This window comes from Notamacropus eugenii, chromosome 5 (assembly GCF_028372415.1).
Source record: "Notamacropus eugenii isolate mMacEug1 chromosome 5, mMacEug1.pri_v2, whole genome shotgun sequence".
NCBI lineage: Eukaryota > Metazoa > Chordata > Mammalia > Diprotodontia > Macropodidae > Notamacropus > Notamacropus eugenii.
The window spans coordinates 20,991,723-21,135,901 of NC_092876.1; the positions used below are offsets into that span (position 1 = coordinate 20,991,723).

Genomic DNA, 144,179 nt, shown 5'->3' on the forward strand with positions numbered 1-144,179 from the left:
GTGGGTCTATCAAGTTCTCATTTTTTACTTAGTACCTTCTGAATTTCTTCATCGTTTTCATCAAAACCAATTTTGATTTTACTTGTGTTCTGAGAGCCCAGATGAGTTTATGCGGTATTATATGATAAAACTCTGAAAGCTGGCCACTCTTTTCCTGCTGGAATGTTACATACTATGTTTTGTCTCAGCCTTCTCTTCCAACTTAGCCAGAAAGTGTTCTCCCATAAAGAGTCACTTTTAGCTGTTGCCATTAAATCTTATGGTAGTGATCTTACTTTGGGGCTGCTGCATTTGTTGAATGTGAATATTTAGGCATTGATGGTGCACATCACCTTTGCACTCTCACATCTTCTGTTTCTTTTCCTTAAAGTAACATACTCCATGTAATGCCAACATTTGCTCCAAGAGTATATCCATGAAGTTCTGTTGCCTTTCTGTCAGTGAATGGGGTCATGAGCTATTAACATTGTCAGTAACCATTGCTGTTACATTTATTTGTATATATCTTTTTCATGTTTATATGTTTGGTTTTTTTGATTGTAGAGACCAGTTTTGAAGCAAATAAAGTAACTAGAAAGCTGGGAATTTTTTTGGAAGAGCATGACCAGCAAAGATTCATGAGTGATGGTCCCAGGGACTTCAGTTCAAGTGACATTCATGACTTTATTCTCAAAGTAGCTAAAAATCCAAAGAGTGACTATGAATTTGAAATTGCAAAAAAAATGAGACAGTCTTCCATGCTACATCAGTGGAAGAAAAAGACCTCAGGGAATCACTGTGTTCCAGATAGTGATTATAGCAAATGCCTTACAGAAGAAGGAAAGCTTTTTCAGTCCCATAGAAAGGGAAGCCACACTGGAGTGAAACCTTATGGATATAATCAGTGTGGAAAGATTTTCACACAGAAGGGCCATCTTGCTCCACATCAAAAAATCCACACTGTAGAGAAACCTTATAGATGTAATCAGAGTGGAAGGGCTTTCACACATAACTCCTTGCTTATTGCGCATCAGAGAATCCACACTGGAGAGAAGCCTTATGAATGTAATCAGTGTGGAAAGACTTTCACACAGAAGGGCCATCTTGCTACACATCAAAAACTGCACACTGGAGAGAAACCTTATAGATGTAATCAGTGTGGAAAGGCTTTCACACATAGTTATAGTTTTTCTGCACATCAGAAAATCCACACTGGAGAGAAACCTTATACATGTAATGAATGTGGAAAGGCTTTCAGAGTGAGCTCCCAACTCACTACACATCAGAGAATCCATACTGGAGAGAAATCTTTCCAATGTAATCTATGTGCAAAAACTTTTACACAGAGGTCTAATCTTGCTGGCCATCGAAGAATCCATACTGGAGAGAAGCCTTATAGATGTAATCAGTGTGGAAATGCTTTCACAATGCGCTGTCATCTCACTACACATCAGAGAATCCACACTGGAGAGAAGCCTTATGAATGTAATCAATGTGGAAAGGCTTTCACACGGAACATCAACCTTGCTAAACATCAGAGAATTCATACTGGGGAGAAACCCTAGGAACTTCCTTCATCACATATTATGGCAGAGTATGCTTAATGTGTTTATGTGACAATAATATTCAACAGAATTGGTTCAATTTTATGCAGTATTCATTAACCTTTCCATTCATTCAATACAGTCATTGGAGACAAAATTCATCACATGCACATATGTTCTCAATTATATCCAAATAAGTATTTGATAGGTTTTCAACCTTCCCCTTGGTCTTGTCTATAGGTAGGCCAGAGGAAGGGGCAGTACATCTGGCCACTTGTAGGTGGGATTTAGAGGACAGATTGCCAGTCGGAGTTAAAAAGCTTTAATCCACTAAGTAGAAGGGAGCAACTATCACAGGAAATGTTGGGGAGGCAAGCTGGTGGAATGTTGGGTAAGGTGGACAATCAGCATGAATACTACATTCTGGAGGCTTACACAAATACAGCGAGCACTAGTTTACATCCAGTGAATAATTGGTTCAAAAATGTAACTTCACTATTTGCTAATTATTAACAGATAAAATTTTATGATTTTCTAAATGATGGCAGATAAAACTCCTTATTTAAAATTTAATGCATAAATTTCTTTACTTTGACTGGGACAGGTGCTAGTTCCTTAAACTGTAACCACACAGAATCTCTGAACACTTGTCAGCAGGACTGAGGAGATCTTTTCAGAGGTTAAGTAAGAGAGCCAAAGGAACCTCTTAGACAGAAACCTCGTCAGAGGATTTTTCTCTGCTTCTCTCCCTACAGTTAATTTCTTATCATTATCATTAGTTTCTTCATTAAAACTGACTGGGTATTGGGGTCTTAGGGCACAGATAACACTCATCAACCAGGTCCTGGAGCAGAGTGGGTATGGATCTTGGTTCTTGTTAGCTGAATTACAGAGGACAGGGAAAGTTTGGGGATGAAAATGAAGGCAAAATAAGGAATATATATGTATATACATACACGCTTATGTAGATTCACACTATGAGAACCATTCTCACTTTAAACAGAACAATATTTGTTGTGACATCAGGAAAGCTCTTACTTTATTTGGTTAATTATTTTGCATTTTTTTATTTTATTAAATTTGGGGGGGAGCTGAAATGCCAGAACACAAATACAGACTTGAAAAAATAACCAAAAACATATCATAAACTTAAGTATTGGAACTTAAACACAAAGTTAAGAAAAAGAAAACATGTCATGTGCATAACAGAACATAAGAGATGATTGAAGTTATGTATAAAATTTTCATTTCAAGAAAGCTGGTATGATAAATAAATAATCCTTGTGTTGAAAATTGTCCATCTTTTCTTTGCTTCCTTTTGAGTTCTTTTGTTCTTTGCTGTACACTTTTTAAATTTTGTTCTTTTTCCCTTCCCCCCAGCTTCCCAAGAGCCCACAATCAAATTTAGATATGCTTATAGCTGTAGATATATACACACATACATACATGTAGAGAGACTTAGACTCTACTCCTGATCTTTGTTTTTTTATATGTGCATATCTTTGCTTCCTATCCCTACTGCCACCTCTACGGTACTTCTAGCCACTAACTTGAACTCCTGTTACTTGCCTACCCCTTCCATGGATCCCTCCCCTGTCCTCCCATAAATCTAAATATCCTTCTATATCCCCCTTTTACCTGTTCCCTTCCCCTCTATGGATCCCTCCCTTGTCCTCTTCCTCCCTCCCTTGGCCCAAACATTTTATTTCTTCTGAATTTTGAAGACTTTTATACTCTTCCAAATTGAATTCCATAGTTCTTTCTCTGAATGTGGAAGGCATTTTGCCTTCCAAGACCATTGGAAATTTTTTAAGTCCTTGCATTGCAATGAAGTACTAAATTTACCAGAAAAAATTTTTTGCACACTATGGTTGTTGCTGTGTACAAAGTTCTCCTGGTTCTGATCCTTTCACCCAGCATCAGTTCGTATAAGTCTTCCCAGACCTCTCTGAAGTCTTCCTGTTCATCATTTCTTATAGCACAATAGTGTTCTATTACATTCATGTACCACAATTTATTCAACCATTCTCCAATTGATGGGCATCCCCTTGATTTCCAGTTTTTGGTCACCACAAAGAGAGCTGCTATAAATATTTTTGTACCTGTGGAACCTTTCCCATTTTTATGATCTCTTGGGGATACAGTCCTGGAAGTGGTATAGCTGGGTCAAAGGGTATTCACATTTTTGTAACCCTTTGGGCATAGTTCCAAATTGCTTTCCAGAATGGTTGGATGAGCTCACAGCTCCACCAACAAAGAAATTAGTGTTCCAGCTCACCCACATATATGCAATATTTATTATCTTTCTGTTTTGTCATGTTAGCCAATCTGATAGGTATGATGTGGTATCCCAGAGTTCTTTTGATTTGCATCTCTCTAATTGTGATTTAGAACATTTTTTCATTTGATTCTAGATAGCTTTAATTTCTTCCCCTGAAAACTGTTCATACATATCTTTGGATCATTTATCAGTTGGGGGATGACTTATATTCTTGTACGTTTGACTCAGTTTTCTATATATTTTAGAAATGAGGCCTTTATCACAGACATGTTGCAAAAATTCTTTCCCAGTTTTCTGCTTCCCTGCTAATTATGATTGCATTGGATTTGTTTGTGCAAAAACTTTTCAATTTAATGCAATCAAAATTATCTGTTTTGCAGTTCATAATGTCTTCTATCTCTTCTTTAGTCAAAAGTTCTTCCCTTCTCCATAACTGTGATAGATACACTTGCTCCACTAATTTGTTTATAGTAACAATCTTGATACCTAGGTCATGTACCCATTTGGACTTTATTCTTGTGTATAGTGTCAGGAATTGGTCTATGCCTAGTTTCTGCCACACTCAACCAATTTTCCCAGCAATTTTTGTCAAGCAGTGAGTTCTTGTCCCAGAAGCTGGGATCCTTGGGTTTATCAAACAGCAAATTGATGTATTCATGGATTACTGTGTCTTGAGTGCCTAACCTATTCCATTGGTCTACCCTTCTGTTTCTCAGCCAGTATCAAGTGGTTTTGATAATTGCCACTTTATAATACAATTTGAGATCTGGTAGAGCTAGACCACCTTCCGTAGCATTTCATTTCTTTTCATAAGTTCCCTTGATATTCTAGACTTTTGTTGTTGCAGATGAATTTTAATACTATTTTTTCTAGCTCTACAAAATAAATATCTGATAGTTTGGTATGGTACTGAATAAGTAAATTAATTTAGGTAGAATTGTCTTTTTTATTATATTGGCTCAGCCCACCTACAAGCAACTGATGTTTTTCCACTTAGTTAGATCTGACTTGATTTGTGTGAAAAGTGTTTTATAGTTGTGTTTGTATAGTCCCTGGGTTTGTTTTGGCAGGTAGACTCCCAAATATTTTATAGTGTCTACCCTATCTTTAAATGGCCATTTCTCTTTCTATCTCTTGCTGTTGGGCTTTGTTAGTAATATATAGAAATGCAGAAGATTTGTGTGGGTTTATTTTGTAACCTGCAACTTTGCCAAAGTTGTTTATTATTTCAAGTAGTTTTTTATTTGATTCTCTGTGATTCTCTAAGTATATCATCATATCATCTGCAGAGTGATAACTTGGTGTCTTCTTTGCCTATTCTAATTCCTTCAATTTCTTTTTCTTCCCTTATTGCTGTAGCTAACATTTGTAGTACCATATTGAATAACAGTGGTGATAATGGACACCCTTGTTTCACCCCTGATCTTATTGGAAATTCATCTAGCTTATCTCCATTGCATGTAATGCTTGCTGAAGGTTTTAGGTAGATACTGCTTATTATTTTATGGAAGATTCCATTTATTCTATGTTCTCCATTGTTTCCAATAGGAATGGGTACTGTATTTTGTCAAAATCTTTTTCTGCATCTATTGAGATAATCATGTGGTTTCTGTTAGTTTTGTTGTTGATATGATCAATCATGCTAATAGTTTTCTTAATATTGAACCAGCCCTGCATTCCTGGGATAAATCCTACCTGATCACAAAATATCTTACAGTTGAGGGAAAGAGGGGAGGGACATAAGCATTGTTTGAAAGTTACTCTCATCTGACTGGGTTCAAGGAGGGAACAGCAAACTCAGTTAATATAGAAATACAACTAGTTCAATAGGCAGTAGGAGGGGAAGGGGGAAAGAAAAGGGAGGGGAGGACAAAAGGGGAGGTATGAAGTAGTAAAGGAAAAGGAATTAAAAGGGAGGGGAGCTGAAAGAAGGGAGGGAAGACTGAGGGAGGCAGTGGTCAATTAAAACTTGTGGAGGGGAAAGGGGAAGGGAAAAGGGAGAAACGAGGAGGAGTAGGAAAGGGAATGGAGTGAAAGACAAATTGTAATCATAACTGAATGTGAATGGGATGAACTCCCATAAAACAAAATAAACCCACACAAATCTTCTACATTTCTATATATTACTAACAAAGCCCAACAGCAAGAGAAATAAAGAGAAATCCCATTTAATCTAGATTATAAAATATTTGAGAGCCTACCTGCCAAAATAAATCCAGGGACTGTATGAACACAATTACAAAACACTTCTTGCACAAATATAGTCAGATCTAAGAAAGTAGAAAAACATCAGTTGCTCATGGGTAGGCTGAGCTAATATAACAAAAATGACAATTCCACCTAAATTAATTTACTTACTTAGTGCCATATCAATCAAACTGTCCAATAATTTTAAAGGGGAGATGAGTTCATTTTATGGTTGAACCCTCATATTTGAAAAGATTCTAAATTCCAGGTACAGGATCTAGGTAAAGATGGAAACAGCAAATAATATAAAGTGAAAGGAAATTCCTTTCTCATAGTAAAGTGTATTTAAGCCTGGTCATTCTTCCATCAGACAGTCAGAGGTTTTCCTTCTGGCTCCATGGCCATGTAAACACTAGCTTTAAGGGAATAAACAATATACATTTAGCCTGTTTGCCATTTTTAACCAAACTTCCAGGTTGACAAGTATTATGGTTAAAAACAGCTGCTACCATTGCTTTATGATTGCTTGCAAATTCCTTCACTGTATTATTTAATGATAGAAATACGAAAGTAATTATGTAGGGAAAGGAGGGATCTTTGTTCAGCAAAAATGTCACATTTTATGACCTGGGGTTGGAGGTTGAGCTAATGCATAAGAGAGATACTGACACTATTAATGAAAAATCAATGATTTCAACGTGCTGCTAGAATCTGAGAACACTGAGCATCAGGGGTCAGGAGGCAGACTGATGGATATACAAGAGAGGGGAGACATCTCTAAATATTTGGATACATGGGAGGGCTCATCTATTTATTCACCTAATACGTGAAGAACAGATATTCAGCCAATGCACTTGGCATTCAGTGCTCTTCCATTTCATTTTTTCCATTTTGAGCAGAATGACATGATTGACTTTTTTTAGAAGTTGTATTGATTTAAAGTCTCTTATGTAGATAAAAATCTCATTTCACTTATTTGTCATTTTGATTTAAAACTCCTGATTTATCTTCTATTTATAATTTGCATTTCAGTTTAGTTTCCTTTTTTCTGGTATTGAACTTTGGAGCAATTAAAGTATTTATTAAACTTTTCCTGATTTTTTAAATTCCCAAGAATTTACAAAACTTTTTCATTAGGTGTTCTGAGTCATGATTCTTGACGGCACTGTATTTATTCTTAGGATGAACAATCATTAGAGGAAGACCATGCTTTTCTTCACTGATAATTTCTGTCTTGGATTGAGGGGGTTCAGACTCTGGGAACCTCCCTGAACTCACCTTGAATCTTCCCCCTTTAATCTGGCCTTTCATACTCAAACCTGTTGCCCATGGCCTGGCCTGGCCTTCCATTGTCTGTTATCTCTTGCTTCCCACCCAAGCCCTGCATTGCCTGATACTCCCAATTGGCTCCAACTGTTTCCCACCCTTGATTACATTACTAGTTACCCCAGTCTCATGAAGATCCTCCTTAGATCCTCCTCCCAGACTACTAGACCACCTCTACATCTTTCCCATGGACTATCTGTATATAAGTTCCATCTCTCCTCCATGAAGGTGCTCAGATTAAATCCAGGCTTGTCAGCCAAAGCATCACAAATGCTTAGGCTCCTTAAGAGTCAACTGAATATGGCGAATCTTTAATAAACTTTGTTTTACTTTGGCTGGAAGAAGTCTTGAGTCGAATTCAGTCGGCAGGACACCAAGTGCTGGTATTTTGGGATCTGAGCACTCCAAACCTCATATGGTTCCTCAGACCTCAACAGAATCCCTAACTTGTTTTCAGAAGCCCTTGCACATCTTTTTCCTTTCCCATCCATAATAGCTGTGTGACCTTGGGCAGGTCGGTTAAGTGTGTTGGCCTTAATCCAAATGGCAAACCACAGGAGAATAACTGCCTGGTAAACCCCATGTACAATATTGGCTGCTGTGGTCCCCCTGACAAGGTGTAGAGTTGGTACAGTGGGTCTAGGTGTAAAAGAATTCACTTAGACCTCCTCTGTAGCCATTGGGAGCTTTATTTTACATGCAAAAGCAGTAAGGGTCTCCCAGCAAGAAAGGTAAGTGAGACCCTGATATTTGAGGGGGGTTATGCTTTTATGGAAATTTCAGAAAGGGATGGAACGCCAGAGATTTTTATGGATGTTAAAACTGAGGCACAGGATGAGGAATATGGATGACTGGATAGGAGAGGCAAGATAAGGGAAACAAGGGAAATTTTATGACCCAGGATGAGGATAAAGGGGAAGTGTTACAGTTTAAGGATTTAAGGACAGGTGAAAGAACAAAGGAGGCCGGGGACACACGATAAGGGAGACAAAAGCAATTCTTTTGATACTGGTTCAACATAATGGGGGAAGGACTTTAGGGCACCTTCAGGTTACAGAATAAACTAGGAGCTTCACAAAGTACTGGAAAAGCAACTTTTAATTTTCTTTTTAGCCCTCAGGGCACTGTTTGTAGCTGCACCACCCAGGGTAAGGGACAGTCAAAGGAGACTGAAGGATAACCAGGTCCCAGGCACAGTGCTAAGCACAGGGATACAAAGAGGCAAAAGACCGTCCCTGCCCCCAGGCAGGTCACTAGCCGGAGGAGAAACCACGTGCAAATGGTTACAATGTGAACTATTTAGAGGATAAATAGGACGTAACTAACATTGGAAAGAAGAGGGTTGGAGAAGGTTCCTGTAGATGGAGGGATTTTAAGGTGGGACTTAAAGGGAGCCAGGGAGGTCAGTGGTCAGAGCAGAGGAGGGAGAGTGTCCCAGGCTTTGGGGGACAGCCAGAGAGAATGCCGGGAGCTGGGAGGTCTTGGGAGTGAAACCTGCAGGAGGAAATGTGGGGGAGAAAGGTGTAAGAAGACCGGTAAGGTGGGAGAGAGCCAAGCTAGGCTGGGCCCTGGATGCCAAGCAGAGCATTTTGTGTTTGTTCCTGGAAGCAATAGGGAGCCACAGGAGTTTACTGAGTGGGGGGCGGAGGACATAGTCAGACCTTTGGGGCCGGACCAGATGGGCGAGGGGCTGGAGGCAGACCGAGGTCCGGGGAGTCCTCAATCTGACTCAGTCGGGGGCGGGGGCGGGTCTGGGGTCAGATCCCCCACCTCAAAGGAAGCTTGGAGGCAACTCTGCATAATTGGGGCGGGGGCAGCAGCACTGACCCCAGGCCACGCCACTAATCCAGGCTGGGAAAGGGGAGCCTTGGGCCCTGCCCCCTTACTTCCCCCGCCCCCCCTACTGGGAGGAGCCAAGATTAACCTGGGCTGGCTGGGGAGGCAAAGGGGCGGAGGGAGGACGGATATAAATCCTGGGGACTCTTTAGTGTCTACTTTCCCCCAGTTCTGTAGCAGGACCGAGGAGACGTCCAACAACCGGGAGTCTTTGGCCAGAGAAAGTAAGTCTGGGCTTCAGGTGCCCTCCCACCCCTCTCACCCCCTGGTCTCCCCAGCCCCGCAGGGTCTGCCGTCCTCCCTTGGGACCAGGAATTGAAGCATTTAGTCTCGGGTCCTCCCTCCCCAAGAAATCCTCCTTTCCAGAAGCCTGCCCCATCCCCAGGTTGGGAGGCTGCCTGGTAGAGTTGGGGAAGAGCTCTGTATTTGGGATCAGGACCTGGGTTCGAATCCAGCTTCCCAGGTCCCAATACTAGACTAGACAGTGCTTTACATGTGACATCTCTTTGACCTTCACAAAAGCCCTGCCAGACAGGGGCTGTTCTCCCCATTCACAGATGAGGACACTGAGCTTGAGAGGGGCAGTGACTTTATCAGTCTTAGCCAGGACCTGTCTGAGGGAGGATTCTCTCAGTTCTGGTTCCAGACTCTCCACTTAGCCTTGGCTGGTAAGTCACTGAACCTCAGTGTCCTCCATAAAACGTGGGGTAGACTTGGTGATCTCTAACTAAGCCCCTTTCAGGTGTCAGATATACATGCATTTCCTCGGAAAAAAGTAAACAGAAAAAACTCCCAACTGAGGAATGTTGAGAATTGTAAGGATTTGAGAAAATGATCTTGGAATTCCCGAATAGATCTACCACCCAGGCTGGACTCCTGGCTGTTCCTCAATGCCCTTGTGACCCTTGAGAAATCAGTGACCTCTCTGAGCTTTGCCATGAGGAAACGGAGGCAAATAGCGTTAAGATACTTACCCAGGGTCACACAGCTAGTGTTTGAGGTTGTAATATTTTCTTAAATCTTACTCTGGACCAGGCACTTTGTCCAGGTTAACACCTAATAGGTGCTTAATTGATGTTTTTTGATTGATTGGCCTGTTCAGCCTTATTGTCTGAGGGGGGCATGGAAGTTGGTGATCTCTGAGGGTCTTCCTTATCTTGGATCTTAGGAGCCTTGGTGCTGTGACCCCTTTCTGACCAAGCTCACCTTTATTTCTAAGTACCCAGTGGGCAGGGACTGGGATCCTCAGAGCCAAAGAATCTGTGACTGCCTCTTAAATGACTGTGGACCTGGAAGTTGGCTCTCAATTCCTCTCCCTCTCCCAGTGAATGACTGACTGAATGAAAATTCATTTATTCAGCTTGTCCTTAATCCACGCCCGTATCTGCAGTAGGAGATATAGACTCTAGCACCAGAGCAAAGATCTGCCCCCCATTAGCCTACCCCATTACAGGAGCTGGCCTTTGGAAAGCCTTTCCTGACAATCCAAGTCTTTTTCTTTGCTGAACCCTGGACTGCAGAGGGAATGGGAGTGTGGGGGTTGGGGAATCACCCCTCCTCCCACCTCAGACCCTTCCCCTGTTCCCTTGGATTAGCATTTATTGCTGTTATAGTCACACCCCCTTCCCACTCCCCCAGATTCTGGAATTCCCCTTTCAGCTCCCTTATTTCTGTTGGCCTCCATTCCTGGACCCTCACACCCATCCCCATTTCTCACCCCGCTCTTCTCTTTACACTGGGTTGATTAGGAGGGGCTTGGAGCTACTGGTGGTCATTGAAGCTTCTCTCCTTCCTCCCCACCCCCATTTACCCTAACTCTTTCTAGTCCCTCAGATCTCTCTGTTTTCATCTGTAAAATACATGTGAGCCTCCCTTTTGCCTTCTGGGCTTTGTTGGGGATCTGCTGAGACAATGAAATGCTAATGGTTCTCCCCAGAATTTGTTCCACCCCAGACACCTCACCCCAGACACTTGACACTCACTAGCTGTGTGACCTTGGGCAAGTCACTTGACCCAATTGCCTCATCCTGGGTCATCTCCAATCATCCTGATGAATATCTGGCCACTGGATTCAGGTGGATCTGGAGGAGAAGTGAGGCTGGCGACCTGCACAGGCCTCCTCACTCAAAACAAAGTCAAGTGCAAGTCTTGTCATCATTTCTCTGATGGCATGGTCTTCTTCGCATGGAGGAGGAGCACACATTCCTGGAGAGAGGAAAAAAAAAATGTCCTTGTTCTGGGGGAGTTTACCCTATATAGGAATGATGTGGGAGTTGCTATGTAATTTATGAATATTGGGAGATCTCTGGGGGTCAGTGCCTGTCTTCTGGGAGATGATCCCGGATCTCTGAATATCAGAGCTTGCCTGGATCTTGGAAATATTGCAGATCATTTATCTCTTCTCAGTGACTTGTTGAAGGTGTCTCTGCCAGCCTGAGCTGAGGCAGGGCTTGGACCCTGGCCCTCCTGAGCTTGATTATGGGTCTCCATTCACACTACATAAAATTGCCATTAGGAACTCACTTCAAATGCTCTAAGTAAGCTTGGCAGCTCTCCTAGATTTAATGACAATTTTCCAGGATTCCAGGACTTGCTTGCAGCCCAAGAAGCAAATGATTCTTAAGGATACTCAGTTACCAGATACTTTCCCTGTTTCCTAGCATACTTTGAAAACAGGGAAACCACACCACAGGAGTTAGAATCAGGAACAAAACCAGAGATTCTCAAAGTAGGTTGGTGATCCCAAGGCCCCAGGGTATCTCCATGAACCCTTCTAGGAGTCTTGGAGATCCAATTTTTTAATAATAATAAACTATTTTCGTGATTCACATAAACTTTTTATGATGATGTACATAATAAACCATTTCATATTAATATAGAATAATACATTAATACACAATAATCTATTTTTGTATCAAGATACAATAAACTAATTTCGTGATAGTATACAAACTTCATATCACATGCTATTTTCATATTAGCATACATAATAATAACCTTTTCATGATAATACACATTTTCTAATGAGGAAAATATTAAAATATGCATATGCATATAGCTTCATTAATAAAAATAGTTCTTTGGGGGGGGGTCCTCAATAATTTTTAGGATGCGAAAAGGTACTGAAATCAAAAGAGCTCAGGAATGTCTGGCCTAAGCCCAGATCCAAACAAGATTTTCCTCTACAACGTGCTCAACAAGTTATAGAGGACTCAACCCTTGAGTGAAGATCTCCAGGGATGGGCATCTCACTACCTGACATGGCATGATTATTTTGCCATTCTGGACTTAAGCTTTCAGGGACACCCTCATGTGATTATTTGCTTTTGATAGCTTTGGCAGTTGTTCCTTGTATATTCTCTTTGACAAAAGTTGGAAATGTAGAGATTTTTTTCATTTTGTCTTTTTTCTGCCTTTGGACGGAGATGCCTCTGGTGATTGGAGAGGAGGTCCTATGTCTTTAACATGAATGTTCCACGGACTTCTATAGGACTTCTGATCCAATCTATTCTGTAGATCAATTTTCAAAAACCCCTTAATTTCCTTTTTTACTTCTTAGAGGTTTCGGTTGATAGCCAATAGTACCTAAAATGGCTCTTTCAAAAATCTCTATTAGGGAACTTTTCCTTCCTCCCACAATTTGTTCAACATTTCCCCCCTCAAATTTAGGACTCTGGCAAAAGGTATTCCTGAGTATGGCTGTTTAATAAACCCTAAGAAGACAGTGATGAATGTTCCTGTGGAAGAGGATATTCTAAGGGACTTTGACTTTACCCAGTTGCCAGCCCACTGCCTGTTCTCATGGTGTGGTTTATTACTTGATACAAGGACCCTAAATGTGTTTTGTGACTGTTCCAAGGAATTATGTTCACCTGGCTGGACAGTTGTTGAAGAATTAACCATAGGGTCATAGATCTGGGAAGAAGGAAAAGACTGGACTGTGTTTACCCTGCCTGTCTTAGTATGAAAGGTAATTAGCAAACTTTTCCCACCACCTCCCTATTGCAATGTGTCATAGGAACTGAACTTCGAGAATATCTCCTCTTTTCTATTGGGAATGAGAGAATGGGAGGCCAGTGACTTCTGGTCTCTGCAGGGGGAAATGGCCACTGTTCTACTATCCTGTAATCAGCTGTGTGTCTTCAGTGTAAGTGTTCCTACTATTTTGTTTCAAGTTGATGGACTTGTTTTCCTTAGAAAATATACATTTCCCTCATTAAGGGATGATTTCTAGAGCTGCAGCTGTCTGCATTTATCTAAGAGTCTGACCACTTTAGGTTGGAGGTGGTCCAATAGAGAGCTTGTATTCTATACACTAGAGATGCCAGAGTGTCTTAGCATTTACCTACTAAAGAGGAGGGGCAGCTATGTGGTGCAGTGGATGGAGCACCAGTGCAGGAGTCAGGAGGACCTGAGTTCAAATCTCACCTCAGACACTTGACATTCACTAGCTGTGTGACCTTGGGCAAGTCACTTAACCCCAATTGCCTTATCCTTGGTCATCTCCAGTCATCCTGATGAATATCTGGTCACTGGATTCAGATGGCTCTGAAGGAGAAGTGAGGCTGGTGAGCTGCACAGCCCTCCCTCACTCAAAAAAAAACGCAGTCAAATGCAAGTCATGTCATTATTTCTCTGACGGCATGGTCTTCTTTGGCAATGAAAGAACACACATGGCTCATAACAAGTGAAGAATTACTGTGATGAAGCATGTAGAGAGAGGAGACATGTGGAAGGTAATCTCAGAGGAAGGCACTAGCAGCTGTGGATGGAGAAAGAAAACCAGGGCAGACCTGCAGAAGGGAGGATTTGAGAGCTGTCTTGAAGGATACTAATGTGAGGAGGGAGGGGAGGAGCTTTGCAGGCTATAGGGAGCAGAACTTGGGGATAGTTTTCTGTTTGTCTGGGTGTGGGGAAGGGCTGGAAAAGAGGGCATTTAGGAGCCTGTGTCTGAAAGGGGAATAAGGAAAGGATTGAGAGGTCTGCAGCTCACTTGTATTCCATCTCAAGGGTCTCATTTTCCAATCTGATGAGTTAAGGGCTTAGATTAGATGACATACTATCTCATTTGTACAGGGCATAGGGTTTGCAAAAGCCTTGGTCTCTGTTACAAAGGCTGTATTACTATAGAGGAGTGCAATGTCTCAGTGGAATTTGAACTCAGGCCTTCTTTCAAGCTGGCCAAGTTGATGGAGAAGAGGATGGAGCCCCTGATGTGGAAGACTCACCTTCCTGAGTTCAAACATAGTGGCAGACCACTTACTGGTTGTGTGACCCTGGGCAAGTCACCTAACCCTATTTGTCTCAGTTTCCTCCTTAGGGTCACGACACATTGGACTCCACTGAATGACTCCAACACACATTATTATTGCCATAGAATCAGAAGAATTATTGGAGCTGGAGAAGACCTCAGAGGCCAGGCAATTCTGCTATCTTGAATTCAACATATCTAAAGCAGGAAATATCATCTTTTCTCCCTCAATGACTTCTCTTTTTGTATTTACTTAGTATTTAATTTTTCCCCAATTACATCTAAAAACAATTTTTTAACATTTGTTTTTAAAACTTTGAGGTCCAAATTAACTCCTTCCTCTCTCTCTAACCTCCCCCCCCCCCATTGAGAAGGCGGGCAATTCCATCTGGGTTATATATGTGTAGTCATGTAAAACAAATGCATAATAGTCATGTCATGAATGAAAACATAGACAAAGAACCACAAGAAAAATGAATAATGTGAAAAAAACCCAAAAATTTGCTTGGATCACTATTCAGATACCATCAGTTCTTTGGGGACAGATAACTTTTTTCATCCTAAGTCCTTCAGAGCTATCACAGATCCCTGTATTGCTGAGAATAGCCACATCATTCCCTGCTGATTGCTGTTGATTTGTACCCAGTTCATTTCACTTTGCTTCAACACATGTAAATCTTTTCAGATCTTTCTGAGAGCATCCTGCTCGTCATCTCTTAGAGTGTAATAGAATTCCTTCATAATGACATACCACAGTTTATTCAGCCGTTCCCCAGTTGGTGAGTCTTCCCTCAACTTCTAATTCTTTACCCGCAGAAAAGAGCTGCTATAAACATTGTTCATACACGTCCTTTTCCTTTTCGTTTTTTATCTCTTTTGGGATGCAGACCCAGTAGTGGTATCGCTAGGTCATTACGTGGTTTTATAGCCCTTTGGCATAGTTCCAAGTTACTCGGTAGCGTGGTTTAGTCAGTTTCCAACACTTCCATAAGTACATTAATGTCTCACTTTTCCCACGTCCCCTCCACCATTTGAATGACTCCTCTTTTAAACCTTCCTGCTTCTATCAGGGTTTTCTGTGTTGTTTGGTTGACTCTTCATGACCTCATTTGGGGTTTTCTTGGCACAGATACTGGAGTGGTTTGTTATTTCCTTCTCTGGCTCATTTCACAGATGAGGAACTGGGTGAAGGAACTTGTCCCACAGCTGAGTGTCTGAGGCTAGATCTGAACTCAGGAAGATGAGCCTTCCTGACTCGAGGGTGAGCGCTAAGTCCACTCTGCCACCTAGTGGTCTTCAAGGGCACCACCAACCTTTTCATTAACCAGGTTCACAACATTGCACCACAGGTCCTAGGTTAGTGCCTGGTACCCAGTGGGTCAAGAAGTCAACAAGCATTTGCTGTATCATTGCTGTCTGCTTACTTGAATTACAGTTGCTGGACCTTCCTGTTTTCAAACTAGTGGGAAAGACTAAAATTGGTTTGAGTCTATGTAGTTGAAACTTGTGACTGTGTGGACCTGTGGTACTTGGTGCCCAACTTATAATTCACTTGTGAGTTTTAATTTGTTGTGGCATTTTGCTAGCTGACTTGCTGCAGTCTTCCATGTCTTAGCCTCCCCTGACAGTGCATTTGGATAAAGTACCCTGCTTTACCCTGGGCATCAAGATGTCATTGTCAAGATGGTCTAAGGTTAGAACACTGGGCCAGTGTTTCACCCATCGTCAATCTAAAGATAAGACCTAGCTCTGCTCAGATGCTTGGGAGGGAATGCCCTCCCCCCACTGAAGACAGGAGGGAATCCCCCATCTTCCCTGCAGGGATGAGTGAGAATGCCTTCTCTATCCACATCAGGAGGGCATCACCCTGATGCAATTTAAGAGGTTCATGGACCCCTCCTCCCCAAACACTCCAGTACAAGAGAGAATCCTCTGGAATGAATTTAGGGACTCAACATTGTTTAAGTCAAGGTGGCAAAGATTTGTTTTAACACCAGTGTAGTGGGCAGAGCTCTTTAAGGTGCTTGGATTCTTTTAGGAGCTTGCAAGTTAATTAGGTGATGCTAAAGCTTATGTAGGAAAAGTAGTGGATTATCTGGCAGTTATGCTAATTAGGTGATAACTTACAACTTTGTTCACAGGTGTCATTCACTCCTGGAAACCAGGCTCAGGAGTGTATTTTTCTTCTGTTGCCTCTGTAGCAAGATAGCTTTCAGAGGTATACGTCTATAGCTTGACCTCTGGATTGAGTATGATAACTTAGGGAATCTATACATGATAATTCTGTGGTTACAAGATAGTCCTGTTTTTAGAAGAGAATCTCTTCATAGGTCATCTTGTTCTTGTGATTGGGGAAAGACAGTTTGTCTTACTGGGGCCCAATGGGTACAGTGTTCACCAACACTTGTGCCCTGTTGGACTGTCTGCCCCTCCCATCTGATGCTCAGAGAGCCTCTCCTTTGTCCTACAGGGCTCATCTAACCCCCATATGGGATGTACCTAGCCTCTGCCTCAACCCTTCCTTTCCTTTTCCCTGTCTCCATTTATGTTTTGTTCCTACCATGCCCCACCTGTCTCCAGACCAGAGTAGCCTACCCACCAAGTGGCAGTGCTGTGCCATGCACTAATCAAGCTTCCTGTAAGGATTCCTGGAACTGTCCCTTCCTGACAAAATGTGACTGAACCAGCTGGATTAGTAACAAGCTAAGGTAGACCTCAGGTACTTCCCTTTAGTTCTTAGGCACTGACCAAAGCTGATCTTTAAGGTTGCTGGCAGCCATGAGGGCCAGGTCACTGTTTCAATGGGAGGGAACCCTTACTCATCCCCCTCTTAGATCTCTCTTGCCAAAACCAGGCAGCTATGCTGATCATCCTGAGAAGTTTGGCACTGATTCTAGACTTGAACTCCAGGGTGGAGGAGCTCAGGCTCCTCAGGGATAGAGAACTCCTTTTAGATCTATGAGTATTGACCAATGCTAGGTCTTCTGGAAGCCATCCCTTAATGGGCAGGACTCCCTGCCCTCACTGAAGAGAGCAAGGGCCAGGGCCTGAACCCCAGACCTCAGCCACAGGGAGCCCTACCTCCATTCTGCCCCTGAGATTTCTGAGCCACAGACCAGGCCCAGGCTGATCTGAGGGAGGATGACCTACCATGGGCACTGGTGGTGTTGCAGCCCAGGTGCTAGGTCTGAAGGAAGGCACATGGTACCATGGGTGACATTTGACTGTCCTCGTTGTCAGGGAGGCCTGCCCAAGTTGCCATCAGGGTTATAATCCAATAACCTTTTGGCCAACCCAGCCCTGAAGTGGACGGCATTGCTTACCTGAAAGTATCTTAACTGAAAGTATCTAGCCAGAAAATGAGATGAAAATACTGGGACAGGCAGAAAACCTCACCTCTTATCACTGGCCCTGTTCCCAACCCATGTTCATCCTTCGTTGCCCACAAAGACCATGCCATCAGAGAAGTAATGACATGACTTGCACTTGACTTGGTTTTCAGTGAAGGAGGGCTGTGCAGGTCACCAGCCTCACTTCTCCAGAGCCATCTGAATCCAGTGACCTGATATTCCTCAGGATGACTGGAGATGACCCAGGATGAGGCAATTGGGGTCAAGTGACTTGCCCAAGGTCACACAGCTGGGAGACTGTGGACCCTTTAGGCCAAGGTCTTTGCAGTTACGTATTTAGGGTGAGATAATGCCCACTCATTGAATAGGCCTTTTTAAGAAGTAGCCAGGGCATGGCCCCTTTAATGAGGTCAAGAAAAACAGACATTAAGCTGGGTGGGAAACAGCAACAATTACTATTGATAATCAGTGTAAAGCTAGCGGGGTCCAGGAGCCCTTGGCAGGGGCCCATTGGAGGCCCAGTTTCAGAGTGTCGTAGGTTTAAAGTTTGGGGAGAGGACAGGGGACAGGATAGGGGAAGGAAAGGAGAGGAGAGAAGGCAGTAAAACCGAAGTCAACTGGGCAATTTTTGGCCATCCAAATTTACCTTCCTTTGGAGAGGAGAGGAAGGAGAGGCAGACGAGAGGAGGAGGTGAGGTATCCAGCTAGCATTCAGCCAGCTGCATCTACTCACAGAATTGTGTTCGTCCTTTCTTGGTGAAGAAGAGCATGCGAAGAGAGAAGTGATGACATGATTTGCATTTGACTTTGTTTTGAGTGAGGGAGGGCTGTGCAGGTCACGAGCCTCACTTCTCCTCCAGATACAGACACAGACACACAAACACACAAACACACAGACACACACACACACACACACATACACTCACACACACACACACACACACACACACACCTCTCTGATGACAGTGAGGGGAACTTCAGAACCCTCTGGTATTATGGTCCTCTCCTTGAAAAGGAGATAAGGATTATCAACCAGTAACATAAAAGACATGACTTGCACCAATGGCCACTATGAAATTCACACTTTGGCTCCCTGCATTTATTCACCAGTAAGTCCTGGGAATTTAGGTGGTACAAGTAGATAGATCACCTGGCCTGAAGTCAGGAAGACTCATCTTCCTGAGTTTAAATCTGGCCTCAGGTACCTCCTAGCTGTGTGACCCTGGGCAAGTCACTTCACCCTGTTTAGGTATATTTTCCTCAACTGGAAAAGAAAAACCCCTTCAGTAATTCTTCCCAGAAAACCCTCCAAGTCCTGGCTGTGAGGGTTGCCTCTGCTTCTTTTCCCGGTTCCCTGTCACATCCTAAAAGTTCTAGGGTGCAATCCCCAGTTTTGTCAGTGGGTCACACATATCTCACCTATAGTATCACTTGGAAGCAGAACTCTTGTTCTGGTCATTGAGGCTTTGCCTGGTCTCATCCCATCTGGGATCCAAGCCCCTTCTGCCTTCTGGTCTCTGTAGAGGGATGGTGGAGGAACATGAGGGAAAGGTTTAGAGAGGGTGGCAAGTCTTCTTCCTGTTCAGATGAAGCTCACTTCCAAGCCTCACCCTCCTCCTGAGGTGGAGTCTCTCCTCTGAGGGCAGAGCAGGGCCTTTGTAATTGCTCTGAGAGCTCACCCTGTGTCATTCCTGGCAGGACAGCATCCACCCTGGGAAGAGAAGACAATGTCTTCTCCACTCTGACATTCTTCTCCCTCCCCAGGTCAGCTTGCAGAGACCAAAGCCTTTTCCTAGGAGAGAGCATAGAACCAGAGGCAATGACTCCTGGCACCCAGAGATCCTCATCCCAGGTGAGTGCAATCCATCCACTAGATCTGACCAGCATCAAGAAACCTGGAATCCAGGAGAGCCAAGGAAGCTTAATCCTGTTAGACACAGGTTGTCCTTGACAGTGCTGTCCACAGAGCAGAAATTGTCCTGGTTCTGCTCATGTCCTCCTGCCTCAGGCCACACAAATCTTCCCAGGTCACACACACACACACACATACACATATATACATATATCCATATGTACATATATATGTATATGTATGCACACAAACACATATACATTTGCAGATTTCACACTTAAAAAAGTTTTTGTTGTCCTTATGTGTTATAATCAATATATGAATGATCTTGACTACTGGGAAACCAAGGAAAGAATGTTTAATTTCTCAACTTCTTCCCAAGAAGGAAAAGGAAAAACTTTCTCAAATATATTTTCTAAGGAAAATGATTTCTAGAATATAAAGAGCTTAAAATTTTCCCCTTTATTGTCATTAAAACTGGGTAGTTGAGAAGGGGTGTTTGGGAAAAAGTTTGGGTGCAAAAAGAAAAAAACCCCAAAAACTTTGTTTGCTTGGTCATTTAAAAAATACACATGGAATACGGGTAGCTCATTTTGATTAGTAGTCATTTCATTGGGACAGAAGTCCATGCATTTAACCAAGATCAGCTACCCCAAAAGCTATTTTATATCTTATTTCAATATCTGTATGAATCAGTATATTGATAGTCCTGTATTTGAAAAAATATTTCACTTTTACAAAATTAAATTGTAAAGCAAAATTTTATATTAAGTGAAATAACACAAAAAATTTAAAACATTATGGCACACACACTGCCACCGCACAACCAACAAGTCTTGTGATTTCCTGAACTGGAAATCCACTGACTTTGCTAAAATGGAGCTATGCCCTAAACTGCAGCATTGTTTGAAGTGTTTTACTCCCTCTTCTCTTAATCTGGGTAATGTATATTTTTGTAAATATTCATACATTTCACTAAGATTGTCAAATTTATTTTCATACAGTTGGGCAAAATAGTTCTAATTATTGTTTTTATTTCTTCTTCATTGGTGGTAAATTCACCCTTTTCATTTTTGATACTGGAAATTTGGTTTTCTTTCTGTTTTTTTTATCAAATTAATCAAAGGTTTCTGTCTTTTATTGGTTTTGTCATAAAACCAGGTGTTTTATTTATTTGTTCAATAGCTTTCTTATTTTTAATTTTATTAATCTCTCCTTTGGTTTTCAGTATTTCTAATTTGATATTTAATTGGAGATTTTTAATGTGTTCTTTTTCTAGCTTTTTTAGTTGCATGCCTGATTCATTGATCTCCTTTTCCATTTTATTCATGTAAGCATTTAGAGATACAAAACTTCTTCTAAGAATCACTTTGACTGTATCCCTTAAGTTTTACTGTGCTATCTCATTTTTGTCATTGTCTTGTGTAAAGTTATTGGGTGTTTTTATGATGTGTCGTTTCACCCACTCATTGTTTAAATTAGATTATTTATTTTCCAATTAACTTTTAGTCGCTTTCCATGGCCCTTTATTACTTGTAATTTTTATTCCATCATGACCTGAAAAAGATGCATTTCACATTTCTGTCTTTCTGTAGTAGACTATGAGGTTTTTGTGCCCTGGTACATGATCAGTTTTTGTGTAGGTCTCATGTGCTGCTGAGGGAAAGTATATTTCATTGTATCCCCATTCAGTTTTCTCTGGTGGTCTACAGCATCTAACTTTTCTAATTCCATTCACCCCCTTAACTTCTTTCCAGTTTATTTTATGGTTAGATATATCTACTTTTTTTTCCAATTTATTTATTTTTAGTTTTCAACATTCATTTCCACAAGATTTTGAGTTCCAAATTTTTTCCCCATCTCTCCCCTCCCCCCATCCCAAAAAGCCATGCATTCTGATTACCCCTTCCCCCAATCTACCCTCCCTTCTGTCACACCCCTTCCTTCCCTTATCCCCATCTTCTCTCTTTTCTTGTGGGGCAAGATAGATTTCTATACCCCACCATTACCTGTATTCCTTATTTCCCAGTTACATGCAAAACCAATTCTCAACATTAGTTCCTAAAACTTTGAGTTCTGACTTCTCTCCTTTTTTCCCTCCCCGCGCTTCCCCACTGAGAAGGCAAGCAATTCAATATAGGCTATATATGTGTAGTTTTGCAAAAGATTTCCATATTAATCATGTTGTGAAAGACTAACTGTATTTCCCTCCATTCTATCCTGCCCTCCCCATTTATTCTATTCACTTTGTCCCTCCACAAAAGTATTTACTTCTAATTGCTCCCTCCTCCCATTTGCCCTCCCTTCTATCATCCCCCCCCACACACCTCACTTCTCTCTTTCTCCCCTACTTTCCTGTAGTGTAAGACAGATTTTCATACCAAATTTAGTCTGCATGTTTTTCCCTCCTTAAGCCAAATGTGATGAGAGTAAGCTTCACTTTTTCCCCTCTCACCTCCCCCCTTTTCCCCTCCATTGAAAAAGCTTTTTCTTGCCTCTTTTATGAGAGATAATTTGCCCATTCCATTTCTTCCTTTCTCCTCCCAATATATTCCTCTCTCACCCCTTAATTTTATCATTTTAGATATCATCCCTTTTTATTTAGCTCAGTGTTTTGGTCCTTGCATTTCTGAGAAAGGCTGTCTATCAAATTCAGTCATACCCCACTGTGGCTGTTTCTGGGTCCAGTGTTCTCCCAGTTCTGCGCGATTCCCTATGGATCTGTTCATATAAGTCTTTCCAGGATTTTCTAAAATGCCTACTCATCATTTCTTATAAAACAATAGTATTCCATTGCATTCATATACCACAGTTTGTTCAACCATTCCCCAGCTGAGGGGCATCCCCACAATTTCCAGTTCTTGGCCCCCACAAAAAGAGCTGCTATAAATATTTTTGTACATTTTGTTCTTTTTCCCACTTGTATGATCTTTTTAACATATAGCCCAGGAAGCAGTATTTGTGGGACAAAGGGTATGCACATTTTTATAGCCCCTTGGGCATAGTTCCAAATTGCTCTCCAGAATGCTTTGATCAGCTCACCCAGGTCAACCAACAATGAATTAGTGTTCTGACTTTCCCACATCTCCAACATCATTGTTTCTGTTTTGTCATATTAGCAATCTGATAGGTGTGATGGGATACCTCAGAGATACCATCCCAAAGACATAAAAATGGGGAAAGGACCCATGTATACAAAAATATTTATATCCCTCTGTTTCAAATGTATTTCTTAATAAACAACATATTGTGGGATTATGGTTTTTAATTGATTCTCTTTCCCCTTCCTTTTGTGGGAGAGTTCATCCCATTCACATTCACAATTATGATTACTTTCTAAGTTTTTTCTTCATCCTATTCCCTCCCCTTATACTTTTCTTTCTCCTTTCTCCTCACTAGAGTTGCTTTTGACCACCCTACCTCAATCTGCCCTCCCTTTTATCAATCCCCCTCCCATTTCTTTGTCTTTTCCTTTACTACTTCTCTGTTTCCCCATCTCCGTTTTCTTTCCCCTTTCCCCTCTTACTACATATAGGATAAGTGAGATTTCTATACCTAACTGAGTATGTTACTCCCTTCTTGAGCCATATCTGATGAGAGTGTGGTTCAAACAATGCTCATCTCCCTGCTTTCTTTTTATCTCCTGTAATAGATACTGCTGCCTCATCATGTGATGTAATTTACCCTTTTCTGCCTCTTTCCTTTCCTCTTCTCCCATTCAAACTCCTTAATTTGGTTTATCATTACATCAAAGTCGACTTAAACCCATCCCCTCTATCTATTTGAATATCCCTTCTAAGTGTCTTAATAAAGGTACAGTTCTCAAGAGTTTTGAGTCATCTTTCCATGTAAGAATGTAGTTTGTCCTCATTGAATAACATGATTTTATTTTCCTTTTCTGTTTACCTTTGCTTGCCTCTCTTCAGTTTTGTATTTGAATATCGTATTTTCCATTGAGCTCTGGTCATTTCATCAGGAAAGTCTGGAAGTCCTCTATTTTATTGAATGTGCAAAATTCCTCCCCTGAATGATTATGCTCAATTTTTCTGGTTAGTTGATTCTTGGTTGTAATCCAAACTCTTTTGACTGATGGAATACCATATTCAAAGTCCTCTTATCTTTTAATGTAAAAGCTGCTAGGTCCTGTGTAGTCCTGACTGTGTTTCCATGATATTTGAATTGTTTCTTTCTGGCTGCTTGCAATATTTTCTCCTTGAACTGTTAATTCTGGAATTTGGGTACAATATTCTTTGTGGTTTTCAGCCTGGGATCTCTTTCAAGAAGCGATTAATGCATTCTTTTGATGCTGATTTTACCTTCTACTTCTTGGACCACAGGGCAATTTTCCTTGATGATTTCTTGAAAGATGCTGTCCAGGCTTTTTTTTTTTTTTTTTATCATAACTTTTAGGTAGACCAACAATTCCTAAATTATCTCCCCTGGATCTGTTTTCCAGATCATTTGTTTTTCCAGTTAGATATTTTACATTTTCTTCTATTTTTTTTCATTCCTTTGATTTTTGACTGATTCCTGATGTCTCATAGAGGCTTTAGCTCTCACTTGCCCAATTCTAATTTTTAATGACTTGTTTTCTCCAGCTAGCTTTTAAGTACCTCCTTTTTTTCCATTTGGCCAATTCTCCTTTTGAAGGGGTTGTTTTCTTCAGTGTACTTTCTTTCCATTTTGTCAGATTTTTTTAAAAGGAATCATTCAGTTACTTTCTACCTCGCATACTTGACTTTTGAAATCCTTCTTGAGGTGTTCCATGAAGGCTTTTTGGTCTTGAGATCAGTACATACTCCCCTTCAAGGTTTCAGTTGTGGGTGTATTGTCAAGGTGGTCCTCTCCTGAATTTGTGTTTTGATCTTCCCTGTCACAAAGGTACCTTTGTATTTATGGTCGTTGATTTCTTGTTGCTTTTTGTTCGTGATTTTTGCCTTTTTTTTCTGGCTTTGTAAGTTGATCTCTGCTTTTGGGGCACAGAGAGCACTGTCCCAGGCTTCTTCTGTCAGGGGCTAGTGGCCTGGTTACTCTATTGTGTGCTGGGGTCTTAGGTACTGGTAGCTGGAAACTCTAGTGATCTGATAGTTTACCTGGTGCTGAGCTGTAGCTGCTAGTAGTGGCTGGTGTGTGCCTGGTGTTGGCACTTAACCTGCTCCATCATCCTGGGGCTTAGGATCTCCCCCTGGTTCCCTGAAGTAGGGCTTGCCACTGGCTGCTTGACACCTCACATCTTTTTCTGGTTCCCTTCAACCACAGTAAGAGAGATATTTCCCATTAATCCCCCTAGTCTCTGGAGTGAAAAGATTGCTGCACCTCATCTTTCTCTTGGCTCCACATGGTCAGTCAGGGAGGATGAGAGCAACTTACTTCTTACTCCACCATCTTGGCTTCTGAAAGTTGAAAAAGGTGACTGTCAAACGTTCCATCTGTGGGCTGATAACTTCAGGAGTAACCACTGTTGCTGCTGCCACAGCTGATTCAGTTACTCCCAAGGCCTGCTCCTGCCAGGTGTACTGGCACAACCTGTGCTGAATTGTACTTCTCTCTTAACCAGTTCCTACACACCCCTCCTGCTGACCTTCTAGTAACTTCTGGATCTATGGGCTGAGAAGTCTAGAAACTGCCATTGCTGCCAGTGATGCAGGTAACCAAGGCATGCTCCAGGTTTTCTGGGGCAAGATGTATGGTGGGGTGGCCTGGGAAAAACTGCTCTTCTCTCTCAGTCCAGTACAACAGACCCTTCCAGGTGATCTTCCAGGTTGTCTTGGGCTGGAAATCTGCTTCACTGTGTCTCTTTGTGGGTGCTGCTGCTCTAGAATTTGTTCACAGTCACTTTTTAGAGGTATTTGAAGGGTTTGGGGGAGAGCTGAGGTGAATTCCTGCTTTGACTCTACCATTTGACTCATACCTCCTTCACATATTCTTATACCTCACTGATGGAGTACTTGCCTTTTTCCTAATTCCTTTGGCTAAACATTGTATAGCAAGACATATTTTCCAGTTTTCATGATTCTATCACGATTCTCATTTCAGATAGAAAATGCTTTTCTTAATATTTAATTGGGCTTCTTAATGACTAGTTTCAAATATTGGCTCTGATAGTCATAAAGGTTACATGAGTTGTAGACAAAGTTCTTCCCTGGGTTGTCGTTTCCTCTTCTAAGTTAAAGAGGGTTGGACTAGATAAATTGTAGAGTCTCTCTTTGAGCTCTAAATCATGTGATTTCTGATGATTTAGGAGGTGGTGACATTGAAGGATGTGGTTGTGGACTTCACTGAGGAGGAGTGGTGCCTCTTGGACAATTCTCAGAAAGAGCTGTACAAGGAGGTCTTGCTAGAGAATATCCAGAATCTGCTGTCCCTGGGTAAGGACATTTTCTTTCTTTTCTTGGTATTCTGAGGACAAAATGAGCACAAGTGGCAAAGAATGGATCCATGCTCTTACATCTCAGCCTCAGAAGCTGCCTTGAGTGCAAAGTCATCTGTGTACACCAGTTCTTTATCCACTTTGTACATTGTATGTGGCTTTCAGCATTTTCAAATTAAATGATTTACCATCAGTCAGGTAGCTGGAGATTAAGATCTGGATTCATTCTCACTGGAAGAAAATGAAAATTTAAAAACAACACTCCTGCTTAATAGAGAAATTTCAAATGGCCACAAAGCCAAACGAGTTCTTGGAAGAATTTCAAAATGACTTAAAAAATCAAATGAGGGACTGAGGACAAATTAAGGGAAAAACTAGGCAGTCTAGAAAATCAAGAGAATTTTGAAAAAAATCAATCTGTTAGAAAACAGATCCAAAAACTTGGAACAGTAACTTCTTAAAAACTAGAATTGGGCATGCGGAAAATTGACCTCAAGTTCTAGAAGAAGAATTAAAGTAAAAATAGGAAAAAAATCAATATTCACCTCCTGAAAGAGATAATAAAATGGACATTAGAGCCAAGTTTCAAAGATCCCAAGTTAAATAGAAAATACTAGAAGTGACAAGAAAATTGCAATGTAAATACTGTGGAGCTGCAGTCAATATAACACAAGAATAGAAGTTTCTACATTAAAAGGCCATAGGGCTGGGCACATTATATTTCACAGAGTAAGGGAGCCGGGATTGTAACCAAAAATAACTCACTCAGCAAAACTGAGTATAATCCTGAATGAAAGAAATAGGATATTTAATGAAATAGAAGACATTCAGGCATTTATGAGTAAAAGAGTAGAACCCAGTGGAAAACTGGACATGAAAGATCCAGGAAAAACATAAGATAAACATTAAAGATCCATTATAAGGCACTTGACAAGGTCAACTTTTTACTTTTTACATGTGAAAATGTTATCAGTACCTTTAATAATGCCATCATTCCTTGGGTAGTTTGAAAGAAAAGTTTAATCTGAATTGAGTACGATGGGTTGATTCTAAAAAATAAAGTTGGCTAGGTACAGGTAAAATGAAGAAGTTATTACACACTAATAACTCCTGAAAGGAAGAAATGAGACAGAGGAAGCAGATGGGAGTGGATGGCTGGTCATGCTGCAACTTTATTCCCATGGAATTAACAGAAAAAAATAAAATATCTAAAAATCATCTTGTTTTAGACAAAGAAATTCAACTGACCACAAATGAGTTTCCTAAGATTTAAGCAACAGACCAGAAGGATTTGCAGGGGAATTCCATTCAACCAAACTTTTAAAGGTCAGGTAATTCAGGTATTAAATAAATGGTTTGGAAAAATGGGTAAAGAAGGGGAACTACCAAACTCCTTTCATGAAACAATATATGATATTAATAGTCAAATCTGGAAGAATAAAAAAGAACATTGTATAGCAATTTCATTAATGTCTGTGGATGCCAAATGCAAAGATTCAGCATTGTGACCAACTGGGATTTATACCAGGAAGGCAGGAATGGTTTTACCTAAGGAAAATTATACACATGATCTGTTACATCAATAACAAAAATCATGACTATATCAGTAACTGAAGAACAAGTTTTTGATCAAAGAGAAAGTTCATTTCTATTAGGAACATTTGAAACTATAGGGGAAATGGATTTTCCTCAAATTGGCAAAAAAGAAAACCCTATTTACCTACAGCTGTCAGCAAGAGTTACTTATAATTTAGAGAAATTAACAGCTTTACTAGTAATATCCAATGTTCAATGAGAAGGGCCATTGTCAACAATATTATTCAATATTGTATTTAAAATCCTAGAATATCAATAAGAAAGGAAAAAGAAATAGAAGGAATGTAACTAGGCAATGAAATAATAAAAATATCTCTTTGAAGATGATATATTGCAATCTATGGAAAATCCCGAAGACTCAATTAAAAAATTAGTTGTAATAATTGTATTAGCAAAGTGGCAGAGTATAATGTTAAACTCATACAAAGGATCGGTATTCCTTTATATCACCAAAAAAGTAAGAGATACCCTAATTAAAATAAATCTAGACCATGAGAACTGCATCTGTGACCTTGAAGCCCAATGTGGCCCTATGGTCCTCAAATGTGGCCTTTTCACTGATCCAAACTTCACAGAACAAATCCCTTTAATAAAAGGATTTATAATATAAAATTTGGATGCAGTTAAAAGATCATACCCAAGGATCTAGAAGACTATAGGTTCTCTACCCCTGCTTCAGACAGTACAAAATTCCTGGGGGTACACCTGCCAGAACAAACTCAGGAAATACATGAACAGAAATAGAAAACAAACATTTTATACAGATAAAAGCTGAGTTAAATAATTGGAATGATATTAATTGTTCATGGGTATGCAAAATCAATATTAAAAAAATGACAGTTTTACCTAAACTAATTCATAACTTCAGTTCCATCCCAGTCAAATTACCAAAATTTTATTTTACTCAGTTGGAAAAAATAATAAAAATAAAATAATAAAATAATAATAATAATAAAAAATAAAAAAGCTCGTTTGGAAAAACAAGGTCAAGAATATGAAAGGAAGTAAGGAAAAATAATGTGAAAGAAAGAAATTTGGTAGAACCTGATCTTCAACTCTAGTACTGACTTAAGAATAGAAGAGCAGAACAATGAAACAGAATAGACGTACAGTTTAGATAGAGTAGCAAATAAATAAAGTTATTTGAGAAGTGGAAAGACATGATTTTGGAGTAAGAATTCATTATTTGGGGAAAATTGTTGGGAACGCTGCAAGTATCGCAGAAATTGGGCAATGACAATATTTTAGAGTTTATCAAGATAAGGTCAAAATGGATACGTGATCTAAACTTAAAGATATAAGGAAATTTGAAGATCATGGAACATGTTACCTATCAGACAGACTTATTGGACAGGTGAACAATTTATGAATAAACGAGACCTGGAAGAGAATGAGGTATGATCTGCATCATTTTGGTTACATTAAATTAAAAATGTTTTGTAAAGTTCTCATCTCAAATATACAAAGATCTTGGTACAGTCTATAAGGTTATAAGTCATTCCTTAATTGATAAATGAACAAGGCATTTGGACAGGCAGTTTTCTAATGGATAAATCCAAATAATTTATAGTCATATAAAAAAATACTCTAAATCAGTATTGAGTAGAGAAATGCAAATTAAAGGAATCTCAGCATATCATTTCACACCTGTGAGATTGGCTAAAATGATTAAAAGGGACACTGACAAATGTTGGAGAGGATTTGGAAAATTTGGAATATTAAATTTTGGTGGAATTGTGAACCCTAACCATTTTGCAGAGCAATCTGGAATTATGCCCAAAATATGATTAAATAGCCTATATCCTGTGACCCAGCAATACCTCTACTGGGTCTGTATTTCCATAGATGATTAGGGAAAAAGTTAAAGAACCTATATATTCTCAAATATTTATAGCAGTTCTTTTTGTCTTGGCAGTGAACTGGATACCCTTCAGTTGGGGAATGACTGACCAAGTTGTAGTAGATATTTGTGATGAAGTAATACTGTGCTACAAGAAATGATAACCTTGATGATTTTAGAAGAAACATGGAAAGACTTAAACAAAATATTGAAGTATCAAGAGAATGTTATATACAGTAACAGTAAAATATTTTTTAACAACTTTGGATGAATAAGCCATTTGGATTATTATAAACACCTCCAAAATACAAAGGACATATGAAGGAAGATGGGGTCTGCCTCTAGAGAAAGAGCTGATGAATAGAAGTATGTTGGAATGATTTTACATATGGTTTATCTCTGATGGTAGCCGTCTCCAGTTGTTTTTATCTCTCTGCACCCTGGACCCAGATGGCGCTAGAGGAGAATGTTAGGCTGGTTAGATTGGCAGCCTTCCACCTCTTAAATCCCATTCAGCTGCAAGGCCTGGCGTCATCTTTCTGATGTCATGGTCCTCTTCCAGAACAGTAGATAACCCATAACCACACAACCTTAAACACAATTCACTCTGGCTCTCATTTATTGACCAATGATATGTCCCTGCCCAAGGACCACTTTTTTTTAATGGGGGTGGGGAGGTCGACTGATGACTGAGAGTGAATGTAAATAGCAGTTGTTTCTCAGGCCAGTGACTTGAAGGTCTTCCTATCAAGGTTTGATTTTTTTTTTTTAATTCACACAGCCTTCAGGGTATCATAAACGTGCTTTGGATCGTTACAGTCAGCATAAAACTAACTTCCATCTGCTTTATTGAGCCAAGAATGCTGAATCTCTCTAAGCTTTGCTTGCCTTTAGCTTTTGCTGCAGTTAAATACAACTTTCTTAGAGATGGATGAAGTAGCATACTGATAGTCCTATCAAGTTCTCATTTTTTATTTTAGTACCTTCTGAATTTCCCCATCATTCTCATCAAAACTAATTTTGATTTTTACTTGTGTTCTGGCCAAGATGAGTTAATATGGTATTGTACAATAAATCTGAAAGCTAGCCACTCCTTTCCTGCTGGAATGTTATAAACTATGTTTTGGCTCAGCCTTCTCTCCAAGTTAGCAACAAAATGTTCTCCTATGGATAGTCACTCTGAGCTGTTGCCATTAAGTGTTCTGATAGTGACCTTGTCTTGGGGCTGCTGCATTTGTTGAATGTGAATGTTTAGGCTCTGATGGATCCAGCACTCAGTGGTGCACATCACCCTTGTCACTTTCACATCCTGTCTGTTTCTTCTCCTAAACTGACATAGTCTATGTAACGCCCATGTTTGCTCCAAGAGTACATCCATGAAATTCTGTTGCATTTTTGTTGGTGATGGGGTCATGAGCTGTTACCATCTTCAGTAACCATTGCTATTATATTTATTTATTCCTGTGTATCTTTTTCCTTTTCACGTGTTTGATTTTTTGTTTTCTTCAGTTGTAGAGACCAGTTTTGAAGCAAATGAAATAACTAGAAAGCTGGGAATTTTTTTGGAAGAGCATGACCAGCAAAGATTCATGAGTGATGGTCCAAGGGCCTTCAGTTGGAGTGACATTCAAGACTTTATTCTCAAAGTAGGTAAAATTCCAAAGAGTGACTGCAAATTTGAAATTGCAAAGAAATTCAGACAGTCTTCCATGCTGCATCACTGTGTTCCAGATAGTGATTATAGCAAATGCCTTACAGAAGAGGGAAAGCTTTTTCAGTCCCATGGGAAGGGAATCTGCAGTAGAGTGAAACTTTGTGGATATAGTCAATGTGGAAAGATTTTCGCACAGAAGGACCATCTTGCTCCACATCAAAAAATCCACACTGGTGAGAAACCTTATAGATGTAATCAGTGTGGAAAGACTTTCACACAGAACTCCTTACTTCTTGCACATCAGAGAATCCACACTGGAGAGAAGCCTTATGAATGTAATCAGTGTGGAAAGACTTTCACACAGAAGGGCCATCTTGCTACCCATCAAAAAATCCACACTGGAGAGAAACCTTATCGATGTAATCATTGTGGAAAAGCTTTCACACGGAACTGCTTGCTTATTGCACATCAGAGAATTCACAGTGGAGAGAAGCCTTATCAATGTAATCATTGTGGGAAGGCTTTCACACAGAACTCCTTACTTGTTACACATCAGAGAATTCACACTGGAGAGAAGCCTTTTGAATGTAATCAATGTGGAAAGACTTTTACACAGAAGGGCCATCTTGCTAAACATCAAAAAATCCATACTGGAGAGAAAGAGAAACCTTATAGATGTAATCATTGTGGAAAGGCTTTCACTCAGAGTTTCAGTCTTACCCAACATCAGAGAGTCCACACTGGAGAGAAACCTTATAGATGTAGTCATTGTGGAAAGGCTTTCTCACAGAGTTACAATCTGGCTGCACATGAGAAAATCCACACTGGAGAGAAACCTTATAGATGTGATCAATGTGGAACAGCTTTCCTATGTAGGTCCTATCTCAGTAGGCATCAGAAAATCCACACTGGAGAGAAACCCTTTAAATGTAATCAATGTGGAAAGGCTTTCACACAGAATTCCCAACTTTCTAAACATCAGAGAATCCATACTGGAGAGAAACCTTTTGAATGTAATCTATGTGGAAAGACTTTCACACAGAGATCTACTCTTGCTGGGCATCACAGAATCCATACTGGAGAGAAGCCTTTTAGATGTAATCAATGTGGAAAGGCTTTCACACAGACTTACAGTCTTGCTGCACACCAGAAAATCCACACTGGAGAGAAACCTTATGTATGTAATCAATGTGGAATGGCTTTCCCATATAACTCCTATCTCAGTAGACATCAGAGAGTCCATACTGGAGAGAAATCTTTCAAATGTAATCTGTGTGCAAAGACTTTTACACAGAGGTCTACTCTTACTGGACATCTAAGAATCCACACTGGAGAGAAGCCTTATGAGTGTAATCAATGTGGGAAGGCTTTCACAGTGAGCTCCCATCTCACTGCACATCAGAGAATCCACACTGGAGAGAAGCCTTATGGATGTAACCAGTGTGGAAAGGCTTTCACGCAGAGCTTCAGTCTTGCTAAACATCAGAGAATTCACACTCAGGAGAAACCCTAGGAACTTCATTCATCATATATTATGGCAGGGTATAGTTATTATGTTTATGTGACAATAATGTTCAACAGTATTGGTTCAAATTCATTCAATACTCCTCAACTTTTCCATTCATTCAATATAGTCATCGGAGGCAAAATTCTCCACATGCATATATGTTCTTAATTCTATTGGATAGGTTTTCAAACTCCTCCTTGGTCTAGTCTGTAGGTAGGCTAGAGGAAGCAGGGAGTACCTCTGGCCACTGCATGTGGACTTCAGAGTAAAGCTTGGCAATAAGAAATCAAAGCTTTAATCCACTGAGTAGGTAGAAGGGAGCAACTACCATGGGAAATATTGGGTAGGCAAGCTGGTAGAATGTTGGATAAGATGGACAATCAGCACAAATTCGTATATTTTGGAGTCTTACATGAATACAGTGAACACGAATTTACACCCAGTGAATAGTTAGTTTAAAAATGTAACTTTACTATATGTTAATTATTAACAGATAAAATTTCATGATTTTCTCAATGATGGCAGATGAAACTCTCACTTCTTCTTTAAAGCTTAACGCATACATTTCTTTACTTTGACTGGGACAGGTGGTAGTGCCTTAAACTGCAGCCACACAGAGTCTCTGAACACTGTGAGCAGGGCTGAAGTGATCTTTGCACAGGTTAAGTAAGAAGGCCAAAGGAATCTCATAGAGACCTCTTGAGAGGATTTTATGCTGCTTTTCTCTCCACAGTTCCTTATTTATCATTATTTGTTTCTCCATTAAAACAAAATGTATCTCATTATTTTAAAAAAAATTTGTCACATTCCATAGTTGATTCATTTAAGATCTAACAATATTCAGATCAAAAATAACCTGTCTTACCATCTTTTTTTAAAGTTATAAGACAAGAGAAAAACAGATCCATGCATTTTCAAAAGGCATTACAGGGAAAATCAGTCATCCTATCTCCCTTGGCATTTTAGTAATCACATCTAATGCCATCAAAACCCCATATTTAGTATGGAGCAAGTACAGTCAAATAAAGAGGTTGCAGTAGTTCATTTCTACTGTATGTACCACATACCAGGCTTTTCTCCTAAACAATTTGTGAGGGTTGCCTGCATTTGCCTCCCCCCTATCTCTAGGAGCCATGCCACCTCCTCTCACAAGGGCTTAAACTTGGCGCTGCAGTTCACCCTAGAAGATGCTATTGCTGGCCTTGCTGTTGGCACTTGGTCCAGATTGTCTCCAGCAAAACCAGCTTTGCACAGTGCCCCTCAGGTTGTCTTCCCTTCCATGGTTGGGCACCCCAGACAATGTGGTGTGATGGTGGGTATGGGTCAGAAAGACGGCTCTGTGAGGGATGATGCCCAGAGCAAGAGATATTCTGACCCTGAAGTAGCCAGTTGAACATGGAATTGTCACTCCATGGTTCTTTCTCCTGATGTGGACAATTTTTCCGTTGAGTCTTTTGGGATTCTCTTGGATCATTGCGTTGCTGAGAACAGAAAAGTGTAATAAAGTTGGTCATCACACAATGTTGTTTTTACTGTGTACCATGTTCCCCTGGTTCTGCACACTTCATTAAGCATCAGTTCATTGAAGTCTCTCCAGGTTTTTCTGAAGTCTATCTGCTTATCATTTCTTAGGGAATAATACTGTTGCATTACATTTCTGTACCACAACTTGTTCAGCCATTCCCCAAGGGATGGACTCCCCTCTAAAATAAAGGCAATCCTCGCCCTCCTGGACTTAATCTTGCAATGGGGAGTGGTGGAGAGGGACAGGCTCAATGGAGAAAAAAGTTACTGGAATGGGCAGTGGGGCATTAGGGCACAGATTGACACTCATCATCCAGGTCCTGGAGCAGAGTGGGTGTTGATCTTGGTTATTGTTAGCTGAATTGGAAAGGAGAGGGAAAGCTTGGGGATGAAAAGGAAGGCAAAAGAAGGAATATATACGTATATACATACGTACATGACATATACATATATATGTATAGAGAGAGACACATATGCATATATGCACACTATGAGAACCATACTATAAAAGGAACAATATTTGCTGTGAAATCCGGAAAGCTCTCATTTTATTTTGGCTAATTCTTTTACATTTTTTATTTCAGTGTTAAATTGTATTTTAGGTCCAAACACCAGAACACAAGTATGGCCTAGAAAAAATAACCAAGAACATAAACTTAAATATTGGAATATTAAATATAAAGTTAAAAAGCATGTCGTGCATAACAGCATAAGAGAGATTTGAAGTTATGTAAAAAATTTCATTTCGAGAAAATCTATGACAAACCTTGTTTTGTTGAAAATTGTTCATCTTTGTTTCCTTATAAGTTCTTTTGTTCTCTGCTGTGCACTTTTTAAATTTTTTTTAAAATTTTGTTCTTTCCCCAACCTCCCAGGAGCCTGTAATAAAGTTTAGATATGTTTAAAGCTGTAGATATATATATATGCATATATAGAGATATGCTTCCCAAAACATACTCTGCTCCTGTTCTTTGCTTTTTATTTGTGCGTATCTTTTGTTTCCTATCCCTCCTGCCTCCTCTGCTTTACTTCTACCCACAACCTTGTCCTCCTAATACTTCCTTCCCCCTCCTCGGATCCCTCCCCTATACTCCCACTCATATAAATGTAAATATCCTTCTATACCCCTTTTTAACTATTCCCTTCCCCTTTATAGATCCCTCCCTTGTCCTCTCCCTCCTCCTTATGGCCCTGTCATTTTATTTCTTCTGAATTTAGAAGACTTTTATACTCTTCCATATATATATACATATATGTGTATATATGTGTGTGTGTATACACATATATATGTACTATTCCCTCTTAAACCCATTCCCAATGAGAATAGGTTCCCAGAACTGTCAGCCCTCCTCACCCATCCAATTCCTCTGTATCAATTCTTCCTCTTTCACCTCATTTGTTTAAAATAATTATTCTTTTTAGCTATTCCTAAATGGTTTTACCCCATTTTTAATTATCTCCATCTGTCCTTTGTTAGCCCTAAGGTGCTATTTTAACTCTTATGGAGGGAAATCTTGAGAGCTTGGAATTTTCTGACCTACTGTGCCATCTTCTCCAATTATTTTACGTTCTTAGTGAATGGGTCCCTTGCAAATGGAGAGCACATTTGTTTCAGACAACTGGTCAGATTAAATGCCCTAATTTCAATTCAAATTTCCCACCTTCCTCCCATTGGCCAGCATTGCAGTCAGTGCTCACTAAATCCCACCCCTTGATTACATCGTCTCTTATACTTCTTTATATTTTTAGTCTATTTGTCTGAATCAGATAGAGAAATAGAGAGGAATTTTCATTTCCTTAGAGAAGTGACAAAAGCTATGAGTTTGAAGACATCAATGAAAAAGGTGGGTTTAGGGTCCTTATTCCTATCCTTTGTGAATTAGATCTGGTCTGGCAGTTGTCTCTCCTCTTCTCTTCATAGTGTGAATGTAAATACTAAATAGTAACTGTTCTTCTTTTACCCAGGAACCCTGAGGGTCTTCTACTAGTTTAAAGAAGAAGTTTATTAAAAGGGGCCATCCCTAGAGTAACTACTTAAAGAGGTCTCTTCATTGAATGGGTGTGTCTCACTCCAAGTGAGAATCTGAGAAGACTTTATCCTAAAATGGCCAGGGTCCCACATTGCATCCTGGGCCATCTCCAGTCATCCTGATGAATATCAGGCCACTGGACCCAGATGGCTCTTGTTAGAGAGAAACCTGACACACAAGGTATCAAGAAAAATTTATTAAAAATGGAGATCAGAAAAGGGAAGGCTTTCTACTTTCATTCATCTGAAGGAATGGTTAGCTTCTAGCGTGGCCACTGGAAGAACTACAACAGGTCAGGATGAGGCAGGACCCTTACAGAATTCTGAACTTTGGATTTCCCTCCATACCAGCCCCTGACCATGTGACTTCATGTTCTCCTCTGATAGGCTTTTTCTCAAACAACTTAATGAGCATGCACAGCAGTTTTCTGACCTTCATGTCACTGTACTAGGTCACACACACACCCCCATTAAAGTGTGGGAATAAAACTTCCTGTTTTCCCACAAACTCTCCTTTTCTCTTTATTAAAATATTTGTTTCCATGCCTAAATCCAAACAATACCTCCTTACTGTCTTTCTCCTATGAATTCTTCCCTTCATCTATCTTCCTTTTATATGAATATGGGAAGGAAGCAAAGTTGACCAATGCATTGATAAAGTACAAGGGGGCAGTCCCCTTTTTATAAGTACAGATACAGAAATTCAAAGGAAAAGGTAAATTAATGATCTGTCCATTTAGAGGTTCCATCTCATACAGCAGATCTGGGGAGGAACATCATCTGATGTAGTTTTCTGGTCTGGATGCTCCTTCAAGCAGTCTTCACTTCAGCATCGTAGAAATCCAGATGTCCACTCTCCTACACAACTGACCTTAATACAATTTTAGATTACCATTCCTATCACTCTTAGAAAATTAAAATTGGGACTTTGGTCAATTGCCATGTTTAAGAAATTCACATTAGAACCCAGTTTTCACATTTTATATTAATTCATTATTCATTTTCCCCATCAGGAGGATGAGATTTCACTAAGGAGTCAGTAACAGGCTTCAGTATTTACATAAATATAATAATCATTTTTTAACAGTACGTATCACATCATAAAACAATTCCAACTTCTGATTAAGAGTAGGGAGAGTGCAGGGAAGCAACATCTCCCTAACTTTATATCAATTTCAGACAAGAGTAGATTGTCAACCGGCATTCAGCCAGGCTTAAAGTGTGCCAGATGTTGGGGAAATTGAGGCAGGAGAGTCCTACCTCAGCCCAGGCTGAACAGCTGCTCTTCCAGCCTTCCCATGAGATCACCTTTTTGCAGTTCATACCACCATCTCACAGGTTTACTGGTGTCATGGATCAGTGCCTCAGACCACCTCTTTTGCTATCCACACCTGAAGTTAGACTCAGAAGAACAGTCAGTTAATAGTCCCATAAAATCTTAAAATTGCAAATTCCAATAATTAGTTTCACATATGTCTATTTCACATTGGCTAAGGAACATCTTTTGAAGAAAGTCTTAAGTGACTTACATGCTTTTCTGTACATGCTCTAGTTCCTGATTAAATAGCAATCATAAGTTATTTCTCTAATAGATTTATATCTGTTTCCCAAACTGCTCTGTCCCTTTCTATCCCTGCTTAATCTAAAAGAATGAGCTACACATATGATAAGTTCAAACATTAACTTCAACTTATGTTCATGAAATGAATTCAAATCAAAACAAACATTTAACTTTTTCGTCAATGTCAAATATTACCAGAGGCTATCTGCCTTTAAGAAACTTAGACTGAAATTCTTTTCCTCAAACTAAAGATGCCTTTGATTTAGTCTCAGTAATTAATTCAGTCAATTGTTTTTACCCAATTGGTCTTTGTAACATGTAAAAACCTTATTCCAGGTTGGGACATTTGTCCATTACCCCAAAAGAGTTTTAGTCCCATTTGTCTAAAAGGGCCCTGGAAAACCTCACCTTGTCCCATGTGAACTGGCTCTCTACAGGCCCATAAACTTTCCCTTTCACTATGCCCAAATCTGTTCTACTTCCCACTCTTAATCCAACCAATCCAAATCTCCAGGTTACTGGTCACTCCCATCAAAACCATTCCTGGAACCCCCAGACCACCTAGGATCACCCAAGACTCCCTCCTCAGAGTCCCTCTGTAGGTAACATACATCTTCTATTAGTATTACAAATGCTCAGATTCCCTAAAAGTCCACCCAGTATTGAGAAATCTCAACAACATTTGACTCTCTTTGGTTGGTAGAAGGCTTGGGTTGAATTCATTTGAGCAGGATCCAGCAAGTTACTGTCTTTGAGTCCTCAGCAATTCCATACCATTACAGTTAACTTTACATTCTGATCTTGTTCTATGGAACAATGATTCAACATCACATTTATACTTTGGTTTCCTTTTCTTTATCTAATCATTCCCATAACATTCAGAAAAATGTTCTATTTCAGGGAGTTTATCTTTCACAAGAGCATACCAGAGTACCCATTTACCCAATTAATTGAAAACAGCAAGATTCCACTACTTGCATTGTGCTTACATTTTAAACTATCTGCTATGGTTATAGAACCATGCCATGTAGACAAAAAGCAAGGACCAAATCAGATATCATCTCCACTTTATAACCAGGCTCAGAAATAATCAAAGGGAAAAACATTCCTTTTCAGAGGAACACAATGGGGAAACTGAGTCAGAAGGATCTGACTGTAGCAGTCACATTCCTCTCTGAGTAATAGAACATAATTTGTAATGGTCCCAGAGGCTTTGTATTTGATGGCAGGTTTTGCTAATCAAGAATATTACCTAGACTTACATCTTAGATCTTAATTTTGTCCTAAAAGCCAATCACTGGAGATCATTTCTATACATTTTTAAATTCTCACCAAAACAAGTTCTTTATACAATCTTATCAGCTGCTGGGGCTTTACTTTTTAACTAGCCTGAGGACTGCTTCTTTTCACACATACACACACAGTGTACCAGCTTTTAGGTTTTAGCATTATAAACAGCAAACTTACAATTTCCATAAGTGATAACCAAATTGTTTTAGCTGTGAACACAAACAATAAATTTCAGGTGACATCAATTGCATTTTCATATCATACTAAATTTTTTGACAGAATGATGGGCTGTCTTACCAATGCAGACAGCGACTGGCTGGTTTCTCCATCCTGACCCATCCACCTTCACCCTCTACCCATGACTGTGGCTATGTGCTGAACCTAGATACTTCCAGGCTGTAGCTGCTGTCTCTTCAGTAGAGTCAGGATAATAGCTTCTACTCACTGGTCTTGAAAAAGGGCAGTTTTCCTTTTCTCCCTGAGTAATTTCCCTAATTTTGTTTTTTGAAAATCTACTTGCTTTTGAAATGCAATTCTTAGGTCTTCTAACAAGCACATTGTCATATGATCTCCCTTTCCCTTATGCTCACTCTTCTGATAATCCTATCCTGGGTCACTAGTAGGAACAGTAACTGCTCCTGAGGGATATTTTGGGATCACTGCTAGCCAAACGATTCCCAAACTTATGAGTTTATCACGCCAAGAAAGCTTCCCTCAGTAGTAGAGTCTTCTGAGTATCTCCCCAGTTTTTCTCTAACCTGAATAAGGTCTGAGATGGAGAACAGAATATACACTCTAATTGTGCCACTAGAAGCAGGTACTTTCCTCAGGGGAAGAAGCCCAGAAGGCCCTGTGAGGATGGGATTTTGGTTAGAGATAGGAAGTCCCACTTCTTGTGAGAGAGGGGCTGGGGAATGCTGTCTGAACTGGATTAGGCTACAAGGCTAGGGGATTTGGCTGGCAGGGGGAAAGATCAGCTGACACCTGAGGAGAGGAAGGGGTCAGTGGGGGTGATACCCAGAGACTGCTGGGGGGAGTGGGGCCTGAGGCCTAAGCAAAGTTGCCTCAGGGAGAGGGGCTGCAGAGTGTTGCACTTCAGCAAGATCCATTGCTGAGGCTGGGGAAGAGGGAGAAAGCTAAAACCTTGAGGGCCATAAGAAGGGGATCATCAAAAATGTCTGCTTGATCCCCATTTCACCTTTTGAGGGGAAGTTCTAGCTACAAGCATCTCACAATTTTTCCTGAGAACAGGGTCCTGAGAGAGCTTAACAAAGGCCATCATATAGGAAACTTCTATCCATTTTCCTTTCAAGCACACGATGTAATTCTAACTATAAGTGTATTCATTTTTTTTAGACTTTAACTTTTATTTATTTAACTTTTCAACATTCATTTCCACAAAATTTTGGGTTCCAAATTTTCTCCCCATTTCTCCCCACCCCCCACCCCAAAACGTCGAGCATTCTAATTGCCCCTATCACCAATCTGTCCTCTCTTCTAACATCCCTCCCTTCCCCTATCCCCCTCTTCTCTTTTGTTCTGTAGGGCAAGATAACTTTCTATACCCCATTACCTGTATTTCTTATTTCCTAGTTGCAAGAACAATACTCAACAGTTGTTCCTAAAACTTTGAGTTCCAACTTCTCTTCATCCCTCCCTCCCCACCCATTCCCTTTGGGAAGGCAAGCAATTCAATATAGTCCATATCTGTGTAGTTTTGCAAATGACTTCCATAACAGTCGTGTTGTGTAAAACTAACTATATTTCCCTCCATCCTATCCTGCCCCCCATTGCTTCTATTCTCTCTTTTGATCCTGTCCCTCCCCAAGAGTGTTGACTTCAAATTGCTCCCTCCTCCCACTCCCCTCCCTTCCATCATCCCCCCCACCCTGCTTATCCCTTTCTCCCCCACTTTCCTGTATTGTAAGATAGGTTTTCATACCAAAATTAGTGTGCATTTTATTCCTTCCTTTAGTCGAATTTGATGACAGTAAGCTTCATGTTTTTTCTCTCACCTCTCCTCTTTTTCCCTCCACTGAAAAGTCTTTTGCTTGCCTCTTTTATGAGAGGTAATTTGCCCCATTCCATTTCTCCCTTTCTCCTCCCAGCATATTTCTGTCTCACCCCTTAATTTCATTTTTTTAAGATATGATCCCATCCTATTCAATTCACTCTGTGCTGTGCTGTGTGTGTGTGTGTGTGTGTGTGTGTGTGTGTGTGTAATCCCACCAACTACCCAGATACTGAAAAAAGTTTCAAGAGTTACAAATGTTGTCTTTCCATGTAGGAATGTAAAAAGTTCAACTTGAGTAAGTCTCTTATGATTTCTCTTTGCTGTTTACCTTTTCATGCTTCTTTTGATTCTTGTGTTTGAAGGTCAAATTTCTTTTTCAGCTCTGGTCTTTTCATCAAGAATGCTTGAAAATCCTCTATTTCATTGCAAGACCATTTTCCCCCCTGAAGTATTATACTCAGTTTTGCTGGGTAGGTGATTCTTGGTTTTAGTTCTAGTTCCTTTGACCTCTGGAATATCATATTCCATGCCCTTCGATCCCTTAATGTAGAAGCTGCTAGATCTTGTGTTATCCTGATTGTATTTCCACAATACTTGAATTGTTTCTTTCTAGCTGCTTGCAATATTTTCTCCTTGACCTGGGAAGTCTGGAATTTGGCCACAGTGTTCCTAGGAGTTTCTCTTTTTGGATCTCTTTCAGGAGGTGATTGGTGGATTATTTCAATATTTATTTTGCCCCCTGGTTCTAGAACATCAGGGCAGTTTTCCTTGATAATTTCATGAAAGATGATGTCTAGGCTCTTTTTTTGATCATGGCTTTCAGGTAGTCCCATAATTTTTAAATTGTCTCTCCTGGATCTATTTTCCAGGTCAGTTATTTTTCCAGTACTTCACATTATCTTCAATTTTGTCATTCTTTTGGTTTTGTTTTGTGATTTCTTGGTTTCTCCTAAAGTCATTAGCCTCCATCTGTTCCATTCTAAGTTTTAAAGAACTATTTTCTTCAGTGAATCTCCTTTTCCATTTGGCTAATTCTGCTCTTTAAAGCATTCTTCTCATTGACTTCTTGAACCTCTTTTGCCATTTGAGTTAGCCTATTTTTAAAGGTGTTATTTTCTTTAGTATTTTTTTGGGTCTTCTTTAGCAAGTTGTTCACTTGCTTTTCATGATTTTCTTGCATCTCTCTCATTTCTCTTCCCACTTTTTCCTCCACCTCTCTTACTTGATTTTCAAAATCCTTTTTGAGCTCTTCCATGACCTGAGCCCATTGAATATTTATTTTGGGTGTTTGGGATACAGAAGCCTTGACTTTTATGTCTTTCCCTGATGGTAAGCTTTGTTCTTCCTCATCTGAAAGGATGGAAGAAGATATCTGTTCACCAAGAAAGTAATCTTCTATAGTCTTATTTTTTTTCCCTTTTGGGGGCTTTTCCCCAACCAGTTACTTGACTTTTGAGTCCTTTGTCAAGAGTAGGGTGTACTCTGGAGATCTGTAAGATCTCATTTCCTCCAAGGTGGCACAGTCAAGTGTGTACACTGGTCTGGGAACAACCAGAAACTTTTGCGCCCAGAGTCTGTGAGTTCCCTCTCCACAGCCACCAGGCCTCCAGTTCCCCCAAACCAGTACTGGGGGCTGAGATTCAAATAAGTTGCTCGATTTTCCCAGGGGCTTTTGGAGGAGTCAGGGCCAACATTCAGTGTGAGATAAAGATCAGCTGTGCAGTTCCTCCAGGAGCATTAGGTGTGGGCAGGGCCTCCACACAGGACTGAGGTAAGGATCAGCTGCTTAGTGCCTCCAGGGGTTCCAACATTGGATGTGGGCTGCTGTGGGGCCTGCTGTGGGAGCTGCTGCAACTGGATGCAGCCTCTGCTGCCACCACCTGAGGCTGGAGCTATGAGAAGACCCTGCTCCCTTCTTGGGCAGCTAAAAAAACCTCACTGACCTGTGCCTGTGGGTTGAGGGATCTGCAAACCGCTGCTATTATTGCTGGGGATTCCACCCCTGAGGCCTGCTCCGGTCCTCCTTCCTGGGCCATGTGGTATGGCCAAAGCTGAGCTCTGCTCTGCTTCTGGTGCGACAGACTTTTCCTGTTGGCCTTTCAGGTCACCCTGGGTTGGAAATCTCCTCCACTCTGTTGTTCTGTGGCTTCTGCTGCTCTAGAATTTGTTGAGAGTCTTTCTTCACAGGTATTTTATGGGCTGTGGAGGAAGAGCTAGTAGTGTATGTGAGTCTATTCTGCCATCTTGGCTCTGCCCCCTCCTTGATGATTTCTTGAAGGATGCTGTCTAGGCTCTTTTTTTGATCATGGCTTTCGGGTAGATCAACAATTCTTACATTATCTCCTGGAACTCTTTTCCAGGTCAGTTATTTTTCCAATAAGGTGTTTTACATCTTCTTCTATTGTTTTTATTCTTTTGATTTTGTTTGACTGAATCTTGATGTCTGATAGAGTCGTTAGCTTCTGATAATGTTTAATATAAAATTTTGGAATAATCTCTTTGTTCTCTCTGAAGCAAACTCAGAGAATGCCTCTTCCTATGTCAGCAAAGCCAGCCAGGGCTGACTCTACATTCCTTGGGAGAACTTTGACCTGGGACACTATCTTGAATAATGGGACTTTCCTTTGTGTCTTGTTATCTATAGACACATACTATGTTATGGCATATTGATGGTAAAGAAAATATAGACATCTTGGGTCGTAGTTTCTATTGAACTTTGTTTACCCTTTCCTATGTCAGTTATCTGTTTAGGGCAGGAAGCCTGCCACTCACTAGTGGTGGGATTTCTTTCCTTGTCACCAAGACATATGTTTACCCAGCCTGGAGTCGCGGGGCTTGACTGACGTTGCTTTGTTGGTTGTCCTGTCTTGCTGAATTTGTGATTTGCTTGATTAGGAGTTTCCTTCTCATGGCAAAATGTACTTAAGACAGATGATTTCTGTACTAAGTAGTCAGAGTCACCTCTGACTCCATAGTGCTATGTAACCGTTTTCTTTATGGGGAATTGATTAATTAATTAAATCATAAAATGTATGCATTTAGCCTGTTGCCTTTTCTTTAACCAAGTTTTCAGGTCAACACTTCCACTGGCCTGATTTTTAGTTAGCTTTGTTACCTCTGTTTTTATTTGGCCTGTTGTACTTTTTAAAGAATGTTTTCTCCAGTATACTATTTTTCTCCATTTTGTCAATTGTTTTTAAAACAATTGTTCAAAAACTTTTATTCTGGCTCCATGATTCCTGGAATCACATAACTGCTGGCTTTAAGGGAATAAACTGCATGCATTTAGCCTGTTGCCTTTTTGTTAACCAAACTTTCAGGTCAACAGCAGCAAGATGCTGGAAAGCATTTTGAAATCCCTCCTTGTTCTCAACTGTAAAAGAAAATGTAACTCCTTAGGGATTCCTAGTTCCCTGAAGATCACAACTGTTTCTCTTTTCACTAGATTGTTTTTGTCCTTTTCACCATTGGCACAAACCTCTGGATCTTAGAGTCCATCCCCATTTTATTCCTGGAGGATTCCTATGTGACCCTCCTAATGGTAAATTTGTATTAATCTTATGAGATCTGTATTAATCATTGAGCAAAATCAAGTACTTATGGGAACAACAACAACAAAAAGATCTTCCCCACCTTTTGATGTGCCTGCCTGTTGAGGGAAGCTTGATTAGGGGAGTTGTTTTGTAGGAGGGTCCCCTAGCACCTTTTGTTTTTTCTATTGAGGCACTGGGTCAGAGAGTCATGCCCTCTGGCTCTGAAAAGTATATGAATACTCTGAGGGTGAGGTTTTACTTTTGGGTTTATTGTTTGGCCAGAAGAGGCTTCTGGAAATCCACTAAGAAGCCCTCTCCTCCCACTTTGAAAACCCACATGTTCCCTCTCCAGTAAAGATCTATGTATGTTAATGGTCAGACATTTTGGAAGCATGTCTGTTGACTTTTGATTTCTCTGTATTTTCTCTGAAGTTCAGGGTGCTTTTTCCTCTGAACTAACTGAATGATACATGTGCTTGATTAAAATGATTGTTAATCCCTCAAAAGTTGCCTTTCCTTTTAGATAACAAGATCAAAGAACCTGTGATAGCAGGCCCCCCTGTGTATGTTTGGTGTGCTTACTCTTACATTATCTTGGGGGCTACGGGTTTAGCTACTGGTTTTGTGTGTTAGGGCCTCTGGTGTTGGCAGCTGCAAGCTGTAGTGGTCTGGCAGTTTACCTGGTGCTGAGCTCGAGCTGCTGGTGGTGGCTGTGTGTGCCTAGGATTGGGGTTTGCCTGCTCCACCAGCTTGAAGCCACAATCTCCCCCTGGATCCCTGAGATGGGATTTGCCACTGGCTTGCTGGAACAGCTCCCATCCTGTACTGGTCCCTTTCAGCTGTAGCAAGAGGGACCTTTCCTGCTAATCTTCCTAGCTTCCTGAGTTAAAAGACTGCCATACCTCACTTTTCTGTTGGCTCCACTATTCCAGGATTTTTCCTGGGGCAACATTCTCTAAGTTTTTCAAGTTCAATAAGGGAGAGTGAGAGCAACTTACTGCTTACTCCACCATCTTGGTTCCTGGAAGTTGAAAAAGGTGACTTTCAAACATTCCATCTGTGCCCTGATAGCTCCAGGAGCAGCTGCTGCCACTGCTACTGCTGCTGCTATTGCTACCACTGCCAATTCAGTCACTCTCAACTGCTCCTGCTTTGTGGGGCCCAGGGCTATATTGGCACAACCAGTATTGGACTGCACTTCTCTCTTATCCAGTTTTTCTACACCCCTCTTGCTGACTTTCTCAGTAACTTCTGGCATCTGTGGACTGAGAAGTCTGGAAACCCCCACTGCTGCCAGTGATTCAGTTTCCAGAGGCCTGTTCCAGGTTTTCTGGGGTTAGATCTGTACTGCTGTAGCCTGTGCTAGATAGCTTTTCTCTCTTAGCCCAGTGCAACAGATCCTTCCTGTTGGATCTTCAGGTTGCTTGGGCTGGAACTCTCCTTCACTCTCTCTTTGTGGGTTCTGCCAGTCTAGAATTTGTTCAGAGTCACTTTATAAAGGTATTTGAAGGGGTTTGGGGGAGTCAGGTGAATCCCCACTTTCACTCCACCATCTTTGCTCCACCAAGGATCTTCCCACAGATTCTTATACCTCACTGATAGAATCCTTGCCTTTTCCCTAATTACATTGGGGTACTGTTGGGGGTGTAAGCTCAGTTCCATGTGGACAGTCTCGGGCAGGTAAAGGTGAGGACTGCTAAACCTTAGAGTTCTCATGAGGCCCCCCCAGGGAACAGCAGGGAATTGAGGTGTGAGACCGGGCTATCTCATGCATTTCCACCTCTTCCCGTGGGAAACGTGCTGGGAGAGAGCATCCCCACCCTTGAGATTGGCCCGGGGTCTGAGCACACCTATTGTTGTCTAACAGGCACGGTATTCGGGTGCAAACTATGTGGCGGGAGAGCTTAAGTAGGGTCAGGAAAGCCTGAAGGCGCTCTTAGCGCTGAGGGGCCCTTAGAGGACAGAAGGCCCCTCTTCCCTCTCTCCTCTCTTCTTTCTTCCCTCTCCCCTCTCCCCTCTCCCCTCTTCCACTTCCATTCTCTTACTGTAAGATCTTTGCCTCCTTGGGAGATTCCTCTCTCCTAAGGAAGAATTCACCCTGCACATGTAATCAAGACCCTGAATAAAGCCTAACCCTTGTTCGACTCTGGAAAGTCTCTTCTCTCATATGTTTATCTGGTTTGGCCAACCAAAGACCTGCGATAGGTAAGGTAAGACTCGGGTAGCCCTTAGGCCTCTAGGCCTGACAGGGTACACATTGTATAACAATATATTTTTTCCAACCTTTATTATTCCATTATGATTCTCACTTCAAATAGAAAATGCTTTTCTCAATATTCCATTGGGCTCTTAATGATTGGTCTCAGGTATGGGTTCTGACTCTCATAAAGGTTCTATGAGTTGTAGGCAGAACCCTTTTCTGGGTTTCAGTTTCCTCTTGATGATGTTTAATATAAATTTTAGACTTTAATAAGGGCCAAAGTTTGAATTAAGAAGAGTCTGGACCTAATAGTCTCCTTTGTTTAGAGGATGCCTTTTGATGTCAAGCAAACAAATGGGACTCCCTTATCAGACCCTTCTTCTACCATCCTAGTGAAGAGAGGAAAACACAGATACCTGGGGTTGTAACTTCAGCTTTTGTCAAACTCTGTTAAGGCCTGTTTAGGACAGGATGTCCGTTATCTGGGTGATGGGACCTTTTCCTTATCTTAAATCACAGAGACATGCTACAGAAAGAAGATGCCCATAGCTTGGGATCATAAAACCCAACTGACACCACTTTGTTTGCAATGTGTTTATCTAAGAGAACTCCTTCCTCATGGCAAAATGTACTTAAGACAGTCAATTTCTGTACTAAGTCAGCCAGTTCTGATCCTGGCTCCATAGCGCTATGTAACCGTTTTCTTTATGGGGAATTAGTTAATTAATTAATTAAATCATAAAATGTATGCATTTAGCCTGTTGCCTTTTCTTAACAAGTTTTTAGGTCAACAGTCTTCTAAGTTGATGAGGGTTGGACTAGATCACCTCTGGGGTCTCTTTCAGCTCTAAATCATGTGACTTTTGATGGTTTGATGGGTGACATTCAAGGATGTGGTCGTGGACTTCACTGAGGAGGAGTGGGGCCTCTTGGACCATTTTCAGAGAGAGTTGCACAAACAGGTCATGCTGGAGAATATTCAGAATCTGCTGTCCCTGGAGGGAGATCATTTCCTTTCTTTTCTTGGTGTTGTAAGGCCAAAATTAGCACAAGTGGCAGAGAATCGGTACATACTCTGGGACATCCCAGCCTCAGAAGCTGCATTGAGTGCACAGTCATTTTTGTACACCAATTCCTAAATGACTTTGTACTTGGCTTTCAGCATTTTCAAGTTAAATAACTTGCTATGAATCAGATAGCTAGAGATAAAGATCTGGGTTCATTCTCAGAGGAAGGAAATGAAATTTTTTGAAAAACAATACCCCTGCTTCAAAGAGAAATTTTGGTAAAATGTCCAAAAAGAGTTTTTGGAAGAATTTAGAAAGGACTTCAAAAACCAAATGAGGGACTGAGGAAAACTTATGGGAAAAAATAAGAACAGTCCAAGAAATCAAGAAAATTATGAAAAGAATGTCAACTAATTAGGAAAACAGATCCAAAAACTTAAGAAAGATAATAACTTCTTAAAAACTAGAATTGGGCAAGAGGAAGCTAATGACATTATAAAACACCCAGAAATACTAAAAAACAAAAGAATGGAAAGGCAGAAGAGAATGTGAAACATCTTATTAGAAAAACAAATGGTATGGAGAATAAATCGACAAGACACAATATAAGAATTGTCACACTAACTGAAAGGTATGATCCAAAAAAAACCACAACAGTCTAGATACAATATTTCAAGACATTATTAAAGAAAATTGCCCTGAAGTTTTAGAACAAGAAGTAAAGTGGAAATAGAAAAAAACCCACCATTCACTCCCTGAAAGAGATACCAAAATGCAAACTTACAGGAACATCATAGCCAAGTTTAGAAGCTCTGAAATGAAGGAGAAAATACTAGAAGCAACAAGTAAATTAACACTATAAATATTGTGGAGCTACAACCTCGATAACACTTTCTACAGTAAAAGACAATAGGGCTTGGAACATTATATTTCACAGAGTAAGGGAGCTGGGTTTGTGATCAAAAGTAACTCACTCAGGAAAGCTGAGTATAATCCTGAATGGAAAAAAAAGGGACACATAATGAACTGAAAGACATTCAGGTATTTATGAGAAAAAGAGCAGAAGTCAATGGAAAAATGGAAATAAAATATCCAGGAGAAATATAAGGTAAACATTAAGGACCAGTTATATGGGACTCGATAAGGTCAAACTATTTCCTTTTTATGGGTGAAAATATTAACAGTACCCTTAAGAATACCATCATTACTTAGGTAGTTTGAAAGAAAAGCTTAAGTAGAGTTCAGTATGATGAATTGATTCTAAAAAATAAAATGGGGTAGGGAGAGGTAAAATGGAGATGTTATTACATACTCACAATTCCTGAAAGAAAAAAGTAAGACAGAGGAAGCAGATGGGAGTGGAGGACTGGCAGTGTTGGAATCTTCATAGGTGGTCATTGTACACTGTTGCTGTTACTATGGACAATGTTCTCCTGGTTCTGCTCACTTCACTCGGCATCAGGTCATGTAAGTCTTTCCAGGTTTTTCTGAAAGCTGCTGCTTATCATTTCTTACGGGACAATAATATGCCACTACATCATATACCACAATTCATCCAGCCATTCCCCAACTGATGGGCATTCCTTCAGTTTCCAGTTCTTTGCCACCACATAAAGAGCTGCTCTAAACACTTTTGTCTATGTATGGTCCTTTCCATTTTTTTTATATCTAAGGGATCCAGACATAACAGTGGTATCACTGCATCAAAGGATACGCACAGCCTGATTGCCCTTTCAGCTTAGTTCCAAATTGCTCTCCAGAATGATATACTCAGCTCACAGTTCCACCAATAATGCGTTAATGTCCCAGTTTGCCCACATCTTCTCCAACATTTATCATTTTCTTTTTCTGTCATATGAGCTAAGCTGATAGGTATGACATGGTACCTCAGAGCTGTCTTAATTTGCATTTCTCTAATGAATAGTGATTTAGAGCATTTTTGATATGATTATAGATAGCTTTAATTTCTTCATCTGAAAATTGCCTGTTTATATCCCTTGATCATTTATCAGTTGGGGAATCACTCATATTTTTATAGATCTTACAAAATTCTTTGTAAATTTTGTATATCTGAGATATGGAAACTTTCAGTCTGAGAAACTGTATACAAAATCCCCCCCCCCCAATTTTCTGCTTTCCCTCTGATCTTCATTATATTGTTTTTATTTATACAAAACCCTTTTTAATTTAATGTAATCAAAATTATCTATTTCTCACCTTACTCTCTTCCTTATCTCTTGTTTATTCATAATTTGTTCTCCTGTCCATGAGTCTAATAAGTAACATGTTCCATGATCTTCAGATTTTCTTGTAACATCTCTCTTTGGATATGTAGCACCACTGTGATATTCACAGCACCTACAGAGGCTATGAATATCCCAGAGCAATTCTGAATCACAAAATACAGCAAACTCTCCACTTTGGAAGATGGAACCAAACATTTATTAAGACACCATAAAGTCAAATCCATCACAGTAATAAAAATCTATACACAATAACAATTTAGAGAACAACACCCTTCCCAGGCTTTCCCTTGCTAGGCTTCCCACAAACCAGTTCCTTTAAACAAATCACAAGCAGGCCCCCTTAAGCAAAATCACAAATGAGCTCTTTCACTCATGCTAGCCAGCTGGCTGCTTACCTGCATCCTTCCTAGCTATGACTAGACTCTGTCCAATTTCCTCTCAGCTCTGCTCTAGCTCCATCTCTTCCTGTTCCACCCTTCCTATTCCATCTGTTCAGCAAATTCCTCCCACTACAGGCTCCATGTGAATCAGACTTCCATGTGACACATGCGGGTCATATGGGCCTATTAATAAATGGGAAAAATCTTCCCATTTAAATCCTTATTACAAGATAGAGGTCAGGTATCCATTTTGACCATACCTTGATAAATAATGTAAAATGTGAGTCTATAAATAATTTCTGCCATACGGATTTCCAGTTTTCCCAACAGATTTTGCCAATGAATTCCCATCATAAAATCATAAGGTTCCTTTTTATATTTGCTCTTATAAATCGTATGCTTACTCTCTTCTATTGATCAATCTTTCTAGTTCTTAGTCAATACCAGATAGTTTTGATAAATACTGCTTTACACTACAATTTTAGATCATGGTCTGCTAAAGCTATTTCCTTTACATTATTTTTATTAGGTCCTTTCATATCCTTTACCTTTTGTTCTTCTGAATGAATTTTCTTTATTTTATTCTAACTCAATAAAATAAGGTTTGGATAATTTAATTGGGATGGCATTGAAAGTATATATTAGCTCAGGGAAAATTGTCATTCTTATTGTATTGGCCCTGCCAATCCGTTAAGAATTAATATTGCTATAATTATTTAAATCCGGTTTCATTTGTATCAATTTTTTAATATTCACGTAGTCCCTGGGTTTGTTATGGCAGTGTCCCCCAAGAAATTTTATATTTTCTAGAATTGGTTTAAATGGGGAATCTCTTACTGTGTCTTCTTTCAGGGATTTGTTGGTGATACAGGAATGCGGATGATTTCTGTGGGTTTACATTATATCCTTCTAATTCACTATAATTATTGTTTCAGCTAAATTTTCAGGTGGCTTTTTGGGATTTTCCATGGATATCATTGTATCATCTGTATCTTTCTCTTCTCTTATTACTATTCCAGGATTCCCATTACAATACTGAATTATATTGGTGAAAGTGGCCATCCTTCTTGAACATGAGATCTTACTGGGAAGGTTTCTAGCTTAACACCATTACAAGTAATACTTGCTGATGGTTTTAGGCAATTGTGTTTTTTTAATCAATTTAAGATAAAATTCATTTTTGTCTATAGTTTCAAATGTTTTTTAATATTTAGGCAATTGTGTTTTTTTAAATCAATTTAAGATAAAATTCATTTTTGTCTATAGTTTCAAATGTTTTTTTAATAGAAATGAGTAGCAATTTTTATCAAAAGTTTATTGTTCAGCAATTGATATATTCATACAATTTTAGTTTTTTTGATTCTTGATACAAGTCACATGAATAATTTTGCTTAGGTCAACCTATCCCTCCATTCCTGGTATAAATCTCAACTGGTCAGAATGTAGAATGCATTGTTGCAATCTCCTACATAGTATTTTATTAAGGATTTTTGAATCCATATGTAATTGATCTTTCCTTTTTTCTTCTTCTTAATTTGAATATCAATACCATATTTTTTTACTCAAAAGGAGTTCAGTAGTACCCCTTCTTTGCCTATTTTTCCAAATGAAGTCCATGATCACATCAATGAATGCCACTAACTCGTGAACCATCAAAAATCACATGATTTAGAGTTGCAAGACTCCAGAATTTGTCTAGTCCAACCCTTATCAACTTAGAAGAGGAAACTGAAACCCAGAGAAGGGATTTGCCTACAACTCATACATATAACCTTGATGAGTGTCAGAGTCAACACCTGAAACCACTCATGAAGAGCCCAATGGAATATTGAGAAAAGCATTCTCTATTTGATGTGAGAATCACAATGGAATAGCAAAAGTTGGAAAAAATGTCATCCTATACAAAGCTTATCCAAATGGAATTAGGGAGAAGGCAAGTGCTCCATCCGTGAAAGAGAAGCATCAGTGGAGGAGAAAGAGAAAAAATAATTGAAACCCCCAGCAGAGAAGTCCTAAGGGATTTATTAAGAGAATTTGGAGGAAACTTGGTGAGAAAGTGGTAAGAACTGTGCGTCCTTGAGAGGGAAATGGAACAGGGATGTAGAAGTAAGTTCTTAACTAGAGGAAAGTGAGAAAAGGGCTCTGGAGAGAGGTTACTGACAAGCTGGACTCAAGGGAGTGGAGACTGTTTTCAGCCAAGTGAAGAAGAACCCCCATTTCCATACTGGGGGGTTCAGATGACACTGGGGGCGAGGTGTCCTGGGTAAAAGCAGCTGCTGCCAAGGCTTCCCGACTGCCGGCAATCCTTCCCTGAATACATTCATTCACTGTGTTATTTCACGACAGAGAAACAAAGTAACCAGGTAGGGGAGGGAGGAGCCAGCCCACAGCCTGGGTCAAGTAGCGCGGTGGGAGGAGCTTGCTGAATGGGCGGAGCCGGAAGTGCGGAGGGGGCCGACCCGGAAGTGCGAGGAGGCCGACCCGGAAGTGCGAGGAGGCCGTCTCTAAGTGCTAGAGGCCTGCCGCCCGGGTGAGTGAGGGGGACTTTTACCCAGCCGAGTCCGTTTGCGGGGAGCCCCGCGGCGGGAAGGGTGGCCGTGGCCGCGCTCCCGGTGTCGTGAGGGGAGGAGCTTCCTGTTACCGCCGTGGCGCTGCCTTTCGCCTTCCGAGTAAAGATTTGGGTTTGTTCTTTGGAAAAGAGAGTTTACGTTTCCCGAATTTACCCGGAAACGCGCCGGCGTGGCCATAGCGGCCGCCGTGGTCCTCGGGGAGAACCCGGTGGGGTGTGGACTGGGCAGGGCCCCGAAGGCCGAAGGTGAGTGTGACGGGGCCGAGCCGGGGGATTCTGCTGAGGAGCGGAGGGGGGGAGGGGGGAAAGGGAGCGGAACAGTGGGGGAGGGGAGCGCCGAGGTGACCAGGCTTGGAGTGGTGGTAGGTTGGTAGGCCCTGAACTGTGGGGGGAGGGGAGCGGGAAGGGGAGCGCCCACCCAGGAGAGGTGTAGACTGGGCAGGTCCCCGAGGGCCGAAGGTGAGTGTGACGGGGCCGAGCCGGGGGATTCTGCTGAGGAGCGGAGGGGGGGAGGGGGGAAAGGGAGCGGAACAGTGGGGGAGGGGAGCGCCGAGGTGACCAGGCTTGGAGTGGTGGTAGGTTGGTAGGCCCTGAACTGTGGGGGGAGGGGAGCGGGAAGGGGAGCGCCCACCCAGGAGAGGTGTAGACTGGGCAGGTCCCCGAGGGCCGAAGGTGAGTGTGACCTGGCCGAGCCAGGAGGGCAGGGGGCGGGGAGGGGCGGAGAAGCAGTGGGGGAGGGGAGCGCCGAGGTGACCCGACCAGGGGTGGTGCCGGGGAGGGGTCATTGCCCCGGACCGTGGGGGGAGGGCCCACCCAGGAGAGGCCGACTGGAAGCCAAGGCCCCGGGATCAGAGATCTCTGTGTCTTCTGGCAGCCAGCTGGGTCTGAAGGGGCCCCTCCCCCGCCCCCCTTCTGGCTGCCCTCTGACCTCTTGGTGACCCTCCTACTTGTCCAGGCTCCCTACCACACCCCAAAGGTCCTGGGGTGCCACCCCCAGTTTTACCGTTGGGTCACAGTGACCTGACCTGCATCTCCCACCTGTAGGACCACCAGGAGGCAGAGCTCTGGGTGTGGGTCATTGAGTCTCTGCCAGGTCTCATCCCCTCTGGGATCCCAAGCCCCTTCTGCCTCCTGGGTCTCCTCAGGGGTTGGGGGTGGGGCATGAGGTCAAAGGGAAGGAGTTAGAGAGGGTGGCAAGTCCTGATCCTGCTCAGACCAAGTCCCCTTCCAAGCCTGAGCCTCCCTGCTGTCTCCTCCAGAGGTGGAGTCTTTGCCCAGAGGGCAGAGCAGGGTCTTGTAACACTCTGGGAACTCACCATCCACCCTACAAAGAGAAGGCAAAGCCGATGTCTCTCCCAGTCTGACATTCTTCTCCCCAGGTCAGCTCACAGAGACCAAAGTCTTTTACAAGGAGAGAGCCTAGAACCAGAGAGAATGGCCCCTGGGACCCAGAGACCCTCATCTCAGGTGAGTGCAGTCCATCCACAGACCTGGTCACCATCAGCAAACATGGAATCCAGGAGAACCAAGGAGCCTTGTCCTGGTAGGTTGTAGATGTAGGTTGTCCTTGGCAGTGCTGTCAGCAGAGCAGATATTGTCCTTCTGCTCATAGCCTCCTGCCTCAGGCCACAGGAGCCTTCCCAGGTCTGTCTGAATGCCTCTCACAGCCCATTTCTTAGGTCAAGTCAGTAGCTTTTAGAAAGTGTCTTCTCTGTGCCAAGTCCTATGGTAACCTACTGGGGATGCGAAGGAAGGCTTACAAAAGAACCATCTCTGCTCTAAAGGAGCTCACAGTCCAGTGTTGAGAAAACATTTCATGAGGTAGGTCCAAAAAAACTCTCTGCAGTGTGGATGGGAGGCACCCTGAGAGGGAAGGTTCTAGCAGTGTCAGGGGCCACACAAAGCTTGTTTTCAGATGAAATATTACCTGAGATTCAGAGGGAGCCAGGAGGCCCAGGTGAGGGTGAGTACATTCCCAGTATGAGAAATAGCCCTCAGGAAGGCACAGGGTCAGGGAATGGAAGGTGTTGGTCCTGGATCACCCAGGAGGCCAATATCCTTGGGTCAGAGAGAAGAAAAGGACCACATTTTGAGAAGACTGCAAAGGGTTAAGAGGCAGATTCTATAATGTTTGCTATGTGCCAGGAATCACATCAGTATCATTTCATTTAATCATGTAAGAATTGTCAGGGTCAGCTATGGACACCAGAATAAGGCTGCTCAGGTTATACGCAGAAAGGAACCTGGGGTTCATTTGTCAACTCAGGAGGGTGATACACTCCAGCAGTAAGTGATGTATGTGTGTTTCACAGAGGACACAGACACTCTCCTCCTGAGCTATAGGACCCATTCTTTGGGTCGGATCCTTGAGGTCTTGTAGACAGGCTTACAAAGAAGTGTTGGATAAGATCAGGATAGGAGACAGAGAGGAAAAGATACATTTTTAGGAAAAGGAGACAGTTATCTAAACTCAAAGTATTGGTTCCTCTAACCAGGGGGACTAGTAGGAGGAGCGGTCAAGGTAGAGCTTGCCCAGAAAGGTTGGCCATGTGCAAATCAGAAGAAGCCCCATGGGACTCGATGGGCCAAGCCTTTTGTGGGATCTGGCTTCCAAGAGATTCTCTCTGCCAGGATTGTGAGACCCCAGGATCATCCACTTCCTTCATACAACACTGAGGGCCAGAAATTCAGGCCCCTGCCTTCCTCTCTGCCCCTAATCCTGGTCTCCATCAGCTACAATGCCATGGACATGGCAGTCACCCTTCTTCTGCCCTGATCTCCCCTAAACTGCCAACTTCCAGTGTGAGGCTCCAATTCCACCTGGGCAAAAATGGAAAAGATTGGTTCTCCTTGAGAGCCCCTTATCCCAAAATGGAAAAGACTGATTCCTCTTGAGAGTCCCTCATAACTCATCTGTTCATCAACTCTCATTCTCCTTCCTTGCCACTTTGGGACTCAGACCCATCTCCTCCTGAGTAGAAAGACTGCCACAAGAAAAGTTTGGTAGCACACTGTCCCAAAGGAGTGGGCCCTATAGTTTGACACCCTGGTTGCAAATATTTGTCCTAAACTGAATTATAATATGATCTCATTTAATGTCATGTTTATTCTCCTTTTAAGTTACCTATGATGTTTACCCCTTTATAGGTGGATTGTACCTTAGTGAAAAATATTCTTAAAGTTTGGCATTAAGGGAATACGTTTAGAAAATATAAAGATAAGAATTAAGAGCATCCTAGGATCAAAATTACTACTGGTATCTGAATGCAATCAGTCTAAACTGTCAACTCAATAAATGGGTAAAGTGATTTTCTGGTTAAGAAAATTCAAAAATGTTTTCAACTGCGTTGATTTTATTTGATTCACAATGAAATAATTTGTGTTATAATTTGTGTTATTTATATAATTATGAATCTCATTTTGTTTCATTGTTGTGATTTATTAATTTGAAAAAATAATACCAGATGGACAGAGGAGTCTCTGAATTTTTCCTGTCTAGGCCAGTACATACCTGGGGACTTCCTTTGGGGCAAGGTCATGAAATCTTACCAGCCTTGGAAAGAAGTTGCCCAACTTTACCTGGAATATCACATGGCATGTACATGTTAGAGACAGTCAGTCACAACAGAGCACAATCTTGATTCAGAATGGGATCCCTTCCTTGAATATAGTTGACATTCTCAGATCTTGGAATGCAGAAAACAAGAGAAGGGCTCCAGTCCCCATGATTTGGGTGACTCAGTCATGGTAATTCAGTAAGCATTAATTATGTGCCAGGCACTCTGCTAAGTGCTTTGGGAGCAAAGCAAGGTGAGCAACCACTCCCCTCAGGGATCTCACTTTCCAATGGCTTTAGTCAAATCAACAAGTCAGTGGGGTTTTTTTAAGCAACTGGTATGATCCAAGCCACTCTAGGGATTCCAGGAATGGAAAAGGAAAACAACTGACAGTTTGCACATAATTACAAACATTCATACATACCTATCTATTTTCATAATAGAAGCTAGGAGGTACAGTGGTTAGAGTTCTGGACCTGGATTCAGGAAAAGCTGAGTTCACCTCTTACCTTAGAAACTTCCTAGAGAGTTGGTTTCATTTTTCCCTACTGTAAAATGGTGGCAGTAGGACCTCCATAACAGTTATTGTGAGGATCAAATGAGATAATGTTTTTAAGTGCTTCTGCCTGGCACATAGTAGACACATTGCATAAGGTAAATTTCAGGAAATCAAAGAGAGAGAGTGGGCCAAGGAGGGCTTCTTATAGAAGATGGATGGTCAAGAATATTGAATGAAGCATAGGTCAGTTAGGAAGAGGACTGAGAAAAGGCAATCAGATTTGGTAATTAAGTCATTAATGCTAACTTTGGAGAGAGCCCTCTGAGGAAAGGAAATATGAAAGCCAAGTTGTAAAAGGTTATGGAGTGAGGGTGTGATAGCAAGGTGGCCTAGTCATAGAGTGGTAGGCTTGGAATTGGGAAGAGTCATCTTCATGAGTTCAGATCTGGCCTCAGACACCTACTAGCTGTGTGATCCTGAGTCACTTAAGTCTGTTTGCCTCAGTTCATCATCTCTAAAATGACCATAAGCAGAACCACTCCTGTATCTTTGCTCAGAAAACCTCAAATGGCAACTAGAAGAATCAGTCACTGCTGAAACACCTGGATAATAAGTAAACAGTGAGTAAGAGAGGAAAATAGAAAGTTCTGCCAGATGTTTCAAGGAATTTTGCTGAGAAAAGGAGGTGAGAGAATGATTGTTCAAAATGTGGTGAGTGTTTTGCAGAGATGGGCATGTTTGAAGTCACTAGGAAAGGGACCAGCTGATAGAGAAAGGGACCTGGGTGTGGGGAATGATTGAGTGTGCTGTTGGGGAGGATAGAATAGGGTGGGGGAATCAAATAACCATGGACCTAATTGGCCTTTGCAAAAACAAAGCTCCCACTTGTATAGGGAATGGAGGAAAGAAGGCACTGTAAAATTCCATGAAGAGGTTCTGAGAAGGAAAGAATGCAGGCAGGTATTTACTCCACATTTATTAAGTGATTGCTATGTGCCTGGCACTGTGCCCAGTAGGCACCATAGGAAAAGAGGCTAACAGCAGTGTCTGCCCTCAAGGAGTTCACAGACTAAGGGGGAGACAACAAGCACACAGATAGTACCCAAAAGGTATGAACAAGCCAGTTGAATGAAGGCAATAGATTGAAGGGGAGCTGGGAAAAATAGAAGGTGTGATTTCATTTGAGACTTGGAGGACCCCAGGAGGCCTAAATGAGGAGGTAGAGAATTCCAGCCATTCTGAAGACCCAGAGAAAATGTCCAGAGCTTAGAAATGGAGTGTCTTCTCCCTGGTATATAGAGGAGGCCAGTGTCATTGGTTTAGAGACAGCAGCAGGAAATAAGGTGGAAGCATACTGCAGAAGTAAGTGATGTCTAAGTCATTATGGGCTATTAAAGCAAAATTTAAAAAAAGGTAACTGAGATAAAACTGGATAGTCAGTTGTCAATAAGTGTTTCCTCTATGCCATGTAGTGTGTTAAGGCCTGGGGATTCAAATAGAGTTTACACTTACAAGGGGAAGACAGTACACCAAAGGAAGAGATTTTGTGCAAAAGATAGCAGAGGTCTACCCTATTTAACTTACCTAATTCTATTAACCTGCTTAACTTTTTCCCTGTTTATTTTATGGTTAGATACATCTACTTCTGAGAGGGGAATGTTGAGGTCCCCCACCAGTATATTTTTGCTCTGTATTGCCTCCTGTAACTCCCTTACCGTTTCCTGAGCATCTGGATGCTATACCACTTGGTGCATATATGTTTAGTAATGATGTTCCATCATTTTCTATGGTGCTTTTTAGCAGGATGGAGTTTCCTTCCTTATTTCTTTTAATTAGATCTGTTTTTGCTTTTTGCTTTCTTTGAGGTCAGGATTGGTACTCTGCTTTTTTTTTCCTAGATCTTGGCCCCACAAAAAGAGCTGCTCTGAATATGTTTGTACAGGTGGTTTCTTTTCCCATCTGTATGGTCTCTGTGGGTTTCAGCCCTGGAAGCAGTATTAGTGGGTCTAATGATGTGTACATTTTTATAGCCCTTTGGGCGTAGTTCCAAATTGTTCTCCAGAATGGTTGGATCAGTTCTCAGCTCCACCAGCAATGAATTACTCCTCCAACTTTCCTACATTTTCGCCAGCATTTATCATTTTCCTGTTTTGTGATTTTAGCCAGTCTGATAGGTGTGATATCTCAGAGGTACCATCCCAAAGAGGTCATAAAAATGGGCAAGAACCCATGTGTACAAAAGTATTATATCCCTCTATTTAAGATGTGTTTCTTATGAACAGCATGGTATAGGATTATGGTTTTTAATTGATTCTGCTATCCTCTTCCATTTTAGGGGAAGGTTCATCCCATTTACATTCAGAGTTATGATTATTGTCCAAGTCTTCTTCTCCATTCTGTTCTGTGCCCCCTTTATGCTTTTCTTTCTCCTTTCCTCTGCTTGCTGCAGTTTTGCTTTTGCCCACTAGCCACTTCAGTCTGCCCTTCCTTCTATCAGTGCCCCTCCCATTTCTTTCCCTTTTCCCTTACTACTTCTTCCCTCCCTACTTTCCCCAACTCCCTTTTTTTTCCCCTTTCCCCTCCTACTACCTATGGGGCAAGTTAGATTGCTATACCTGAGTATGTTATTACTTCCTTGAGCCAAATCTGATGAGATGTGGTTCAAACAATGGCCATCTCCCTCCTTTCCCTGTACTGTGATAGTGTATGTCTGTCTCATCATTTGATATAATTTACCCATTTTTGCCTCCTCCTTTTCTCTTCTCCTGTTACAATCCCTTTTCACCCCTTAATGAGGCTTTTTATCATCACATCAAAGTCAACTTAAACCCACCCCCTGTATGTATATCCCTTCTAAATGTCTTAATAATGATACAGTTCTCAAGATTTGTAAGTATCAACTTTCTATGTAGGGAAGTTTACCCTTATTGAATAACATGTTATTTTTTGCCCCCTTTCCTCCTTGCCTTTTTACGCCTCTCTGAAGTCTTTATTTAAATATCATATTTTCCATTGAGCTCTGGTCTTTTCATCAGGAAGTCTGGAAGTCCTGTATTTCATTGAATGTCCAATTCGTCCTCTGAAAGATTATGCTCAGTTTTGCTAGTAGTTGATCCTTGGTTGTAATTCAAGCTTTATACAATATCATATTTCAGTCTCTCGAGTCTTTTAATGTAGAACCTGCAAAGTCCTGAAAAATCCTGACTGTGGTTCCATGGTATTTGAATTGTTTCTTTCTGGCTGCTTGCAGTATTTTCTCCTTGACCTGTTAACTCTGAAATTTGGCTATAATGCTCTTTGGGGTTTTCAACTTGTGCTCTCTTTCCAGAGGTAATTGATGGACTCTTTTACCCTCTTGTTCTAGGACCTCAGGGCAGTTTTCCTTGATGATTTCTTGAAAGATGCTATCCAGGTTTTTTTTTTATCATTACTTGTAGGTAGATGAACAATTGTTAAATTATCTCTTGGACCTGTTTTCCAGGTCAGTGTTTTTGCACTAAGGTGTTTTACATTTTCTTCTATTTTTTGATTCTTTTGATTTTGACTGATTCTTGATGTCTCATAGAGTCATTGCCTTCCACTTGCCCAATTCAATTTTTTAATGTATTGTTTTCTCCAGTTAACTTGTAAGTAACTTCTTTTCCATTTGACCAGTTCTCCCTTTTAAGGGGTTGTTTTCCTCAGTGTACTTTGTTTCCATTTTATCAATTGTATTTTAAAAGAGTTGTTCATTTTTTTCCTACCTGTTACTTGACTTTTGAAGCCCTTTTTGAGCCCTTCCAAGAATGCTTTTTGGGCTTGAGACCAGTTCATACTCCCCTTTGAGGTTTCAGATGTGGGTGTATTGTCAATGTTGTCCTCTCCTGAATTTGTGTTTTGATCTTCCCTGTCACCAAGATATTTCTCTATGGTTTTTGTTTTTCTTGTTGCCCCATGTTGTTTGTCTTTTTTTTCCCTTGGCAAGTTGATCTGTGTTTTGGGGGCACTGTCTCAGGCTTCTTATGTTGGGAGTTAGGGGGCTAGTTTCTGGTTTTGCATTATGGGTCCTCATGTGCTGGCAGCTGGAGGCTGTAGTGATCTGATAGTTTACCTTGTGCTGAGCTAGAGCTGCTGGTGGTGGCTGGTGTTGGTGCTTGCCAGTTCCATCACCCTGGGGCTCAGGATCACTCCCCGCTCCCAGTTCCCTGAGATGGGGCTTGCCACTGGCTTGCTGGGATAACTTCCATCTTGTTTTGTTCCCCTTCAGCCACAGCAAGAGGGACATTTCCCATTTTTCCTCCTAGTCTCTGGAGCCAAAAGACTGCTGCCTCTCACCTTTCAGATGGCTCCACTATTACAGGATTTTTCCAGAGGTGGTATTGTCTGGGTTTTTAAAGGTCAATCAGGGAGGGTGAGAGCAACTTACTGCTTCCTCTGCCATCTTGGTTCCTGGAAATTGAAAAAGGTGACTTTCAAACATTTTTTCCATGAGCTCATAGCTTCAGTAATAGCCACTGCTGCTGCTTTGCTGCCACAGCTGATTCAGTCACTCCCAACGCCTATCTCTACTTTGCTGAGACCGGGTCTCTGTTGGCATAACCAGCACTGGACTGTACTTCTCTCACCCAGTTCTTCCACACCCCTCCTGCTGACCTTCTAAGTAGCTTCTAGTATCTATGAGCTGAGAAGTCTGGAAATTGCTACTGTGATCGGAGAACTGCTCCAGCTGTGCTGGGGCAGGGTCTCTGCTGGTGTGGCCTGTGCTAGACTGCTCTCTTTAGTCTAGCCCAGTTCAATAGACCCTTCCTGTTGATCTTCCAGGTTGTCTTGGGCTAGAAGTCTCCCTTACTCTCTCTCTTTGTGGGTTCTGCCACTCTAGAATTTGTTCAGTCACTTTTTAGAGGTATTTTAAAGGTTTTGGAGAGAGATCAGGCAAATCCCTGGTTTCACTCAAATATTTGGCTTAGACCTCCTCCATGTATTTTTTTGTACCTCACAGATGGGAGTACTTTCCTTTTCCATTGGTCTAAGCATTGTATAGTAGGACATTTTTTCCAAGCTTTTTTGTACCATCATGATTCTCATTTCAAATAGAAAATGCTTTTCTTAATATTCACTTGGGATCTGAATGACTGGTTTCAGGTATTGTCTGTGACACTTGTAAAGGTTCTATGAGTTGTAGATAAAGCCCTTCTGTGGACTGTAGGTTTTCTTCTAAGTTGATGAGTGTTGGACTAGATTAATTGTGCAGTCTCTCAGCTGTAAATTGTGTCACTTTTGATGGTTTAGGAGTTGATGACATTCACGGATGTGGTTGTGGACTTCACTGAGGAGGAATGGTGTCTCTTGGACCATTCTCAGAAAGAGCTGTACAAGGAGGTCATGCTGGAGAATATCCAGAATCTGCTCTCTCTGGGTAAGGACCATTTCCCTTCTTTTCTTTGTGATAATGTAAGGCACAAATAGCAGAGAATAGGTCAATACTCTATTGCATCTCATCCTCCAAAACTGCATTGAATGCACAGTCCTATGTGTACAACAATTCTCCATCAACTTTGTACTTGGCTTTCAGCATTTTCAGCTTAAATACCTTATCATCAGTCAAGTAGCTAGAGATACACATCTGGGTTCATTCTCAGAGGAAAGAAGGAAGGTTAAAAAACAATCACTCCTACTTTCAAATGGTCACAAGCCCCAAAATAGTTTTTGGAACAACTTAAAGGACTTCAAAAATCAGACGAGAAACCAAGGGGAAAACTAAAGGGGAAAAATAAGAGGAGTCTTGCAAATGAAGAAAGTTTTGAAAATCAAGTCAGCTTATTAGAAAAACAGTTACAAAAACTTAAGAAAGAAAAAAACTTCTTAAAAACTGGAATTGAACATGAGGAACCTAATCATGTAAGATACCCAGAAATACTAAAAACCAAAGAATGAAAAGGTAGAAGGGAATGTGAACCGTCTCATTAGAAAAATAAATGAGAGGGAGAATATATCAAGGAGACACAAATAAGAATTGTTGTACTATCTAAATGGTAAATTTAAAGAAGAGTCTGGATACAATATTTCAAGACATTCTTAAGGAAAATTTCCCTGATATTCTAGAACAAGAGGTAAAGTAGAAATAGGAAAAAACTCATCATTCACCACCTGAAAGAGATACTAAAATTCAAACTTATAGGAACATTATAGCCAAGTTTCAAAGCTCCCAAATGAAGGAGCAGCTACCACAAGCAACAAGAAAAGCACAAGGTAAATACTGTGAAGCTATAATCAAAATAATACAAGACCTACCAGCTTCTCCAGTAAAAGACATTGGGTCATTATATTCCATAGAGCTGGAGATTTGCGGTTGTGAACAAAAAATTACTCAGGGAAGCTGAGTGTAATCCAGAATGAAAAAAAGGGATATTTAATGAAGTGAAAAGCATTCAGATATTTATGAGTAAAGGAGCAGAACTCAATGGAAAATGGGACATGAAAGATGCCAGAGAAATCTAAAAGTTAAAGACCGGTTATAAGGGACTAAATAAGGTCAAACTTGTTTACTTTTTGTGTGAAAAATATTATCAGTGTCCTTAAGAATGCCATCGTTACTTGAATAGTTTGAAAGAAAAGCTTAAGCTGAGTTGAATATGATGGGTTCATTCTCCAAAATAAAATTGGGTAGGTAGAGGTAATACACTCACAAGTCCTGAAAGGAAGTAGTGAGACAGAAGAAGCAGATGAGAGTGGAGCTGTGGTAGTGCTGGAACCTTATTCTCATGGGATTAAGAAGAAAAAATAGAATATCTTAAATCATCTTATTTTATATAAACTGAACTGGCCACAAATGTGCTTATTAAGAATAAAGCAACAGGATCAGAGATTTGCAAGGAATTTCTACCACACATGCAAAAGTCAGCTAAATCCAGTATTAAATAAGTGATTTGGAAAAATAGGCAAAGAAGGAGGGACTACCAAACTCCTTTTATAAAACATATGATATTGATATTCAAGTCAGGAAAAATAAAAAAAGAACATTATAGACTTAATTCATTAATGTCTATGAATGCCAAAATACTAAGTAAAATGCTCACTAGGAGATTACAAGAATATATTGCAAAGATTATACATTGTGATCATTTGGGATTTATACCAGGAATTCAAGGATGGTTCAACAAAAGGAAAATTATCCACATGATCTGTTATATTAATAACAAAAGTCATATGAGGATATCAATAGCTGAAGAATAAGCTTTTGATAAAATAGATTGCTCGTTTCTATTAGAAACACTTGAAAGTAGAGTGAAATTGAATGTTTCCTTACATTGATAAAAAGCACTTACCTAAAGCTGTCAGCAAGTTATTTCTAGGGGGCAGAGCCAAGATGGTGGAGTAGAAGCAGAGACCTGCTTGAGTTCTCCCTTCAAGTACTTCAAAATACCTGTAGAAATGGCTGAAAAATTTCTAGAGCAGCAGAAGCCACAAAATGACAGGTTGAAATAGATTTCCAGGCCAAGACAATCTGGAAGGCTGACAGGAAGGGTCTGTTGCACTGGCCTTGGAGCAGGGCACAGCCTGTAGTAGTATGCCTCGGGGAATTCTCTCATGAGCAATTTTCCCTTGATTTTCATCAAAACCAGTTTAGATTTTTACTTGTGTTCTAGTCCAGATGAGTTAATGTGGTACTGTATGATAAATCTCTGCTGGCCACTCCTTTCCTGCTTCAGTGTTCAAAATCATGTTTTGGTTCAGCCTTCTCTCCCATGTTAGCAGCAAACTGTTTTCGTGTGGATAGTCACTCTTAGCCGTTGCCATTCAGTCTTCTAGTAGTGACCTTGCCTTGGGGCTGCTGCATTTGTTGAATGTGAGTGTTTATGCTCTTATGGGTCCAGCACTTTGTGATGCACATCTCCTTTGTCAACTTGCACATCCTGTCTCTGTCTTCTCCATACAGTGACATAGTCTATGTAATACCAGTGTTTGCTCCAAGACTACATCCATGAAGTTCTCTTACATTTAGTTTGGTGATGAGAAGGTCATGAGCTGCAAAAGTCTTCAGTTACCATTGCTATTACATTTATTTGTGTATATCTTTTTCTCTATATATGTTTGATGGTTTATTTTCTTCAGATGTAGATACCAGGTTGGAAGTAAATGAAATAACTAGAAAGCTGGGAATTTTTTTGGAAGAGCGTGACCTGCAAAAATTCATGAATGATGGTCCCTGGGAATTCAATTTGAGAGAATTTCATGACTTTATTCTCAAAGTAGACAAAAATCCAAAGAGTTACTGTGAATTTGATGAAACTGAAAAGAGACTCAGACAGTCTTCCATCCTAAATCACTGTAAGAAAATGACCTCAGGGAATCACTGTGTTCCTGACATTAATAGCAAATGCCTTACTGAAGAGTTAAAGCTTTTTCAGTCCCATGGGAAGTTTCCTGAAATGCAGATGTATCTTGGTAATCCATACGAAATGAGCATGAACTGGAGTTCAGTCCTCATTAGACATCAGACAAGTGATACTGGGGAAATGCTTTCTGCAAGTAATAAAGATGGGAAGGCCTTTATTCATCTGCAAATTCCCATTAACAGTGAGCTTGGTGCATGTTATGAATGGGAAGCACACCAAGGAATCCACACTGGAGAGAGAACTTATAGATGTAATCAATGTGGAAAGGCTTTCACAGAGAGCTCCAGTCTTTCCAGACATCAGAGAATCCACACTGGAGAGAAACCTCATAGATGTAATCAGTGTGGAAAGACTTTCACACAGAAGGGCCATCTTGCTAGACATCAAAAAATCCACACTGGAGAGAAACCTTATAAATGTAATCAGTGTGGAAAGGCTTTTAGTCAGAGGTTCAATCTTGCTGCCCATCAGAAAATCCACACTGGAGAGAAACCTTACAGATGTCATCAATGTGGAAAGGCTTTCACAGCAAGGCAGAGTCTTGTTGCCCATCAGAGAACTCACACTGGAGAGAAACCTTATAGATGCAATCAGTGTGGAAAGATTTTCACACAGAGCTCCAGGTTTATTGCACATCAGAGAATCCACCCTAGAGAGAAGCCTTATAAATGTGATCACTGTGGAAAGACTTTCGCACAAAAGGGCCATCTTGCTACACATCAAAAAATCCATACTGGAGAGAAACCTTACAGATGTAATCATTGTGGAAAGGCTTTCACAGAGAGCTCCGGCCTTGCCAGACATCAAAGAATCCACACTGGAGAGAAACCTTATAGATGTAATCAGTGTGGAAAGACTTTCATACAGAAGGGCCATCTTGCTAGACATCAAAAAATTCACACTGGAGAGAAACCTTATAAATGTAATCAGTGTGGAAAGGCTTTCAGTCAGAGGTTCAATCTTGCTGCCCATCAGAAAATTCACACTGGAGAGAAACCTTATAGATGTAATCAATGTGGAAAGGCTTTCACAGCAAGGCAGAGTCTTGCTGCCCATGAGAGAACCCACACTAGAGAGAAATCATATATATGTAATCAATGTGGAAAGGTTTTCACACAGAACTCCAGGCTTATTGCACATCAGAGAATCCACCCTGGAGAGAAGCCTTATGAATGTAATCAATGTGGAAAGTCTTTTGCACAAAAGGGCCATCTTGCTACACATCAGAAAATCCACACTGGAGAGAAACCTTATAGATGTAATCATTGTGGAAAGGCTTTCACAGAGAGTTCCAGTCTTGCCAGACATCAGAGAATCCACACTGGAGAGAAACCTTATGGATGTAATCAGTGTGGAAAGACATTCACACAGAAGAGCCATCTTGCTGCCCATCAGAGAATTCACACTTTAGAAAAGCCTTATAGATGTAATCAATGCGGAAGGGCTTTCACAGGTAGCTACTCTCTTAGTAGGCATCAGAGAATCCACAGTGGAGACAAACCTTTTGAATATAATCAGTGTGAAAATGCTTTCACAAAAAAGAGCCATCTTGCTGGGCATCACAGAATCCACATTGGAAAGAAATCTTATCGATGTAATCAGTGTGGAAAGACTTTCCCATGTAGCTCCTATCTCAGTAGACATCACAGAATCCACACTGGAGAGAAACCTTTTGAATGTAATCTATGTGGAAAGACTTTCACACAGAGGTCCACTCTTGCTGGACATCACAGAATCCATACTGGAGAGAAGCCTTATAGATGTAATCAGTGTGGAAGGGCTTTTACACAGAGTTATAATCTTGCTGCACATCAGAGAATCCACACTGGAGAGAAACCTTACTCATGTAATCAATGTGGAAAGACTTTTAGAAGGAGCTCCCAGCTTACTGCACATCAGAGAATCCACAGTGGAGAGAAACCTTTTGGATGTAATCTGTGTGGAAAGACTTTCACACAGAGGTCCACTCTTGCTGGACATCATAGAATCCATACTGGAGAGAATCTTTTTAGATGTAATCAATGTGGAAAGACTTTTACGCAGAGTTATAATCTTGCTGCACATCAGAGAATCCACACTGGAGAGAAACCTTATTTATGTGACCAATGTGGAAAGACTTTCAGAAAGAGCTCTCAGCTTGCTGCACATCAGAGAATCCACACTGGAGAGAAACTTTTTGAATGTAATCAGTGTGGAAAAACTTTCACACAGAGCTCTAGTCTTGCTAAACATCAGAGAACTCACACTAGGGAGAAACCCTAGGAACTTCATTCATCATATATTATGACAGAATATAGTTATTGTGTTCATGTGACAATAATCCTCAACAGCATTAGTTCAAATGCAGGTAATATTCATTAACCTTTCCATACTTTCAATATAGTTGTTGGAGACAAATTCACCACATGCACATATGTTCCCAATTATATCCAAATAAATAATTGATAGGTTTTCAAATTGCCCCCTTAGTCTAGTCTGCAGATAGCCTAGAGGAAGGGGGAGTACATCTGGCCACTGCAGGCGGGCTTCAGAGTAAAGCTTGCCAATAAGAATTAAAAAGCTTTAATCTACTAAGTGAGTAAAAGGGAGAAACACCAACAGGAAATGTTGGGGAGGCAAGCTGGTGGATAAGGTGGACAATCAGCACAAATAATACATTCTAGAATCTTAATGTAAAACAGCGCTGTTTTACACCTAGTGAATAGTTGGTTCACATATGTAGCTATACTACATGCTAAACATTACGAGATATAATTCATGATTTTCCAAATGATCACAAATGAAACTCACTTATTATTTAAAGTTTAACCCATAAATTTCCTTACTTTGGCTTGGAGAGGTCCTAGTGCCTTAAACTGCAGCCTTACAGAATCTCTAAACATTGTCAACAGGGCTAGGGACATCTTTGAACACGTTAAGTAATGTCAAATGAATCTCATATGAACCCCTTCGGGAGATTTTGTTATGTTTCTCTCCCAACAGTTAGTCATCAATCATTATAATTAGTTTCTTAACTAAAACAGAATATTCCTCATTATTTTCGAAATATTTTGTCGCATTTGATAATTGATTCATTTAAGATTGAACAGCATTGAGATCAAAAGTAACCCACCTTACCAGCTTTTTTTTAAGTTATAAGACAAGAGAAAAACAGTTCAATAGAATGCATTTTCAAAAGGTGTTACAGGGAAAATCAGTCATCCTGTCTCCTTTGACATTTTAGTAATCACATCTAATGGCATCAGAACCCCCATATTTAGTAAGGAGTAAGTACAGTCAGTTAAAGATGTGGCAATAATTTATTACTACAGTATTTACCACGTGCCAGGTTTTAGTTCTTAAAAAATTAAACAGTTTCATCCAGCTGTGATGTCTTCTACTCAGGTTGCACTTGCGGCTTCCTACCTCTAGGTGCCATACCACCTCCTGTCTCCAGGGTTTAAACTTGCCACTTCAGAATTCACCCTGGAAGGTGATATTGCTGCCCTTATTTTGACAATTGCTCCAGATTGTGCAAAGCTCACTTTGCAGGAGACAGTGCCCCTCTGGGTGTCTTCTCTTTCATTGTTGGGTACCCCATACATCAGGGTTTGATGGTGAATATGGGTCAGAAAGACAGCTCTATCTGAGATGAGGCCCAGAGCAAGAGAGAGATTCTGACCCTGAAGCAGCCCATTGAACATGGAATTGTCACTCCATAGTACTTTCTCTGGATGTGTTCAGCATTTCCTATCCTGAGTCTTTTGGAATTGTCTTGGATCGTTGCTTTATTGAGAACAGCAAAGTGTAATAAAAGCCCTTCATTGCACATTGTTGCTTTTGCCATGTACCATGTTCTTCTGTTCTGTTCTGTTCAGTTCATTCAGCATCAGTTCATGCAAGCTTTTCCAGGTTTTTCTGAAGTCTGGCTGCTCACAATTTCTTAGACATTAATGCTATTCCAATACGTTTTTATACCACAACTTATTCAGTCTTTCCTCAATTGTAACGGTAAAGGAACTTGAAGATCTACCATGCCCCTTAATAGACCTTTGAGCTTTGGTCCAGTCTACTGTCTGAGTTAACATGGAGCCCATGGTGAGAGGAGTTTGATTAATGGGTGGAACAGGAAGGGTGGAGGTAAGAGAGAGCAAGCAGAGCATCTAGAGTGAGTGAGAGGGAGTGATTTTGCCTAAAGGAACTTGTTTGTGGGGATGTGTGATGGAGGGAAGGCTTGGAGATGGTGTTGTGACCTACACTGATAATGTGTACAAATTACTTTGTTACTATATGAGTTAAAAGACCCTTACCCAAAATTTTAAATAAATTCAGAAGCTTCTCGAGGTAAGAACAGAATGTGATTTATTCAGTTCTCGCAAGAAAGGGGCATCCCTCCACCAGGACAGGTCTGATGAAAGGAGGCAACTTACAGAGATCAAAGTACAATCATATACCCTAACACAGAGAATCCCACCCCGCACTATCCCATCTCTCCATTGGCTGGGAGGTGGGCTTACAGTCTAAGTGTGGAAAAACTAGACAAACTCTGGGAAATATTCACCTATCCCAACACACTTCCTTATTTAATACCTAACTAATTGCTGATATAGCTATTCTATAACTAAAGTAAAAAGTGGGGAGGGGGAACAGGGGAGCTTGTAGCATCAATGTGGCAACAGTATTACAAACAAAGGGGAGATTTGAGTAACCTCGAAGTTTTGGGCTATAGTCCACAGCACTTTGACAGAGAGAAGGAAGGGGGTTCAACTGCCCACAAGGCTGGATTCCTGGAAATCAGTTATCCAGAAAGAGAGGCCTTATGGAAAAGAAATTTTGTTTAGAAAATACAATATTCCCCATATTTTATTATGAAAAGTCTTCACATTGCCCTTATTTCACTTATCACTATCATGGATTTGTCTTTCTGGTGTTTTAATAACTGTCTTGGTTTCAAGTCTTTATATTTTGCTAATTTCTTGTGAAAATACTCATGTATATCCATAGCAGCACCAATTAATGGCTATCCCCTCAAAAGTAAAGGCACTCCTCACCCTCTTGGATTTAGTCTTGCAATGGAGAGTGATGGGCAGGGAGGGGGCTCAATGGTTGAAAATGTTACTGGGCTGGGGAGTGGGGCCTTAAGGCATAGACTGACACTCATCAACCAGGTACTTGGCAGAGTGTGTATTGATCTTGTTTCTTGTTAGCTGAAGTGGTGGAAAGGGTAAGTTTTGGTATGAAAATGAAGGCAAAAGAAGGAATATACATACACACATATATACACACAGACATACAGACATGATGTAGTTTGTGGTTGCTGGGAATTCTAAAATGTCACGTTACGCAGCAAGGCTGTCTGGAAAGACTTCAAGCACATCCTTCAAAGTTGGCAAGGTTTATGATAATGCCAATAGAAGGTGGCTTGATTCCTAGTGAACCAGCCCTTTAATGGGGATTAAAGATTGATACTTGTATAGGAGAAAAGAATAATGAAATAATCTGAATGTGGGTGATTGTGTTTGTCCTTCATTTTTGAAGAGGACCATGGCATCAGGAAAATGATGACATGACTTGCAGTTGACTTGGATTTGAGGGAGGGAGGGCTGTGCAAGGTCACCAGCCTCACTTTCTCCTCCAGAGCCATCTGAGTCTACTGGCCTGATATTCATCAGGATGTGACACCCTGACCCTTTTAGGCTAAGGTCTTTTCAGGTTCTCATTTTGAGTGAGGTAGTGCCCTTTCAGTGAATAGGCCTCTTTAAGAAGTGAGTCAAGGGATTGCCCCTTTAATTAGAAAGAAAAAAAATCAAGGTGGGAAAGAAAGACCCTCAGGGTTGCTGTTCCAAAGAAAAACAGTTACCACTGACATTCGCTTTAAGCCAGGAGGGCCCAATTTTGATAGCCAGAAGCTGCCCAGCTAACTTGGGTCTACTGGCTAGGTATCTCTCTCCTCCCCCTTCCATCCATCCTTCCTTCCTTCTCCTACTTAACTCTAAAACTCATAAATTAGACCACAATGGATCCCTGCCCAAGTTCCACTTCATGGCTGTGTATTAAGGGTGGTAAATAGCCTGGAGTGGCCCAGGTGCAACAGGGGTCTGGGGTGGGTCACAGAACCACCCTGAAAAACCAACTGATTATTTAGGTGGACTGGGCTTGCTGACATACCTTGGGACTGGGTTGCTGAAATGCTTGGGGAAATTCAGGGTACAGGTCCCATCACCCCTTCATTTGCCCCTTAAACAACTTGGACCCAAAATCTTTTGAGTCTTGCCTTCTGAAACTGCTTCCTGTTGGAAAAGCTGTCCCTGCTTTGAGGGGGTCACAGGGAAGAGGCTGACTGGAACCAAGTACAGGCTTCACCCAGGAGAAGGGGGGCATTACCTAGTACCCACTGTTGCTACTAACTGTGTGAATGTCCTGTAGTATCAAAGACACAAATCTCACAAGCAAGTCTGACAAGTTATTTAATATGTAGGGCCCAAATATAGGGAGAATTAAAAGTGTTGTCAAAATAGGGGAAAGCAAAAACAAAGTAAGAACTCTGTTAGAGTCATTTCTGTTTGACATACAGGATTGTCTGATCTTGTTCCTTCCTCAGGCTTCCACTGTGATTCCAGTTCCTTTAGAATGTCAGATGCTATTGGGAAGTAGTGAGTTTTGTAGATATTAGTTTTCCACCCTTGTCCAGAGACTGACTCCAATTATAGCAAAAGATTTGGGAGGATACAAGAAAATTTCACTAACGTTCTCTTCCCTATGTCAAGTTGAAGATTTTCTGGTTTAATTTCTGTAATTAATAGCAATAACGTATTAATTGTTTAGGATGTAGAAAGGTATGTAGTTTTAGGCTGAATAGCTCAGAGCTCCAGCCCTCTTCAGAAAAGTTCAGAAGGACATTGCTGATCATGAGATTGCATAGGAAGCTGCTCAGGCTTGGGTGGAGACAGATTCTTCTGCTTGAGTAGCCCAAGGTTGGGAGTGGTCTGGTATGGTTGTGGGGTGATCTGATAGAAGAGGTATTTCCTGTGTTCCCAAGTGGGGTGATATCAGCCACTATTGAAAAGGTATTGTACCAGGATTAAATGACCAAGGTCATGCACTCAAGACCTTCATTTTAATATAGCCCACCTCCCAGTGTGTTGACCAATCAGAGTTTATTGGTAGTCTTTGGAACATGTACACTTTGAAGGGTATATAACTTTACCCCCAAATCAAACCAGTTCTGGACTGCTTCCCTTGGAGGGAGCCCAGTTCTAGACTGTAAGTCCCATGCAATGCATGTTATGCCAGCTTGAAAGAAATAAAAATGTAGCCCCAACCTAATCCAGTTTGTCTTTCTTAGATTAAACTCTGTAGATTTTTTGGATTGACAAACTATAAATGAAAGTAGACCCTCAAAAAGAAAGGGGGTATTCAAAACATTCCTAGTGAGAAAACACTGGGAGAATTTATTTACTTCTCAGACGACTGAGGCAACAGAAGTACAGCACACAAGAGTAACCAACCAAGTACAACAAAATAGAAGAGTAGTAATCAAGACAATTGTTTCTTAGTGTACATGTGGACACTAAGGTGAAAATAAAAATGAAAAAGAAGTGGAAGTGGGAGAAACAGAATTGAGAGATAATGAACTAATCCCTGCACCATCTTCCTGATGAATTGGTATTTTTCTGGAACTAAATTACAGAATGTGAAGAGGCATAAACAAGAGGGAAAGAAACTCATAGAAGAGGATATGTGGTGTACCTTAATCAAGTCAAAGGCTAACAAGGAAACGGAATTTAATGTGGCAGTGTGCTAGAAACAAGATCAACTAGAGGAGAATAAAAAAGGAAAGATAGAAAATGGGAGAAAGAAAAAAGGTAAAATTTCCCTCAGTGTTTGAATGGGGTGCCACTGATTAAGGCACCTGTAGAATAAGACATCTTTTTTTTCTTTCAAATAGCGTTATAGTTTTCCCGAATACATATAAAGACATTTTTTTTTGCCACAAAACAGGACTTCATTTGTTTTGTTGATTGTTCTTTTTTTAAATAGTATTTTAATTTTTTTTCCATTTCCAGGTAGTTTTCAACTTTTTGTATTCACTTTTTATAAGATTTTGAGTGCCAAATTTTTTCTTCTTCCCTCCCTTTTATTCCCCCTGTCCAAAATAGAAAACAATCTGATACAGATTGTACATGTGCAATCATGTAAACATATTTCTACATTAGTCATGTTGTGAAAGAAGAGAAGAGAAAAGCCATAAAAAACAAAATGCAGGTAGTATGCTTTGATCTGTATTCAGACTCCTTTGTTTTTTCTCTGGATGTGGATAGTATTTTCCATTAAGATTAGTCTTTTAGAATTGTCTTAGATCATTGTATTGCTGAGAAGAACCCAATCAATCATAGTTGATCTTGCACACTATTGCTGTTCATGGGATCATGAAATATCAGATCTCTACTGGGAGGCAGAAAGGCTTTAGAGAGAGAAAGGGATATCCCAGGATGGGAGGATTTGCCTTACTCCCTACAAAGAGAACAGGATAAAAGCACAGGGTGTTGTGAAAGCTGGGAATCAAGGCAATAGAAGGAAGAACCTAGAGATTTGGAAAGGTGTTTGCAAGGAAAGCAATAGAACTGGGGAAAGAACTGGCAGGGATATGTAAAAGAGGCTGGGCCTTGCTAATGAGTATGTGTAAAAGCAGAGACAAGCTGCTGGAAGAGAAAGCTCAGATGAGAAGGAAGTTGGCTGGTTTGCATGAGAAGATGTTTATACTGCAATGTTCAAATTCTCCTTTAGGAGAGCAAGCTAGAAAGTCTCAGGTAGTAGAAGAAAAAGCTGTTAGTTTAGCTCACAAAAAGAAGCAAAAAAGTAACAAGAGACTTGATTGGGTCCCAAACATCTGCTGTTAGGGCTGGCTCAGTGGAGAGACCCTCGACCCGCAGGACATCTTGATCTCAGGCACGCAGTGATTAGGTGGGAGACCAAGATGTTACAAGCTCCATTTATTAGCAAGTACAAGCCTCATATGCTGTGCAGCTGTAAGTTCCAGACTTGTGGCAAGCTCCTGCTGTGATTACTTTCACCAATCCTCTTTAATTAACTAACGCTTGTCCCAGTAACTGCCTAAGGATGTCTGTCAAATGCTAAGATGTTTATTTAAGACCTGAAAGCCTTGGGGCTATTGTATGAAAATCCGGAGGGCCGAACCAACAACCTTTGCTCCATTAGCACAATAGAGTGGGCTTATCTGGCCTTCGTGAACTGGTGGAACTGTTGTGGTCCTCAGCGGCTCCCTATAATGTGCTAGCAGGATGAATGGGAGGCTTTTCAGGCAGAAGCATGCCCAATACTAAGGCAAAAACAGGAGAATCAGCGCCCCCCCACCCCCCAACAGTGTTTGGGGAGGTAAGTGAAGAGTTTACTCAGCAGGAGGTAACAGATATTTTTAATTGGTTCCCCCAAAGGATGGGAAAATCATTGGAATCTTGGATGGTGAGAATCAGTGAAAAAGATCAATGTCCTTGAGAGAAGAGTAAATACCCAGCAGATTCAAAGTCAGAACAAATTCACAAGAGAAGAATTGTTTACTGCTCTGTTGAGAGCAGGGGTAGATTTTGGAAGAATAGATGCCATTCCAACTAATTAGCTATAGAAAATGTACTGAGAAAAGCAGCTTGATATTAGACTGAGCAGGGAAATAAGGACTGCCCCTACAGATCCTCCTGAATCATTGTATCTAAGTTCATCACACCTGCAGGGAGAATATGAAATTGGCCAGGCCCTAGCTCAGTTTAAAGACAGCATACCTCTAGAAAACAGTAAACAGCAGTGAATAAGGCAATAACAGTGGATTCATGGACTCCAGAAGCATGGCTGACCTTATATCTACTCTGCTTCTTGTTATTGTCTCCTTGTTTCTTTTTGGCTTTTTGTCTGTTCACCTTGTTTGTCAGATTTGTTTTCTACAGGCTGAATATTCTCCAACTGTAGATGCCTGATCTTTTAAGTCAGATGTTACCCCCTTTCCATGACTGTGATATGTCACTCTTGGACGTATCACCTCCAGCCCCAGTGCAGCAGTCAAACAGCTCAGTGCATGTGATGTAACTAGATTGATTGGGCTGGCCCAGGTAACCCCAGTGCAGTGGGCCAACTATTAGTCCCTGGACCGCATTGCAACAAATGAGCTGCCCGCCCCAGAGACCTTAGCATAAAAAGCTAGTGACTAGGTCCCTAGCCCCTGGTGCAAGAAACTTGAGACTTACCCCTGTACCCGAAGAGCCGAGCTAAACTTTAAAAGTGATGAAATAGTCTGGGAAAATGAGCACAAATAAAAAAAATCCCTGACCATAGAAAGTTACTATGATGACAGAGATCATCAGACAAAAATTCAGAAGAGAGGACAACAGTGTCAAAATAATTGCATGTGAAACCTCAAAGAGAAATATGAATTGGTTTCAAGCCCCAAAAGTCTTTGTGAAAGAGTTCAAAAATGATTTTAAAAATCTACAGAGGTAGAATAAAAAATGGAAAAAAAATAAGTGATAAAAGAGAAGCATAAAAAAGAGACCAGCTTGAAAAAAAATAAAACAACTCTTTCAAAAGTAGAATTCGCCAAATAGAAGAGGAGGTAGAAAATCCACTGAAGAAAATAACTTTTTTAAAAGTGGGATTACATCGTTGGTGGAGCTGTGAGTTGATCCAACCATTCTGGAGAGCGATTTGGAAGCAAGCCCAAAAGGCTATAAAATGTGCATACCTTTTGACCTACCAATACACTTTCTAGGGCTGTATCCCAAAGGGATCATAAAAATGGGAAAAGGGCCTACATGTACAAAAATACTTATAGTAGTTCTTTTTGTGGTGGCCAAGAACTGGAAATAAAGAGGATGCCCATCAATTGGAAAATGGCTGAACAAGTTGTGGTATATGAATGTAATGGAATACTATTGTACTATAAGAAATGACAAACAGGTGGACTTCAGAAAAACCTGGAAAGACTTATATGAACTGATGCTGCGTGAAGTGAGCAGAGCCAGGAGAACATTATACACAGTAGCACCCACAGTGTGTGAGGATTGTTTTTTGATAGACTTGACTCTTCATAACAATGCAAGGACCTAAGACATTTCCAAAGGACTCATGATGCAAAATGCCATCCACATCCAGAAAGAACTATGGAGTTGGAATGCAGAATGAAATAGACTATATTCTGCTTTGTTTTGTTTTTCTTATGGTTTCTCCCATTCATTTTAATTCTTCTGTGCAATATGACTAATGTAAAAATGGGTTTAAAAGGAATGTGTGTGTAGAACCCATGTAAGATTGCATGCTGTCTTGGCGGGGGGAGAAAATTTGGAATTTATGAAAGTGATTGTTGAAAACTGGAAACAAATTAATAAATTTAGGCGAAAAATATACCAAGCTCTGGATGCCCGCTGAGGAACTGACTCCTGGAATGGGACCTTTTGGGGCAGGGACAGTTAGCTCCACATTCATTTTCAGCAGGAAGTAGCTTACCTCACAGGATTTTGGGCCCTATTCATTTGAGGGGAGGGGGGATGATGGGGTACTGGTGCTCAAGCCCCACCCTATGATATTGTTTTATGTACTTTGTGTCATCCCTATTATATTGTTGTAAAGTTATGTTGACACCAGTTGCCCAAGGTATTGTTTTGTATATTTATTTTCTGTTATCCCTGTTACTCTTCTATTGATACCAGTTGCCCCACTGACCTATGTAATGAATACAAAAGATCTTGGAGCCAAATGGAAAGGTAATCTAAATGGGAAGATCTTTCCAATTCATTAATAGGCCCATGTGACCTGTGTAAATCACATGGAAGCCTAAGTCATAGGTGGTGGAAGGAGCTTACTGAATGGGTGAAACAGTCAGGGTGGAGTAGAACTGGGAGGAAGTTGGTGACAGAAGTTAGAGGGGAGGGAGGAAAGGACACAGGGAAGGAGACAGCTAGGCTCATGAGTATTTGTGGGAAAACCACAGTCAGGAGGGGGTGGGGTGGTGGTTTGGGAATACTCATGTCCCCTGTAGTGATAATGTGTATTGACTTCTTGCTTACTGTGAAGGATTTGGTATCTGATTAAATGTTTTGGTTCTGTCATCCATGTGGAGAGTCTGCTGTGTTTTACTATTCAGAACTATGCCAGCATATTCATAGCCATTGTAGGCATAGTGAATATCACTTTGGTGCTACAGGGACATACCTGCTACCTAATTCCATTGGAAAAAGCATTGTATAGTAAGACATTTTCCCCAGGTTTTCTTTATTCCATCATGATTGTCACTTCAGATAGAAAGCATTTTGCTTTTCTCAATATTCCATTGGGTTCTTAAAGAGTGGTTTCAACTGTTGACTGACACTCATAAAGGTTATTTGAGTTTTAGGCAAATTCTTTCTCTGGGCTTCACTTTCCTCTTCTTAGTGGATGATGGTTGGATTACATGAATTCTGGAGTCTCTTTCAGATTCGATTCATGCGACTTTTGATGGTTTAGGATTTAGTGACATTTCAGGATGTGATTGTAGACTTCACTGAGGAAGAGTGCTGTTTCTTAGACCATTCTCAGAAAGAGCTGTGCAGGGAGGTCATGCTGGAAAATGTCCAGAATCTAAGTCTTACGGATGTAATCAGTGTGCAAAAGTTTTCGCACACAGCTACCATCTTGCTAAACATCAGAAACTCCACAATCGAGAGAAGCTTTGTGGATGTTAACAATGTAGAAAGGCTTTCAGATTCACCTCCAGTCTTGCTTTACATCAGAGAATTCACACTGGGGAGAAACCCTAGGAACTTCATTTATCAAATGTTCAGGCAGGATATAGTTACTTTTGTTCATGTGACAATAATCCTTAACAGTGTTGGTTCAGATTCATACAGTACTCATTAACCTTGTCATACATACAGTATAGTTGTTAGAGGCAAAAATCACCACAGGCACATGTTCTAAATTATATCTTAATAATAAGTATTTTATAGGTTTTTAAATTCCCCACTTGCTCTGGTCTATAGGTAGGCTAGAGGAAGGGAGAGTACATTTTGGTGGACTTCAGAGGACATCTTGCCAGTAGGTGTTAACAATATTTAATCCACAGAGTCAGTAGAAGGGAGCAACTACTACAGAAAATGTTAGGGCAAGCTGGTCAAATGTTGGATAAGGAGGACAATCAGCACAGATGGTAATTTCTGGAATCTTATATGAAGACAGTGAGAATTCATTGACACCCAGTGGATATCTGGTTCAAAAACCTCACTTTACTATGTGTTAATTATTAAAAGACTTAATTTCTTGATATTCTAAATGATCACAGATGAAACTTATTACTTAAAGTTTAATACTTCAGTTTCTTTACTTTGAGTGGGAGAGGTCCTAGTACCTTAACCTGCAGCCTTACAGAGTCTCTGAACACTGTGAGTAGGGCTGGGGAGGTGTTTCCACAGGTTAAGGAAGAAGTCCAAAGGAACCTAACAGACTAACATCTCTTAAGAGGATTTTGCCATTCTCCTGTTAGAAACACTCTTGACACTAAAAAAGTATCAAGGAAAATTTATTGCAGCAGAGTTCAGAGGAATTGAATACTTTGGCCAAAGCGGACCCTAGCCTTTGTGGAGGAGGGAGCACTGAATAGAGAATACTCCAAGACAGATGCTCTCACCAGGAGACAGATTGGTCCATTCTCCATTAGGTCACCATCTTGTCTATGTGCCCATTATGTAACCACCAATGGTGTGATTTCCCCCCTCCCAAACATGCTTTAACATAGGACTCATGATCAGAAAATGGCGGGATAATTTTATGCGGGGTATGTCTGCTTATATATGCATGAGGTTCATTAAGCAAGCACAGTGAGGAAAAGCCTTCTCAAGGTTATTCTAGGTCATTTCTCCTGACTGTGTCAGGCCAGCTTCAGGCCTGGACCTTGTTATTAAAAATTTTGTGACTTTGCAGTCTGCTGGCTTTCTTATTATCTAACCTATTCTCAGTGACTTCATCAACTACTAACCTCTGTGTAAACTTAACTTTTTCCTGTCTCTCACATTCCCAGTAGTCATTTTTGAAATATTTTGTTAGATTCCATAAAAGATACAGTTGAAATCTAACAGCATCAAGATCAAAAGTAACCCTCTTTACCAGCTTTTTTTTAAAGTTATAAGACAAGAGAAAAACAGTTCCATCCATTTTCAAAAGATATTACAAGGAAAATCAGTCATCTTGTCTCCCTTGACATTTTAGTACATTTAGTATAGAGTAGGTACAGTAAAAGTAGTAATAGTTCGTTTCTGCAGTATTTGCCACATGCCTGGCTTTTTTCCTAGTGAATTTCATTGAACTGTCAGGTCTTCCACCCAGTTTTCACTTGGCTTCTCCGGCCTCTACATGCCATACCACCTCCTGTCTCTCCAGGGTTTAAACTTGCCACTTCAAAGTTCACCCTGCAAGGTGATATTGCTGCCCTCATTGTTGCCGATTGCTCCAGAATGTACCAAGATGGCTTTGCAGGAGACAGTGCCCCTCTGGTTGTCTTCCCTTTCATTGTTATGCACCCCAGACATCAGTGTGTGATGGTGAGTATGGTGTGGACCAGAAAGCCAGTTCTATGGGGTCTGAGGCCCAGAGCAAGAGAGATTCTGACCCTGAAGTAGCCCATTGAACATGAAATTGTTACTCCATAGTTCTTTCTCTATATGTGGAGAGTATCTCCCATCATGAGTCTTTTGGAAATGTCTTGGATTGCATTGAATGGACCACATTGTGAGAATATCTAAGTAATAAACTTGGTCATTGCACAATGTTGCTTTTACTGTGTACCATATTCTCCTGGTTCTGTTTGCTGCATTGAGCAAGCCTTTCCAGGTTCTTCTGAAGTGTTCCTGCTCATCATTTCTTATGGAAGTACTCCATTACATTAATATACCACAACCATTCCCCAATCTATGGGCATCCCCTCAAAAGTAAAGGCAGTCCCTACCCTCCTGGACTTTATCTTGCAATGGGGAGTGGTGACCAGGGAGGGACTCAATGGTTGAAAAAGTTACTGGGGATTGAAGCTTTAGGGCATAGGTTGACACTCATCGGTCATGTAGTGGAGCAGTGGGTATTGATCTTAGTTCGTTAGCTGAATTGGAGGAGAGACAAAATTTGGGGAGAAAATGAAGCCAAAAGAAAGAATACACACGCACGCACGCACGCATGCCCTGTGGTTTGGGATTGCTGGGAACCATGAAATGTCAAGTTACATGGTGAAGTCTACCTGGAAAGAATTCAAGCACTTTACTCAAAGTAGCAAGGTTTGTTAGAATGCCAGTAGAAGTAAGCTAGATTCCTAGTGAATCTGGGCCTTAATGGCAAATAAAAATTGATAGTTAGAATAACAAAACGAACAGTCAGAAAATCTGGATGGAATTAAGGAGTGGTAAATAGCCTGGGTTGGCCCAAGTGTAACAGTAGTCTGGAATTAAGTGGTCTTGGGGTGGGTCTGAGAGCCACAGTGAAAGGATTATTGAGTATCTAGGTGGGCTAGGATAGGCCAGGTACCTCTTGGCAGGATCCCAGGGACTGGGAAAATTCAGGGACTAGGCTGCTGAAATGTATGGGAAAACTTAGGGTCCACTACCCATCATTTCCCCCTCAAACAAATGTGACGCAAAATATTTCGGGGAAAGGGGAGAAGGTGTTGGCATCTGAACCTGCTTCCTGCTGGCCAAGGGCTTCCCTTGCCTTGAGGGGGTCCCAGGGAGGAGGTTGACTGGAACCAAGGACAGGCTGCGTGCAAGGGGAGATAGGAGTACATGAACTGTTACCTACTATGTGCCACCCACTGTAGGTGGATGGACTATATTCTGGGAGACAAAAATCTGACAAGCAAGTTTGATGTGTGGGGCCCAGATATAGGGAGAATTAAAAGTGCTATGAGAATGGAGGAAAATAAAGAAGGAAAGCAAGAACCCCATTAGAATCATCCCCATTTGACATGACATATTGTCTTATCTTGTTACTTTCTAAAAACTTTCCATTCCAAGTCCAGTTCCTTTAGGAGGATCAGACTCTATTGGGAAGTAACTACACTTCTGCAGGCATTTCCCCTCTGGATGCAATAGTTACACAAATGAAAAATGAGCCAGAGACTTGACTTTTACTTGAGTTCTAACCAAAGACTTGGGATGATACTTAAATGATGACTAGGCTAAATATCCATTTTTCTATAGATCATCTCCTTCTAAGAAAATTAATTGCAATGAAATTCTATTCCCCAAACCAAACTGAAGATGTTTCTGGTTAAATTTTAGTAATTAATAGTAATACCCAATTACTAAGTTATTTAGGATACAGAAATACAGTTTTAAGTCATCCACCTCAGATCTTAAACACACGTTTTGTTATCCCAGCCTTACTTTGTGGGACAGTAATTCACATATCTATGCCAGCAGGCCGATCACCAGTACTGATTCACCTAGTTTCAGATGTGGAATGAGTATATGTTCAAGTCAAAACAGCAAGATCTCACATACTTACTTTGTGCTCACATCTTCTACTGAGCATTTGCTGTAAAAGGATAAATGAGGGACAAGACTATACCAAATAGGCCAACAGTTCTGTATCATTCCCACCTCATAGCCAGACTGAGGAATAGTTAGGTGGGTAACATTCCTTTTCAAAGGAACACAATGGGGAAATTCACCCTGGAGGATCCCATTTTAGACTGAGGCTAAAATTGTCCTCTTAGCTTTTCCAGATGCACACCTCTCCACCTGTATCACGTTCTTTCTCAGTAGCTTGTGGCATTTCTCTTTAATGGTGGATTGTTGACTGTTTATTATGGATGGACTATTATCAGTTTTATAACAATAAATAATATACATTATATTATATAATAATAATAATTATTATTATATATTATTATAATTATATAATCAGTTATAGTCCCACGAAGTACTCCCCAAACAGCAGGTTTTACTAATCACAGCTTGTGGGAAAATTGACCGGGATTTTCATTTCAAATTTAAATTTGTCCTGATGTAAAAGCCAATCACTAAAGATTATTTCTATGAACTTGCAAATTCTGAGCAAGCCCTGTTGATTGTTTAGGAACTCCATAACCCTAGCAAGCTCTTTGGCAAGGTTACAACACAAGGAGGATTGATGGGGATCCCAGAGAAGCGGTTTCCTATCCCCCCCATCTGCCTTAGAACTACTATGGGCTGTGCCTTTTGAGTAGCCCTGAGGACTCCTCTGAATGGGCAGACCCAATCTGGATAAGACTTTCACCTGATCCATCCCCTTCTTTCCACACACACATGGTAATCAATTGCCAGTTTTAGGTTTCAGCATTTAGTTACCAATTTTACAGTTGTCATAACTTAGAGCCAAATTATTTTATCTTAAAACTTTCCTCTTAACTAAAGGCTAAGGTGAAAATACCCAGTTTTCTAAATGGCAGTTACAAAACATTATAAGACAGTTAGCAGGGAAACCGTTTTTTCTGCTCTCTTTAAAAGTTTTTCTCATTTCCTACTTTAATAACATCCAAATTTTGAAAAGTTGTTTGACATAACTGATACATAAGTTTACCAATTTGAAAGTTGAAACAAACCAATCAGATGACTTTCAATTATGTTGAATTCGTTTCCAAATTTCTTTTTTTTTAAATTTATTTGTTTAATGTTCTACAATCACTACCAAAAAAACTTAGGTTTTTACCCCACCCCTCACGTATCCCCCATCACCCCTCTCCCTCCCCAAGATGCCATAGAATTCTATATAGGATCTACATATACTTTCCTATTGAATACGTTTTCACTATAGTCATGCTGTGTAGATGAACTAAAATAAATGGAAGAAATAATATAACAAATCAAAACATAATGCACACACACACACACACACACACACATTCTGCAAATAAATTCCATAGTTCTTTCTCTAAGTGTGGAAGGCATTTTGCCTTAGAAAACCATTGGGGATTTTTTTTTTTAAGTTTTTGTGTTATTATGAAGTTCCAAGTCTACCAGAAAAAACTCTCGTACACTGTGGTCTTTGCTGTGCACAAAGTTCTCCTGGTTCTGCTCCTTTCGCTCAACATCAGATCATATAAGTCCTTCCAGGCCTCTCTGAAGTTGTCTTGTTCATCATTTCTTATGGTGCAATAGTACTCCATTACATTAATATGCCACAACTTATTCAGCCATTCCCCAATTGATGGGCATCCCCTTGATTTCCAATTTTTGGCCACCACAAAGAGTGCTGCTATAAATATTTTTGTACATGTGGGACCCTTTCCCATTTTTATGATCTCTTGGGGATATAGTCCTAGTAGCGATATTGCTGGGTCAAAGGGTATGACACATTTTTGTAGGCCTTTGGGCATAGTTCCAAACTGCTCTCCAGAATGGTTGGATGAGCTCACAGCTCCACCAGCAATGAATTAGTGTTCCAACTCACCCACATCCTCCCCAGCATTTATCATCATCCTGTTTTGTCATATTAGCCAATCTGATAGGTGTGATGTGGTACCTCAGAGTTGTTTTGATTTGCATCTCTCTAATCAAAAGTGATTTAGAACATTTTTTCATATGATTATAGATATCTTTAATTTCTTCCTCTGAAAATTGCCTGTTCATATTCTTTGACCAATTGGGGTCCAAATTTCTTTAGACAGAGAATTGCCATGTCATCATTAATATGTTAAAACTCAACTTTAAAACAGTGGGTTTACCAAGTGTAAAGTCTTGTTAGCTTCTTACCTTATACTTTCTTGACCCATCTCACTTTCCTTTCTCCTTACAACTGCTGGGAGATGGGAGAGAGGTGATCGGGATGTGCTGAAACTGGGTGATACTAACACATTCTGGGTTGGCTAGAGTGTGTTCAGGACCAGGGATGTTGCCAGTGGGGCCACCTATGCAGTTGTCACTCTTTCCCCCTCCTTCCTTTGTTCAGGTCAGGGAGGGTGAATCTGAAGGTGACCTAAATTGCCTACTGTTCTACATTTTCTTCTCCTAATCTGATCTGGGATGGGATGGGTCAACAGGAAAACTGAGCTCTTTGCAGTCCCCAAACTGTGATACCTTTTCAACTGAAGGGAAGGGAATGGGGGAAGGGCATGACTGGGATTGTAGGGACGTATTTCAAAACTCTTTAGTGATCAATCACAAAAGCTCCAGAATATGCTAGTATATTTTTAGTTGTTCTAACTTTTCACTGTAGCCTTCATCTGGTCAGACTTGGGACTACAAGAAGAATCATAAGAAAACCATGCCTCTTTTTGATGGGGGGAAGAGTTCCCTCTTTTTTCCTTTGTCTCTCCACATTCTGAACTGAGAGAGAATCAACAACTTTTTTTCCTTTCTAAAAGTTTCCACAAATCCAGAAGCTCAGAGAGGCTTGTCAGAAATCCCTTGCATAATAATCAGACAATTTTCTTGGTCCTCTAGATTTATTAAGGCCCAGCACAAAGCTTTCCTTTTCAAGGTCTTGAAAACAGCTTTTTCCGATCCTGTAAAACATAACCTAGTGGTGAATCTTGCAGAAGTCCCACAGAGTGGAGCTGGGAGGATCCTGGTGCCTTGAGGCTCAAAGAAAAAGGGGATCTTGGGGACATGAGTGTGGGGATGGGGAGTCCCTCCATGAAGGAGGATCCCAGGGTGTAGAGGGAGTAAGGCTCAGGAAACCAGAAAGTGCCTGCAGTTTTCCCACTTCCCTAGCATCCTAGAGAATTGAGAGAATTGGGCCTAGAGTTCTAGATAAGACATCAGTGCAGTGGAAGGTGTGCTGATGGGATATAGTCTACCTTCTATAAAATGAATTAAGAGGCATTAAGTGTCAGGACACACAATGTTTCCCCATTGATCAGAACTCCCTTCTTTCAGGCCATTACAGTCAGCTGATGAAGGCTGGGACAAGGACCTTTGGCAGAAACACAGATGCTCTGATGAGCGTAATGGCTTGGATTCAGGTCACAGCCAAAGGCTGAGGGTCTTCAAGCCAGTGATTTAGTGATAGAGAAACTCCTCCTGTCTTTTGAGATCCATGAGTGCTGACCCAGGCTTCCCCTAGGTTTGGGCTCCTACACTTTTTGAAATCACTGGCCACTCTTCACACACTACACTTCATACACTACATCTTGTTCTTCAGTTCTTTCAGTCATATCAGACTTCATGAGCCCATTTGGGGTTTTCTTGGAAGAGATACTCTAGGGATTTACCCTTGTCTTCTCCAGCTCCTTTTCCAGCTGAGGAAACTACCTAAACAGGGTGAGGTGACTCACCTAGGGTCACACAACTATTAGGTGTCTGAGGCCATATTTGAATTCAGGAAGACTCATCTTCCTGACTCAGGCTAGGTGCCCTATCCACTGTACCACTTAATTGCCCAGCATTTATTAGTGAATAAATGCATGCATCCAAAGGGTGAATTTCATAATGGTCATTGGTGCAAGTCATGTACCTTAAGGCCCTGGTTGGACCCTATCTCCTCTCCAAGGAGAGGACCACAATACCAGAAGGTTCTGAAGGAGTTCTGCTGGGCATCCTGACACTGTTCCCAGGCTGCTTCCCCAGGGGCCTGGATCTTTACTGCCATTTCTTCAGTCCCCCTGATCACCATGATTGGGCAGTGGGAGTGGGGTTTTCTGCCTCTCCTAGGACTTGGATGTCATTTTCCTGCTGGATACTTTCAGTTGATAAACAGTGGCATGGAGAAAGGACAGCTCTAACATACTTGCGTGGCATCCTTACACATAGCCAGTGTTGCCTCTGCCTGCTGGGGGCTTTTATGGAGCTGAGACAACACATTCTTGTTTGACCTTTCCCATAAGCTGCACTGTAGGTGTGCTGCAGGACTAGATTGGCCTCCCCTCCGTTATTGTATTGTAACTCACCCTTGGTGCCATAAGCCTTCCCTCAGAGGGCACCATGACCCTGAGACCTAACACCTGGGCTGTAACACCAGCAGGTAGGTCATCCTCCCTCAGATCAGGTACCCTACATTAAATGAAAACCTTCATGCAAGGAGGATGTCCCCCTCTTCCAGAACCCTGTCTGGTAACCCCCTTGTCTTTTCTTCATCATCCACCCTCAGCAGGTGGTCTCTGTTTACCAGTAGATGAAGATGTCTATAGTCACAGTGAGCCTACCCCAACTCTCTCTGCATTCCCAATGCTGTTCATTCCTAACTTCAGCCACTCACTGTTATGGCCCCTGGGCTTGGCCTCCCTTCTCTTCTGCTTCTCTTCCCATCAAGATCCTTTTCATGAACTGTGCTCTATTGAGTGTGAGCTTGGCCTGGACCACAATAGAAGAAGACTTCCCTAGCACCTGGGCACAGTGGGCCAGAAGGCCCACCTTGGGCCTGGTCTGTGGCTCAGGCATCTAATGGGCTCCCTGTGGCAGAGGCCTGGGGTTCAGGCCCTGGCCCTTCCTCTCATCAGTGAGAGCAGGGAGTCCTGCCCACTAAGATATGGCTTCCAGAAGACCTAGTCACAGCATTGTTTTCCCACTAATTCTAAAACAGGTCCAGCAACAGTAATTCCAGCAAGGAAACAAGGATATAGCAAATGCTTGTAGGTTATGAAGGAATCTGAATGTCAGATAGAGTCTTTGTAGACAGCCCAGCTTCCTTTCTGGTGCATACTGACTGTATTCTACCTTCTAGTGGCCAATGGGCCCCTTTCTCTGCCCACCTAATTTTAGAGGAGGTCAGTATGTGTTTACAGATGACATGGATGGTCATCACCTTGCCTCCAAGAGTGGCTCCTCTTCATGGATAAGAGGTTGGGGCTCTTTTTTGGAGAAAATACAGGGGAGAACCCACTACGCAGCTGTGTGAAAAGAAAAATGCTGACAGTTTCCCATATTAGTGGGACACGTTAGTGTCCCATGCTAGAGGAGAGAATATGAATCCACATGTAAACTCCTGAGGGACCAGTTGTGGTCCTCCTTAATGCTTTTCCTTCAGACAGCTAACTTGGTAAGATGGCTGGGCACCTGGGCCAGGAGGTACTCATGGGCCCAGCAACATAATATTCCCTCATCTGAACTAAATAAAGCCACAGAAGGCATAGGAAGAATGAAGTCCTTCCTCCACCCACCCCACCCTGTAATTTCAGTCCTGGCAGCACACCTGAGGACTGCTGCTGTGCATAATTTTAAGAGTCTAATCTCATAGTATAATGAACTCTATTCAGCAATAAACTAAATATTGTTCAATAAAGCAAAGCATAACATTCATAGCAACATCCTTAAGCAAAGATATCATATATGCATGTGTATGTGTGTGTGTGTGTGTGTGTGTGTGTGTGTGTATACATACATATATATAAAACACTCACTACGTCATATGGCACATAGTATGCATCATTGCATCCCCAAAGTCAGGGGGTCCCAAGCTAGGGTCTTCCCTAGCACAATGCATCACTAAGGGGTGGCAGAAAATAACCACACCATCCATCCCTAGGTCACTGTAAGAACAATCTCCTCAATCAGTGGTGTGCAAGTCAATTCCTTTCTCATCTTGACTCAAGGCTGATTTCCAAACCCCACAACTCCTCCCCTCCTCTGTAGGCTGACCACTCCCAGCTCATGCCTGGGTTCACATGCAGGCAGCTCTTTGCTCCTGCTCCTTGTCTCAGCTCCCAGGGACTGTTCCCCTCTAACCTCTTCCTGCTTCTGCCTGACAGTAGGCTTCAGGGGCTCCTGCCCACAACTTCTGTTTCTGGGAAAACAGCACTTAGCAGGACTATAACAGTATTTGTACACATTACCAGCAACATCGTCTTATTTCACTCACAAAGAGGAACAGACAGGGCTTCTGTCTGAGAAATCAACACAGACCAACAGACAAGATTTCTGTCTGAGGAATCAACACAGATCAACAGACAAGACTTCTGTCTGAGGAATCAACACAGATCAACAGACAAGACTTCTGTAAGTTCCCCCAGCACACTCATACTTGCTTCTTCTCTCTGCTCTCAGCTCTCTGTTCTCCCTCCAAGCAATGCAATATATATACTGTTTCCAGTCAAAGACTCTTGATTCAAACAAAGACTTTCAATCAAAGGCAAGAGTCAATCAAAGGCCAAACAATCCAGAAAACAGCAAAAAATCCTATTTTGCTTGCCATTACACACCCACAGCCCCATCATGGAACCACCAGCCTTCTTGTCATTCCGGGACACCATCTTGAATTCCTTCTTCTCTCCTCCCTGCCCCCTCATCCAATCACTGGTCAAGCAGAGAAATCCCTCCTTGGGTCATCCACCCCCTTGATGGCCTCCTAAAGATCTCTCTGTCTCAAGACTCTCCTCTCTAATCCATCCCGTATAACAAAGGGGTAAAGTCAAAAGAACTAACCAACATTTCAACTCTTCAGGCATTAGATCCAGTGTTCCACACCCAGAAGTCCCTTTCTACCTGTGCAAAGAAATAGTGGTGAGGAAGGAGGTAGGCATTCTCATGTCTCCAATTCAAGGCCAAGGTTGGGCAGGCTAACTTCTCAGCATTCAGCCTCAAGAGTTTTGTCCTGGTTATCTTTTTCCAGTTCCATTGAAGTTCTAGTGTATCTTATTTTTGTGGTTCTATTTAATTCAATAGTTTATATGTAATAGTAGTACCAGTAATGGTAACAGTACCAGTAGCTACACTTATACAGGATTGTAAGTTATTCAAAGCATCTTATGAATATCATTTCATTTCATCCTTACAAAACCCACTGACATAGCTGCTATCATCACTGTTGCTGTTTTACAGATGAAGACACTGAGCCAGACACAGGTTTAAGAGACAGATCCAGCAAGTGTCAAAGCTAGATTTGAACTCAAGTCTTCCTGACTCCAGGTACAGCATTCTATCCACTGTGCCACTTGGGGGTCTTCCCAGGAGTGTCTATATTCAGCTTTTCTCATGGCACAGGAACAGATTCCATGCATTCATGTAGTGAAACTGTTGTTTATATGTGTGTGTGTGTGTATATTGTTTATTCCCTTAAGCTAGCAGAATTCATGTGATACATGAGAGCCAAGAGAGAATTGTGACTTGGAAATAAGAACATTGTGGAAGACCTTTTATATTCTTAGAGCAATCCTGACTCAGGATGTGTGTGTCACTCAGAAATTATAGTCTCCATATGTGTTTAACCACAGCATGAGAAAGGAAGTTACTTACCTGGGTATGTTGGAAATACAATAAGATAGAAGTATCAGAGTGTCCGTTGAAATTACAGACCCAGGATATCAGTGTTTCTCTATCACCAGTAAGATATAACATAGCATATGTGCATAAAATACCAAGAAAAGCCAAGTTCCCCTATTCAATGTAATGTCCAGGCCCAGGCACCCTATGCTTAGCAGTCATAAACAGAGGTCGTAAACAGAATAATCCTCCCAGTGAGCTTCATCTGTCCCTGTAGTTCCTGACAGAAGAAGGGCCATTCTGAGAAAGAGAGAGAGCAGAGCAGAGTATGTCTGCTGGGCTGTGGTGGTTGTCCTGGTTGATTAGTTCAGACTTTGGCCCTTATTGTGGTACAAATGTCCTTAAATGATTATTACAGGAATTTGGGGTTTTCTTGGCAGTGATACTAGATTGCCATTTCCTTGTCCTGCCCATTTTACAAAAGAGGAACTGAGGAAAACAGGGTTAAGTGACTTGCCCAGGGTCACACAGTCAGTAAATGTCTGGGGCCAGATTTGAACTCAGATCCTCCTGATTCCAGGCCCAGCACTCTACCCACTGGGTCATCTTACTGCCCCCAAATTATTTATCAGTTCCAAAATTGATGGGCATCTGTTGGCTTTCAATTATTTACTACTAGAAAAAGGACTGCTATCAATTTTGGGCACATGGAAGGTCCTTCCTTCTGTCATTGAACTTCCTGTGATACATGCCCACCAGTGGAATCTCTGACTCCCAATGTAGAGATGTAGTTAGTGTGGGAAACAAGGAAGTTTTGTTTCCACAGAGTCATGACCTAGGATGGTCAGGTAAAAGGTCAGAAACTATTGCACAGACCTGATGAGCTCCTATCAGAGAGGAGAACATGAAGTCACATGGCCAGAGATCAGGGGCCTGGGAGATTCAAAGTTTGGAATTGTATAAGAAGCTTGCCTTATTCTGACCTTGTAGTCTTCCAATAGCCATGCTGGAGACCACCTCTTCATTCAAAGGAATGAATGTAGAAGGCCTTCCCTTCTCTGAACTCCATTTTAATCAGTTTTTCTTGATACATTTTTGTGTGTCAGGTTCGTCTCTAACAGCCCTTCTCCATTCATTTTGAACCCCAGTCATAACACTGAGGGGGCGTTTCTTTTAGAGTCATTGGCTCTCTCCAGATTCTGAAGGATGAAGGCAAGGAGGGTGAGTATTTAGGCAGTCAGTCACTTAATCTTTTGAAACTATGAAGGTTTCTGTCTGGGGAGACTGGCAATGCCCTGTCAACATCCTTAGGTCTCTGCCTGGATCAAAAGCCTCCTCTTACAATATTGGCATATTTTAAGCAAACCCGGGGAGAGCAGGTGTAATTTCAAAACTCTTTGTAGAACTTGATGTGCTTTTCCTGGTGTATAGCCAGGATGTGAGTGGGATAGCAGAGTATCCATAGGCTCAGACCATCTGCACGTGGGGGAGGTTACCTCCTCCCCCTCATCTGATTTAAAAGCTAGAATGAGACTGGGAGAGCTTGGCTGGAGGGCCTGGGAGGAGGAGGGGAGCCAAAAGGTGGCATTTCAGCTCTTTAAGGAAGCAGAATAAGAAAATAAGGGAAAAGGCTGTTCAGAGCTGAGAATGGCCAACCACGTGTTCCCTCAAGGGAAGTTTTCTTTTAAGTAGCAAGAGTATTTGAATGAAGAAAAAAAGGCTAAAATGTTTCTCATTAGTGATTCTAAATCCAGATTTGACATGATTCAAGTTAAAATCTGTCCTGAAAGAACTCGGAGCAGCATCAGAGAATGCTCTTCCTATCAGGATTAAGCAGAAAAAGATATTGTTACTTGGCATTTATGATTGTAAAGTGCTTGGCACAAGCATGGGTATAAGCAAGATACTACAGTATAATGTAATTCTTACAATTTTTAAATTTGGATTTTGTTATATATGGATTAGGGTTTTAAAAAGATGTGATAGAAATTTGATAATGTGAAACTTATTTATAAATAAGCAGTGAAAATGCTGATGTTTGCTATATAATGATAGATTTAACCTCTTTTCTTTATTTAAGCTGGAGTGGGATTCCAGTCCATAGAATTAAAAAGTAATAACTTATGAGCTATCTTGTCTTATGGTTAACTTGGTTGAAATAGCTCAATCCAATTTGAGATGACTCAAAGGATATCTGAAAGGATACCAAATCAATATTTGCTTGCTATTTAAGACTATGGTACTAAGATTTACCATTGTTTTAAGCTCTGATTACAGGAATAAGTTGTCTGAATTATCATAAAACCAGCTGACACAGACTGCAGGCTGAGATATTTGGGAGAACTTTGAAGACTCCTAAGCCCTGCTTTCAGCACCTATTGACCACATGATTCACTGTCAGAGACTGACTCATTCCTGGAATCGAGCAGAGCTAAGGAAGTCTTTCCTTATGTTAAGACACATGACATTGTCCCTCTTCTTTTTTTAAAGCAAAATCTCTGTCATCAAATAGTTATATTAAAAAATTATCAGGTGATAGAGTGTGCCCACATGGTGGTAAGGAGATGAATTGCTGTGCAAGGTGATGTGGAAATGCATTCACCTCAATGGGTAATGGCTTATTTTGTTTTAAGTAAACTTAAATAGTTAAAATTTTTAAGTAATCCTTCTATATCTTGTTATATTAGGAATTTTATTGTCAAATTAATGATGTATTGGATAAAAAAACTTATGAATTCTACATAAGGGTTTCTTTGTTATAGAATTATTATTGAGAAAAATGAGAATCCTTGAAAGTAGATAGATACATAGATACATATACGCATATATTTTTATATATGGGTGTGATTTTCAAGCCTGTTTCATTTAAGGATGTAGTAAGTATGTTAAAAAGTTTATTTCTGCTATTCAGAAGGAAGTTTTGACTAAAATTGTTTTTGCTATCAATCAAGCATTTACAAAAGTATATTTGTGAAAGGAAGCTTGGTAAATGTTGCAAAGGCCTTGGTTTTAGATCTTTTCTGGTAATTTTTGTCATTTAGGTTCAAGAGGGTTGTGTGATAAATTGTAAACTGTTCTTAAGAGAAGAAAATATTTGTTGCATGAAAAAATGTTTTGCAAAATCTTTTGTATGATTTTTGGAAGGCCTACCAAAATTTATATTTGTAAGCTAATTTATTACTTAAAGGTTTTATGGGGGCTGGAAAATAAGTGACAAGATAAAGCAGACCAGGAGTTTTATGACTCCAGGAAGCTCTGTATTATATTTAAGGCAGCCTCATGGTGGTCTTCTCTTTTACCTTCAAAGTCCAGTCTTTATTACAGAAGGACTTCTTGAGATCTAATCTGAACTCAGAACTGTTCAGAGAAAAGATGTTAACTCTTTCCTGTTGTAGAAGGAAAGGAGGGACGCTAGCCCCACCCTGGGCCTCTGAGCCTGGAAAAACTGCCTACATGTAAGCCTCCTCTCTCTCCCTCACCTTTTCTCTCCCTGCAGTTGGGGTCATTCTCCAAGCACTTGGGAAGGCCTGGAGGTGCCTTTTGAGCCTGACCTCTGAGGTCCCATTACAGCAGACAGTTCCAAGTCTGTCCTACACTTGTCCTGACATTCCCAGGCTCTGGGTCCAGCAGTTGGAGGCCATGGACCTTGGCACACGTTCCAAAACCCTATATAGAAGGGTAAGTCCAATTCTCTGGTCACTAGGGAATTGGGAACACTACAGGTGCCCTTCCCTCTACACCCCAATATTTCCTGTCTCTGTGCCCATGCCTGCAGGATCGCCCTTCTCTCCTGGCCTGCTGGCCACCAGATCCTTGCATCTGGACTCAGGAGCACTTCCCTGAGAGTTGCTCCTAAGTTAGCAAAAAATCGTGAATTTATGGATAATAATCTTTCCTTTCAAAAGTGCTAAGAGTATTGGGTCTTATGTTTGCCCATGATGTGGTTATACTTAAAAGTCATTTTGAACCAACTTGGTTTCCATAAATTCCAATTTTTAAGGTTTCCAGCTAATTTATTTTATGAAAATTTAGTCATTATTTCTTTTAGCAGTGTGATGAATTGTGAGCTTTCTTTTGGAAAGGGAAATACTTTTTACAAAGAAATGTTTTGCGAAATCTTTTTGTGTGTGATTTTAAAGGCCTACTAAATTTCCATTTCTAGGCTAATTTATTGCATCTTGACACTGATAGCAATTATATCCAAACCTACTGTGAGTTTTCTAAGTTTCACTCCTAGGTTTCTTGTGTTCTTGGATCAGGCTTAAAGAAGTGCTTTCAGAGAAAGTCACTTCTTTCATGTTTCAGGTATCCTAAGATAGGGCACTTTCATGAATGTCAGTCTGAAAGGTTCAATTCCCCATTAAATTTTTAAAGAGTGGACATAGAGGTGAAAAGTTAGAATCTTGGCAGATTCTGGAGGTTTTTTCATTGATCATGAAGGAATTTTGAAACACCTCCTTACAATCCCAGTCCTTCCCTTCCCTTGAGTCTAGAGGGTATCTCATGACTGCAACCTCTCATCCTAGATCAGATTAAGAAAAGAGTTTCACCCTTCTACCCCCCATGTGCAAATTCACCTTTCCCCATCTGGACTGGGAGATTCAAAGTTTGGAACTCTGTAAGAAACTTGCCTTATTCTGACCTTGTTCCAGTAGCCATGCTGGAGACCACCTGTTCATTCAAAGTAATGAACATAGAAGGCCTTCCCTCCTCTAAACTTCATTTTACTAAATTTTCCTTGCTACCTTTTTGTGTGTCAAGTGCGCCTCTAACATTAGTCTCTTCAGATATTTCCATTTTTTTTCCAGAATACCTGGAACAATTCACTTCTCCACCAACAGGGTGTTTAGTAGACCTGGATTTCTGCACTCTTTCTACCTTTTACTTTTCCCATCTTCTTTGTTCTAATATGGTGACTGGGGGAAAACTCAGTTGTTTGGAATTGGATTTCTCTAATAATTAGTGGTCACTGGGTAGTAGGACAGACTATGGGACTGGAGTGAGGAGGACTCATCTTCCTGAATTCAAATCTGGTCAAAAACATGAACTAGCTGTATGACCCTGGGCAAGTCACTTAACCCTGTTGGCCTTAATTCATTGGAGAACAAAATGACAAACCACCCCAGAATAGATGCCAAGAAAATCTTGTGGAAAATATTGGCATGAGGTAGTCCAGGGTAAGGGATAATCAGTGTTGAGCTGTGAGAATACAAAAAGAGGCAAAAGACAGTCCCTGCCTTCAGGCAGCTCACAGTCACATGGGGAGACATCATAGAAATGCTTACAAGGCAAGATATGTAGAGGATAAATGGGGAATAACAGAGGGATGAAGAAAGATTAGAGAAGGCTTTGTTAGCAGCAAGGATTGTAGCTGGGACTTAAAGGGAGCCAGGAAGGTTAGTGGTCAGAGCAGAAGAGAGAGTGTTCCAGTAATGGGGAACAGCCAGAGAAAATGTAGGGAGCTGACAACAAGAGGGTCTTGGGTGTGAAATCTCCAGGGGACCAGTGTCACTGAATGGAAAAATACAGGTCAGGGAGAAGGGTGTAAGGAGACTGGAAAAATAGTAGACAAATATGTTATGCAGGATTCTGTATGACAAGCAGAGAATTTTGTGTGTGCTCCTGGAAGAAATAGGGAGCCGGTGGAGTTTATTGAGTGGGAATGTACTTTGGGGCTAGAACAGAATGGACAGAGACTAAAGGCAGGCAGACCCCCTCCCTCTGCTACTATTGTGATAGCCCAGGGGTGACATGATGGTGTTTTGTTGGAAGTTGAATGAGAAACCTTAAATTGAAGTACAAATGTGAATGAATGTTTCAAATTCATTGTTGTATTAGGCAGAAAGGGGACTGGGTAAGTGGGGAAGGGAGCAGGCTACAGATCTTTGTCTCCTTCCAGGCATAGAAGAATACCAGAGATCTCAGGCGAGTCCCAAATCTGATTCAGTCAGGGGCAGGTGTGGGTCTGGGATCAGTTCCCCCAGCTGAAAGGAAGGAGAGGTCTTTGCTTGGAGACATCTCTGTATTATTGGGGCTGTGGCAGTAGCACTAACCCCAGGTCATGTAACTAACCCAGCCTGGGTAAAGGGAGCTTTGGACATTTTCCCCCACCCCAACCCCCTTCCCACACACCTGGGCTGGGAGGAGGTGGGGCAGGGAGGAGCCAAGTTTAACCTTGCCTGGCTGGGGAAGGCAAAGGGGTGGAGGGACAAGAGAAAAATTGTGGGAGTCAGGGAAGACTGTAGGATTGATTACAGGGAGCAGTTACTATCTCTTCATTCAGTTCTCTAGCCAGATCCAGAAGACATCAAAGGACCTGCAGTCTTTGGCCAGAGAAAGTAAGTCTGGGTCTCAGGTGCCCCCCCCCCCCCCAAACCCTCTCAGCAGCCCTGTGGGTTATCTCCCCTCCCCCTACCTCCTCTGGTAGTCAGAACACATCAGGATCAGGAAAGGAAACATTTTTCAGAATCCTTTAAGTGTCATGTTTCCATAATGGGAAACTGACTGGTAGAGGTGGGGAAGAGGACCTGGGTTCAAATCCAGCTTCTCAGGTCCCACTACTAGACTCTATACGGTACTTTACATGTGTGCTCTCTTTTGAAGCTGTCAGCCTGAACATTTGGTTAAAGGAGGCAAACAGGTTAGGTGATATGAAAATTCATATTGTTTATTCCCTTAAAGCTAGCCAAAGATAGGGAATTTGTATGCACAAAGAATGACCAGGCTTACTTATATAAGTTTTAGGATAATCCCAACTCAAATTTATATGTGGCTGTGATTTTTAAGCCTGTTTCATCTAAGGATATATTTATGTATGTTAATCTGGAGCTGTATGCACTATTAGATTAGTTCTGTAGTAACTAGGAATTTAGTTTTGTGTGGGTCGGAGACCACTGACTCCCATAAAAATCAGAGACTTCTCAAGGTAGAAGCAAAGCAGCAAGATTTTATTACGATCACACAAGAAAGGGCATCTCCTCTCTCATAAGTAATCAGGAGGGTGAGGCAATTAGAGAAGGCAGAAAAATAGAGATTATACAGCCCTAACACAGATCCCACCCCCTGCTGGCCTTTTACTCCTATTGACTGGGAGCTAGGCTCACAATCTAAATGTGACAGTCTATCCTGTGAATAGGGGACAAAGTAGCAGTGGAATAACCAATAGACATTATGTTGATGTGGATGCTGATGTGGCAGCCCAAGACGGGATTGTGTTACGCTGATATGGCAACCCAAGGGGGGGTAGTTTAAATTTTGTATTCCCAAAAGTCACATGACTTCTCAGAAAGCAAAACTTAAAAAAAAAATCATTACTAAAAGCCTTTTGTTAAGCAGTGAGAAGTCTTCACTAACTTCATTCCATTCAATCCCTCCTCTTATTTTTATACCTTTGAAGACTTCTCATACCACTGTTGATACATAGCCCCTATCATATCCCCTTCCTTCTCCAGGGCATCAGGACTGGGCTATCCCTCCTGATCTATTGGTACCCAGCCCTGTTTCTTGAGCACCATGAGTCTTATTGATCCCTCAGCTTTCCCTTCTAGCCTAATCATTTTGGACAGAGCATCCTCCAGGGGAAACAGAGAAATGTGTAACCCCTATATAGATAAAAAGACCTAGAATGAAAAAGATTAAGCCCAAAACAATCAGTAATAACAAACACCCTATAAACTTCCAATACTTGTTCTTTCATAGACCATATGACCACCTCTTAGGTGGTCTTTTCTGGAAGTGCAGCTTCACCCCTTCAAATCTAGTAGATTCACAGTCCACTTAGTAGGAGGAGTTACCAGGCTCTTTATTCTAGTGTGATGAGTCCTGGAAGGTTCCCTCCCAAGATCGGGTGAGTTCCTCTTCCTTCCATGTCCAAATCAACACCCAATCACCAGGTTGTAATCGATGTACAGGAAATCCCAGAGGAGGAGTTTGAGCTATCAAGCCTTGGTTCTGCAAGACATGAATATGCTTTGCCAGGGTAGATATATATTCTCTAAGGAATCTATCTTTGCTTTCAAATGTTGGGTCCCAACTCTCCCCATTCCCTATTCCTGGGTAGGGATGACCATATCCAAGAGAAATGGATTTCGAGTGTCAATCAGGTGAACTGTCTTTTAATTTCCTGACTCATCCTTTCAACCTTGCCAGAGGATGGAGGGTGCCATGGAGTATGAAACTCCCATGAAATATCTAGAGCTTGTACAAGAGACTGGAGAACTGTAGCCATGAAATGCATTTCCTGATCCAAGTCCATCCTCTCAACCATCCCATATCTCAGAATTATTTGTTCAGTCAAGACTTAACCAACTGCTTGAGGATTTGCAGGAGCCAGGGAGTAAGCCTCCACCCATGAGGTCAAGTGGTCCACTGTGACCACTAGATATTTGAGATGTCCCACTGGGGGCAACTCAGTAAAGTCCACCTGTATCCTCTGAAATGGTGTGATACCTGGAGGTCATCCTCCCAGAGGCGTTTGGCATTGAACTGACTTGCTAGTCCTTTGACAGACAAGGCAACTGTCTACCAACGTCACTGCTCAAGACCTCAATATAGCTCACCTCTCAGCATGTGGGTCAAGTTGTAAGACAGTTAACTAAGTTATTTCAGGACACTGTTTTAATACTAAAGCCTAAATTGTTAACTGATTACTGTGTAGGAAAATGAGGGGCAACAGGCAATGGACCTAGGCCCCTGGGTCTGGAAAGAAAGCCTTGCAAGTCTTAATGGGGGTGGGGGGGAGGGCAGTAGTTTAAAGTCAACAAAAATGATCTGTAGTGATTAGCTTTTAGGACAAATTTATAATTTAAGATGCAAGTCCTAGTAAACTTTTGATTAATGAAACTTGCCATCTGATGTAAAAGCTTCTGGGACAATAACAGTTTATGTTCTAAGCTCAGTAACCCAGCATCTGTAGAAGATGCCATTAGCTACCCAGAGAGAATGTGACTATTACAGGTGGAGGTTCCTTAGAGGAAAAATAAAGCAGAAAGGACAATTTTGGCCTTGGCCTGCGCTGGGATCCTTCTGGCTCAGTTTCCCCATTCTGTACCTTTGAAAAGGAATGTTTTCCCACCTAAGTGTTCCTGAGTCTGGTTATAAGGTGGATGTGATACTGCATGTGGAATCTATCTAATCAGGTCCTTGCAGTTCATTTTTGTGGTATGTTTCTGTAATCAGGAAAAGTGATGAAACATTTGAGCATGTTGTGGGTGTGTGAGATCTTGCTGTTTTTGGTCAAGTGATTGGGTAGATTGGTACTCTTGTGTGGTCTTATGAGGAATGAAATCCCTGGAGTAGAACATTTCTGAGTGATAGGGGAATAATTAGACAGAAGGAAAAGAAGTTTGTGAAACAAAGGTACAAATACAGTGTTGAATCATTATCCCATAGACAAAGGCAGGGATTTAAAGTTAACTGTAACAAAGGTGTATCTCTATGGAATAAGGTCTTTACATGATTATCAATCTATGCCCTAAGCCCCCATTGTCCAACCCAGTCATTTTTTCAACCATTGAGCCCTTCCCTGCCCAGCACTTTATATTTGGAAAATAATGAGGTATATTATGTTTTAATTAAGAAATTAATGATAATGATAAATGACTAGCTGTTGGGAGAAAAGCATAGCAAAAGTGCTCACTGTATTCACTTAAGACTCCAGAATGTACCATTTGTGTTGATTGTCCACCTTATCCAAAATTCCACCAGCTTATTTCCAACATTTCTGGTGGCAGTTGCTCCCCTCTACTTACTCAGCGGACTAAAGCTTTTAAATTCTTATTGGCAAGCTTTACTCTGAAACCCACCTACAGTGGCCAGATATACTCCCCCTTCCTCTAGCCTACATACAGACTAGACCAAGGGGGGAGTGTGAAACCCTATCAAATACTTAATTGAATATAATTGAGAACATATGTGCGTGTGGTGAATTTTGCCTCGAACAACTATATTGGATGAATGGAAAGGTTAATGAATACTGCATGAATTTGAACCAGTGTTGTTGAGGACTATAGTATTAATAGATCCAGGGGTAGACACAATTTAATAACTCTTTGGGCATAATTACAGGTTGTTCTACAAAACAGATGGATCAGTTTATAGTTCTGCCAGCAATGAATTAATGTTCCTAATTTTCCTTATCCCCTCCAACATTTCTCCCTTTCCCCTTCTGTCATTGTAGTCTGACTGATATAAGATAATATCTCATGATTGTTTTAATTAGCATTTCTGTAATAATGATTTTGAGATTTTCTCATATGACTGTGTCCGGCCTAATTGCCGTGGGCTTCCCGGGTCCTCTTACCTATATCAGGTCTTCGGTGGCCAGCCAGATAAACATATGAGAGAAGAGACCTCCAGAGTCAAACAGGGGTGTAGGCTTTATTCTGGATACAAGCTACATGTCAGGATGCAGGGCTAGCGCTCCCCGTTGGAGCCCCCCGCGGGAGTCCCCTTCTCCCTTCCAAGGAGCAAGGAAGAACCCAAAAAAACCCTCTCAGGCTTTCCTGTCCCCATTTAAGCTCTCTCAGCCACATAGTTCGCTCGTGGACACCGTGCATGGTCTCAGCCCCTTAGCTAATTAACAAAAGGTGTGCTTAGACCACGGACCAATCTCAAGGGTGGGATGCTCTCCCCAGCAAGTTTCCACTGAGAAGAGGTGGAAAACGAGATAACTCGTATCTCACTCCTCAATTCCCAGCTGTTCTCTGGGGGGGCCTCGTACCTGACCCGAGACCATTCACGTGAGAACTGAGCTTACCTTAACATGACTGTAAATAGTTTTGATTTCTTCAGCCAGAAACCGCCTGTTTCTAGCCACTGACCATTTAGAGCTGGGGAATGACTCTTATTCTTGTAGATTTGACCATTTTTGAGATATTAGACCTTTATCTGAGAAACTATCCATAAATCCCACCCAGCCCCTATGTTCTGCTTTCCTTCTGATCTTGGCTATATTGGTTTTACTTATATTTGTAATTTAATGTAATTGAAAGTTATTCATTTTGAACCTGACCATGCTATCACCATGCTATCACCTGTTTATTCACAAGCTGTTTACCTCTCCGTAAGTCTGACTGGTAATATGTTACATCATGTTCTTTTAATTTCCTACAATGTCTCCCTTTATTTCTAGATCATGTATCCAGTTAGATCTTCTTTTGGTAAATGGAGTATGACATTGTTCTCTGCCCAATTTCTGATAGAATACTTTCCAGCTTTGCTCCTAATTTTCACCAAATCAGGGATTTTTCTCACAAAAATTTATCTTCACATTTTTCAGACACAAAGTTACTCTGTTCTACTTACCTACCTCTCTTTGTCTTAGCCAGCATCAGATAGTTTTTTTGAAATTGTTCAGTTGTTTCTTTTAATTTCTCTGTTTTATTTTTTACTCATGGAAAAATATGCATTTTCATAACATGATATAATAAAAAAAAGATGATTGCACATGAAGTAGTAAATCAATGATGTATAACTTCCTATTCCTACAATAAAGTTATCATGTAAATGTCTTTATTTTTCCTGTCCCTCCTTCCTTTGCCCTACAGATGGCTACCATAAGATACAAACATATTTACATAATGGAAAATCATTCCAAACAGTTCTATCTATCAGTTTTTCCTCTGGAAGCTGATACCATCATCCTTCATATGTCCTTTGTATTTTGGGGTGTTTATGATAGTCAGAATGACTTATTCACTCAAAATTATTGTTAAAAAATATTTTGCTGTTATTGTATATAATATTCTCTTAGTACTGCTCCTTTCTCTCTTCATCATTTTGTGCAAGTCTATCCATGTTTTTTTCTAAAATCATCGCGTTCATCATCTCTTATAGCACAGTATTACTTCATCAGAAATATCTACTACAGCTTGGTCAGTCATTCCCCGATTGGTGGATATCCACTTCATTGTTCATCACAAAAAGAGCTGCTATAAATATTTAAGAATATATAGTGTCTTTACCTTTTTCCCTAATCACCTTTGGAAATACAAACCTCATAGTGGTATTACTGGGTCAAGGATATGGGCAGTGAATAAGTGTTTGGACATAATTTCAGATTGCACTCCAAAATGGTTGGATAAGTTCAAAATTCTATCAACAATGAATTAATATCCCAAATTTTCTATATCCCCTCCAATGTTTGTCACTAATCCTTTAAATCATTTTAGCCAATCTTAAAGTGTAAAATGATATCTTAAGATTGTTTCAATTTGCATTTCTCTACTCAGTAATGATTTAGAGTATTTTTTCTCATATGACTACAAAGTGTTTGGATTTCTTCATTGGAAAACTGCTTGTCCAAATCCATCGATCATTTCTCAATCAGGGAATGACTCATGATCTTATAGATTTTACAAAGGTATATTTTGCATATTTGAGATATGAGAACTTCATCTGAGAAACTTCATACGTAATTCCCCACCCCAAATTTTGTACTTTCCTTCTGATCTTGATTATATTGCTCTTATTTGTACAAATTTTTTTGATTTGATGTAATCAAAATGATCCATGTCACACCTTATTCCCTTCCATGTCTCTGGTTTATTCATAAATTATTTACCTATCCAATAAGTCTGATAAGTAGCATGTTCCATGATCTTCAAATTTCCTTGTAATATATGTCTTTCAGTGTAGGTCATGTATCTGTTTTGACCTTATCTTGACACTGTAAAATGTTGTTCTGTGCTCAATTTCTGCTCCGTATCTTTCCAGCTTTCCCAATAATTTTCCCCAAATAATTAATTTTTATTCCAAAATCTTAAGTCTTTGCACTTCTCAAATAGATGGTCACTCTACTTGCTATTGTACATTGTGCATCTACTCTGTTCCATTTATCTTAGCCATTATCAGAGAGTTTTGATAGTTACTATCTTATTCTACAATTGAAGATCAGGGTCTGCCAAACTTCTTTCTTTCACATTATTTTTCTTTAGTTCCTTTCATATTCTTGACCTTTTGTTCTTCCAAAGGAATTTTTTTATTATTATTTTTCTAACTCAATAAAATAAAGTTTTGGTAATTTCATTGGGATGGTATGAATTAGGTTAGTTACAAATATATCATTTTTATTATATTGGTTTTGGATACCCATGAACAATTAATATCTCTCCAATTATACTTTCAAGTGTACTTAATAGAAATGAGTATTCTCTTTGATCAAGAGCCAGTTCTTCAGCTATTGATATATTCATGATTTTTGTTGTTTTTGTTAATGATATAATAGATGATGTGAATAATTTTCCTTACTTAAACCACCCCTACCTCCTTGGTATAAATTTGAATTAGTCACAATGTAGAATCTTTGCATATGGGATCTATAGACATTAATGAAATTACTCTATAACATTTTCTTTTTTATTCTTCCTGATTTGAAGATCAATATCAAATTTGTTTCATAAAAGGAGTTTTTGGTAGTTCTCCTTCTTTACCTATTTTTCTCAAATCATTTATTTAATAGTAGAATTACCTGACCTTTAAAAGTTTGGTTTGATAGAATTCCCTTGGAAATCTGTTTGATCCTGTTGCTTAAGATCTTAGGAAGCTCATTTGTGGCCAAGTCAATTTCTTTTTCTAAAACAAGGTGATTTAGATATTTTATTTTTTTTCCTGTTAGTTCTATGAGAATAAGGTTCCAGCATTACCAGCCATCCACTTCCATCTGCTTCCTCTGTCTCACTTCTTCCTTTCTGGACTTCTTAGTGTGTAATAACCTCTCCATTTTACCTCTACTTACCCAATTTTGTTTTTTTAGGATCCACCCATCATACTCAACTCAGAAAGTTTTCTTTCAACTACCCAAGTAATGAGCATTCTTAAGGGTACTAATAACATTTTTACACATAAAAAGTAAACAGTTTGACCTGATTGAGTGCCATAACAGACCTTGAGTGTTTATCTTGTGTTTTATCCTGGATTTTCCATGTGCAATTTTCCATTCAGTACTGGTCTTTTACTCATGAATGTCTTTCACTTGATTAAATATCCTTTTTTTTCATTCAGGATTATACTCAGCTTGACTGGGTGAGTTATTTTTGGTTACAACCCCAGCTCTGTTGCTCCATGAAATATAATGTGTCAAACACTCTGGTCTTTTAATGTAGAAACTTCTAAGTCTTGTGTTATCTTGATTGTAGCTCCACATTTTACTTTGTTTTTGTTGCTTCTAATATTTACATTGTGCTTTTCTCACTTCGAGTATTTTCTATTTAACTTAGGAGCTTTGAAACTTGGCTATAATGTTCCTGTAAGTTAGCATTTTTGTATCTTTCAGGGGGTGAATGGTGATTTTTTTTCCTATTTCTACTTTACCTTTTGTTATAGAACTTCAGGGCAATTTTCCTTAATAATGTCTTGAAATATTGTACCTAGACTCTTTTTTTTAATCATACCATCCAGGTAGTGTAACAATTTTTATATTGCTTCTCCTTGGTCTATTCTCTATATTTGTTTTTCTAATGAGATGCTTCACATTCTCTTCTACTTTTTCATTGTTTTGGGTTTTAGTATTTCTGGGTATCTTATAATGTCATTAACTTCCTCATCCCCAATTATGTATTTTAAGAAGCTATTTTCTTTCTTAAGTTTTTGGATCTGCTTTTCTAATTATTTGACTTCTTTCATAATTTTCTTGATTTCCTGGAAAGCTTAATTTTTTCCTGTAATTTTTCCTTAGTCCTTCATTTGATTTTTGAAGTCCTTTTTAAGTTCTTCTAAGAACTCTTTTTTGGCTTTATGATCATTTGAAATTTCTCTTTGAAGTAGGAGTGTTTTTTTTATTTCACTTTTCTTCCTCTGAGAATGAACCCAGCTACCTGACTGATGGTAAGTTGTTTAACTTGAAAATGCAGAAAGCCAAGTACAAAGTGGATGGAGAATTGGTATACACAGATGACTGTGCACTCAATTCAATTTTGGAGGTTGAGAAGCAACAGAGTATGTACCCATTCTCTGCCACTTGTGCTAATTTTGGCCTTACATTAACAACAAGAAAAGAAAAAAATGTCCTTACTCAGGGACAGCAGATTCTGGATATTCTCCAGTATGACCTCCTTGTACAACTCTTTCTGAGAATGGTCCAGGAGGCACCATTCCTCCTCAGTAAAGACCACAACCACATCCTTGAATGTCAACAACTCCTAAAACATCAAAAGTCACATGATTTTGAGCTGAAAAGGAAACTCCAGAATTTATCTATTCTAACCCTCATCAACTTACAGGAGGAAACTGAAGCCTGGAGAAGGGCTTTGCCTACAACTCATACAACCTTTACTAGTGTCAGAGTCAATATTTGAAACCAGTCATTAAGAGCCTAAAGGAATATAAGAAAATCATTTTCTATTTGAAATGAGAATCATGATGAAATAATAAGAGCTGGTAAAAAGTTCTTGCCATACAATGTTTAGCCCCATGGAATTATGGAAAAGGCAGTTGCTCCCATCAGTGAGGTATAAGAATATGTGGAGAAGGCAAGCCAAAAGATTGAGTTAAAGTAGGAATTCACCTGAGCTCTCCCCTAAAACTCTTCAAATACCTCTAAAAAGTGACTCTGAACTAATTATAGAGCAGCAGAACCCACAAAGAGACAGAATGAGGCAGATTTCCAGCCCAAGACAGCCTGGGGAAGAAAATTTAAAATGTATGGAAGTGAATATTTAAAACTAAAAATGAATAAAAGAATTAATATTTAAAAAACAACAGGGACACACAGGGTAAACGTAAAAAGCTGGAGTACAATATATTGTGCTTCAGCTGAAGTAAAACAGAAACAAAAAGCAGGGTTAGTTATCCTCATCTCAAAGAAAGCAAAAGCAAAAATAGATCTAATTAAAAGAGATAAGGAAGGAAACTCCATCTTGTTAAAAAGACACCATAGACAATGGAGGAACATCATTACTAAATATATATGCATCAAGTGGTATAGCATCCAGATTCTTAGAGAAGTCACAAGAGGAAATAAGAGATCAAAAATATACTAGTGGGGGACCTCAGTGTCTCTCTCTCAGAAGGAGATGTCTCTAAATCATAAAATAAACAGGAAAGAAGTTAAGGAGGTGAATAGAATTAGAAAAGTTAGATATGATAGACCTCTAGAGAAAATTGAATGGGGATACAAAAGAATATACTTTTCCTAAGCAGTGCATGACACCTACACAAAAACTGACCATGTACTAGGTTATAAAAACCTCACAATCCAATGCAGAAAGGCAGAAATATGAAATGCATCCTTTTCAGGTCAAGACAGAATAAAAAATTGCACGTAATAAAGGGTTATGGAAAGAGACTAAAACTTAATTGGAAAGTAAATAATCTAATCCTAAAGTATGAGTGGGTCAAACAACAAATCATAAAAACATTCTATGATTTCATACAAGGGAATTACAATAATGAGACAACATAGCAAAACTTAAAGGATACAGTGAAAGTGGTTCTTAAGAGAAGTTTTATATCTCTAAATGCTTACATAAATAAAATAAAGAGGAAGTCAACAAATGGGGCATGCAAGTAACAAATCTAAAAAAAGAACACATTAAAAACTCCCAATTAAATACCAAAGTAGAAATGCTGAAAACCAAAAGAGAGGTTAATCAAATTAAAATTAAGAAAACTATTGAACTACTAAATAAAACTAAGACATGGCTTTATGACAAAACCAATAAAATGATAAAACTTTGGTTAATTTTATTTAAAAAAAAGAAAACCAAATAACCATTATCAAAAATGAAAAGGGTGAATTCACCACCAATGAAGAGGAAATTTTAAAAATAATTAGGAACTATTTTGCCCAAATGTATGAAAGTAAATTGGACAGTCTTTGTAACCACTAATCAAAATAAGCTGGGGGGCAGAGCCAAGATGGTGGAGTAGAAAGATGCACATACTATAGCTCTTCCCCCACAGCCCATAAAATACCTGTAAAAAAGGACTCAACAAATTCTAGAGCAGCAGAAGCTACAGAACAACAGAGTGAAAGAAATTTTCAGCCAAAGGTAACCTGGAAGGCTGATAGGAAGGGTCTATTCCCACAGGACACTGAGTGGAGTGAAGCCCACCCTTGGCCATGCGGCACCAGCAGAAACAGGACTGGAACAGGCCTCCAGGGCAGAATCCTCAGCAGGGAGGGTTTCAAATCCCTCAACCCATAAGCGTGAAAGAAATATTCAAAGGTCAGTGAGAGTGCTTTCCCAGCTGGGACAGAGGGGAGCAGGGTCCCCCCAGCATGGGCCTCAGTCAGTGGCGGCAGCAGCAGTGGGGCGGTAGCACTGCATGGCAGTGGCCAAGTCAGGTAGGTGGCAGCTTCCATTGTGGGAGCAGTTCAGCTTAATGCCCCTGGGGGAATTTAGCAGCTGATCTGAATCTCAGTCCTAAGAGCAGTCCTGGGGTAAGGTGGAGCATTAGGACCCTCCTCTTGAATTCAGAAGTAAATGGCTGGGGAAATGCCCAAAAAAGGGGAAAAAATAAGACCATAGAAGGTTACTTTCTTGGTGAACAGGTATTTCCTTCCATCCTTTCATATGAGGAAGAACAATGCATACTGTCAGAAGAAGCCAACTCTTCTGCATCCAGTACCTCCAAAATGAATATGCAATGGACTCAGGCCATGGACAAGCTTGAAAAGCGAGTCAATAGCTTGTTAAAGGAGACTCAAAAAAAAGGCTGAAGAGAATAACACCTTGAAACATAGGCTAACTCAATTGGAAAAAGAGGTACAAAAAGCCAATGAGGAGAAGGCGGCTTTAAAAAGCAGAATCAGCCAAATGGAAAAGGAAGTTCAAAAGCTCACTGAAAAAAATAGTTCTTTAAAAATTAGAATGGATCAGATAGAAGCTAATGACTATATGATAAACAGAAATTACAAAACAAAATCAAAAGAATGAAAAAATAGAAAATAATATGAAATATCTCATTGGAAAAACAACTGACCTGGAAAATAGATCCAGGAGAGACAATTTTAAAATTATGGAACTACCTGAAAGCCATGATCAAAAGAAGAACCTAGACATTATTTTTCCTGAAATTATCAAGGAAAACTGCCCTGATATTCTAGAACCAGAGGGCAAAATAAGTATTGAAAGAATCCACCAACCACCTCCTGAAAGAGATCCAAAAAGAGAAACTCCTAGGAATATTGTGCCCAAATTTCAGAATTCCCAGGTCAAGGAGAAAATACTGCAAGCAACTAGAAAGAAACAATCTGAGTGTTGTGGAAATATAATCAGGATAACACAGGATCTAACAGCTTCTACATTAAGGGATCAAAGGGCTTGGAATAGGATATTCCAGAAGTCAAAGGAACTAGGATTAAAACCAAGAATCACCTACCCAGCAAAACTGAGTATAATACTTCAGGGGGGGAAATGGTCATTCAATGAAATAGAGGACTTTCAAGCATTCTTGATGAAAAGACCAGAACTGAAGAGAAAATTTGACTTTCAAACACAAGAATCAAGAGAAGCATGAAAAGGTAAACAGGAAAGAGAAATCATAAAAGACTTTCTAAAGCTGAACTGTTTACATTCCTACATGGAAAGACAATATTTGTAACTCTTGAGACTTTTCTCAGTATTTGGATAGGTGGAGGGATTATACACACACACACACACACACACACACACACACAGAGCACAGGTCGAGTTATAACAGAAGGGATGATATCTATAAAAAAAATAAAATTAAGGGGTGAGAGAGGAATATATTGGGAGGGAAAAGGGAGAAATGGAATATGGCAAATTATCACTCATAAAAGAGATAAGAAAAATCTTTTTTAATGGAGGAGAAAAGGGAGGAGGTGAAAGGGGAAATATGAAGCTTACTCTCTTCACTTATGGCTTAAGGAGGGAATAACATGCTCACTAAATTTGGTATGAAAATCTTACACTACAGGAAGGTAGGGGAGAAGGGGACAAGTGGGAGGAGGAAGATGGTAGAAAGGAAGGTAAATGGGGGAAGGGAGTAAACACTTTTGGGAGGGACAAGGTCAAATGAGAGAATAGAATAAAGGGGAGACAGGGTAGGATGGAGGGAAATATAGTTAGTTTTACACGGCATGACTTATGGAAGTCTTTTGCAAAACAACACCTATAGAGCCCATATTGAATTGCTTGCCTTCTCAGTGAGGATGCGTGGGGAGGAAGAGAGAGAAGGGAGAGAAGGTGGAATTCAAAGTGTTAGAAACAAATGTTGAGAATTTTTATTGCATATAACTGGGAAATAAGAAATACAGGTAATGGGGTATAGAAATCTATGTTGCCCTACGAGAAAAGAGAGAAGATGGGGATAAGGGAAGGGTGGGGTGTGATAGAAGGGAGGGCACATTGAGGGAAGGGGTAATCAGAATGCAAGGTGTTATGGGGTGGGGGAGGGGAAAGATGGGGAGAAAAATTGGATCTCAAAATTTTGTGGAAATGAATGCCATAATCTAAAAATAAATAATGAATTTAAAAAAAAAATAAGCTACCAGTATTCGATGTGCATTTTTAAAATGACCAAGCAAATGAAGTTTTCTTTTTGTTTTTGCACCCAAACCTTTTCCTCAACACCCCTTCTCCCCTAGCCAGTTTTACTGACAGTGTTAAAGGGAAAAATTATAAGCTCTTTTTATTGTAGGAATCATTTTCTTTACAAAGTATGTTTGAGAAAGTTTTTCCTTTTCCTTCTTGGGAAGAAGGTGAGAAAATAAATATTCTTTCCTTGATTTGCTGATACTTAAGATCATTCATATATTGATTATAACACATCAGGATGACAAACATTGTTTTAAACATGAGATTTTCAATATATATTTTTGTGTCTGTGTGTATGTATTTGAAAGTCCCTAGTATCAATTAGATGCCCTTACCCTAACTTCCTTCTTGAATAAAGAAAAGAAATTGCCTTAAATGGTCAACTTATCCGTCTCCATTTAAAGAAGAAAAATCTTCCTTCAGTATGACAATTCACCAGTATAGTTTTGGCATATAACATGACGTTGCTAGAAATTCCTATTCGTGAAACCTATGTCATCATATTATTGTATGTGGAACTACTGTATATAGGAATATGGAATTTCCATTCTGAAAACAAGTGCAATTTTCATGCTTGATTAATTTTTTTTAAAATGTGCCCATAAGCTTTGAGTCAACTATGTGATATCTGTAGTGGTTACTATAATGCCGAATTATCTGAGAATGTACTGTATATACAGGTATGCCACAGTTTTTGAAATACAATGCATTGACTCAATATTCACTTACCTTTCTGAAAGCATCAAAAATAAAGACTCCCAATTTTGAAAATATTTGTTGTGTCTGTAACTTTTTTTCTTTAGAAGTATTAAGATTTCTCTGATGATGAAAATAGAAAAGTAGGAGTCATGTTGTACAAATTTATTTCTATATTTCTCACTATGATCATAGTACAAATAAATGTGCTCTGGATTGTTTTAAATATTTTGTCCACATGGAAACTTACAATGGATAAGCAGAATAAGACAGTGAGTTAAAATTAGAACAGAAAAGTATTAACAAAAAATAAAATGACTTTGTTTTGCTGTAGCAATAAAATGACCAAGTGCAATGGCTTGATTTAGCAATACCATCTTTTGAAAGCTGCTGCTATGAGTATTTTTGATGATCAAATGTCTTAGTCTAATGCGTTCCTCCCTTTTTTAATGTTGCATATTGCACTGGGTGTGATAAGGATTCCAACATTCTTTCTCATGGTTCCTTCCATTTGTTCTAATTCTTCTATGCAACATGACTAATGTGAAAATGTGTTTAATAGGAATGTATGTGTAGAACCACATTATATTGTATGCCATCTTGGGGAGGGAGAGAGGAAAGATGGGGAGAAAGTTTAAAACGTATGGAAGTGAATGTTGAAAACTAAAATTAATTAATATATTTTAAAGAAAAAGAAACAGGGATACACAGAGGATAAAGGGAAAAGAGTGGAGTAGAATACATTATGCTTCTGCTGAAGTAAAAAAAAAAAGGCGGGTAGCAATACTGATCTCTAAGAAAGCAAAAACAAAAATAGATTTAATTAAAACAAATAAGGAAGGAAACCCCATCCCATTAAAAGGCACCATAAACAATGGAGGAACATCATTACTAAACATATATGCATGAAGTGAAATAGCATCAGTATAAAGCAAAGAGAGTTACAGGAGGAATAGAGAGCAAAAATATACTAGTAGGGGACTTCAACACCCCCCCTCAGAAGCAGATGTATCTAACCATAAAATAAACAGAAAAGAAGTTAAAGAGGTAAATATAATTTTAGAAAAGTTAGATGTGGTAGACCTCTGGAGAAAATTGAGACATAGTAGTCAACGATTATAGCAATCTACTAGTAGATAAACCGAAAGACCCCAGCTTCTGGGATAAGAACTCTCTTGTCTGACAAAAACTGGAAAATGGTGCGGTATAGACCATATAGGTCTAGGCATAGACCAATGACTGACACCATGTACCAAAATAAAGTCCAAATGGGTACATGATCTAGGCAAAAAGACTGATACTATGAATAAATGAAGGGAGCAAAGGAATAGTTTATCTGTCAGATTTATGGAAAATGGAGGAATTTATGACCAAACAAGAGATAGAGAACATTATGAAATACAAAATGGATAATTTTGATTACATTATATTGAATTTTTTTTTCAGAAACAAAGCCAATGCAACCAAGATTAGGATAGAAACAGAAAACTGGGAAAGAATTTTTATAAGTATCTCTCATACAGGCTTCATTTCTAAACTATATAGAGAAATGAGTCAAATTTACAAGAATACAAGTCATTCCCCAACTGATATATGGTCAAAGGATATGAACAAGCAGTTTTCAGAGAAAGAAATTAAAGCTATCAATAGTCATATGAAAAAATGCTCTAAATCACTATTGATTACAGAGATGCAAATCAAAACAACTCTGAGGTACCACATCACGCCTATCAGATTGGCTAACATGACAAAACAGGAAGATGATAAATGTTTGAGAAGATGTGGGAGAGTTGGAACACTAATTCATTGTTGGGGGAGCTGTGAGCTGATCCAAGTGTTCTGGAGCGCAATTTGGAACTATGCCCAAAGGGCTATCAAAATGTGCATACCCTTTGACCCAACGGTATTGATTCCAGGACTGTATCCCAAAGAGATCAAACAAATGGGAAAAGGAACCACATTTACAAAAATATAGCAGCTTTTTTTGTGGTGGCCAAGAATTGGAAATTGAGGGGATGCCCATCAATTGGGGAATGACTGAACAAGATGTGGTATAGGAATGTAATGGAATACTGTTATGCTATAAAAAGTGCTGAACAGGAGGACTTCAGAAAAACCTGGAAAGACTTATATGAACTGGTGCTGAGTGAAGTCAGGAGAACCAAGAGAACATTGGACACAGCAACAGCCACAATATGTGAGGACTGATTTTGATAGCAATGCAAGGACTTTAAACTTTTCCAAATGACTCATGATAGAAAACGCCATCCACATCCATAGAAAGAACTATGGAGGTGGATTGCAGAGTGAAGCAGACTTTTTTCTCTTTTGTTTTCTTTCTCATGGTTTCTCCCATTTGTTTTAATTCTTCTAAGCAACATGACTAATGTGACTATGTGTTTAATAGAATTGTATGTATAGAGCCCATATCAGACTGTATGCCATGGTGGGGAGGGAGGGGGAGAAAATTTAAAACTTTGAAGTGAAGGTTGAAAACTGAAAAGAAATAAATTACATATTTTTTAAAATTTGCATAGACATTATAAAATATTTGGGAACCTACCAGCCAAACCAAACCCAGAAGTATATGAACACAATTAAAAAACACTTCACACAAACAAAGTCAATTCTAAAAAAGTGGAAAAATATCTATTTTTGTTCATGGTTAGGCTGAGCTAATATAATAACAATGACAATTCTACACAACTTAAATTATTTATTCACTGTCATATCAATGAAACTACCAAAAATTATTTTCTAGAGCTATAAAAAATGATGGAAAAACAAAAGGTCGAGAATATCAAGGGAATTAATGAAAAGAAATGCTAGGGAAGGTGGCCCAGCCATATCAGATCTTAAATTGTGATATAAAGCAGCAATAATCAAAGCTACATTGTACTAGCTAAGAAACAGAGCAGTAGATAAGTGAATAGGTTAGGTACACAAGACAACATAGTCAGTGAGTGTAGGAATCTACTGTTTGATAAACCCAGGGACCCCAGCTTTGGGGGTAAGAACTCACTGTCTGACAAAAACTGCTGGGAAAACTGGAAAATAGTATGGTGGAAACTGGACATAGACTAACATCTTACACTATATACCAAAATAAAGTCCAAATGGGTACATGATTTAGATATAAAGGCTGATACTATAAGCCAATTAGGAAAGCAAGGAACAGTTTACCAGTCAGATTTATGGAGAATGGAATTTGTGAAACAAAAGATAGAGATCATTATGAAATGCAAAATGAAGAATTTTGATTACATTAAGTTAAAAGAGTTGTTGCACAAACAAAAGCAACACAGCCAAAGTTATGATGAAAGCAGAAATATGGGAAACAATTTTTAATAAGCATTTTTGATAGTCATCATTTCTAAATATATAGAGAAGTGAGTTACATTTTTAAGAATACAAATCATTCCCCAATTGATAAATGGTCAAAGGATAAGAAAAGACAGTTTTCAGAGGAAGAAATTAAAACTATCTATAGGCATATGAAAAAATGCTCTAAATCACCATTGATTAGAGAAATGCAAATTAAAACAATTCTTAAGTACCACATCACACCCATTATATTACTAATGTGACAAAATAGGAAAATTGTAAATCCCAGAGATGTTGGAAAATCGGAAGACTAATCCCTTGTTGGTGGAGTTGTGAACTGATCCAACCTTTTTGAAGATTAAAAATGTGCATACCCTTTGACCTAGCAATGCCACTTGTTTGACTTTATCTGAAAGATATCAGCCAATGAGAAAAGAACCAACATGTACAAAAATATTTGTAGCAACTTTTCAACATGACTAACAAGAAAATGTTTACTATGAAGCATATGTAGAACTGATATCAGATTGCACACCATCTTGGGGGAGAGGAGGAAGGCAGAGAAAACTGATTCAAAAGGTTATGGAAATGAAAGTTGAAAACTAAAAATAAATAAAAAAGAATCTTTGGAGGAAGAGATAAGATCATCTGAAATTCCTCCCCACACATATCCAGAATGACATATTAAGAAAATTCAAAGAAGACTTTGTAAGAAGCTGGTAAGTACTGTTTATTCTTGTGTGTGTGTGGGGGGGGGGGGGGGGCAATGAACACTAATTCCTGAGGAAAAAAATGAAGAAAAATTATCTTCTAAATTTTCTAAAACTCTGAAATAAATTCTTAACTACATGAAAGAATGAAAAGAATTCTACAGAGAGATGCCTCACAAGCTGGCCTTAACTTAGTGTATGAAACTGTTTCCAGCCAAGTGAAGAAGAGTTTTCTATTCTTACACTGAGGGATTCAGATAACACTGGCTATGATGTGTCATAGTCAAAAGCATCTGCTGTCATTGCTTTATGATTGCTTGCAACTGTTCAAGGAATATATTCATTCATTACATTAATTATAGAGAAACAAAAGTAACCATGTGGGGAAGAAAAGTTCCTTGATTCAGTAAAAATGTAATTTTTTGGGGGGCAGAGCCAAGATGACTGAGTAGAAAGATGCACATACACATAGCTCCAAACCCACAACCCACAGAACATCTGTAAAAAGGAACTCACGGCAAATTCTGGAGCAGTAGAGGCCACAGAACAGTGGAGTGAAGGAGATTTCTGTTCCAGAGGGACCTGCAAACTTCTCGCAAAAGGTCCTTCGCGCTGTGGACTGGGCGCCGGGACTAGGAGCCAAGCACAGCCCTGCCGTGCCCGCGGCACCAAGAGGAGCAGATCCGAGCAGGCTTCAAGGACGGGATCTCCAGCGGCCGTGCGGGTCCCTCCACCCACAGGTGACGGGGGTCGGTGAGAGGGTCTTTTTGGCGGGTCGAGAGGGGAGTGGGGTGCCCCCATAACTCAGGCCCCCTCGGGAGGCAGCAGCTGAGGCAGCCGCAGACCAGGGCTCCCCAAGCAGGCAGGAGTCTGGATCCATTGCTGAAGGTCTCTGCATAAACCCCCTGAGGGAACTGAGCCAGTGAGGCTGCCCTGCCCCGATCTGAGCAGCTGAACTTAATCTCACACTGAATAGCAGCCCTGCCCCCACCAAAAGCCCTGAGGCTGGGAAGCAGCATTTGAATCTCAGACCCCAAGCACTGGCTGGGAGGATCAGGATGCGAGGTGGGTGTGAGGAGAATATTCAGAGGTCTAGTCACTGGCTGGGAAAATGCCCAGAAAAAGGAAAAGAAATAAGACTACAGAAGGTTACTTTCTTGGTGAACAGGCATTTCCTCCCTTCCTTTCTGATGAGGAAGAACAATGCTTACCATCAGGCAAAGACACAGAAGTCAAGGCTTCTGTATCCCAGCCCACCCAATGGGCTCAGGCCATGGAAGAGCTCAAAAAGAATTTTGAAAATCAAGTTAGAGAGGTGGAGGAAAAGCTGGGAAGAGAAATGAGAGACATGCAGTCAAAGCATGAACAGCCGGTCAGCACCCTGCTAAAGGAGACCCAAAAAAATGCTGACAAAAATAACACCTTGAAAAATAGGCTAACTCAATTGGCAAAAGAGGTTCAAAAAGCCAATGAGGAGAAGAATGCTTTCAAAAGCAGAATTAGCCAAATGGAAAAGGAGATTCAAAAGCTCACTGAAGAAAATAGTTCTTTCAAAATTAGAATGGAACAGATGGAGGCTAATGACTTTATGAGAAACCAAGAAATCACAAAACAAAACCAAAAGAATGAAAAAATGGAAGATAATGTGAAATATCTCATTGGAAAAACAACTGACCTGGAAAATAGATCCAGGAGAGACAATTTAAAAATTATGGGACTACCTGAAAGCCATGATCAAAACAAGAGCCTAGACATCATCTTTCATGAAATTATCAAGGAAAACTGCCCTGAGATTCTAGAACCAGAGGGCAAAATAAATATTCAAGGAATCCACAGAACACTGCCTGAAAGAGATCCAAAAAGAGAAACTCCTAGGAACATTGTGCCCAAATTCCAGAGTTCCCAGGTCCAGGAGAAAATATTGCAAGCAGCTAGAAAGAAACAATTCAAGTATTGTGGAAATACAATCAGGATAACACAAGATCTAGCAGCTTCTACATTAAGGGATTGAAGGGTGTGGAATAGGATATTCCAGAAGTCAAAGGAACTAGGACTAAAACCAAGAATCACCTACCCAGCAAAACTGAGTATAATACTTCAGGGGAAAAATTGGTCTTTCAATGAAATAGAGGACTTTCAAGCATTCTTGATGAAAAGACCAGAGCTGAAAAGAAAATTTGACTTTCAAACACAAGAATGAAGAGAAGCATGAAAAGGTGAACAGCAAAGAGAAGTCATAAGGGACTTACTAAAGTTGAACTGTTTACATCCCTACATGGAAAGACAATATTTGTAACTCTTGAAACTTTTCAGTATCTGGGTACTGGGTGGGATTACACACACACACATGCACACACGCACACACATAGAGACAGAGTGCACAGAGTGAATTGAAGAGGATGGGATCATATCTTAAAAAAATGAAATCAAGCAGTGAGAGATAAATATATTGAGAGGAGAAAGGGAGAAATGGAATGGGGCAAATTATCTCTCATAAAAGACGCAAGCAAAAGACTTATTAGTGGAGGGATAAAGAGGGGAGGTGAGAGAAAAACATGAAGTTTACTCTCATCACATTCCACTAAAGGAAAGAATAAAATGCACACTCATTTTGGTATGAAAACCTATCTTACAATACAGGAAAGTGGGGGAGAAGGGGATAAGTGGGGGGGGGGGTTGATGGAAGGGAGGGCATGGGGAGGAGGGAGCAATTTGAGGTCGACACTCATGGGGAGGGACAGGATGAAAAGAGAATAGAAGTAATGGGGGACAGGATAGGATGGAGGGAAATATAGTTAGTCTTATACAACACAACTATTATGGAAGTCATTTGCAAAACTACACAGATTTGGCCTATATTGAATTGCTTGCCTTCCAAAAGGAAGGGGTGGGGAGGGAGGGAGGTAAGGAAGTTGGAACTCAAAGTGTTAGGAACAACTGTCAAGTAATGTTCTTGCCACTAGGAAATAAGAAATACAGGTAAAGGGGTATAGAAAGTTATCTGGCCCTACAGGACAAAAGAGAAGATGGAGACAAGGGCAGAGAGGGATGATAGAAGAGAGAGCAGATTGGTCATAGGGGCAATTAGAATGCTTGGTGTTGGGGGGGGGAGGGGAGAAATGGGGAGAAAATTTGGAACCCAAAATTTTGTTAAAATGAATGTCAAATAAATAAATAAATTTAAAAAATTTAATTTTTTATAAGCTGGGATTGGATATTGAGCTCGTGCATAAGAGAGACGTTGACATTATTAATGAAAAATGAATTATTTCTACAGGCCACTAGAACTAGAGAACGGTAGCAATTTGGATTCAAGAGACAGGCTGATGGATATCATACAAGAGAGATGCAACATTTGTAAAGCCTTTGATAGTTGGGAGGGCTCATCTATTTGTCCAACCTGCTACGTGTAGGATACATGTTCAAGCCAATGCAGTTGGCATTAGATACTCTTCCACTTCCTTTTCTTCCATTTCCAGCAGAAGAATGAGTTACTTTTCCAGTTTTCCTATTATTTTAAGCCAATTCTCTTTCATGTGGGTAAATTTTTTTTTTCACTTGTCATTTTTTGTTGAAAACATTTATCTTCTATTTATAATCCATATTTTACTTTTAGCTTCCTTTACCTTTAGCTTCCTCTATTATTAAACAATTGAGCAATTAAAGCTGTCTCATTTTCCTAGAAAGGTACATTTTCCTCTCTCTGTCCCCTAACTTGATCTTACCCAAAACTTCTTTGTAAGCCTGCCTACAATACCTCACAGATCCTATCTAAAGGATGGGTCCTATAGCTCACGAGGAGAGTGTCTCTGTGCTCTCTGTAGAACTGTGAAACACACATCTATCACCTACTCCTGGAGTGTGTCACACTCTTGAGTGGACAAATGCACCCCAGTTTATTGTCTGTTTTTAACCTGGGCTCCCTCATTCTGGCTGTCCCTAGCTGACCCTGACAATTCTCACAACAGGACTAAATGAAATGATATTTGTGTGGTTTCTGGCACATAGCAGACACCATAGGACCAGTGTCTTAACCCTTTCAACTCTTCTCAGACCTTCATCTTTTTCTTACCTCTAATTCAAGGACACTGCCCTGCTGACTGATTCTTGATCAAAACCCTCCATCCCCTGACCCCATGCCTTCTCAATGGCTGTCTCTCATGCTGGGAATGCCTCCCCTCACCTGGGCCTCCTGGCTTCCTTCCTATCATGAAAACAAGCTTTTCCTGGTTCCTAACACTGCTAGAACCTTCCCTCTCAAGGTATCTCCCATCCATACTGTAAAGACCTGGTTTAGACACAGCTCATGAGATGTTTTCTCCCCATTGTACTATAAGCTCCTTGAGGACAGGGATTATTATTTTGTAAACCTTCCTTTGCATCTCCAGTAGGTCAGCACAGTGCTTGGCAAAGAGGAGCCACTTTCTAAATGCCTCGACTGTATGGAAGAAATGCGAAATGAGAGGGATTCAGAGAAACCTGGGAAGGCTTGTGTGGCCTGAGGCAGAAGGACACGAGCAGATTCAGGAAAGTTTCTGCTCTGCTGTTGGCACTGTCAAAGACAACCTCCATCTAACAGGATAAAGCTTCCTTGGCGCTCTTGGATACCAGGTTTGCTGATCCTGGTCAGGTGGCTTGAGATCAATTCATATTATTCTTTGATGTAGCAGCTGTGATTTATCTTCTTTCGAGTTTGTTTTCATCTTCCCTGTCACCATAGTAACTTTCTATGATCAAGACCTTTTTTTGTTGTGTTTTCCTCATTTCCCCAGCCTGTCTCTTAGTTCCTAACTTTCTATTAAAGTTGGGCTTTGCTCTTGGGGTGGAGCTTCAAGATTACTGTGCAGCTATTTGTAATTAGTTTTGGAGACTGTAAATTTTCAGTTCTTCCAAGGTGGTATGATTTAAGGAGAGGTGTGTTTACTACTCATGGCCTGTGTTCTGTTTGTGAGCAAACCCTCTTTTTCTGTCCTGAGGCTCCCCACTGCCCTGCAGTTCTAAACTTTCATTTGCTACCGCTCCTCCATGCCCTGGAACTGTGACCCAAGACTGCAAACCAGATCCACATATGGTCAGAGTTCTGCACCTAGTGTCAGCATAGGGATCCCTGTAATCTTCTGATCAGTGTCCAATCCTCTTACCATCTGTGGGCTGAGAGCTCCAGCAGTCACCACTGCTGATTCAGACACCCTCAAAGCCCATCTTGGTTTCCTGTGGTGTGGTGTGTACTAGCACATTCTAAGCTGCAGTATACTCTACTGTCACCCCAGTGCAACAGACCTTGCCTACAAACCTTCTAAGTTGTGTTGAACTGGAAAAAATGTTTCACTCTGTCCTTTTGTCCATTCTGATACTTCAGAATTTGTTTTAAGGTGTTAAAGATACTTGAAGGAGAATTTGGGAGATCACAGAGGAGTTAGGAATTTTGATGGCATATCAAACGAATAAACAATAAATGTTAAAAAAAAAAAAAAAAAAAAGGGAAAGGAGCTCCAGGTGAATCCCCAAATGGCCTGTTCTAAAAATGTGAGTCTAAATATAAATGAAAAAAAAAAATGGACATGCAATAAGAAAAGGGTATTCAAAACATACCTAGAAAGAAAACCAGACTGGGATAAATTATTTGCTTTTCAAACCACTGAGGCAAGAGAAGTATACCACAAAGGATAACCAAATACTACAAAAACAACAAAACAAGAAAAGTAACGATTAAGAGAATTGTTTCTTAATTACATGTGGAGAGAAAGATAAAAGCAAAGGCCAAAAAGAAGTGATAGTGGAAAAAACAGGCTTGAAAGATCAAGCAATAATCTTCACACCATCCTCCAGATGAATTGATATTTTTTCTGTGACTAAATTACAGAATGGGAGGCTTCAAAAAGAGAGAAAAAATCATAGAAGGGAGTATGTGATGTATCTTAATCAAGTTAAAGGCTAAAAATGAAAGAAAATTTACTCCTATAGTCTTCCAAGAATGAGAACCTACAGGAGAATGGTTGAAGAGAAAAAGGAAAGTATTGAAAATGGGAGAAAGAAAAGGAAATCTTGTTTCAATATTTGAAGGGTGTACCATTGATAATTGCAACTATGAAATAAAGCAGTACTTTGTAATGGGAGATTTGGAACTCTAAACCACTATTCTCCTCAGGAATTTGCTGCTTATAGAGGTCATTTATATTATCTGAGGGGAAGGGAAATCAGAGCTGACGACCAGAAAAGTATGGAACCAGGAAAGAGATGTCAAAGGAAATGGGAAAGTTGACCACGAAGAGGAAATAGTCAATAACAAGCTGAATAATCAGGGCATAGAAAAATGCCTACAATGGTATGGTATCCTATCACCTGCAAGCATTTGTATTTCTGAAAATGAAGAATAACAGAAAAGGGAGGGAGGGGGCCAAGGAAAATATCTTGAAGGCAAGAGCAGAATCTCTTTAAAAGAGGAAAGCCAAAATAAATGCTTCAAAATTACTAATGCCACAAGGAATACAGAGAATAAAGAAGGAACAACTCAGTGTGTCATCAATCCAAAAATAAGAGCAGCCAAAAACAAAAGATAAAGAAGAGAAATAGGGGCAGATCCTTTCAAGGAAAAGGCACAGAAAATGAAATAAAATGGAAAATTAAAATAATTCAAAGGGGAACTGCTTTAACTGGTGAAAATGACAAAAAGAAAACAATCAGTGTTTATTTCAAAATTCACAAATGTGAAATAAAATGAACATTTCATATACACCATAAAACAGAAAAAGAGGACTGCACAAGAAACAAGTTTTAACATGTATAGTTTGACTTTCTTTTGGGATAATAAAAAAATTCAAGATGGCACTTTTAAAATGGTTTTCATTGCTTACGTTCTATTGCATGTATTATTACAATACATCAATTTCATTATGCTTTGGGTTTGGGGAGGGTGACAGGAGGGAAATCCTATTCCTAGTCCACCTCCCACTGCTATCCTTTCCTACTCCACACTGAAAAAAAGCAACAAAATATTTGAAGTGAAAGCAGTCAAGGAGAAGAGATCGTCATACTGTCCATTTCCCTAACTATACTTTTTATTTTATGTCTTGTATCCATTACCTCTTGGATAGGAGCCAAGTTGCAGAGATCCTGATCATTCGAGGAGCCAAGTTGCAGAGATCCTGATCATTTCCGGGCACAGTGGTTGATTATGACAACAGGTGTGACACTTTGCCAAGCTGTTGTCCTTCATAATGTTCTTACTGTTATCAGTTAAGCTATAAGTTTTAGAACATACGCCCCTCACTCAAATCAAAATCAACTGCAAGTCATATCATCTTGATGTCATGGTTCTCTTCAAGAACAAAGGATAAAACACAATTGTTATCAATTACTCCCTGTAGTCTACAGTAGTCCATACTAATCTTCCTGGTTTTCACTGAAATTGCCTGTTTCGTGCCATATTATTACTCTATGACATTCATACACCAAAATTTGATCAGCTGTTGCCCTATTATGGGACACCACCTCTTACTTTACAATTCTTTGACAAAAAAAAGGAGCCGCTATCAACATTTCTGTATACTTGGTTCCTTTTCCTTTAAGGAAACATACCCTCTAGTGGTATGAGAGTATACCTAATATTGTGATTTTATGGGTGTGGGTGCAGAGCGAACTTCACAGCTTAACTAACACAAAATAATTGTGATTATTTTCCCATAGCTTTCAGCTCTTCATATTTTTTTCCCTGTCTTTGTCAAATGCATAGGGGTGACGTAGAGCCTGAAAATTCATTTACTGACATTCATCTAATTATTGATTTGGAGCATTCTTACTTAAGTTGGTTTTAATTATATTTTCTCCCCCACTAATCTGCCCTCAGGTAAAAACACACAAAACTCATAATACAGAATCAAAAACAAATTCCCTATGATTCTCTTTATCACCTTTATCAATCTAAAAATCTAATTATTTGTGACTTGCATTAGAAATTATAGAAGTTTTTCACAAGTGATTTTCAATTTTTTCAAAACTGCCTGCACATAGCTTATGACCATATGTTTACTGCATCCTTTAAGTTCTTGTATATAACCAGTATCTGTTCTTCCTTTCTTACACAAGAGGTCTTTGTGAGGGAAACCTACTACGAATGTTTCTCAGTTAACTGCCTTCTTTAAATTTTAGATGTTTTTAATGAGATGAAAATTGCCCATTTTATTTTCTGCGTTCCTCTCTATTCCATGGAGATGAACTCTTCCATTATCCAGAACAGTATCTCTTCATGGTTGCTCTCATGTTTTTGAAACGATGTTTTATGTCTAAGTCAGGTATTCATTGGGACCTAATATTGCTTGACAGACTGGTCCTTATTCTGCCAGACTAATTTCCAGTGTTCCCAGCATTTTGTGATGGTTAGTAAGTATTGGCCCTATAGTTGAGGTCTTTGGATTGATTGTGTATTCGTCCTTCGTTGCTGAAGACCATGCCGTCAGAGAAATAATGACATGACTTACACTTGACTTTGTTTTGAGAGAGGGAGGGCTGTGCAGGTCACCAGCCTCACATCTCCTCCAGAGTCATCTGAATCCAGTGATCAGATATTCATCAGGATGACTGGAGATGACCCAGGACAAGGCAGTTGAGGTTAAGTGACTTGCCCAAGGTCACACAGCTAGTGAGTATCAAGTGTCTGAGTTTGAACTTGGGTCCTCCTGACTCCTGCACTGGTGCTCTATCCACTGCACCACCTAGTTGCCCTAAGGGTTGGATTGATTAAAGACAAGGTTACTATACCCATTTCCTTTTGTAGGTTACACATCTGATCAGTTTCCCCAGATTCTTATTTTTAAGTAGAATAAAATAGTTTAGATGTACCATTTTCTGGTACAGTTTCAGATTTGGTCCTGCTACACCCTGCTGCCTAGAATATTGAAAGAACTAGGAGAGACATATGAATGTACTTTTGATGAGAATGGAATGGAACCAGAGAAGCCACTGAATCCAACAATTTGATGTTAGGGATGAGTAAAGTCAGACACAAAAAGGGTTGTGCCTTGCCCAGAATTATACAGTTAAGTAGCACCTAAGTCAGGATGTGACCTGTTTTCCCTGATTGTAAATCCAGTGCCCTATCCATTAAAATTAGTGCCTTCTTCTTTGTTCTGAATATCAATTTGAATTTAAAGAAAAATGAGTAAATTTTCCAAGTTTTAGTTTTCTGACTTTACTCTGAGCTTTATGATCCAAGGAATGATCATCACAAAAAAATGAGTATTTCTGTAGTAATTTAATACTGCAAAATATTTGACAGTCACATTTAATTCTCATTTCAAACCTGGGAGGTAGGTGCTCTTCTTGGCTGCATTCTACCGATGGAAAAAACTCAGGAACAGGTTACATAACTTGCCCAGGGACATCCACATAGCTAGTTTGTGCCAGAGACTGCAACTGTATTTCAGGTCTTGTGGATCCAACCACAGCATTTCATCTACTGAGCCACCTAGTTACTTAAAGCATTAGAGAAATAGATACCCAATAGTTACCAAAATTTTTATGAGGGTTTTTTGTGGCCAGGAAACAATGTAAGTACCAATTAAATGGGAAATGGGTGAAGAAATTATATCATATAAATGCCACGAATTTTGAGAATAACATCAGGATTTCAGAGAAAAATTCATTATAGTGTTTTGGGCACCATGTGAAATCTGAAATATTTAATGAGATCTCTTGTTGAGAGGTATAATGAAGTCTGTGCTACAGCTAGAGACCTTCTCTTGTTAAAAAGATCCATTAAGTTTTATTTCTAGGATGATTTATTCAACGGAAAGTCAACTACGAGTTCTAGTGAAAGCCCTTAACACAACCATTGCTTTTATATGTCTTCATTCCAATATGAATACTGTTGCCTACAGACAACCCTCCTCCCAAGGACATATTGTACATTGTTAAGGCTTCTCTCCACTGAATCCTCTGATATAAAGAGATGACTTCTAGCTAAAAACCTTCCACACTGAGTCCTTATGAAACTGCTCATGAGAATTAATTTTCTAATAGTGAAAAATTCTGAACTTCATTTGAATATTTTTCATTTGTGATATTTCTATGATATTAATTTTCTGGTGAGAAATAAGTGAAGACTTCAGTACAACGATTATTTTCTTAAGATTTCTCTCCACTGTAAATTCTAAGTTAAATAAGCTAAGAGTGGTAACTAAAAGCTGTCACGTATGCCACTCATTAGGTTTCTCTACAGTGTGCATTCTCTGATGTGTAACAAAATTGGCCCTCTGTGTAAAAGCCTTTCCACACTGACTACAATCAAAAGGTTTCTCTCCAGCGTGGATTCGCTGATGCCTACCAAGATTGGAGCTGTACCTGAAAGTCTTTCCACAATGATTACATTCAAAAGGGTTCTCTCCAGTGTGGATTCTCTGATGTGTAGCAAAATGGGACCTCTGTGTAAAAGCCTTTCCACATTGATTACATTCAAAAGGTTTCTCTCCAGTGTGGATTCGCTGATGTATGGCAAGATAGCTCTTTGTGAAAGCCTTTCCACACTGTTCACATTCATAAAATTTCTCTCCAGTGTGGATTCTTTGGTGTCTGGCAAGACCACAGCTCTTTGTGAAAACCTTTCCACACTGGTCACATTCAAAAAATCTCTCTCCAGTGTGGATTCTCTGATGTGCAGCAAGACTGGAGCTTTTTCTGAAAGTCTTTCCACATTGATTACATTCATAAACTTTCTCTCCAGAGTGGATTTTCTGATGTGTAGCAAAATGGGACCTCTGTATAAAAGCCTTTCCACATTGATCACATTCAAAAGGTTTCTCTCCAGTGTGAATTCGCTGATGTATGGCAAGATAGCTCTTTGTGAAAGCCTTTCCACATTGTTCACATTCATAAAATTTCTCTCCAGTGTGGATTCTTTGGTGTATAGCAAGACTGGAGGTCTTTGTGAAAACCTTTCTACACTGATCACATTCATAAAGTTTCTCTCTAGTGTGGATTCTCTGATGCCTACCAAGATGGGAGCTGTATCTGAAAGTCTTCCCACATTGATTACATTCAAAAGGTTTCTCTCCAGTGTGGATTCTCTGATGGCGAATAAAGAGTGATTTGTAGCAGAAACTCTTCCCACATTCATTACACTCATAAAACTTCTCTCCAGTATGAATCTTCTGATGTTTAATAAGATCTGAGTTGCAAGTAAAGGTCTTCCCACACTGATTACATGTATATATTTTCATTCCAGTACGAAATTGAGCATGACAAGGAAGAGATGAGTGATGGGATAAGGCTGTTTCACATTCACTGTAGTCATCAGGCTCCTTTATAATGTGAGGTTTCTGATGAATCATAAGGTTATAGTTTTGCTTGAAGACCTTTCCACCTTTATTGCTTACATAAAGCATTTCTCCAGTATTTTTCTGATGTCTAATGATATCTGAACTCCAGGTAGTGGCCATTTCCTGTTGATTATCTTGATATATTTGCATTTCAGAAGGCTTTTCCTGGGGCTCTACTTGTTCAGGAAAACATTTGCTATATTCACTATCCTGAAGACAGTCATTCTCTGAGGTTATTTTCTTACAGTGATTTAGGACTGAAGACCGTCTGACTTTCTTTCCAATTTCATCAACTTCACAGTGACTGTTTGGATTTTTATCCACTTTCATATTAGAGTTGTGGATTTCTCTTAAATTGAAGTCACATGGGCCATCACTTATGAATCTTTGCTTGCCACATTCTTCCATAAAAATTCTCAGCTTTGTAGTTGTCTCATTCACTTCAAACTTGGTCTCTGGATCTGAGGAAAACAATCACATAAATGAAAGACAGACATAAATGTATATTCTTTCTTGTGGTGGCAGAAAATAAACTGATCTATATTCTGTTTCCCCATTTCAAAAGAAACGTTTTCAAACGTAACAGGCAGAATCAATGTTTGGAAACACCTTTTGGTCACATCCCCAGATGGTTTATTTTAGAAAGAGGTTTACATACAATAATATTGCATTATCACAACAAACCTGTGACATAGGCAGGCCCACCATTCTCATTCCTCTTCTCAGTTCAGACGAAGAGCTAATAATGACTAAGTAATCTGGCCATGTCTGCGTAAGACAGACTAAAATTCAAACCTTGTGACTGATTATGATCTTTCCACAGTACCTCGTGAGCTTTCTATCTTTTCTTCAAAGGCCTGTTGTTTATACTTATAATTTTTGTCAGTCTCAGGTAATCTCACTGCTATTCTGTACTGACCAGATTAGATTCATTATCACATGGTCATACTTGGTAAACTTCATATGCTGTTGAGAAACAGGTATACTCTTCTTAACTATTATGTAATAATTTTCAGTGTTACATCCCACTTTTCCATTCAGATATGGAGCTATGCTAAAAATATAAATTATCATGTATGTTTCATACAGTATTGTGAATCCATTACCTTTCTGTTAGTAAGGAAGTGAACAGCATGATTCATTATTGGTCCTCTAGCACTAAGGCCCATTTAGTGGTTTATCCAACCTTTGGAGACTCATGATGATACCCAAAGGGTTTTGGGCAAAAATTCTTTAATGGCACTTTTGGCAGAAAAGAACTGCTCAGTTTTGTTACCAATATCTTTTTCCCTTGGGACAAGATGTATGTTCATGTTTGAGGCATAATAGGTTTCTCTGTGCCGTGATTCTAAATCATCGTGATGAGGTAGAAAATGACTTTGATGTTCATACACTGATTCCATCAAACTCAGACCACTGCTAAGTGCAAGATAATTGTTTTGGTTTCTCATCCTGCCCTCAAATTGTGTCTTCATTTCCATAAAAGTTTGACATACAAGTGCAAATCAATTCCCAGTGGATGATCACAGGCATGCACATATCCTCAACTGCTTTCTTTACACTGCAACAGAACAGCAGCCTCAGTCCAACGTTACCTTGTAATCTTAACTAATCAGTGCTGTAATCACCACATCAAGAGGTTACAAATGTTTACATTCTTCCAATATAGATGGGAGGGTTTTTGAAAAACATGATCACTAGGCATACACATTACAAGTCACCTTCTACCATCATGTACTATCACACACAGCCTACAAAAGCATTGCTTCCACTGCCTCTCATCTCAGTGTTAAGGCTACTTCTCTCACGATGCTGTTCTTCTATCAAGGAAACTTTCAAAGGAACTGGTTGGCAACCCAGGTCAGTCTTTCCATAGAGTTTCTGTGAGAGTGTGGTCAGTGTGCCAGTGGTAGAAAGCAATAAGTTGGGTCTGAAGAGTTCTTTCCTTACAAAGGTTGTTTGACATATAAAAATGGTTTATTAAACAACAAAGCAATACCTGCAGTGGAATGTATACTTACCATTTAATACACTCTTTGCCATTAGCCAATAGAAATATCAATCTTTGATATAAAAGCTAACCATTTTTTTTGACTGGTCTAAAGGCTAAAAACAATTACATCTCTCAACAAGAAACCTTATAAAATTCTCCCACCATTTTCTTTTATCCATGTGTGAGGAAACATTTTCACTATGGTATGGGTACAAATAAAAACACAGCTAATTCTTAAGGTAAGTAGACTGTTCCACAGACCTTCCCCTCCCAGCCTGCCACCTCCACAGCTTTGTGGTCTCTTGGCTAGAGTTGCTTCCGATGAGTGGGCCCCCAAAGCCAGAGCAATTTCATTGCTTAGGGCAGAGAACCCCTAGTACATCTGCCCTTGGGTCCTGCTGCCCCTAAGGAGCTGAATTTGCATAATGCAATTTATGCAAAAAATTTATGTACAATTTATCCTTGTACATCTGTTAGCACAGTGGATGGAGAGATGGGCCTAACAGACTGTAAGAGCCAAGTTAAAATCCCACCTCAGAAACTTACCAACATTATGTCCCTGGGAATTCACTTCACCTCTGACTATGTAAATGTAAAATTCCTCCATTGTAAGATGGAGATAATTACAATATCTATCTCCTAGCACTGTTGTGAAAATTAAATGATATTATTGCTATAAAGCACTCAGCCCAGTAATAGGCACACAGCAAGCAAACAGAAATGGTACTTATAGCTGTAGTCATTATTAAAGCAACTTGATATAGAAACCAAACCAAATACCAGGTTTGTCACTGACTGAACCAAATGCTGCAAACTTTTATTCCAACGGTGAAGTTAAGTTCATGTGTTATGTTATGTTCGACATTTTCCAAGTTGTAACGTATTTGATCCAAAATGCTCTTCCTATTCAACAGCATTTGTAAGGTAAATCTCAAGGGAAGTCTTGCAGTTAACAGTAAGCATGAGGTCTTACTGCACTTAAAAAAACTGTTACAGAAAGCCCCAGAGTAAATTTTCCTAATTTAAAGTAGAATAAAATGTTACATTTTATAACTGCACAGAGAAATGAACATAATAATTTGGATCTCTGTGGGGTAAAAGTCATCCAATCTTAGAGGAAACTCGATGTATACATTAAAAATGTTATGATGTGTAGAATAAATGACTGGGGTGGGGGAAGGGAGCTTCACAACAAGCTCTTTTTGTTCTTGAAACCAGCGTTAAGAAGGTTTGGGAACTAGTGCTCTGGAGTCCTGCTTGTCCATGACACTGTAGAGTGTTGCTTCAGTACAAACTCTTCTTGTTCTGCTCACTTCTCTCTACATCAGTTGAGATAACTCATTACAGGTTTCTCTGACACTGACTTTCATCACTTCTTTTGGCTCCATAATCTTCCTTTATATTTTTAGACCATCATTTTTTTTTAAGTTCTGCCCCAATACAGGGGCACCTTCTTGTTCCCAGATATTTGTAAGAATAAAAATAATACTAAAAAAAGCACCTATCATTCTGTGTTGTGTAAATGGGTCTTGTGTTCTTTCCATGATCTCTTTATTTATTGGTCTAGCCCAGAGGTGGGGAACCTGTGACCCTGAGGACACGTGACCCTCTAGGTCCTCAAGTGTGGCTTTGAGGCTATAGGTTCCCTATCCCTAGTCTAGTGGTTATCATTGGGTCAAAGGGCATCCAGTGGAGCGAGCTGGAGAAATATTTCCAAAAAGTATTACAGAATGTCATGCTTTCTGAATCTATTTGTCAAGGATGTTTCTTTTACATAGGATGGTGTGGTGTTCTTTCTAATGTACTCTGCTGCTACCCTCCTTTGGCCCTCCCTCTGGCCAGGACATGATCTTAAAAATTTCTTGTCCATTTATGTCCCCTATGTGAAGCTTCTTCTATGGCACAAAGTTATTTTCTACCATGAGGTGGCCAGGTGGCACAATGGAAAGAACACCATGCCTGGAGTCAGGAAGACCTGAGTTCAAATTCAGACTCACAATTTCTACCTGTCTTACAACACACAAATCACAATACTTCTACTTGTTTCAGTTTCCTTACCTATAAAAGGAGGATAAAAACAGCACCTACTTTCCATGGTTTTTGTGAAGTTCCAATATTTGTAAAACACTTGGCACTTAGTAGGCCCTATACAAATGTTGGGAAGGATCATTATTACAGGAACTTTGACTGTTTCCCCAGTAGCTCCACTCTCCTTTTTAAATTGCTATTCTTCTCTCCTTCTATTCACTGATTTCCTTCCTGAACTTGATGCATTTCCATTGCAAAACAGTCCCTTCTGACTCAACTAAGAGTGAGGCTCATGATCTGTAGCTTCTTCTCAAACCATCTTCACATTTTGACTATCCTTTACCTTCCTTTGTACCCCAGGGCTATGTAAGGCCTAGAACCTAGTAGGCCTTCATCAGTTAATGCTGACAGACTGACTGGGCCCAGGGCTGATACCAGACCACAAACACTACCTCATTCTCTGGATACTGGTCTTCTTCCTAATCTTCAAATCCAAGTGTTGGCTTCAGCCCTCTTTCTTATCCCTTATCACCTACAAGGAGTTACCTTTGTCTGGTACTAAGCCCTAAGGGTCCTGACCAGACCAAATGCTGGAGATCACAAAAGCTTCTAAGGTCCCAGAGGGTCTGGTTCTGTGAGATGTTTGGGAGTCACCACCTCTAAACTGCCTAACCTTAGAGTGGTTACCTCCATATCAGGCTATTTATTTTCTGAAAATAGAAAGACTAGGCCACAGAGAACAGGATAGAAACCTTGGGTAGATAACCTGTGCAAACCTCAGCCTTAGATTACTACTTCCAGTAAGGCAGTGGCCTCCACTGATACCTACATGGGGCTGCATGAAGACAGAGAAAATTGTGAAACTAGGCTGTCTGTATCTGCTCCAAATTCAGGTTCCATGATCTTAGCTGGACCCTCACTGTGCTTTGACACCTCCCTGTCTCCCTTTCCTTCTATCAGCGGCAGCTTTTCTAGAATTTTTCATTCTTCCCCTATTCTCTCATTTGGTTTACTTCCCCCAATACTTTCAGATGAACACTTGGCCTCATTGTTTTAAAAACAGGAAATTCAGCAAAAGCTCTCCTAACTCCCCACCTCACCTAAATCAGAGGTTTTCTTTTTCCTCAATTGCCCTGGTCTCCCATGAAGAGATGGTCATTATGGTTACCAAGGCAACCTCATTACAAGAATAAATAATCCCAGTCTATCCCATCTTCCAGCCAGCACACTCCCTTCTGTACCATCCCAACTGTTTCCATTTCTCTTTTTACTGGTTCATCCCTACTTTCATAAATAAAACAATGTCTCCTTGATCCTGAAAAAAATTCTCACATGGTTCATCCACTGACATTAGATACTGACCTACATCCCTTTTTCCTTTCATGGCTAAATACCTAGAGAGGCCCATCTACAATTAGTGTTTCAAACTCCTTCCATCTTCCTTTCCTCAAAATGTTCTGCACTCCAGGTTTCAATATCACTGCTCAACTGAAACTGCGCTCTGAAAAGTTACTAATAATCTCCTAATTGCTAAATTTAATGTGTTTTTTTTTCTCAGTGTTCATCCCTCTTGACGTCTCCAGCCTTTGGCACTCCCTTTTCTACTCTAGGCTTTGGTGGCAAAATTTTCTCCTGGTTTCCCTCCCACAAGGTCCAAAATTATACTCGTCACACTTCCTCAAACCCTCCCATCTTCTTACTTTCTTACTGCTATACAGAACATGATCCTCCAATCATCCAAGGGTATAACCTATGTGTCATCCAATCATCTTCATCCACCTATATTCAACATGGAGGAAAGTCATGTGGATTCTGCCTTTGTAACATCTCTCCTATACATCCTCTTATCTCCCAACATTGCCACTTTCTCGGTTCGGTTACCAATCACCTCACACCTGATACATTATTCAAAGTCTTTTGCCTGGTTTCACTGCATCAGTTCTTTCCCCCATGCATTCAATCCACCACCCTGGTGTCAAATTCATCTTCCTAAAAGGCACTTCTGATCATGTCCCTGCCTACTCCTACTCCCTTTGGCTCCCTATCCCCAGGAACAATTACAGAATCTTCTGCTTGGCTGTCAAAGCCCTCGATCATCTGCCCCCTCCCTCATCCCTAGTCTGCTTTCACCTTCCTCCTCCACATGTGCAATAACCAATGGTTCAGGACTCTTTGTTCCTTGACCAGGATACTCCATCTCTCAACTCCAAGTTTTCTCTAGCTGCCCCTCATGCTTGCTCTGGCTTCCCTGAAGTCCAACCTAAAACCCTTCATTCTACAATACATCTTCTGCAGTCCTCCTTAGCCTTAGTGTTTTACCTCTCTTGATTAGCTCCAGTTTATCCTGGATGTAGTGGGTCTATACATAGTTGTTTGCACTTTGTCTTGCCATTAGACTGGGAAGTCCTCGAAAGCATGGCTTATCCCTTCCCTTTATCTGTATCCCTGGTACTCATGAGGCACAGGGTCTGACACACAGTAGGTGCTTACTACTCAATCACTTGAATAAAGCCTAGGAAAGAGTTCATATTGGTTTGGATACCCTCTGCCCATCTTAGATGCTTTCAGGAGAGTTCTATGCCCCAAAGTGCCAAACAATGACTTCTTAGAGGACCACAGATTTATCACTGGAAGGGAATTGAAAGGCCAAGGAGTCTGACCCCTTCTATTTTATTATAGAAGAGGAAACGGGCTCAGAGGTTCAGTTACTTGCCCAGGATCCCACTGCAAAATGTGTCTAAAAACAAATTCCAAATCAAATTGGCCTGCCCCCAAGTCTAGCATTCCCTTCACTACAACACAATGGTACCTCTTGTGATAACAGTCCTCATACACCTGCTTTCATCTCACTCACCTGGCCAGGAGTTCCTTGGGCCTTTTGGCTCTAGCGTCCCTGGTGCTTCCTCTTGATGAAAAGGGGAGATCACATCTTCTCTAAGGACTGGAAGTCCTGGGAATATAGAATAAGTAAGAGACAAGGATAGAGAGAAATAGACAATTTAGTCCTATTTAGAGAAATGAGAAGTGCAAGCAAGGACCGCAAGATGGTTAAGCACACCTCAAGGATGGTACTCACCATATTTATCACTGGGATCTTGGGAGGGGGCAGATATCATGCAGCCAACTGAGAATTAGAAAATTCTACCTTTATTCACCTCTTTCTCAGAAGGACAAACACATTCCATACCTTCCATTATCTAGAAATTAGAGGCAGCTCTTACTATAGTGGTAAGAGGTCTGAACCTGGAATCAAAAAGAAGAATCCAAACCAGCCTCAGTCACATAGTAGCTATGTGCCCCTGGAAGATTATGTGACTTCAACTATGAAATGAGATAATAATAGTACCAACCTCACAGGGTTGTTGTGAGGATCATATGATAATAACCAGGCAGGATTAGAAGCAAGGAGCTACACACTGATGCCTGTTAACAAGAAGATTTCTAAAGTCTTGATCCATCCCAAAGAGAAAGGGGTTGCCTTGAACAGCAGAGACTTCCCTTCATCACCCAGTGTTAAGGAAAGGCTGCATGAGCTATTTTCAGAGACAAAATTCATACCCAATTAGAAGATAACCTCTGAGATTAGCTCCAAATCTGTGATTCTGTAACACTGGGTAGAGTCTTGACCTCAAGCTGCCAAAAATAGGAAAGAGACAATTTCAGGAGCAACATAGGAAAGTCCCAGTTTCCAATGTGATTCAAAGATCTTTGATAGGAAAACCAGGAAGACCCTGTGGAATGACCAGCACTTTGGTCTTTTGAATAAGTGATAAATGCTGAAACCCTGCACACTAGGAAGGGAATGAAGACATTCCATTGATGGCAGATTCAGTTTCCAGAGGAAATGCTCCTTACCCAGGGACAGCAGGTTCTGGATATTCTCCAGCATGACTTCCTTGTACAGCTCTTTCTGAGAATGGTCCAAAAGGACCCACTCCTCCTGGGTGAAGTCCACAGCCACATCCTGGAATGCCACCAACTCCTAAACCATCAAAAGTGACAAAATTTGAAGCTGAGAGACTCCAGAATTCATCTAGTCCAGCCCTCATCAACTTACAGGAGGGAACTCCTATCACCTTTATGAGAGTCAGAGCCAACTCCTGAAACCATAGTCATTAAGAGCCCAATGGAATGGTTAGAAAAGCATTTTCTATTTGAAGTGAGAATCATGTTGGATTAATAAAAGTTGGAAAAATGTCTTACTATGAAATGCTTCTCCCTATGGAGTCAGGGAGAAGGTATGTGCTCTATCAATGAGGTACGAGAGTCGGTGGAGGATGAGAGAAGGTGATGTGAAATTTCTCCTCATCAGACGTGTTATAAGGGACACATTAAGAAAATTCTATGAAGGGTTTGTGAGAAGCTGGCAAGTACTATGTATTCTGGGGAAAAAAAACATTACCAGTTATCACTTGGAGAGCAAATGAAAAGGAACTATCTACTTAATTTCTTAAAGGGCTGAAATAAAGTCTTATCTAGACAAAAGCATAAAGAAGATCCTTGAGAGATATTATTCACAATCTGGACTGAACTGAGTGATACTGGGACTGGTTCCACTCAAGTGAAGAATTATCTAGTTATATTGACAACTTAGGATGACACTGGGTGTGATGTGTCATAGCCAAAAATATCTTATGTCTCTGCTTCATGATTTCACTTATGAAGGGAATATATTCATTCATTTTTATTATTTATATGGGAAGAGTAACTATAAGGAGAGTTTGTTCACTTATTAAAAATGTAATATCTTATTAACTAGGTTAATTAAACTAATTTATAAGACACTGACAGTATATTTATGAAAAATAAACTATCTAAACATACCCCTAGTGTTGGGGGACAGCTCTGGACCGGGGTCCCCCGTGAGGACCGTGAGACACCTGAGGGTCCGAACCTGCTTACGTGGCAGGCTAGCTGGTCTAGCAAGCCACGAGGTACTGGGATGGCCCTGGTAACAGGCTGGCTCCACCCACGGGGAGGCACTTGGGAGGAGCTCGCCCGCCCATGGGAGGTACGGGGGAGGAGACAGGGGATAATAAAAGGGGATGACCATGAGCGCTGGAAAGAGAGAAACGGAATAAAGCTTGCTGGCTGCAACTCCTTTCGGGTGCTCTGCCTGTTTATTCCCCTTCCCCAACAGGGAGAGGGAATTCCCTCCCCCGAACCAGGAGGAGGGCCAGAGATGTCTGAGGACCGGGGATAGGTAAGTAGAAGGCGAAGGCCCGGGAGTCGCCCCAGGCACCCTAGAACTCCAGAACATTGGGGATCATGAATCAAGAGGCCGACTTTTAAATAACACACGAGAGGCCACATCTACAAATATTTTGAAATGTGGGAGGGGTTAGATAGTTTTTCCCACCTCCTACACGTTTGGTCAATGCACCTAGTATCTGATGCTCTTCCATTTCTAGGAGAATGATACGACTGTCTTTTTTGGAGGTTCTGTTTTGAAGCAATTGTCTTTCATGTGGATAAAAATCTTGTACTTTATCATCATTTTGATTTTTTATTTAAAACACTGATTTCTATTCTATTTGTAATCTAGATTTCAGGTTTATGTTTCTTTATTTCTATTATTGAGCTTCTGAACAATGATTTATGAGTCTTTTCACACTTTCTGAGATTGCCAAGAACTTACAAAACATTACTTTTCACTGGGTTCTCTCTTGAGGTTACAATCCTTCATTGAATTGTATTGACTCATTGTGTGAGCAATCACTATAGGAAGACCATCCTTTTACTGACTGATAATTAATCTCTAACTGAATCTCTAACTCACTCCCAACAGAAGCAATGCTCTTTCCTCCTCCATTCTCCCACATCCATCCTTCACCACAATGGGGTGAGGTCATGAACTCCAAACTTTCATTTAAGGACAGATATTTCTCACCCAGCTCCACAACCTTGGGACTGTTCCATCAGTCTTCTCCACTCACTGGGATCTTCTTATGACACGTCATCAGCCTTGGTACGAAATCTCATTACTATCCTCTGTATTCTCTGATTACAGAGTGGTGCTGAGAAGCACAAACCTCCATTTAAGGAGAGAGTCCAGCTCAGAAATCTCCCCATTTCTCACCTCTTGGGGTTCTTCAAGTCTCAGCTAAACTCTCACCTTCTACAGGAAGCCTTTCTCAAATCCTCTTCACTCTGGTGCCTTCTTTCTATTAATTATACCCCGTTGTCTATATCCCTATATAAATATATCCTATGTCTATAGCTTGTCTGCACATGTTGGTGCTTGTTGTCTCCCCCTTAGACTGTGAGCCCCTTGAGGGCAGACGCTGCCGTTTGCCTCTTTTTGCATGACCCCTACTAAGTACAATGCACAGCAAACAGTAGGCACTTAGTAAGTGTTTACTGAGTATAACAGCTTGTATTCTCTCCTTTTCAGAATCTCTCCAAGTGACCTTACATTGGCTTCTTTCCTCCATTTTGTAAGAAAATGGGAGCCTGGTCTTCAGAACGGGCGACCATCTACAAAGGCATCTGATGTCCCCCAACCCTTGCTGTCTTCTCCAACAGTCTGCACTCTCAATCATCCCTACCTCCCCTCCTCTTGTCTCAAATTTTTGCCCTTTCTCTATCAGCTGGTCCCCTTCCTACTGACTTCAAATGTACCCATCCCCCCATTCTTAAGAAAACCTCCCCGAAACCCTTGAGCCATCATCTAATCTCACTTCCTTTTCTTGGCCAAACTCCCTGAAAAATCTGTCTGAACTCTCTACTGCCCTTTGGCATTCACTCCTTAACAATCCCTTACAAACTGGCTTTCTTCCTCTTTCTCCTGAAGGTATTCCCTCTATTGTTAGGGGTACTCCTCTATTACAATGGAAGCAGAGGTTATTCCATTATCTGTAGCTTTGCCCCTCACAACTGGTCCAGTGCCTGGTACAGAGGAGTCCCATCAGATACACTGGATGACTGACTGGGCCATATTACCAGACCTCTTCCTCACTTTTCATTCTGAATCATTCTCCAAAGTTGACTCTGGGCTGGGGGCCTAGAGCCACTCTCTCTTCCCATCCCTGCCATCTGCCCCTTCCCCCTTTTGTTTCCACTAGTGGGCTGCCAGTCCCCTTCTCTCCACTTTTTCCATTTACCTCTCATTTCCTCTTGTCCAGACCACAAGAGATTGGCAGCTTTCCTGATGCCTTCACACTAGGGAGGAAGAGGGTCTGTTAGGATCCCTAGTGCACACCAATATAAGGTCAGTTCCCCTAAAGTAGGTGGGAGCCAGGCAGCGGTGTGCTAGTAAAGGCTGAACACCCAGCTTTCTGAGAAGAAATAACTGTAAACATAACACACAGCTAAGGTCTGTGTTCATCATGGCTGCCACTTTCTTGTGTCCAGAAAATCAAGCCTTGCTTGACTTGTAGTACAGGCCAATTCTCAGGACCTAAAACAGGACCAGGCACAGAGGAGCCACTTTCTGATGCTTATTTGACTTGACCTAAAAAATGGTAAATAGAGGGATTCAGAGATTCCTGGGGAGACTTGTGTGAGCCGAGGCAGAGTCGGTGCCCAGGACCAGGAGGATAATTTTTGCTGTGAACAGTCAAAGACAAGAGCTGGGGAAGCCTTCAGGCCTCTGCTCCAGGTCTGTCCAGACAAGACTCAGTGAAGTTGCTTGACCTTCAGTTGCTATAGGGAAGGGCTTGGCCACAAGAAACAGAGCAAGGGGAAGGACTTGTGTGTAGGGGGAGGGGGTTAGGGAGGAAAAAAAGATAGCAAAGCCATGAAGCTTACCTACAAATAAGGACTAATAAGTGACACGATCACCCTTGTCAATCATCTGTAACGAGGGGGAACCTAAAAAATACACACAGAGGGCAGCAATTGTGGGGGTGGGGGTGGTTAGTGCCACTAACAGACTTCAAAACAGAGAAGAGAGGAGGGCAGTGTGGTTATTACTGTATTCAATTTTACATCAACTCTTGTAAAGAAACATACGTAAAAAGATGGCCAGCCTCAAAGGCAATCCTCCATGTTGGCCGATTCTGTTCAGGTCTGGGGATGGGCTGTACTCACCTGGACTTGAGGGCTCTGGGTCCCTCTGCCTCCAGGGGCCATGTCCTCTGCCTCCAGGCTCCCAGTTTGGGCCAGGCCTTGATCCTCTGCAGGCTGGGCTGAGGAAGGACAAGGATCCCAGAGAGGGAGATGTCTTTCCTTTCTCTTCCTAGGCAGGAGTTTGGCCTACATGGATTTACAGAGGAGTGAGGACTCAGAGGAATGACCAAGCCCCTGGCCTTGCCTTCAGGGGATAGACACCAATAGAAAAAAAGGAGGCAGCAGGTAGGATCAGGCTAGGACAGATCTGCACAACACATCTGCAACCATGCCCTTTTTCCATCTTCTAACTCCTTCTCTTATGCACTCCTTCCCTCCCCCATCCTCTTACAGAAATCCAAAAGGGAGAAAGGGCTTTGGATCCCAGAGTGGAAGAGACCAGTCAGAGCCTCAGTGACTCCATGGTTGGGATAAGAAAGCCACTTAATGGCCATCCAAAGGTAAAGGTGGGGACAGCAGCCCAGGACCTTTGAGATGTGACCAAGTAGCTGTGAGGGAGGTCTGTTTCTGCAATACCTACAGGGCTCTTACCAAGAGGTTGAACAAAGAAATTGAGGCCCAATGCAAAGGACAGCCAGCAGGGGCTGGGGGCAGGGAGATCTTCTGGCTAAGATCTACCTGGTATCTGTACATGCAGAGCTGGCTTCCAGAAGGCAGAGATCTCAGCTCCAAGAGAAGGCAGAGTAATCCCCACTCAAAGGAAAGGAAGCTAAGGCTCCAAGGGTGCTCTGGGTGGGTACTCCCAGTTCTAAGAGCCCCACCCTACCCTGCTCTGCCTTTAAGCCCCCTTTTCCTCCAATGGCCTCAGGCCAAGACCTCAGAACCCTTCCTGCCTCTCTTCCCCAAACTCTGCCTGCCATTATCTGCAATATCATTGCTATTGTCCTTCTGTCCTAGACTCAACCCAGGCTTCCAAATTCTACCCAAGACTTGAATCCCACTTGGGTTATTCCTCCAAGTCGGTCACCCCAGGGATTTCCCTTCCTTCCTCCTCACTCCCCTCCATGCTCTTCCTTGCCTTCCCTTTCTCACTTGTCCTTCCAGGTGTTCTCTTTCCCTCCCCCACTTTAGAAGGGATGTTCCCTGAGGACAGAGCAGGCAGTGAGGTGACACAGTGGATAAAGTGCCAGCCTGGAGTTCAAGTCTGGCCTCAGATCCTTCCTGGCTGTGTGACCCTGGGCACCTCACTTTGCCTCCATTTCCTCATCTGTAAAATAAGCTGGAATAGGAAATGGTAAACCACTCCAAGATCTTTGTCAAGAAAACTCCAGATGGGGTCACAGAGAGATGGGCAGGACTGAAGAACAACTCAAAAAAAAAAAGTGAGGGGAGTGTATTTCTTTTTGCTGGGATAGCATCCCTAGTTCCTAGCACAGTGCCTGGCACAGTAAGCGCTTAATAAATGCTCAGACTGAGGTCAGCATCACTCCCTCTGGAAGCTGGCAGCAATGGAAAAGTCACAGTATTTCTCTACCAGGTCAAAGCCCCTCCCCCAGGGGCCTCAGGAAAGGGGTCCTGATGACGTCATCCTGAGCCCTCCCTCCTGCTCCCAGGCTGAAGGGGGGGCTCTGGGGACCCCTCCCCCACTGGCCTCTCCATCCTCAGGGTCACACGGGACAAGGTTGAGGCCCCTGGCCCAAGGTCTTCAGACTGCAGCAGGACTTAAAGGGCTCCTGGACACCCCAGGATGCCACCTGCGGGGGGGGGGGGGGAGGGGGCGGGGCTGCTCCCCTCCTCTTACAATAAAGAAAGCTGGGTCTGGGGGGGTTGGAGGAGGGGCTGGAAGGGGGGTCATCCCAATCACCAGCCCCGCCCCTCCCCCTGCCCCCTTGGGGTCCCCCGAGGAAGCAGCTGCTCCAAGGAAGGGGCCCCACGGCATCCTCGCCCCTCCCCCCAAGGCCCCCCAGTCACACACAGATGCCCCGGCCCCTCCCCCACCGGAGCCCACGCCCCCACGCACGTGCCATCCCGCACTTACTCCCAGGCAGCTCTCTCGCACACGCAGTCTCACTATAAGCCGAGCCCAGGCTTGTCCGGCTGCTCCCACGCTCACCAACCCAAGACGGGTCCGCGCGGGTCTTCCAGCTACCCGGGGAGGAAGGAAGAGGAGGAGAGGCTCCCCTGCGGCGCTGGGAGCTGGGGCCGCGCCTGCGCACTCCCTCCCTCCGCACCTCCCTATAGGGCTGGAGGAGGGGCCGCGCCTGCGCACTCTTTCTCGGCCCTCCCCGTCCCCCGCCCCTCCCCACATTGCAGGAAGCCCGGACCGCGCCTGCGCACTCCTTTCCCTCAACCTCCCCTTCCTCCCGCACCTCTCCACGGCGGGAGCTGGGACCGCGCCTGCGCACGCATTCCCTCCGCGCCTCCCTCCCTCTGCGTACTCACCCTGCGGCGGCCCCAAAACAAACAGCCGAACCCGCAACCGACCCCACAAACGGGAACTCCGGGAGATGCAGGGCCTGCGCATTCGGGGATTCCCAGCATGCCCTGGGGTTCTGCCACGGGAGGAGGGGCCAAGATAGGGGCGGGATGGGGGAGGGGCGATGTCTTTCTCTAGGCCCTGGTCAGGCATTCTGCCCCCCTTCTGTTTCCGGTGCTGCGCGGTCCATATTTAGAGTGTAAGCCCCTGGAGGGCAGGGCCCCTCCGGTGCCGGGCACACACTAGGCGCTTAATAAGTGCTTCTTGCCCCATTTCTCCTCCAAAGGACCCTCAGAGGTGCTGCTGTGCCATCATCCCATTCTTACAGAGAAGGAAACTGAGGCAGAGGCCAGCAGCTGACCGGTGGAAGGCCGGGCCTCAGTTCTTTCCTCATGGGCCTGATTAGGGCTGGGAGGGGGAGGGGGTGAGACCCCCACAAAGACCAGGGTACCAGGGCAGGCTGCCTGGACAAGAATTCACAGACTCAAGCATTGTTGGGGTCAAGTTAAAGATTTATTAAGCTTTTCAGGGTGCAAGAATTCTTGGGGAACCTGCAACCTTAGAGGGGTTCAGGGAAAGTTTATATAGGACCTTCTATAGGAAACGTGCCAAATATGCCAACTACATGTTTTGGGGTGGGATTAGGGAGTGGTTAGTGGTCTGTTCTTAAAGGAACATGCGCTTTTGGTATGTACTGCGCAGGTATTTTACCCAAAATTTACTGGGAAATAGCCCAAGGTGGGGGACTACCTAGAGGAGTGGTTTTAGACCTGAAATGTCACTAAGTCCACTAGCAGTCAAGGCTGGCTCAGAAATACCAAGTTGCTCTCATCAATGTCTTGTTAGAGAAGATAAATGTAAGGGAGTGTATGTATGTCTAAGTCTAGGATGCATATGATTGGTCAGTGAGTAGTAAATGTCTTCATGACCCAGTGCACAGCCAAGCCAGTACACAGCTGGTTCAGACTAATAAGTTGTATAGGTACAGCTGGCTGCTGTATCAGGAAAGGAGAAAACAGTTGTTGTTGGGGCAGGCTGTGTCCTCAGGCTGGGGAGAAACTGCCTGGGATAGTATTTTGAGGCTAGGGAGAAATGTGATTTTTAAAGAGAAATGTGGTTTTAGAATTGGGGCCCAAGCAGATGTAGTGAAGCACCTCATCAAGCCCTGGGAAAATACTCCACCAGCTCTTTTGGGGAGCAAGGGGACCCCTCCAGGAGGGGAAAGCCTCTCCATACTTAGAGGAGTCTGGTGACACAGGGGACAGAACTGGGGTCAGATGTGGCCTCACACTCACCTGAGCTCCCTTGTTCTGATCTCTGACAAGGACCCCACAGTTCTCAAGACAGAATCAGAGACAGCTCTTGATGTGGCTTCTGTGCGCAGCACGCATCTTGTGACTAGTCCCACCCCCTTCCACTCCTCTCTCACCTGTCTCCCCTCCCCCTCCTCTCCAACCCAGGGTCACTGGCCTCCCGGCTGATGCTTGACCAAGACCCTCTATCCCCTGACCCTGTAAATGGCTTCCTCCCACACCTGGGCTCCCTGGCTTCCGTCCTGTCTCAGCTAAAGTCTCCCCCTCTGAAAACAAGCTTTGTCTGGTCCCTGACACTGCCTGAGCCTTCCCTCTCTGGGGTGCTCCCCCAACCACACTATACAGAGCTTGTTTGGACCCAGCTGGTGGCATGTTCTCTCCCCATTGGACTGTGAACTCATGGAGGGCATGCACTGTCATGTCTTCAACCTTCCTTTGCATTCCCAGGAGGTTGGCACAATGCTTGGCACGGAGGAGCCATTTTCTAAATACTTATTCACTTGACATAAGAAATGAGCAATGAGAGGGATCCAGAGAAACCTGGCAAGGTGTGTGTGACCAGAGGCAGGAGGCCATGAGCAGAACCAGGAGGACAATTTCTACTCTGCTCACAAAGCACACACAAAGGACAACATATATCCACCAGGATAAAACTTCCTTGACTCTCTGGGATTCCAGGTTTGCTGATGCTGGTCAGGTCTGTGGATGGCCTGTACTTACCTGGGATGAAGGTCTCTGGGTGCCAGGGGCCATTCCCTCTGGTTCTAGGCTCTGTCCTAGGAAAAGACTTTCGTCTCAACAAGCTGATCTGTGGAGGGAGAAGAATCTCAGAGTGGAGGAGACATTGTCTTTGCCTTCTCTTCCCAGGGTGGATGCTGACCTGCCAGGAATGACAGAAGGTGAGCTCTCAGAGCAGTTACAAAGAGTCCACCTCAGGAAGAGGGCAGCAGAGAGGGTCAGGCTTGGAAGTAAGCTTGGTCTGAGCAGAAAGAGGACTTGTCACCTTCTCTAACTCCTTCCCTTTGACCTCATACCCCACCCCTATCCTCCTGCAAAGACCAGCAGGCAGAAGGGGCTCAATGACCCCATACCCCGAGCTCTGCCTCCACCTGATAGCATGTGGCAGGGAACCTGGACAAGTAGCAGAAACAAACCCCACAACCAGGGAGGTCTGCTCCAGGTAAACCTGGAGGATACTCAGCAAGAGGTCAGAGTCCCAATGAAAAGGGCAGCCAGCAGAATTGGGGTTCAGAGAGGGGCCTTTGTTCAGACCTACCTGGCACCTGCATGTATGGAGCTGGCTCCCAAAATACAGAGAGATCTCAGCTTCAAGGCAAGAAGGCAGAGAATGAGAGAGATCTCATATCCTAGGGTTTTTGTTTCCAGCAAGCCAGATATTCTGGGTATGCCCTCCCAAACCCCAGAAGTCTTTCCTTGACCTCCCCACAGTCTCGTGGAATGACCCCTCCCTTTCTCTCCCTTTCCAGGATTCCAAACTTCACCCATGGGAGAGAATTCCACCAGGGCCACCACCCACCAGGCTGGTCATCTCTGAACTCCCCTCCCCCATTGCTCCACCCCCTCTCTCCCTCCCTCCCTTAGCCTACTCTGCAACTCCAACTATTCTCAGCAGAATCTCCTAGTCTTTCAGCTCTCCCCCTGCTACACTCATCTTCTGCCCCACAAGGTTATGCCCAGCCTACATCCCTCCTGGTTTTCCCAGCCACTCTGCTCCCCTGTTTTACCCCGACCTCCTCAACTGCCCCTTTCTTCTCTGCAGCCTAGACCCAGACCTGCTCACCCCCACCAAACTCTCCTCCAAACTGAAGACTTTTACCATTGTGAGAAACATGCTCACTCTAGAAAAAAACAATATTTGTTGTGAAGCCAGAAAAGTTCTCATTTTATTTTACACTTATTTTACATTCCTAGTGAATGGGTCCCTCCTGAATGAAGAGTATGCTTGCTCAGACAAATATAATACTTTATATGTGTTCCTTTTCCCCCAATTGTTAGAAATAATTGTCTTATAAAGAATTTCACCTGTCCATGAGTGAATTTAGAAAAAAAAAAGATTTTTTCTTTCACGTCATTTCTGACTTGGCCTTTAGCCTCTTGTGAAAAGGGCCAGGCAGAGGCACACCTCAAAGACAGTTACAAAAGCCCTTTTTATAATCCTCCTAATTCAGATTTCCCACCTTGCTCTCCACTGATTAGATCCAACCTCCTGAACCTCCCACTTCATGCTGTCCTCCCTGGTAAGTTCCATCTCACACAGCTCATTAAACTTTTACCTGATCAGAAGCCTAGTTCTGCTAGGTCATGCCTCTGATTAGCTGTCCCTCAAAGCTTCGAGGAGTTTTAATCCTATGGAAACAGAATTCCATCCTTTGTTTCCCACAAATTTCTTTTATTCAAATTTTGTTTCTGCATCTTTAAGACTCTCTCACTCTCTTTCTCATATGAACTCTTCCCCTTATCCATATCCCCTTTAAGTAGGAAGGTGGAGAGGTTGATCTGGATGCACTGTCAAACCAATGGGACAGTCCCCTTAATAGACACAGATACAGAAACCCAAAGGGAAACGATAATCAACAATCAGTTGTCTCTTGGAGACTCAGAAGTCTCATCTCCTACAGCTCTCTGGGAGGAAACATCATTTGATGAACTTTTCTGGTACTTGTTCCAGTCGTCTTCAGCACAGCATCTCAGGACTTCCTGTCATCTTCTTGTAGAAATCTGCTTTCTTATGTCCATTCTCCTGCAAATCTCCTTATTTCTCTATTCTTATAAAATCAAAATTGGAACATTGGCCAATTGTTCATTATTCATTCTCCCATCAGGAGGATGAGCTTCCACTATGGAATTAATAACAGGCTCCAATACATACATAAACACATGGAGTACCGAATTTTAACACTGTACATTTCAAGTCATAAAACAACTCTAACTTCCGGTCCTGTTAGACTTCTTTTAAAGCATTTAAAAGGTAGACCACAAATCAGTCTTCTTTTAACATGAACTAATTGATATTAATTAAGTGTATGTAAGGAGGACTTTGTTATCCTTTTACAATTCAGCTTCTCAGAATCCATGGCCATGGAAATGTCTAGTTTCCAGGTGTTAGATAGTAACTCTTAGAATGGTCTCAGAGATGCTAGATAGTAATTCCCAGAATCATAGTGACAGACAGTCCTACTGAGGCCATGCTGTGAGACATAATGTGTTAGTTAGCATGCTTGCCCAAAATGATATTAATAACGTTGACCTATGAGCTTAATAGTGCCAAGAGGCCTTCTTTGTCAGTGAGTGGTAAAAAAAACATGGGGACCCCATAGGGGAAAC

General features: G+C 40.9%; 3 protein-coding genes across 4 annotated transcripts; 2 read left to right on the forward strand and 1 right to left on the reverse strand.

Moving 5' to 3' along the window:
• Nucleotides 1-737: 737 nt before the first annotated feature.
• On the forward strand, nucleotides 738-1,795 carry LOC140507390 (uncharacterized). Its single transcript, XM_072615489.1, has one exon. It carries the CDS (start codon nucleotides 738-740, stop codon nucleotides 1,542-1,544), a length of 807 nt encoding a protein of 268 aa, XP_072471590.1. The 3' UTR covers nucleotides 1,545-1,795.
• A 6,873-nt stretch (nucleotides 1,796-8,668) lies between these two features.
• Nucleotides 8,669-69,165, forward strand: LOC140508351 (uncharacterized). The gene is made up of 5 exons (XM_072616197.1): nucleotides 8,669-8,852; nucleotides 19,519-19,606; nucleotides 25,848-25,974; nucleotides 30,922-32,574; nucleotides 65,599-69,165. Exons 2-5 carry the CDS (start codon nucleotides 19,574-19,576, stop codon nucleotides 67,617-67,619), a joined length of 3,834 nt encoding a protein of 1,277 aa, XP_072472298.1. The 5' UTR covers nucleotides 8,669-8,852; nucleotides 19,519-19,573; the 3' UTR covers nucleotides 67,620-69,165.
• A 51,185-nt stretch (nucleotides 69,166-120,350) lies between these two features.
• LOC140508341 (uncharacterized) lies at nucleotides 120,351-139,580 on the reverse strand. Of its 2 annotated transcripts, XM_072616184.1 has the most exons (6): nucleotides 139,488-139,580; nucleotides 139,084-139,190; nucleotides 137,067-137,231; nucleotides 132,891-133,017; nucleotides 131,890-131,985; nucleotides 120,351-125,475 (listed from the first exon to the last, which is right to left on the reverse strand). In XM_072616184.1, the coding sequence occupies exons 1-6, from the start codon at nucleotides 139,567-139,569 to the stop codon at nucleotides 123,887-123,889; spliced, it is 2,166 nt and encodes a 721-aa protein (XP_072472285.1). In that variant the 5' UTR covers nucleotides 139,570-139,580; the 3' UTR covers nucleotides 120,351-123,886. The 2 variants fall into 2 exon arrangements, with proteins under 2 accessions (XP_072472285.1, XP_072472284.1); XM_072616183.1 differs by lacking the exon at nucleotides 139,488-139,580 and having other exon boundaries at nucleotides 139,084-139,368.
• Nucleotides 139,581-144,179: the final 4,599 nt, after the last annotated feature.

Coding starts and splice junctions, on each gene's coding strand:
- LOC140507390 (XM_072615489.1), top strand. CDS start 738: ATGCTACATCAGTGGAAGAAAAAGACCTCAGGGAATCACTGTGTTCCA.
- LOC140508351 (XM_072616197.1), top strand. CDS start 19,574: ATGACTCCTGGCACCCAGAGATCCTCATCCCAG. Junction 25,975..30,921: donor CCAGAATCTGCTGTCCCTGG/GTAAGGACATTT, acceptor TGTTTTCTTCAG/TTGTAGAGACCAGTTTTGAA. Junction 32,575..65,598: donor AATTCACACTCAGGAGAAAC/CCTAGGAACTTC, acceptor CTGGAGAGAGAA/CTTATAGATGTAATCAATGT.
- LOC140508341 (XM_072616183.1), bottom strand. CDS start 139,353: ATGTGGGGAGGGGCGGGGGACGGGGAGGGCCGAGAAAGAGTGCGCAGG. Junction 137,232..139,083: donor TGCGAGAGAGCTGCCTGGGA/GTAAGTGCGGGA, acceptor AAATCCATGTAG/GCCAAACTCCTGCCTAGGAA. Junction 131,986..132,890: donor CCAGAACCTGCTGTCCCTGG/GTAAGGAGCATT, acceptor CTATATTCCCAG/GACTTCCAGTCCTTAGAGAA.